Source organism: Pithys albifrons, chromosome 14 (assembly GCF_047495875.1).
Source record: "Pithys albifrons albifrons isolate INPA30051 chromosome 14, PitAlb_v1, whole genome shotgun sequence".
Taxonomy (NCBI): domain Eukaryota; kingdom Metazoa; phylum Chordata; class Aves; order Passeriformes; family Thamnophilidae; genus Pithys; species Pithys albifrons.
In genome coordinates this window covers 19,755,453-19,865,705 of record NC_092471.1, presented here as the reverse complement: position 1 = coordinate 19,865,705, position 110,253 = coordinate 19,755,453, and the positions used below count along the sequence as shown (strand labels likewise).

The 110,253-nt window shown below is 49.3% G+C and overlaps 1 protein-coding gene across 2 annotated transcripts; it reads right to left on the bottom strand.

Annotated features, from left to right (window-relative positions):
* Positions 1-39,281: 39,281 nt before the first annotated feature.
* On the bottom strand, positions 39,282-109,147 carry AMOT (angiomotin). Of its 2 annotated transcripts, none has more exons than XM_071569616.1 (13): positions 108,949-109,147; positions 76,476-76,635; positions 74,121-75,030; positions 66,095-66,548; positions 64,223-64,367; positions 62,139-62,231; positions 59,409-59,554; positions 48,723-48,872; positions 45,124-45,314; positions 43,105-43,227; positions 42,242-42,474; positions 40,431-40,655; positions 39,282-39,489 (listed from the first exon to the last, which is right to left on the bottom strand). In XM_071569616.1, exons 3-13 carry the CDS (start codon positions 74,981-74,983, stop codon positions 39,389-39,391), a joined length of 2,724 nt encoding a protein of 907 aa, XP_071425717.1. In that variant the 5' UTR covers positions 74,984-75,030; positions 76,476-76,635; positions 108,949-109,147; the 3' UTR covers positions 39,282-39,388. The 2 variants fall into 2 exon arrangements, with proteins under 2 accessions (XP_071425717.1, XP_071425716.1); XM_071569615.1 differs by lacking the exon at positions 108,949-109,147 and adding an exon at positions 93,052-94,093.
* Positions 109,148-110,253: the final 1,106 nt, after the last annotated feature.

Sequence of the window (110,253 nt, the reverse complement as noted above, 5' to 3'; positions counted from 1 at the left end):
CAGGGCAGTGACCCTTCCCCTGGACTCAGCACTGGGGAGGCCACACCTGGAGTGTTGTGTTCAGTTCTGGGCCCCTCAGGTCAGGAAAGAGATTGAGGGGCTGGAGCGGGGCCAGAGAAGAGCAACGAGGCTGGAGAAGGGACTGGAGCACAAGTGCTGTGGGGAGAGGCTGAGGGAGCTGGGGGTGTTCAGGCTGGAGAAGAGGAGGCTCAGAGGTGACCTCAGCACTGTCTGGAACTCCCTGAAGGGAAGTTCTGGCCAGGTGGGGGTTGGTCTCTTCTCCCAGGCACTCAGCAATAGGACAAGGGGGCACGATGGGCTCAAGCTCTGCCAGGGGAAATTGAAGTTGGAGAGCAGAAAGAAATTCTTTGCAGAGAGAGTGCTCAGGGATTGGAATGGGCTGCCCAGAGAGGGGGTGGATTCCCCATCCCTGGAGGTTTTTCAGCTGAGCTTGGCCGTGGCACTGAGTGCCATGATCTGGTAAAGGGACTGGAGTTGGACCAAGGGTTGGACTGGATGGTCTCAGTGGTCTCTTCCAACCCAATCGATCCTATGATTCTATGATCCTGTGTGCACTGACCCATCAGGAGGCAGTGCCATGTCTCCAGGCACTGTCACAGGTGTGCCCCACAGCTGGCACAAGGGCAGGTGCCAGCCTGATCCAGAAGCTCCTACTCCATCTCCACCACCAGTTCTCCCTCATGTGGCCAAAGATTTGATTCTTTTCACTGACTAGAACACACTGGGTCTGTAAAAAATAAATCCTAAGGATTCAGTAAATGCTGAGTGTCTTAAACTCCCAGATTACTGAGGCAGGAAATCTTGGTCTGCCATGCATGAATCCTGTTTCCATCAGCATGACATAGTCCTGGTGCCCAATGAATGGATTGTCTTTGCTTCAGGTGATACTGGACCCCAGAGCCACCTTGGCTGCAGCCCCACTGGTGGGGATGGAGATGCCCTGGCATCCGTGGCATGTCATTGTCCTCCAGGTGTCTCTTGTGGTCCATCTGATGTTACCCCAAGAGCACTGTCCCCATGGTCCTCTCTGTAATCTGATGCATTTTTCTCCCTGTAAACAAGGACAAGGGGGTACAGCTTCAAACTGACAGGGAGCAGGTTTCAATTAGATATTGGGAAGGAATTCTTCCCTGGCACAGGTTGGGCAGAGAAGCTGTGGCTGCCCCATCTCTGGAAGTGGCCAATGGCAGGTTGGACAGGGCTTGGAGCAACCTGGGCTGGTGGGAGGTGTCCCTGCCCATGGCAGGGGGTTTGGAATGAGGTAACATTTAAGATCCCTTCCAACCCAAACCATACTGTGATTCCATAGTTCTGTGAGCAGCATTTGGAGATGTGCAGGTGCCACATTGTGCTGGACACCCCTGAACAGTCTCTTGCACCATGTCTTCTGAACCAGCTGCTGGGCAGTGCCATTGTGCCCCTCAGTTTGACAAAGGTTTCTGAGCCATTCCCTTCAGTAGACCAGGAAATTCACTGTCCTTGGAATGCAGTAAATCTGCATACAGGCTGTCTTTATAGACCCAGCCAAGAAGTTTGGGTCGATAATTTATAAAGGACAGTAATAAAACAGACCACACAGTTTAGATCTTAATAAAACTGCAATGCCTTTTGTTTGATTTTATAGACAATTTTTATTAACTTAGTACCTCTGTAACAGAAAGGTCTGACAGGTTTCTTATGGCTAAGATCTCTCCTGAGCAGGTGTGCATGTTTTGAAGATCAGAACCATGACAGCAGGATGTCACAAACCCTTTGCCAACCCACCCTCCTCTGATGGGTCAGAGCTGTGATGGAGCTGCAGGGAGGGAGCCATGCTGGGGAATCACACAATCATGGAAGGATTTGGACCTTAAAGACCATCCAGTCCCACCCCCTGCCATGGTGGGACACCTTCCACTAGGGCAGGTTGCTCAAAGCCTTGTCCAGCCTGGCCTTGAACACTTCAGGGATGGGCCAACCACAGCTTCTCTGGGGAAGCTGATGGCCATTCAGTGCCCCTGGCCACTGGCCAGCTGCTGCCCAAGCCTGGCACCACCAAAGGGACAGCTGGTGCCTGAAAGTGCTGGTAATTAGGAACGGTTTGCTAACAAATTTCATTCCAAGCCATAAGCAGCAGGATGCAAATACCCATCCACAGCATCCCTATATCCCACCCCTCCAGCTCACAGCAAAGAGGATTACCCAAAATTATGGAGAGAAGTCCTGGCCATGCAGCTATGACAGAGAAGGAGATCCCTGCTGGAGTACTCGTGGGGGGACAGAGGTGTGGGATGAGAGCACGGCAGTGCCCAACCATGGTGTGGGTGGGAACCCCCGGAGGACACCCCGGAACCGGCCGTGCCTGTGCTGCCCAACCCAGCTCCTCCCTCCGAGGTACAAAGTGAGGTGAGAGCAACAGGCCACCATAGAATCATAGAATGAACTGGGTTAGAAGAGACCTCTGAGATCATCAAGTCCAACCCTTGGTCCAACTCCAGTCCCTTTACCAGATCATGGCACTCAGTGCCACGGCCAAGCTCAGCTGTAAAACCTCCAGGGATGGGGAATCCACCCCCTCTCTGGGCAGCCCATTCCAATCCCTGAGCACTCTCTCTGCAAAGAATTTTTTTCTGCTCTCCAACTTCAATTTCCCCTGGCAGAGCTTGAGCCCATCGTGCCCCCTTGTCCTATTGCTGAGTGCCTGGGAGAAGAGACCAACCCCCACCTGGCCAGAACTTCCCTTCAGGCAGTTCCAGACAGTGCTGAGGTCACCTCTGAGCCTCCTCTTCTCCAGCCTGAACACCCCCAGCTCCCTCAGCCTCTCCCCACAGGGCTTGTGCTCCAGTCCCTTCTCCAGCCTCGTTGCTCTTCTCTGGCCCCGCTCCAGCCCCTCAATCTCTTTCCTGACCTGAGGGGCCCAGAACTGAACACAACACTCCAGGTGTGGCCTCCCCAGTGCTGAGTCCAGGGGAAGGGTCACTGCCCTGGGCCTGCTGCCACCCCATTGCTGAGCCAGGCCAGGATGCCATTGGCCTTCTTGCCCACCTGGCCACACTCTGCTGGCTCATCTTCAGCCTCCTGTCAATCCATGCAGTGCCCTTCCTCCTCCCACTTGCTGCAGAGATGTGTTTACCTGCTACTCATCACCCAAATGATTCGCATCTCCTCTGGGGCTCAGCCCAGCTTCCCTTAGTGAGTGATCTGTCACCCATTGTGTTTGTTAGCCCCTGTGCTGAGCCCTACATGGTTCCTCTGAGTCCAAAATTAAAGGAAGGAAAAAGTCCTGTTGGTGCAGATGATGTCACAGTCTGGTCAAGAGTGGTGGGCTCCTCCTGTCCAGGTGCTGCTCCTCTGAATCTGCTGAGTGGTCCCAGAGATCTTCAAACCCCAAGATCCTGTCCCCTCAGGTCCAGGTGGGAGCCCCCAGTCCCTCCACACCCACCTGAGGGCTCAGCTCTGCTCAGGGGCCAGCAACCATTCCAAAATCCCCCCTGACTGCCAGAGTCAGATCCCCCAGTGTGGAACTCCCTGCCCTAGGGGAGGCACTGGGGGCTCCCACCCAAACCTGGGGGGAGAGAATCTTGGGGTTTGGGGACCTGGGGAACCACTGGTGGGATCCAGAGGAGGAGCAGAACCTGGCCAGGAGGAGCCCACCACTCTCCACCAGACTGTGCCATCATCTGCACCAACAGGTTTGTCTCTTCCTTTTCCTTTGGACTCGAGGGAACCACGTGGGGCTCAGCACAGGGGCCACCAAACCCCCCTGTGTTTGTGCCCCAGGGGGCTGGGTTATACTTGTGGGTTTTGTGGGTCAAAAACAATTTCTCTTTTGTGCCATTGCATTGATTGTAATATTATTATGAAATTGTAACTCTGACTTACAGTCTCTTTCATGTTGGGTTCATTTCTCCTGCCAGTTCACCTTTAAACCAGGACAACACTGCTGGAAGACACAGCCAACATCCTTCTCCCTTGTACTCCAGGGTTAAAAAAAGGGAAGAAAAAGAGGAAGAGAGAGAAACTGCATTCTCATTTTGTTGCCATAGCAGCCTTCTGGATTATTTAGACTGATAGCATTTGTAAAAATTCAACAAAGGGTAAAGGATCACTTGGAAATGGGAGCAGATGTAACAGTGTGTGCCATATGCCACTGGGAGAAAATCTATTGGCAGAGGCAACATCAGCAGAATGAAAGCCTAACCCATATTGTGGCATGGAAAATGCCACTTTCCCTGGATTACAGGGTAGAGCTGCACAGCAGAGAAATGATGTTCACATCTGTAATAGCTGAAAACAGTCCCCAGGAAGGAGCCAAGCTGGGGGTGGGCTCTCCTCCCCCCCACAACTTGATGAACTGCCATGTGACACTAAGAAAAGGTTGTTAACATTAAAAATTAATTAGCCCTCACACACAGCTTAATGGAAGTCACTCCTGAGAAATGCTGCCTGCACAATAGATGAATTATAAGGGGCTCTGTGGGCGGGGTGAGTAATAGAACCCTCGGAAACCACTGGCTTTACACCCCGAGCTGCTGCAGCAGCAACTGCTGGAACAACAACAAACCCTTCTGGAGCACAAGAACCAACCCAAGGGCTGCTGAAGGGGTTCAGAGTCCTGGTGGTGCTTCAGGGAGTTATACTGAGCAGGGAGAGGGGCAAAAACCTCCTGGTGCAGGGCAAGGAGGGGATCAGGGACCAAAGAATGGCAAGGACTGCCAACAAGGGCAGGCTGCTTTATCTGCACCATCCCCTCATCACTCACCCAAAGCACGGCCCAGAGGTCCTCTTGTCTCCAGCTGACACCAGAGTCAGGCCACAAAGGTGTGCAAGGGCTGAACTGAGGCTGGCATGTCCCAGAGAGGATGCAGGAGGCTGGATGAGGCTTGGAGCAACCTGGTCTAGTTGAAGGTATCCCTGCCCAGGAAAGCGGGGTGGAATGAGATGGTATTTAAGGTCTCTCCAAACACGAACCATTCTAGGATCCTATCATAATCCTTAGGATGATGGAAGCCCAAAGCTGCGGCCTCACCTCCAGAGTCCTTCTCTGAACCTCCCTATGATGTAGAGTCAGATAACTGCTCACCCAAGGCTGCAATAATCAGTTATTAAATCCAAATCAGTTATTAAATGCAAATATTTCACATCTCACCAGGAAAATAAGTAAATGGGTGAAGCAGCAGAGCCTTTACAGCCAGCACAGAGTGCCCACTCCCTCCTCATTGCACACCATGTACTCAGGGTTATTTATTCCCATATACCAAGTCTTCTGATTCCCTGAGATCACAGCAAAGCCTCCTGCTTCCAGGCATGATGAGGTTTGACCCAGTACACGAGGAAATATAAGTTGGTGGGGTTTTCAGAAGCCAAGTGGAGTGGTGAGAGAGCCAGGGTGACCCCCACTGCCAGCTCCATCCCACCCCGGGGTGTCCCCATCAGACCCCAGGGTGTCACCATCTGCAATGGTTTGACCCATGGCTTCCTCAGTAACCACTGTATCCAGGGAAGTTACAAGTATTCCACACGTGTCTTCCACGTAGCAGGGAGGGGGTGTGGTTGGGGTTCTGGGTTTCCCTGTCCTTGGCTGAGGAGCTGGAGGGAGGTGGTTGAAGTCTGGTCCCTCCAGTCCCTGGTGTTTCTCCTGTCCTGGGTGAGATTGTTTCATTCTTGTTCCCCTTCCTTGAGGTTTTTCATTGTGTTTGTTTTGATTCATTCGGTTTCTTTGGGTTGGGTTGGTGTCTTCCCTATTTTCCAGCTAATCAATCCCCTTTTCTCCCTTCCCCTCTCCCCTGGGGGATGGGATCCCATGTATTGTGTATACAGTGTGGCTTGTAAATGTTAGTAAATATAATTTATTCTTTTTATTCAGTTCAGTTTCTTAAGAGTGCGTTTCTTTTCAGTTTTTTTTTCCTTTCCTTTGCTGGGAAGGTTCTGGGAGGGGGAAGGGGGGCCAGTCCAGGGTTGGCAACAGCCAGGCCAAACCTGCAACACCATCCCACCCCAGGGTGTCACCATCCCACCCCAGGGTGTCATCATCCCGTGCACAATGCTGAGGATGAAGTCATGCCTGCCAGGGAGTCAATAGCTGTGCTGGAATTGCCAGTCTCCTCATGAACAGCAGCCCTGTGGCAGCTCAGTGTGGTTGTGATCAGTTGCTTTGTCCTACATGTGTATTTATAGGAATCAATAGCCATAATCTAACCAGAGCACACCTTAGCAAAGCCTAATAAATCGTTTTTCCTTGGAACAGATGCTTTCTTGCTGCCAGGACCATCCTGAGCAACTCCAGGCAGGGGAAGCTCTGGACCACCAGGTGCCACCAGCATCCAACAGATCCTCTCCTGATCCTTCACCAGGGAGCAACCTGGGACCTGCTGGGGGAGCACCCAGAGCTGAGGACAACCAAGAGAAGAGATGGCCAGGACCACATGCCACATGCAAGCTGAAGGGACAGACCCTTCTCAGCCTTCCCTGGGTCCATTCTCGAGACATCTCTTTCCCAGCAATGATTTTTGGAACCTGGATTTCACCTGGATGACGTTCCCTACTGCAGCATCAGCTCAGGCAATGCTCCTGCTGAGTCTTTCAAATAGACAGACCCTGGACAAAGCCAAAGCTGAGAAGAACACAGGAATGGCCTTGGTAGCCTGGCAGGTGAGTGATGTGTGGGAAGGAAAAAAGATAAATCCCCATTGAAGGGATGGAGCTGCCTGAGGATGTGGGAAATGTGGGCATGAGCAGAGAGATGGGCCCAGGGAAACTAAGTCATGAAACAGAAACCACTTTTCCTGCAAGAAAATGTGCCTTTTCTCCTGCACAGATGAGCTGCTCCATATGTCTGTTCCCTGAGAAACAGGTGACAGCAGCATCACAGGGGCTGACAAGTCCTGCCAGAGCAGACCCCATGACCTGGGACCTAAAAGTGCCACTGTCACCCCACTGTGGGACTGCTGGAGGGTTCTGCATCCAGCAGGTCTGAGGGATGTGAGGCAGTCAGAGGTGGGTGGCCAGGAAAACATCAAAACCACTCCCCTGGCCTTTGCAAAGCTGTAAACAATTAATGACCCCCTGGAAATATTTTTTGGTGGGTTTTATCCTTTTTCTCCAGCTCTGCACATATCACTCCCTCAAATGCTTCTGGAGCTATTTCTGTGTGCTCATTCAGAGAGAGAGATAGATTGTAAAATACTCCCCTTTAGGATGTGACCTCACTGAGGGCACTCTGCTGTCCCCTGTGCTGCTTCCCAGGTCTGTGAAGAGTGGCTGAGGGAATCAGCCATGTCTCAGGCCAGGAAACTCCTGGGGAAGTGTGGAGCTGGGCACCCCCAAACTGAAGATGCCCAGAGCCCATTGCTGGAGTGTAGAGGTTTCCTCTGCCTCAAGTGCTTTGCTGGTGTTAAAGGGATGCTCTGCAAGCTGGAAAGCCTCTTTTTAATTAAATAATGAATTCACTGCCAGTAATAACTACTGTTAAATGGTTTTACCATGGAGCAGGTAGGCCCTGGGATGGCCCCATGTGCTGTCAGGAGAAGGGCTCAGATCCAGAGGAGGGATTGGCTCATGCACCCCCATCAAGTGGCCCTTGGGGTAACCTGACCCAGCAGCTACACAACATGGGGTTTAGAGGTCACTTATTGTCACTTATTTATCAGATCCTCATTCCCAAAGGGCTGTTTAATGCCCAGACCCCCCTGCTGCAGCTTGGGCAGCCACCTTTGCCAGGCTCCCTTGGTGTCTGCTGTGACAATTAAAACAAAAATTCATCAGAATGGCCACATAATTACAGTAAATGAAGACACGTGTTTAGCTGGAGCAGTGGGGGAATAATTATTTGCTGTCCTTCAACATCTCACAGCAAACAGGAGAGGAGGGGAAGCTGCTGTGGGTAGAAACAAGTGATGCCAGCCCAACTCCCTGCCTGTCCCATGGTGGGGCTGGTCCTGAGGTCACAGAATGTGCTCTGTATCTGTGGCACCAGTGCAGGACCAGGCATGGGCAGCCAGGAAGGGGAAGCAGCTGATCAGGTGGTTAATAGAAATACGAGGGCCAGAGCCCTGTGCAGAAGGGAGGTGTGCTGGTTTAAAGGTAAACTGGCAGGAGAAAGGAACCCAGCTCAGCACAGACTGCAAGTCAGAGTTACAATTTAATAACAAAATTACAATAAATGCAATGGCACAAAGAGAAATTGGGTTTAACCCACAAACCCAGCAGTGTAACCCACCCCCTGGGGCACAAACACAGGGGGGTTTGGTGGCCCCTGTGCTGAGCCCCACGTGGTTCCCCCGAGGCCAAAGGAAAAGGAAGGGACAAACCTGTTGGTGCAGATGATGGCACAGTCTGGTGGAGAGTGGTGGGCTCCTCCTGGCCAGGGTCTGCTCCTCCTCTGGATCCAGCAAATGGTCCCAGAAGTCCCCAAAGCCCAAGATTGTCTCCCCTCAGGTTTGGGTGGGAGCCCCCAGTGCCTCCCCCAGGGCAGGGAGTTCCACACTGGGGGATCTGACTCTGGCAGTCAGGGGGGATTTTGGAATGGTTGCTGGCCCATGAGCAGAGCTGAGCCCTCAGGTGGGTGTGGAGGTGCCAAGGAGTCCCTGCAGGGCAGTTCTCCCAGCTCCTCTGCCAGGCTTCTTTCCCAGCCAGCTCCCAGCCTGAGGGCTCAGCTGTGCCCTGGGCAGCTGCTGCCAATGGGCCCTTGGGAACAGTTGCTGGGCAATGGCCCAGAGGGTTTAGAATGCACAGCTTTGGTCACCCCCACACAGGGATAAACTGGTCCCACCTGCTGAACTGGGACAGGAGGGAAGGAGGCACAGCGTGGGCAGAGATGGGGAAAGGAGCTGAAATATTCCAGAATATTCCAAAGTGGTGCACACAAAGCCCCTGAGCCATCCCAGGCAAGGAGCTCTCCCCAGCACCAATCTCTGCACATGGACAGCCCCAGGGCAGCAAGACACAGGCAGCAGCTCCCACTCCTGTTTGGGGTGTCCATCAGGGCAAGACACAAACAGCCTGAAGGCCACAAAAATACTTTATCTGCACTTTTGAAGGAAAAAATTTCCTTGTTAAATTACCAGTCTGTGGAAAATGTATATCATGTTCTTCTTGAGAAGAGGGAGACACAGAACTTGGTCTCATTTTGACAAGATACCCTGAGTTAGTGTAAATCACTCGTAGGTTGGTTTACCTCTCTTCTCCAGCAATTCTACCAGTTAAATGACAAAATTTCCCCTCATTGTAAAGGCTTTTACTGAACTTGTAATGAAGTCAAGCATACTAATATCATTTTTTAAATTTTATTATTATATAGCAAAAGCAGCACAGTGCCATTACTGCCTGGGGGCTCTTTGCCATCAGTAAAGGATGTCTCTTGTTATTTACCTTGTTTTCTCCTCAAATATATAATAAATATTTAAAAATGGAAAGAGAATTTTATCAGCCATTTTTTGTACATATTCAAAGCAGAAAATTAGGCATTTTCTGATGTTCTTCCATTTATGACACAAAGGGAACAGGATGCTGGGTCTGGCCTCTGGCAGCAGAGGGATGAGGGGTGGACAGAGCCAAAACATGGCAAGAGCATCAAAAATCCCCAGAACACCGAGAAAGTCCCCAGAGTGGCCCCAGCCAGTTTATATCTAAAAGCAATGGCACCAAAGCTCACAGAGCTGGGAGATGTGCAGGCTTCCTACCCATGGGGTATCTGCCTCCCAGCCCTGTCTCAGCTCTGACCTGCGTGGCTTCTCCCTGCTGAGACACCAAAGCAGGAAAGATGAAATGCTTTGCAGGCTGCTCAGGAGCTATTTTAGTTCAAGGCATAATTATTTGGAACAGCAATGCTGTGCTGGGTGAGACTCAGACAGAGACATCTCCAAAGTCCTGAGCTGAAGGGGACGCTGAGCATTGCAGGTTCTCCCCCGTGGCATCTGTGACCACCCCAATGGCCATGGGAGTTTTGTTCCCTCTGTCACCAAAGGATGAGGATAAACCTCCCTGTTCCTGCCTCTGCACATCTTCATCCCAAGGGACACAGCCAGTGATTACCCCTGGGACACTGTTCCCAGGATGGAGGAACCCTCTTCATCTGCTCAGCTCCACCTGCAGCACTTTGTCACTGCAGCACCATAAAAAACTCTTTGTGACCTCAGGTGTGTTTTACTCATGTCTCATACTCTGCAATGTAAAATATAATCAGTTTTAAGCCCATTTATAGCAACATTTCTCGCATGCAGGGCAGAGAGCTGGGGCTGGGACTTCTCCCCTGCTTCTCCCCCCTACAGAAATTCAGATAAAAGGGGGGGGGGAAATTCCTGCAGCTTCCTACAATGAGGCTCAGCCAAATCAGGGCTGTGCTGTTACCACAGGGGGCTGATCCCACCAGCTGCTGACAGGTTTTCTGGGATTGGTTAATGATAAAAGTTAATTTTTCTGAGCTCTAATGTGAGCAAGGACTGCAGCAAGGAGGGATGGGTGAGCACCCACCCTGACAGAGGCAGTTGCTCAGGGAGGCACATGGCAAGTCCAAGTATTTCTGTGATATGTCAGATAAATGATGGAATACTTCCTTAAAAATAAATGCTGTCAAGGAAAGCTGATACCAATAAAGGAGTTATGAGAGGAGAGAAAATTTGCCCTTCAGAGAAAGATAACCTTGCAAATATTCTGTATTCCTGCCCCCCATTCTCCTGCCTATTCATCCCTATTCAAAGAATCCAACATTTTCCACAGGATGCAAAAGGGTCAGGTTTTATCTGGTCCTTCCCAGGTCGAGTCAAGGCTTCAGCAGGAGCTTCCTGAACCATCCATGCCTGCAATTAGCACTCAAATATTTTCATAGCAGGATCTGGGCTGAGTGTGGAGAGTCCCCAGACAGGGGTTCAGATGAGCACTGCGGAGAGCACAGCTTGGAGGAGTTGTCCCGGTTCAGCAACTGGAACCACTCTATGGATGTGCCCAAAGCTGTGCATTCTAAACCCTCTGGGCCATTGCCCAGCAACTGTTCCCAGTGGCCCATTGGCAGCAGCTGCCCAGGGCACAGCTGAGCCCTCAGGCTGGGAGCTGGCTGGGAAAGAAGCCTGGCAGAGGAGCTGGGAGAACTGCCCTGCAGGGACTCCTTGGCACCTCCACACCCACCTGAGGGCTCAGCTCTGCCCATGGGCCAGCAACCATTCCAAAATCCCCCCTGACTGCCAGAGTCAGGTCCTCCAGTGTGGAACTCCCTGCCCTGGGGGAGGCACTGGGGGCTGCCACCCAAACCTGAGGGGAGACAATCTGAGGGTTTGGGGACTTCTGGGACCATTTGCTGGATGCAGAGGAGGAGCAGACCCTGGACAGGAGGAGCCCACCACTCTCCACCAGACTGTGCCATCATCTGCACCAACAGGTTTGTCCCTTCCTTTTCCTTTGGACTCTGAGGAACCACGTGGGGCTCAGCACAGGGGCCACCAAACCCCCCTGTGTTTGTGCCCCAGGGGGTGGGTTACACTGCTGGGTTTGGGGGTTAAACCCAATTTCTCTTTGTGCCATTGCATTGATTGTAATCTCTTTCATTGGTTTCATTTCTCCTGCTGGTTTCCCTTTAAACCAGCACAGAGTGCATCACCCTGACCTGCAGGCTCCTCCCTCCCTCCCATCCCCATGACACTCATGGAACCCCAGAGGAACCCTGGAAATCTTTGATCTCAGCCTAACTCTGAGGGACCCTCACCCTGGGCACCCTAACACAGGGGCTCAGTGTTGCTGCTCTCTGAACGTCAGCACCAGAACAGAGCAGTCTGGAACTTCCAGTGCCTTGAAGTTGGACATTTGTCAAAAAGGTGTTATTTGGGCTGCAAGAGAGCCAGAATAGAAGGGGCTGGAGCCAAAGGGCTCTGTCATGAGCTGGGAGGCAGGGGAAGGCTTTGGGCTGTGCAGTTATGAGCCCTCCTAGCAGCAAGTGAATGTTTTTGGGGAGCAGTAAGAGGCTGTGTGCAGGGAAGCTGAGGGTGACTATGAGAAACTGTCCTAAGAATGAGATCCTGGCCTATTTTGTAGCAGAGCAAAGCCAGTCTGGCTTCATGGCGCTCTACAGCATTACTCTGAGTCCTTCAGCCCAGAACATGCTGCCCACTGTAGGTGCAAATGTGTCCTCTTGTGACATGTCCATCTCTGCATGGCCTGACATATCGGGTACTTTCTCTATGCAGAAACAACAGGCTGGACTTGAAAGCTCTGGAACATTAAAATCTGGAATTAAATACACCTTTGTCATCCCAAGGGCATCTCTGAGGGCACCCCAAGTCCCTGGTGTCACCAGGGCAATGGTGACCACAAAACCTGCAGTGATGTCCAGTGCTACTGGCCAGGCTGAGGATGTGTAGCACAGCATTTGATTATTTAATTGTTAGAGTGACTCAAGTGTAGATGGCAGATCATCCCATGGGTCACTCAGAGCCACCACAATGACATTTTTTTCCTCTTTCTTTACTGCAGCCAATGACCACCCACCCTGCCCCAAAGGGCACTTGCTGGAAAGCCACAGAGCTAAGAGAAGGAAGTAAAAAAAGCTTTTAATACAGTGGGGTTTGGTATAAACTCACTGTTTGCCACTGGAAGGAGACAGGATGATATGGGAGGAAGGTCTGAGGGCTGCCTCAGGCTTTACTGTCCCCCAGGAAAGCTGCAGGCATCAGCCTCCAGTGAATTTAATTTGGGGAGAAGAGGGCCCAGTTTTGTGTTTGAAGCTGTTATTTCACTCCCATTTGATGGCAAGAAGGTGCACACTCTCCTCCCTCAGCAGCCTCATTCCCTGGCAGTGTGATCCAAAGCTTCTGCTCTAGAGTCTGCCTGGGGAATGGGGATAATTAGTAACGAGGCACACGTGCTAAGAACATGCAATTATAACCATTGGGTTATAATTTATATCTCATCCTTCTGCGCAAAGTAATTAATTTAGTAAAAGATTATTTATACCTAAATGAGTAGAAGGCAAAGTTGGCTCTGCCAGAACGGGGAGACCCAACTGAGAGACTGCACCCAAAGGCTGGAACATCAGCATGGACAGGGAGAGGCAGAGGAATTCCTGAGGGAACAGGAACTGATGCTTTGGAAAGCCTTCTCTGCTGGGCACCTTACAGTGGAGGGAAAGAGAGACTTGACTGGTCCTGCTCTGCTCCCACTGCAGCTCCTCTTCAGGGCAGGGGCTGCCAGGTGGGATGGGCCCCTTGACACTGCTGAGATTTTGGGCTTTATTTTGAGTTTGAGATTTATTAAAGAATTGTTCAGAGACTTTGTTGCCCATCCAGAAGCCACTTTTCCTTGTCTTCTGGCCACAAGCTTGGGGTAAGAAAGGCAAAGGCTGATCTATCCACAGGGTTAAAGCATCCAACACAAGGTGGGGTAGAGCAGAGTGTGGGGCTGTGGGGACTTCAGCCAGTGCCACTGGGAAAGGAAACTGAGACCACATCTCAAGTTAAAATCCAGCCATGCCTATGCCTGTGTGTCCCAGTTCAGCAGGTGGGACCAGTTTATCCCTGTGTGGGTGTGACCAAAGCTGTGCATTCTAAACCCTCTGGGCCATTGCCCAGCAACTGTTCCCAATGGCCCATTGGCAGCAGCTGCCCAGGGCACAGCTGAGCCCTCAGGCTGGGAGCTGGCTGGGAAAGAAGCCTGGCAGAGGAGCTGGGAGAACTGCCCTGCAGGGACTCCTTGGCACCTCCACACCCACCTGAGGGCTCAGCTCTACTCATGGGCCAGCAACCATTCCAAAATCCCCCCTGAGTGCCAGAGTCAGATCCCCCAGTGTGGAACTCCCTGCCCTGGGGGAGGCACTGGGGGCTGCCACCCAAACCTGAGGGGAGACAATCTTGGAGGTTTGAAGACCTCTGAGACCACTCATTGGATCCAGAGGAGGAGCAGAACCTGGCCAGGAGGAGCCCACCACTCCCCACCAGACTGTGCCATCATCTGCACCAACAGGTTTGTCCCTTCCTTTTCCTTTGGACTCGAGGGAACCACGTGGGGCTCAGCACAGGGGCCACCAAACCCCCCTGTGTTTGTGCCCCAGGGGGTGGGTTACACTGATGGGGTTGGGGGTTAAACCCAATTTCTCTTTGTGCCATTGCATTTATTGTAATATTTTTATTAAATTGTAACTCTGACTTACAATCTCTTTTGTGTTGGGCTCATTTCTCCTGCCATTTTACCTTTAAACCAGCACACTGTGCAACAGTCTGAGCAATTTAGCAGGGACTAATTTTCCCCTGAGGATGCACAAGCAGCGAGGATCCTGCAGTTTGTGGAGTTTTCACTCCTCAGCTCTGCTCTGAGGCTTCTCCCCTCCACCATCAGTCCCACAGCCACAGTTTTACCAACATCACTGCAAACTCCTGCCAGGTTACAGAAATAGGGAATCATTAACCTTTAGTGCTCCAGGAAAGGTTGCAGCCTGCCCAGGGAGCTCAGGGATGAGGTTTTCTTGCCCTGTCCCTGTAGTTTCTGGAGCTGAGAGCCTCAGGGACTGAGAATGGAAGCAGCAGGGATGAGTGAAGCCCCTGCCCTGGCAGGACTCCCTTGTTCACTGCTCAAAGACAGATCTGAGGTGCCTTGGCTCTGTTTCCATGACAATTTCCTTGGGAGCATCCACAGGGGATGCCCCTGAGAGCAGGATCGGCCGCAGTGCTGGGCACAGGGTGACGTGATGCCACTGAGTGTGACTCAACAGGCTGCTGGTGCTCTTGTGCATGGAAACTGTGGGAAATAGGTGGACTTGGACTTCTATTCTGGCTTTTTACTTCAGTTCAACTTTGACTTCAATTCAACTTCCAAAGTGCTGCTCTTCTCCTGTGTTGGTGGGATTTCCAGCTCTGTGTTCACCCCCAGCCTGACTAGTCCTTCCCATCCAGGCACTGGGCAGCTGCTTTAGCCAATATCATCATCATCATGGCCAGGCTTCGTGAACAAAGATTTGAGAAGGGCACTACCCAGGCTTGCTGCAAGCTGCTGGTGGCTAAAAAGGCCGATACGGGATAGGCAGGTCCGGTCACAAAAGGCACAGTGGAACATCTCCCTGGGTGACATTGGCAAGGAACGGTTCTGTCTGCGTTGTCTTTTCTCCTCCAGACTGACTCTCCGTGCATTCTCAAAGGAAGCAGCAGCGTCGTGAATGGTGTGTCTCCATGAATCCCAATTGGAGGCCAGAGTGGACCATTGGTGGCAGTCAATATGGCCAAGGCTGAGGTGTTGTTTCAGGCAGTCCTTGTATCTCCTCTTCAGGGCTCCTCTCTTGCGGCAGCCGGTGGTGAGTTCACCACAGAGCACAATCTGTGGGAGGCAGTGGGTGATCCTCCATCCTGGAGATGTGCCCTGGGCAGTGGGTGATCCTCCATCCTGGAGACGTGCCCTGCCCAGCACAGCTGCGTTCTCAGCAGCATGGCCTCAGTTGGTGACCCTGCCTGTTCAGAACAGACACACTGGTCACGTAATCAGACCAGTGGATGTTTAGGATTGAACGGAGGCAGCGCTGATGGAAGCGTTCGAGAAGCCGCAGGTGGTGGCGGTGGATGACCCAGGATTCAGACCCATATAAAAGAGTAGACACTACAATGGGTCTGTAGACACAGATCTTTGTACTTTTCTTCAGGTGTTTATTGGACCAGACTCTTTCATGGAGTTTTCCAAAGGCTCTGTGTGCCTTTGCCAGCCTGTTGTCTGTCTCTTTGTCGATCTTACCGTCTGAGGAAATGATACTTCCCAGACAGGTAAACTGCTGGACTGACTTAAGCTCTGAATTGCCTATGGTGATGTGAGGATGATGGAAGACTTCTTGAGGTGCAGGTTGGTAGAGAACTTCCGTCTTCTTCAGGCTGACTTGCAGCCCAAAAAGCTCAGCAGCCTCTGCAAAGCAGGATGTGAAGCGCTGCAGAGCTGCTTCTGTGTGAGCAACGAGGGCGGCATCGTCACCAAAAAGCAGCTCTGGACAAGGTGATTCAGGGGCTTGGTGTGGGCCTTCAGTCGCCTTAGGCTGAATGGGCTTCCATCGGTATGATATCGGACGTAGATGCCGTTTTCTTCATCGAGGTCTGCCGTGGCTCTTTGGAGCATCATGCTGAAGAAGATTGTGAATAAGTCTAAAAGTAAAGGACCAAATGCTGCTGCCAGCCTTTGGCATGGACAGAGCAGCCAGGCAGTGGCTTGGGCACCAAAATTGCTGAGGGGGTTCTCCACTGTCATAATCCATGTCTATCCAAGGCCAAACCTGAATGCTCAGAGGTCTGTCTGGCACAGCTGTGACACAGCTGAGGGGAAGCACAAATTCTGCCTCACACAGAACCTCCCAGAGAGCTGTGATCAGGATGTCTGCAGGTCCTGCAAACAGGTTTGAATCTCTCTGAGCTGAGAAAAGAAGCCTCTGCAGGTGGTTTGGTGGCCAGAGCTGGCACAAGGGACCTTCTGCTGAGCCATGGTGGGGCAAGTGTAAAAGGCCAAGGTGTCCCAACAGTTCAATGGAAAATAAGAAGCTGGAGGGGTGTTCTGGGGTTTGCCCTGAAAAATAAAGTTGTACCAGGTAACAAACCTTATCAGCAGAAGGTACATTTTAAAGCTACCAGAGTACCCAGCCTTGAGGACAGAGCTTGAGCCTTCACCCAAAAACACACTCACACCACAGCTGGTCCAAGGGGTGATGGAGTTTAGCCCATCTGGGGAAGCAGTGGAAGTCTGGGAGTTGCTCAGCTCTGCCTGTGCCTGCCCTCCTGCGGCTCTGTGTGGTTCTGACCCACTCAAGCCTCTCTGGCACAAAGGCTGTGCCAGCCCCAGGCAGGATTCTGCAGGGGAGAGAAAAGAGGGGGGGCAAGGGGTGTGTTCTGAGCCAGCTGGCACTGTGCCAGCTGACAGGTGACCCGAGGGAGTTCATGGCCCTGTGCAGGGGGCAGGTGCCTTCGTGTTCTGGATGTTCAGGAGCCTCTCCAGCTTGTCTGGCCATGGGCTGTTGCTGCTGGAGTCACCCCAGGGCAGGAATGGACACAGTCAAAGGCTGATCACAGGTTTCTGCTGCTGGATCAGAGCTGAGCATTTCACCCCTGGGGCAGAAACAGGTATAAGAAAGGAAAAAATAAGATGAAGCAGGTGGCTGAGTAACTGCTGGACTTTGCCTTCTTTATTTGTGGCCCAGAGTGTATCCAGAGTAATTGTCAAGAATCCTTTGACAGTCATTCACTCTCCAAGGAAAATTGGATGGTTTATGAGTTATTAAAGGATTATTGTCCTTTGACAGTGTTGTAAACATGCAGGTGTTGCTGGTGATGGTGCAGATAAAGAGTTGTGTTATCTGGCTATGAGTCTCCTTGGCTTAACCAGTCCTGGGATGCAGCGCTGGACTGATGGGTATGAGCATCCTCACCTGTTGGACCTGCACTTGCCACTCAGCTTTGCCCACTGTGGCTCTTGGAGCTCCCCAGCATTGTGACAGCTCTCACTTTTTGCCTCATCCCATGGCAGCAACACCTCGTGCATACAGATCTCACCTGGGGCACTTGTGCTCCTCCTGAAGGTCACTGCCATGAGCCAGGGAGGTCACTGCTCCCTTCAGGCAGCAGAAAAACTCGGGCACGCCTCGAGAAATGCAGAAAAATCATTCTACAGGGGAAGAGGGCAAGAAGGACTTAAAATAGAGTGAGTCACAAGTCCTATGAGGAGTGGCTGGGGGGGCTCAGCCTGGAGAAGAGGAGGCTCAGGGGGGACCTTCTTGCTCTCTACAACTCCCTGACAGAATCATAGAATGAACTGAGTTGGAAGAGGCCTCTGAGATCAAGTCCAACCCTTGATCCAACCCCACTGTGATTACCAGATCATGGCACTCAGTGCCATGTCCAGTCTCATCTTAAACACCTCCAGGGATGGAGAATCCACCCCCTCTCTGGGCAGCCCATTCCAATGCCTGAGCACTCTCTCTGCAAAGAATTTCTTCCTGATATCCAACCTCAACCTCCCCTGGCAGAGCTCAAGCTGTGCCTTCTTGTTCTCCTGCTGGTTGCTTGAGAGAAGAGACCAACCCCCACCTGGGTACAACCTCCTGTCAGGGAGTTGTGGAGAGTGCTGAGGTCCCCCCTGAGCCTCCTCTTCTCCAGCCTGAACACCCCCAGCTCCCTCAGCCTCTCCCCACAGCACTTGTGCTCCAGTCCCTTCTCCAGCCTCCTTGCTCTTCTCTGGACCCACTCCAGCCCCTCAATATCTTTGCTGAACTCCCAAGTAACAAGCAACTGGACAAGAGGAAATGGCCTCAAGCTGCACATAGGGAGGTTTAGATTGAATATTAGGAAAAAATTCTTCACCAAAACAGTTTTCACACATTGGCACAGGCTCCCCAGGCAATGGTAGAGTCCCAGTCCCTGGAAGGGTTTGAGAGTCGTGTAGATGTGGCACCTGGGGACATGGGTTAGTGGTGGGCTTGGGGAAACAGTTGGATTCAGTGATCTTAAATGGCTTTTCCTATCTTTCCATGATTCTGAGATTCAGTGTGGAAGATAATCACAGTGGGTACCAAGGACTTCAGGTTCAAACACCCTTGTCCTGCAGACACTGGCAGCCTGTGGCAGGCTCTGGGCAGACAGCAGGGACAGGCACATCCTGGGACCTGCACCCAGATCTGGGAGAGCCACTGCAGTCGTCAGCTCCCTTGGACAGGGTGTCAGCAGGTGTGTGTTGGCCCTGGTTTAGGGCCACAGATCCCAGTACCTTGTGTTGGCTGTGGGTTCAGGCTGGGCTCAGTTCACTCCCACAAGGTACCAGTGCAGGGAGCTGTGGGCCCTCTTGCTCTGACTCTCACTGTGCACACCCTGGGTAGAACAGAGGTGCAGCAAGGTGTATACAAGGATAAACCCTCACTTTTCCAGCCCATCCAAGGTGTTGAGTGGGTGGCAACTCTTGCTCAGGGTCTGTTGTCAGTCTTGGGTATTTAATGCTGCAGATTTCTCCAAATGCTTCCTACCCTCTGAGACAAGGGATGTCCCTGCAGCTCTTGTGGCATTGTCCCTTCCTGAGGGCCACAGAGGTCATTGTTGTCATGGCCCCTCAAAGGACCATTCAGCCTGTCAAGAACAAACCTGCTGTGGGTTCTGCTGCCTTACAGCTGGGCCCAGCACAGGGCAAGCTGCAACCTGTGGCATAAAATCCCCTTTCCATTCCCAGCCCTGCCAGGAAGCTCTCTAGTCTGCTTTGTCCTGGAACAGGTCCCTGGCACAGCCTGTGGGCAGGGGGTGTGTGCTCCAAGGGTGAGTAAGGACTAAATGACTCGGTGATGCTCCTGCTGAGCATCAGCTTCCCTGTCCCTCATCACCATCTGAGCTTCTCCCATGTGGAAGCTGGGCCAGAGCAATCAGTGAGTGTGGGATGATGGAAAGGGAAGCAGAAACAGCTGATGAGCCCCGGACAGCCTCACTCCTGATGGTCCGTAAGTACTCAGTGAATGGGTCCATAGGGAGTGGAAACTGTGAGGTCCAGGCTTTAATGGTTGAATTTTCTCAGCTATGCTGCGACTACCCTGACCCCAGAGAAGCTGCTCCCCCTGCTGTCCCTGCCAGGGCTGTCCAGAACCTCCCTGCAGGACTCACTCCTCACCCAGGTGCAGAATCTGGAACCAGCAGGCATGCACTGGTGGCTGGGACCACAGTTGGGCACATGTCCTGGCACACCTGGGGCACATCACTCTGTATCGTGGGGGGCTGATGAGGTTTGGTCCCCAGCCACCACCTCCTCTCCTGCATCCCTGCTCAACACATCCCTGATCAACACATCCCTGCACCTCCAGCATCCAAATCTTCAGAAAACCACCGAGAAGGGAAATACTTTGGAATAACCTTTTGGAGGTGGCTGTAGGAGAGGCTTGGGGGTGCTGCTGGTGTGTGCAGTGGGGACATGGGCACGGCTCGGAGTGCTGGTGGCTCGGTGCCCGCAGCAGTGCCGGTGTCTGCCCGCCAGCAGCACAGAGAGCTGTGTCTCCAAGAGGATTCTCCAAAGCCAGCAGCTGCAGATGCCATGCAGCACTCAGAGCTGATGGCTTTGCATCTGCCTTCTGCTGTGAAGGAAGTAATTAAAAGGAATAATCACCCAAGAGCAGCAGCACCCCACGGAGGGGAGCACAGTTTATCAGTGCTGGCTGATGCTGGACAAGGGGACATCTGCCTTCTCTGGGGGCAGAAATAGCAAAAAGCAGATGGATGAAAAGAGCTCTGGAAAAGGAGAGAAAAGGAGGCTTCAGGCAGAGCTTGGGGAGTTTTCTTCCACACCAGGCACAGGGCAGACTTTTGAAAAGCAATTAAATAATTCAGTGGTGGCCTGGCAGTGAAGCAGCTCTGTTGGGTTCTGAGTTTTCCCCCTTGGAGAGCAGGGATCAGTGCCCCAGTTCCTGCTGCAGTGACCAGAACAGTAAGACACAAGGGAGAGGAAAAGTTCCCCTGTGGGATCGCTGACTGTCCCCATTGCTATGACCCCTGAAACAGAGCAGGGCCAGCCCTGGCACCCCCTGCTTCTTGTCCCATTTGCTCTGAAGCACATTGGCATCTCTCCTTGCACTGGCCTTGCTGCGTGGTCACAAAACTCCTCCCCACCTGGGTGACATTTGCATCATCTATGGAGTTGAAAAGTCCTTATAAAGTGAAATGTCAGCACTTAAACCATTCCTGGGGTTTGCAGGAGAGGCTCAGACACCACTGTCCCTTGCTGCCAGCTACTGGCAGGTGGGCACACCCTGAATATGCCACCCCACAGGGGGACACTGGGCATTGCCAGCAGGACCCAGCATGGGGACGTGGAGCCTTGAGAGGCCCAGCAGGGAGCAACAGCCACTCTGACTCCTTGGCCTTGCCAGAAGACTTGCAGATGGACATTAAAGGCATGTAAGTTTTAATCTTTTATGGTGTCTGACAGTTTATTTTAGTTAAAGCTGTGCTGGCACGGGAACACTGGGACTGTTGTTCCTGCACTGCCCTGGCAGATGCTCATGGTCATGTTTCACCCACAGGTTTGGGAAGAGGAGCAGGATGGCCCTGTGAATGCACAGACCTTTCCTATTTATTTTAATAAAAACACTCAGAGTGCCATCTGTACTAAGTCAATTTTCTAAGAAAAAAGAAGTAAAGAGACTTCTCCAGGCTGCATCTCCCCCAAGATACCAGATAGAAGCCATTAAAACACATCTTTTACACATACAAATGACATTACTCTTGATGCATCCCTGGAACAGCCTTTCTACTGATTCTGGGGGGAGACAGGATGAAAAATCAGCCCAGGGCACAGAAGCTGCAGCTGCAGGTGAACACTTGTGAGCAAGGGCAGGCAGTGAGTGGTTTGGCTGCCCTCAGCCCTGCTCTAAGCTGGGCAGAGCAGGTACTGCAGGTGAGGATGCTCCTCATCCCGTGCTCCTGGGTGTGGCTTCTCCAGCCCAAACCAGCAACAACTGGGGAAGCTGAACTCCTGCTGCAGAGACTGCCAGTCAGATGTAGACAAAGCCAAGCTGACCCATTTCTGGCAAGGAGAAGCAGTAAAGCTCCTGTTTTGAATGGATCAACACATCACAGTGGTGACTGCTGGAATGGTCCCTGCTTGCTTTGCCTTTCACACCAGCCCTGCTCTCGGCTCTTCACTAAAACCAGGCATGAAAGAGACTTAATTACGTTAGCAAACGGCTCCCAGGAAATAATTGCCTCTTTATGGAAGTGACCTCATTAGGCACTGTTAAATTGGGCAGTAACGAAGCCATCTGGTGCCTCTGACATCACTGCAGCAGCCAGGGGTGGGATGAGCCACGTCCACACTGGTATTCCCATGGTTCACTCCTGGGTTATTCCTCCATCCCTACAGCCTGATCCAAACACACGTGTCCATGTCTGTGCCCAAAGGCACCTGAGAATCCAGTGCAGGAGTGGGATGGTCTGTGCCAAGGAAGCACAAGACTAGTTCCTGGTCCAGGAGATGTGAGGCTGTCCCAGTTCAGCAGGTGGGACCAGTTTATCCCTGTGTGGGTGTGACCAAAGCTGGGCATTCTAAACCCTCTGGGCCATTGCCCAGCAACTGTTCCCAAGGGCCCATTGGCAGCAGCTGCCCAGGGCACAGCTGAACCCTCAGGCTGGGAGCTGGCTGGGAAAGAAGCCTGGCAGAGGAGCTGGGAGAACTGCCCTGCAGGGACTCCTTGGCACCTCCACACCCACCTGAGGGCTCAGCTCTGCTCAGGGGCCAGCAACCATTCCAAAATCCCCCCTGACTGCCAGAGTCAGATCCCCCAGTGTGGAACTCCCTGCCCTGGGGGCTCCCACCCAAACCTGAGGGGACAGAATCTTGGGGGTTTGGGGACTTGGGGGACCACTTGTCAGATCCAGGGAAGGAACAGAACCTGGACAGGAGGAGCCCACCACTCTCCACCAGACTGTGCCATCATCTGTACCAACAGGTTTGTCCCTTCCTTTTCCTTTGGACTCGGAGGAACCACGTGGGGCTCAGCACAGGGGCCACCAAACCCCCCTGTGTTTGTGGCCCAGGGGGTGGGTTACACTGCTGGGGTTGTGGGTTAAACCCAATTTCTCTTTGTGCCATTGCATTTATTGTAATATTGTTAATAAATTGTAACTCTGAGTTATAATCTCTCTTGTGTTGGGTTTGTTTCTCCTGCTGGTTCACCTTTAAACCAGCCCAGAGGCCCACACAGACCTGCAGCTTTAAGAGAGGAAAGATGGAACAACACAGATGAAATCCTGAAGGAGTCAGGGCTGCCTAGGCTGGAAACACATCTAAGTCAATAACTAGGCAGCACAGCACAAATAGAGATAATTAATTACCTCCTACTGCATTATTTATTATTGCAGGGATTTATAATTTTTATAATGGTTCATCATTTTCTACTTGCTTCCTTCTGCAGCTCATTGTCCCTGGTGCTGAGTCAACTTTCAGCCCTGGGCAAATGTCTCACCAGGGGAAACCAGCCCTGCAAAGCTGCCAGGAAGCTCTTTGGTGCTCAGCATGGCAGCAGGTCATCCTGTTTCCATGCTGGGGACAATGAGCAGCTCCCATTTTTGGGGAGGAAAACTGGGCACTGTGCTCAAGCCTGGGCACTCTGAGCTTTGAAGACACTTTGAAGTTCTGATACAGCAGGAAAAGCCTTTTCCAGCCAGCTGGGAATAAACCAGGTGATTCAATGACTACTTTTCTTCAGGTGTGCCTGTGCTGATGGTTCATCTGCCTCTCGCTCCTGAGGCACCGTGTAGGAGAAGGGCGATCACAGAATCATAGAATCAGTTGGGTTGGAAGAGACCTCTGAGATCATCAAGTCCAACCCTTGATCCAACCCCACTGTGATCACCAGATCATGGCACTCAGTGCCACATCCAGTCCCATCTTAAAAACCTCCAGGGATGGGGAATCCACCCCCTCTCTGGGCAGCCCATTCCAATGCCTGACCACTCTCTCTGCAAAGAATTTCTTCCTGATGTCCAACCTAAACCTCCCCTGGCAGAGCTCAAGCTGTGCCCTCTTGTTCTCCTGCTGGTTGCCTGAGAGAAGAGACCAACCCCCACCTGGGTACAACCTCCTGTCAGGGAGTTGTGGAGAGTGATGAGGTTCCCTCTGAGCCTCCTCTTCTCCAGGCTGAACACCCCCAGCTCCCTCAGCCTCTCCCCACAGCACTTGTGCTCCAGTCCCTTCTCCAGCCTCGTTGCTCTTCTCTGGCCCCGCTCCAGCCCCTCAATCTCTTTCCTGACCTGAGGGGCCCAGAACTGAACACAACACTCCAGGTGTGGCCTCCCCAGTGCTGAGTCCAGGGGAAGGGTCACTGCCCTGGGCCTGCTGCCACCCCATTGCTGAGCCAGGCCAGGATGCCGTTGGCCTTCTTGCCCACCTGGGCACACTCTGCTGGCTCATCTTCAGCCTCCTGAAGGGATGCGGGGCCGGGGACCTGCTGCATCCCCACGCACGGCCACAACAAGACATAAAGGATGCTGAAAAACATCCCGGAGCTCAGAGCCTTATCCTTCAGGATGCGCTAGGAAGGCTCTCCGACAAGAAATCGGGGACTCCACGAGCCAGTTTTCCCGACGAGCTCCGGCAGGACGCGGCTCGGCAGCGCTGCCAGCGATTGCCATCTAGAGGCAAAGGCAGCCCGAGCCGTGCCGGGGGGGTACGGGCGCCCTCCGAGGCTGCAGGGGCTGGGATGTCCCACGACATGTCCCCAGGATGTCCCACGACATGTCCCCGGGATGTCCCACGACATGTCCCCAGGATATCCCACGACATGTCCCCGGGATGTCCCACGACATGTCCCCGGGATGTCCCCAGCCCACCCGCGGCGCTGTGGGGGGGCCTGAGGAGGCTCCAGTTCGGCTCAGACAAGGAGAGAAGGGACGACTGTGGGTGCATTTGGCAGCTCCTGGATTGGAATTATAGAAAATCAAGGGTTGAAAGGGACCTTAAAGCTTATCCTGTCACCTCCGTGCCATGTGTCAAGTCTCTCAAACAACATAATGAACCCAGGTGCCCTTTCTAGTGAGTTGCTGCTCTCAGACATCTGCAACAGGTGTTTTTTCCCAGTTTCCACATTGTTACCAAGGGGTCACTGAGGGCAAAAAAGCCAAATATACCCAACAGGAAAACAAAAATGGAACAGACCTGTAACATCCTGAGTGTCAAGTCCAGAGCAGGATTCTGAGGCTCACTGACAGCAGTTACAGAATCAGAGAACTCTGGAATGGTTTGGGTTGGGAGGGACCTTAAAGACCATCCCATTCCACCCCTGCCACAGGCAGGGACACCTCCCACCAGCCCAGGGTGCTCCAAGCCCTGTCCAACCTGGTCTTGGACACTCCCAGGGCTGGGGCAGCCACAGCTTCTCTGGGCACCTGTGCCAGGGCCTGCCCACCCTCACAGGAAAGAATTTCTTTCTAATATCTGACCTAAATGTCTCCTCTTTCAATTCCTCTTTTCCCCTTGCTCCTTGAGCTCTCACCACAGTTCTGACAATGAGGCTCAAAGGGCTGTGTGGAGAACAGACAGGCTGGGGGGAGCCCAGGTGATGTGGGCACAGACTGGAGGGAGCCCAGGTGATGTGGGCACAGGCTGGGGGAAGCACAGGTGATGTGGGCACAGACTGGGGGAAGCACAGGTGATGTGGGCACAGGTTGGGGGGAGCCCAGGTGATGTGGGCACAGGCTGGGGGGAGCCCAGGTGATGTGGGCACAGGCTGGAGGGAGCCCAGGTGATGTGGGCACAGGCTGGGGGGAGCCCAGGTGATGTGGGCACAGCCTGGGGGAAGCCCAGGTGATGTGGGCACAGGCTGGGAGGAGCACAGGTGATGTGGGCACAGGTTGGGGGGAGCACAGGTGATGTGGGCACAGGTTGGGGGGAGCACAGGTGATGTGGGCACAGGCTGCAGGGAGCCCAGGTGATGTGGGCACAGGCTGGGGGGAGCCCAGGTGATGTGGGCACAGGTTGGGGGGAGCACAGGTGATGTGGGCACAGACTGGGGGGAGCACAGGTGATGTGGGCACAGGCTGGGAGGAGCACAGGTGATGTGGGCACAGACTGGGGGGAGCACAGGTGATGTGGGCACAGACTGGGGGAAGCACAGGTGATGTGGGCACAGGCTGGGAGGAGCACAGGTGATGTGGGCACAGACTGGAGGGAGCCCAGGTGATGTGGGTACAGGCTGGGGGAAGCACAGGTGATGTGGGCACAGGCTGCAGGGAGCACAGGTGATGTGGGCACAGGCTGGGGGGAGCACAGGTGACGTGGGCACAGGTGATGTGTGCCCTTCCCAAGGATGCTCTCTGCTTGTTCCCAAGCCATGGGCAGCTGCTGCAGCTGGATATCTCTGCCCAGGGATGGTTTGTGGGCTCTGCTTTGTGAGATGATGAAGCACAAAGATGCTCAAAACAGGATCAGCTTGCAAATATCCAACCCCCAAAACCCACATCCCTTTCAGCATTGCATCATTTGACAAGTATTTTTGGTGACGTGGTGGCAAACCTGCATCTGTCCTCTGCAGTCTGTCTTGCCTCTGTTCTCAGCTTTTGATGTGCTCAGTCACAGGCATGAGGTGGGTTGATTTTTTTTATTGATTTTTTTTTAATTACATTCTGGACTTCCTTGCTCTTGGTGCTCCCACAGAGCCCCTGCTGCTCTCCCAGGGCAGGGCTGCATTTCCTGCTTTCTCAAGACCAGTGTAAGGGAACAGGGTACCAATTGTTTTCAGAAGTACAAATGAATTTAATAAGGGTGTTGGGGAGCCTTTGAGGCCGTGGCTGCCTTGTCACACCTCCAGCCCTGGGGCTGCATTTCCTTATCGATCTGTTTATTGCCTGTGCAGAGAGCACTGGCAAACAGCAGCACCCAGACCCAGCCTGTGGACACTGATAGTGCAGTTCAGGGGAGAAATGAGACATTCCTCTCTTTAACCTTTTTATGAACTCACTTTTAAAAGCAGGATAGGCAGCACTCAGTTCACTTATGCTCCTTGCTGTAGGTACAAAGGGGCTGTGTTGGGCTGGACGTGGAGTTGCCCTCCCAAACCCAAAGGATGCTGTTAAACTTCTGCATTTTGCTCGAACCATTTTGGAAAAAATGCTGCTTTCCAAAATGCCAAGTGCTGGCTCCAGCAGGGGCTCTGCCTTGGAGCAGCAATGCCTGCTGCTCCTGCACAGCTTGTGGACCTCAGGGAGAAGCGGCTGATGGATCAAATCAGGATTTGATCCCACTTCACTACAAATCCCTTCTCTTTAACACCAGCCCTACAATGTGGGTGACAAATGTGGTCCATCATAACAGGCTTAGTGTCTTGAGCTAAGATTGGGATCAGGGTGGTGGGAAACAAAAGTGATTCAGGTGCAGTGGATGGAGCACATCTGCTGTGGAGACAGGCTGGGAGAGTTGGGGAATGCTCAGCCTGGAGAAGACAATGCCCCTGGGAGACTTTACTGCAGCCTTGAAGTACTTGAAGAAGGTTTATAAAAAAGAGGGAGAACATTTGACATGGGGAAATAGTGACAGGATGAGGGGAATGGCTTTAAGATGAAAGAGATTTAGATTAAATGACAGGAAGAAATTCTTGACTATGAGGGTGGTGAGGCCTTGAGAAGTTGTGGCTGCCCCAGTCCTGGGAGTGTCCAAGGCCAGGTTGGACAGGCCTTGGAGCAACCTGGGCTGGTGGGAGGTGTCCCTGCCCATGGCAGGGGTTGGAACAAGGTGATCTTTAAGGTCTCTTCCAACCCAAACCAGTGTGTGTAGAGCCACAAGTGAAGAAGTTCATGTCTGGAGTGATGTGAGGACCTGTCCCAGGCTGGGCAAAGTCAGGGTGCTGGGGAAAAGTGGAAAGGAGTTGTGGTTTGCAGAGGGAACCCAAAATGGAGACCTGAAAAACTAGAAATTTTGGTGGTTTGGGCCATAAACCGAAACACAAGAAGTTCCACCTCAGTATGAGGAAGAACTTTCCATGGAGGGTGGCAGAGCCCTGGAACAGCTGCCCAGGGAGGTTGTGGAGTCTCCTCTCTGGAGACATTCAAAGCCCACCTTGACCCGTCCCTTTTGTCACCTGCCCCAGGTGACCCTGCCTTGGTAGGAGGGTTGGACTGGATGATCTTCAGAGGTCCCTTCCAAGCCCAACCATTTTGTGATTCTGTCATTTTTAGAAGTGCAACAAAGCTGGAGGAGAGCAGGAGGTGGAGATTCAGAGGAGCAGGAATGACGTGAGGCCAGAGGAACGTCCTGGTTATTATTTATCAGTAATTATTTATCAGTTATTATTATCAGTAATAACGAGCTCAGACAGCCCCAGGGATGGTGCTCTGAATTAGTCAGGAGTTTGTGAAGTGCAGCCACTTTTTAGATCAGCTTTTACCAGGCCAGAGAATTCATTTGATTTTGCTTTTCTGTGAAAATCCAGAGAAGAACCAAGAAGGGACTGTTTTTTCCCTACTGTCCAGAACTGCAGCCCAGCCAACACCCACAGCACCTTTCCAGAGAAATCTCTGCTCCTGCAGGAGTCCTGCCTTGAAGATTTCAGGGAATTTTACAAGAGGAACTTCAGATCTCCAGCAAAGTTTAGGATTGGCCTTAAAACCCACCATAATAAGACAAAAAAAGGTGATTTCAGTGTAGTTTTGTGCCTCAAAGCTAAACATTACAGTCCCTCCCCAAAAGGCTTCTCTGTAAAGGGGTTCAGAAAGATGGGGGGATAAATTTAGGCATGAAAGCTGATGAAAGGTTTTGTTGGAGGTGAATTTACTCTCAGCACTGTGGGATAACTCCAATGCCCATCTTAAAATGAAGACAAACAAGGTGCAAAACCAGATGGACACCAAGTGCCAGTGAAATGTTTAATGTTAACCCAGAACAAAACTCTCCTGCCCTCCCCAACCATGTGGTTCTTCTCTTATAATAAAAAAGGAAAGAGGAAAAGGTGCAGCAGGTGCAGCCAGGCAGGTCCAGCAGTGCTGCTGGCAAAGCCACTGCAGCTCAGGGTGACCTGTCCCACCTCACTGGGGTCTCAGGGGGACCTGTCCCAGCTCTCTGGGGTCTCAGGGGGACCTGTCCCAGCTCTCTGGGGTCTCAAGGTGACCTGTCCCAGCTCTCTGGGGTCTCAGGGGGACCTGTCCCAGCTCTCTGGGGTCTCAAGGTGACCTGTCCCAGCTCTCTGGGGTCTCAGGGTGACCTGTCCCACCTCTCTGGGGCCTCAGAGTAACCTGTCCCAGCTCTCTGGGGTCTCAATGTGACCAGTCCCAGCTCTCTGGGGTCTCAATGTGACCTGTCCCACCTCACTGGGGTCTCAAAGTGACTGGTCCCACCTCACTGGGGTCTCAAAGTGACCGGTCCCACCTCTCTGGGGTCTCAGGGTGACCTGTCCCAGCTCCCTGGGGTCTCAGGGGGACCTGTCCCAGCTCTCTGGGGTCTCAGGGGGACCTGTCCCAGCTCTCTGGGGTCTCAGAGGGACCTGTCCCAGCTCTCTGGGGTCTCAGGGGGATCTGTCCCAGCTCACTGGGGTCCCCCTGAAGGGCTGGACACTGGGAAATGTGGGATTTTTTTTGCTGGTCCAGTTCCTGCAAGGTGGGTGATGCCCATAGACCTGAACTTTCCCCAACATTTAACCCTCTGCAGCCACATTGTCCAGAATGTGGACTCAGAAGAAGTCAGATTTGTCAGGGGAGAAGGGCTGGAAGACACAGTGAGCTGCCTGTTGTCACTCAGCAATGCCCCAATTAGTGTACTATTAACTTTAGTTCTCTGGAAATTCAGAGATTAATATTACCTATAATTCTCCTGACCTCAAAGTAATTGCAGAATATTAAAGAAGAAAACTTTCTAATTATTTCCCAATCCTTCTGTTTTCCCTCTTCCTAAGCCTCTGGTGCCCTCTCTGCTGTCCTGGCTCAGAGATGGAATGTGTGGCAGGGCAGGAACTTCTCCTAAGAAACAACATTTCTGGACCTCTTCAGCACTTCCAACCCCAAAGTGTGGACAAACCATAACCCTGCACTCCCTGGATCACTTCTGAGGGGAAATCTTCACTTCATTGCCCAATTAACTCCTCAGAAGGAGACCCAGAAGCCACACCAGTGCCTGAATAATGGAAGCACAGAATGGTTTGGGTTAGAAGGGATCTCATTCACACCCCACCATGGGCAGGGACACCTTCCACTGTCCCAGGGTGCTCCAAGCCCTGTCCAACCTGGCCTTGGACACTTGCAGGGATGGGGCAGCCACAGCTGCTCTGCCCAACCTGTGCTGTCATCTCAGGGAAGAATTTCTTCCCAATATCCAACTTAAACCTCCTCTCTTTGTTTAAAGCCATTCCCCCTTGTTTTATCACTCCATATCCTTGCCCAAAGTCCCTCTCCAGCTCTCTTGGAGCCCTTTAAAGTACTGGAGGGCCACAATAAGAGCCTTTTCTTCTCCAGGCTGAACAATCCTTATTCTTGTAGCCTTTCAAATGTGTTGCTACAGGTTAGAAAGAGCAGAACTGCTGGAACAGCAGCACTGGGGTCTTTCCATCAGCTTGGGATTTAATCTCAGAGGTGAATCAAAAGGGTAAATAATTCCACCTAGGAAAGCTCATGAGAATGATGGAAGAGTCCAGACTCCTCCCAGCTTTGTGTGGGGAAGGCAGAGAGATGGGAAGGAGTTGAAAGAAGATGAAGCTTATCTGGAAGAAAAAAAAATAACTGACCTACCATAATTCCATGGGCTTTCCCAGAGCAGGAGGGGCTGCAGGGATGCCTTCCTGGAGCACATGGAATGCCAGGCACAGCCCCACAGGTTGCCCCTTTGGTGCTGGTTGGCTCCAGCAGGGAAATACTGGTGGTTTCTCCTTCCTTCTGGAGCAGCTGGGCAGGGAGAAGAAATGCAGCTCAGGAGCTGCTGGGAGCTCTCCCAAGGAGGGAAAGAGGCAGGAATGTTCCTTTTCCCAAACCAGCAAGAGCCTCTCCCTTTTGGGGGGGTCACAGAAAACTCAAACCCTTGCAAACAAAAGGAACAAAAATGTGGAGAAAGGGCTGGGTCCCTTTGGGGTTTCTGGTGGGCACCATCAGTGACAGCCCCAGGGAAGCCTCAGCGTGTGGCACCTTCCTGCCAACCACCCAAACCCACAATTTCATGAAAAATACATTTCTTTTCAAAAGCAACCAAAATATTCAAATAAAGAACTGAAATGCTGCAGGCAGGGAGGGTTCTTTCTCAATTCAGCAACAGAAAACAGGAGGGCAGAGAAACAATGAAGCTCAAAAACTGCCCATGTGTGTTTAAAGAATGACTAGGGAGGAAAAGAAGATTTCATCTTGCACAATGAGGTTCTCAAAATTACCAGTTTATATAAATTGTATGTATTTATGTGTGTGTGTGTATTTATAAAACCCTTATATTTAAAAGTTTAGTGCTGCTTTTGGCAAGAGATCAATGCAAACTTTTCCTCTCAACTTCACCTCCAAATTAGATTATCTCATTCCAACATGTCACTATATATAAATAGCACTTTAAAAGCACCTTTACATGGCCAGTCTTTTGCTGCCATTTTATATTCTTCTTTCTTGCAAAATTCAGATAAATGTTCCAGAATACATAAAATGCTCAGATTTTGTCTTGGGGAGCAGGAAGGGGAGGCCCAGACCAGTCACCAGGAAAGGTCCTGTGGTGTTACTGAGTTTTGCTGTTTGCCAGAGGTGCTTAACAGCAAGAACAGGCAACACTTTACAACAACCAGAACAATGCAACCCTTGGGACTGTTGTCCCAGTTCAGCAGGTGGGACCAGTTTATCCCTGTGTGGGTGTGACCAAAGCTGGGCATTCTAAACCCTCTGGGCCATTGCCCAGCAACTGTTCCCAATGGCCCATTGGCAGCAGCTGCCCAGGGCACAGCTGAGCCCTCAGGCTGGGAGCTGGCTGGGAAAGAAGCCTGGCAGAGGAGCTGGGAGAACTGCCCTGCAGGGACTCCTTGGCACCTCCACACCCACCTGAGGGCTCAGCTCTGCTCAGGGGCCAGCAACCATTCCAAAATCCCCCCTGACTGCCAGAGTCAGATCCCCCAGTGTGGAACTCCCTGCCCTGGGGGAGGCACTGGGGCCTCCCACCCAAACCTGAGGGGAGACAATCTTGGGCTTTGGGACCTCTGGGACCACTCCTGGGATCCAGAGGAGGAGCAGACCCTGGCCAGGAGGAGCCCCCCACTCTCCACCAGACTGTGCCATCATCTGCACCAACAGGTTTGTCCCTTCCTTTTCCTTTGGACTCGAAGGAACCACGTGGGGCTCAGCACAGGGGCCACCAAACCCCCCTGTGTTTGTGCCCCAGGGGGTGGGTTACACTGCTGGGGTTTGGGGGTTAAACCCAATTTCTCTTTGTGCCATTGCATTTATTGTAATATTGTTATTAAATTGTAACTCTGCCTTCTAATCTCTTTTGTGGTGGGTTTGTTTCTTCTGCCAGTTTACCTTTAAACCAGCACATCTGTGTTGTGCTCACCATGCCCTGGTTTAGCTCCTCACTCCCTTCTCCCACCTGTGGGGCTGTTGTGAAAACAACCTTTACCTACATTGCACTCAGTGAGGATTTGGGGAAAGGCACTTTTCCACCTGAAGGCTGAGTCAATTCAGAGGAAAAAACCCAAGCAACCAACCCTAAACAACCAACCTTTTAATTTAATTTTTCTTTCAAGACCCAACCTCTGGCACAGCAATAACAGGGTTGAAGGAGATGGTGGTGTCCCACAGATGCATCAGCCACTCAAACAGGACAGCCCCTGGGAGATGGTTATGTACAAGTCATAGAATCATAGAATCAGTTGTGTTCGAAGAGACGTCTGAGAGCATCAAATCCAACCCTTGATCCAACCCCACTCTGATCACCAGATCATGGCACTCAGTGCCACGTCCAGTCCCATCTTAAACACCTCCAGGGATGGAGAACCCACCCACTCTCTGGGCAGCCCATTCCAATCCCTGAGCACTCTCTCTGCAAAGAAGTTTTTTCTGCTCTCCAACTTCAATTTCCCCTGGCAGAGCTTGAGCCCATCGTGCCCCCTTGTCCTATTGCTGAGTGCCTGGGAGAAGAGACCAATCCCCACCTGGCCAGAACTTCCCTTCAGGCAGTTCCAGACAGTGCTGAGGTCACCTCTGAGCCTCCTCTTCTCCAGCCTGAACACCCCCAGCTCCCTCAGCCTCTCCCCACAGCACTTGTGCTCCAGTCCCTTCTCCAGCCTCGTTGCTCTTCTCTGGCCCCGCTCCAGCCCCTCAATCTCTTGCCTGACCTGAGGGCCCCAGAACTGAACACAACACTCCAGGTGTGGCCTCCCCAGTGCTGAGTCCAGGGGAAGGGTCACTGCCCTGGGCCTGCTGCCACCCCATTGCTGAGCCAGGCCAGGATGCCATTGGCCTTCTTGCCCACCTGGGCACACTCTGCTGGCTCATCTTCAGCCTCCTGTCAATCCAACCCCCAGGTCCCTTTGCCCCTGGCTGCTCTCCAGCCACTCTGTGCCCACCCTGTGCTGCTGCAGGGGGTTGGTGTGGCCAAAGGGCAGGACCTGCACTTGGCCTTGGTGAACCTCATCCCATTGGAATCAGCCCATCCCTCCAGCCTGTCCAGGCCCCTCTGCAGAGCCCTCCTGCCCTCCAGCCTGTGCAGGTCCCTCTGCAGAGCCCTCCTGCCCTCCAGCAGGTCGACACTCCCTCCCTACTTGGTGTCATCTGTAATTTTTCTAAGGATGGACTCAATCCCCAGCTATTCCCCAGTCTCTGTAGCTGTGGGGGTTTGTCTGGCTGGGTTGGCAGTTTTCTGGTCTTGTTTCTACTCTGGCATGCCAGAGAGATTTATAGAAACAACATCAAAAGGCCTGAGAGAGGAGGGGATGGATGTGCTAAGCTGAGCACTGGCCTCGGATTTGTCAGGCTGCTATTTATTTCAGCAGGGGAGGTGACAGCTCTTGAGATCAAACTCTAAAGCCAACAGAGAAAAGGCATCAACGCTGACCACTTTCAAGCAGCTCCCCAGTGATCCCTGCTCTTTCCTCACACCAGCATGATGGAAGGGGGAAGAGAAATTAGAGGCAACAAAATGCACCAAAAATACACTAAAATACACTAAAAATACAAAAAGCACAAGGGTCTGTTGAAAGTTGTGATGTAGAAAATACCCTCAGGACTCAGAGCTACTCACCTTCCGGGTGCTGATACACTCAGGTGTGTAAAAAAGGGCCCAGGCACCAAAGGAGAGGTGACTGCACTGTCACCCAGCTCCAACTGCTGTTACTCTGACCATTACCAGCTGTGGGGAGCTGTGGGCAGCTGCAGGGAAAGGATAAAACTGGAGGTGTCCCAGTTCAGCAGGTGGGACCAGTTTCTCCCTGTGTGGGTGTGACCAAAGCTGTGCATTCCAAACCCTCTGGGCCATTGCCCAGCAACTGTTCCCAATGGCCCATTGGCAGCAGCTGCCCAGGGCACAGCTGAGCCCTCAGGCTGGGAGCTGGCTGGGAAAGAAGCCTGGCAGAGGAGCTGGGAGAACTGCCCTGCAGGGACTCCTTGGCACCTCCACACCCACCTGAGGGCTCAGCTCTGCCCATGGGCCAGCAACCATTCCAAAATCCCCCCTGACTGCCAGAGTCAGATCCCCCAGTGTGGAACTCCCTGCCCTGGGGGAGGCACTGGGGGCTCCCACCCAAACCTGAGGGGAGACAGTCTGGGGCTTTAGGGACCTCTGGGACCATTCATTGGATCCAGAGGAGGAGCAGAACCTGGACAGGAGGAGCCCACCACTCTCCACCAGACTGTGCCATCATCTGCACCAACAGGTTTGTCCCTTCCTTTTCCTTTGGACTCGGGGGAACCACGTGGGGCTCAGCACAGGGGCCACCAAACCCCCCTGTGTTTGTGCCCCAGGGGGTGGGTTACACTGCTGGGGTTGGGGGTTAAACCCAATTTCTCTTTGTGCCATTGCATTTATTGTAATTTTGTTACTAAATTGTAACTCTGACTTACAATCTCTTTCATGTTGGGTTTGTTTCTCCTGCAGGTTTACCTTTAAACCAGCACAGGATGCTTGAGGGAAGTGACTGGAATGACAATTATTTTATCCTGTAAAATCTCCAATTAGGAGTGGAAAACTTAAGGACAGAGCCCAGCAGCAGGGAGGAGTGGGGAAGGTGAAGTTTGGTTTTGGTTTATATTCAACAAGCAAAACGAGCAAGGCAGTGGAAAAAAGCTGAAAACAGGATCCATTCTTTAAGAATACACAGATAGATGTGTACAAGATCTCTTAGTGTGTATTTACACTATTTTGTTTTCTTTCCTACAATTAAAGCTGCCATAAGCCTTCAAAGACTTGAGGGCTGTTTCAACAGCTGAATTACAAAACAGCTCAGTCACAAATTACAGACTAAACTTGATGGTTTAAGTAAAGAGAAAAAAATAACCCACGTGACTCACTTCAATATAGATTTACACAGGAAAGATCATTCTATTGGCACTTTCTATTGGCAAACTTTTAGTATTTAATTTATGGTTTGATATTTTGGATCCTGAAGAGAAGCAATAACTGCTCCCCTGTTAGACCACAGCCCTGCTGGAAGGCTGAAATTCTGCCCCCCCAAATTCCTCCTCTACAAATGGAAGAGACCAAAATAACCAGAGGTCCTGGGTGACAATCCATGGCCAAAGCAATGGGGCAGCATCTTCTCAGCTCCTTCTGGAGGCTCCAGGCTGCTCCCAGTTATTTCAGCATCTCCAGTGCTGAGCTGTGAATGAGCCCAAGTGTTCCAACATTTACAACTCGAGGCAACAGGGGCTCTGCTCCACTCAGGAGGGCATGGGGACACCTTCTCTCATCTCTAGAGTCAGGACACCCCTCATGGCACAGCTGGACAGCACAAAGCAAACCAGAGGGGGTTCAGTGCTTCTGGGAGCCTGTGAGATGGTGTTGGTGGAAGCCAGACTCTAGAGTAAGATCTTTTTGAAAAGAAATGTATTTTCTTCATAAATACAGTACAATTACATTTTACAATTTTTTTACTTCCTAGACATAAACCCACTAGCTTTTACAAAAGAGTTCCTATACAAATACATGAAAAGAGATGTCCCCCTCCCCTCCACGGCCCCCTGTCCCCTGCCCTGGCACAGAGCAAAGCCACCAGCCTTGGATGGTGAATCCCAGGGTACCCTGTGCCAGCCCAGGGAGGGGGAGAAAGCCCAGACACTGCCAGTTTTGCCCTGCCCTGACTGCACTGAGGTTGTGTGGCCATGGCAGGGCATTGCTCTGGTCCCACCGTGCAGGTGGCACAGCCCTGGGGATGTCACAGTGCTGGTCACTGCTGTGGGCACAGAAATGGGTCTGGCCTGAGTCTCTGCAAGTCCCCTCCCTTGGGCAGCTCAGGAACTTCTTTATAAAGCTTCTTACAAAGCTTCTTTGCAAACTTCTCTACAAAGCTCCTGTACAGCAAAGCTGCTGCAAACAGCAGGGACCATGCACAGGATTTGGCCCTTTAAGACCTGCTGAGTTCAGCCTCTCCTGCAGACCCTGAGCAGCAACTCCCACCACCCCTCCAGTCTTCAGACACAAAATCACTGCCCCAGACCCACCAGGAGCTGCCAGGGAGGGGCTGTTCAAGTTCATACCAGGTGGCAACAAAAGCCTCTGAATCTCAGGCAGTTCCCTGAGCTGCCAAACCCCAAAGGAACTGCCCAAGGGAAGGACTTGTGAGTTTGGCCATTCTGTAAGCAGTGAAAAGAAAGGGGAGAAACAACTAAACTTCATTTTTTTTCTTGTTTTGCTCTACAGAGAAGAATATGTGGCTTTCTTTATAAAAGCTACAATTCTGCTTCTAATACCCGAGTTTAAGAAAAACTCTTAGTCTAAAATTTTGGTTTGCAAAGGTCATTGCAATCATTGTTAAAAACCATTTTCTACTAGAAATAAGCTCTACAGAAGGCAAAGGAACTGGGTGTGCAGTTTGTCTCCTTAAAGCAGTTTCTGTTTAAAACTGAAACACAAATCTGTACAGAGATGAAGACTATGGTACACATCTTCCTCCTTTACATTCACACCAGGATGGCTCTGAGGAAGCTGAGGGAACAGCATTCCTGATGGCTCCTGGTTTGTCAGCACAGGAAAATGACCTCCAGCTTCCACAGCAGAAAGTTGGGGGGGTTTTGCTTGTGGAAGAAACCAAAATTACAAAATAGGGGAAAGAACCTGACCTAAACAATGCAAAACTGCACCATCTTCTGCCCAAATTACCTCCACAGGCTCCTGCAATCTGATGGTTTAGACTGTCAGCAACCCCCTGGCTTCCATTTCTGGAGGGGACAGTTCCTGTCCATCATCTGTATTTTATTCACAGAAAGCTCTTATGTCCTTTTTTCATTTCACAGGGGGACTCTTTGAAAGCTGCAAGGAGGATAAACCAAATACATTTACGTGAACAGCCAATATTGATTAGGAAAATCAGTCTTCTAAAAGAGATTTTATCCATAAAGGATCCAATTTTTCCCAGATGTTTTAAAATTAATGTGAATCAAGCGAGTTGGAATCTTTTATCCAGAGTCCTACAGCTGCAAAATTTCTTTCATACTTCTGAGAAGTATTTGTAAAGATGGAATATAATTTCTCCTGACTTTAAAAGAAAAGCACTCAAACCCTCTCTTGCACAGACACTGGATGGCATTTCCCTCCCTTGCTTTTCATTCTAAGCCAAACCCACAAAATATAATATAGATATTTCTGCTGAAGTGGCAAAAAGATAGGACACCTTGAGCCAATGATCCAACCTCCTGCATTTCCAACTACTGTGGAGGAGGAAGAGAAATCCCTTCAGATCATCCAGGGTGGACATTGCTTCATATCATGGGATGGTATTAAGCCAAGAGAAATAAAAGTAAGACATTCTCAGGGATGAGAACAAAGAGGCTGTGGACAGTTTGCCTACAAAAGGGTGGGAAGGAAGGGAAGGAAGGTCCTGACCTGCCTGGGGAGATGTTGTCCAATGTGGTGCAGACATGAAAGGCTCAAAGGGCAGCTCTGGGGGGTCTCAGGAGGTGCTGGAGGGTGTTTGTGCTGCCTGGTACAGCCACACAGAGTTGGGCATCTCTGACCTTGCACACTTTGCCATCTCTGACCTGTGTGGGGCCAGGGGTGTGGCCTGAGGAACACAAACAAGCAGCACATCTGCCAGAAGTGTTTTCTGTGGGTTTTAAGGGACTATCAAGGGAAACAAAACTCACAGCTGACCTTGAGGCACCACCAGGTCAGGTCCCCTGAGCAGCAGAGAGAAGGTACCTGCAATCCCCTCCCAGCCCTCACTGTGACACTCAGGTGGCATCCTTTGATCTGGTAAGGCCATTTCAACTGCCCATCACAGCAGGAGTGTCAACTAAGTAGGAATTAAAGACATTAACTGTTTGATTATTAATTGCTGGATTTCATTATTTCTAGGGTGAAATATGATTCTATGGAATGATCAGAAATGAACATTTGGCTACTCTGATGTTTCACAGAAAGCTGAAACTAGCCAAGTTCCCCATGTGTGACCACTGGCTAATTAAATATGTTAACATTCAGGTACAAAAAGAGTAGTTTTTAACAGAAATTAATATTGAAGTGTTTTAATAAAATGCAAAGACAGTAACAAAAAAATACTCATGTACTTCTATTGGTCCTAATATCTCCTTATAGTATCTGTAACCAAAGAACTGCTGTGCTAGTTCCCAAAAATCTGAGAGTGAACCTCAAGACTTAAATGTGTAACTTTCTTCTGTGATGCCTCTGGGACTTTAAGCCACTCTCTCCAGTTAGATGAACTAAAAAAAAAATATATTTTAGAAGGAGAGAATCTTCCATCTGAACCTTTAGATGGAGTTTCTCTTTCAAGCTCTGCCTCTGAGGCTTTGCCACATGGCAAAGAATCCAGTCTCTCCAACCAGGAAGGACACTCAGAGTAGATGGGCATTTGACAAACAGAAAACAGAGAAACATCTCCTCAGATGCAGTAGATGAAGTTGCTAATACTGAAAAGCAACAGAGCTCCCCTCTTGCACTATGGTAAATTTGGAGTAGTTCCACTAAACCCAACGGGATTACAACGTCAGAAATCTGATCTAACAGATCAGGGCAGGGCCTGAAAACTCTCCTTTTTTAATTTATGGAAAACATGAATGCAATATATTATTTACTATCCACTGTACAAATTATTGAAAAAGTATCTAAGTATAAAAGTGTGGCAAATCTTGCAAGGAAAGTAAAAATGGGAAATGCGACATTAATCACCGGAGTCATGTTTTAATAAAGAAATAATAAAGGTATTTGGGAAGTAAAAAAAAAATTACCACACTGAAAATGAAAATCTTTTCAGTCTGTGAATATGAAATATCTATTTCTGAGTTCTTACACTGAGAGGAAACAGGAAGTGAAAGGGAAATCTGCCTTGGTCACAGCTCAGATTTATAAAAGCTTCTCAAAATATCTGTATTTTAAAACCATTAAGTGATGCTCACAACAAATGGTGCTAATCACGAGAAGGCCATTAAGCTCATTAAGCTCATTAAGCTCACCATACTGCATTCAAGCTGGACATGGATCCCACACCTGTGAGAGCAGGTGCTTTTGTTTAAGAGACTTTAAAAATACTGAAATATCAGATGTAGAGCACCTAAAGTTCTAGGGGATTTTTTTTCCTCCAGATGTTACCAGATCTAGTATTTAAAAAATAAAGGGGGAAAACTTGCAAAGAAAAAGTGTTATGTGTTTTTTATAATTTAGAACAAATTATAAATTAACCTGTCCATACTTTTGAAACATAATATACAAGAGCAAACAGATGAGTGTTCTTTTATTACTCAGGTACTACATTTTTTCCCAGTAAAAATGTCTTATAAAATTTCCTGCTACTGTTATCCAGCTGAGATCCTGGGGCAGCCTGTCAGATGAGGTATTCTACCATCTCTCCATCAGGGAGGTCCTGCCCCATGGTCTGAACAGGAGCTTTCCTTTCCAGAGTGCTGGAGTGGAAGAGAGGCCCATCTACATGAGGAAAAAACCAAGAGACAGACAAGCAGAGCTGTAATTTCAACAAGGTTAGAAATAAGATATTAATATTTTAAAAGTCATCTTGTATTATTGGCTGAAAACAGCTAAGAACTTATTTAATTTCCAAAAATTCATTTCTCTATGTATACAGCCAAATGAAGGTATTTTATCAAATTTTCTCTGGGTACTGATACATAAATCCACATAAAACTGGAGTGACTGCATTGAAACCAGTGTAGTTAGGGTAAATTCCACCACCAAACGTGTGCCCATTTCCCTCGACCCCCATCCAACTGCACATTCCACAAAGAACAACAGCATTGCATGTGTCTGTAAGAAGAGGCAAAGTTGTGTAATCTGCATTGGTTTGGTAGAGTGGGCTGAAAAATGAGCAGCTCTTGCCAGCTCAGGGCTCTTTGGGAAGCAAATTCAGCTTCTGTGACAGTCACTGTCAGCTGGATCTGCCTGTGCCAAGGCTGGAGCTGGTCCTGCGACCAGGACAGGGAACTAGACAGTTTTATCAGGATAGTTCCCTTTCCTTCCTCCTCCCCTTTTCTAAATCCCACTTTGTTTTGAATACCCCTCAATGCAATGGGCACTTTCAACAGCCCATTTTCAGATGCTGGGAAACCCCACATGCTGCTCACATTTACTGCAGAGTCCACACTCACTCAGAGCCTGTCCTGGGACTTCCATCCACCTGTCCCACTTCTCAAATCCTGCTGTAACTCTCTGACCAGCTTATGGCCATGCTTATGCTACCACTCCTGAGGCTTTCTGTCCTTCAGAGCATTTCAGACCTCTCAGAACACCGAAACCCAGCTGTCCTCACAAAAACCAACCCCAGGCTGGCTGAATGGAAAAAGGGATGTGCTGAGGAACTGCTGGGCAGTGGCTGGCAGGGCCCCTCTGGGGCAGCAGCTGAGCTCTGTTACCTGTTTTCTCTGCACTGTAGGTCAGGCTGGCGCTGGGCAGTCGTGCTGGGGTGGGAGCTGCAGGGGCAGGGGCAGCTTTGCTCTGCTCACTGCCCCTGTCTGTCTGGGTGCTGCAGTCTCTGCTGCCTGTTTTGGAGTGGGCTGACAGCAGGGGTGTGGAAGGGAGCACAGGAGAGGGAGTGGAGGGGATGGATTCGGAGCGATACTCTGTTCCCAGCAGAACACCTTGGTGGAAAAAGGGAAGGAGATGTCACAATCACACAAAACTAACTGGCATCAGTTCCTCTGCCCCTCTGCAGTACTTAGAATCACTGAATCATAGAATGAGCTGGGTTGGAAGAGACCTCTGAGATCATCAAGTCCAACCCTTGATCCAACCCCACTGTGATCACCAGATCATGGCACTCAGTGCCACATCCAGTCTCATCTTAAAAACCTCCAGGGATGGAGAATCCACCCCCTCTCTGGGCAGCCCATTCCAATGCCTGAGCACTCCCTCTGCAAAGAATTTCTTTCTGATATCCAACCTAAACCTCCCTTGGCACAGCTCAAGCTGTGCCCTCTTGTTCTCCTGCTGATTGCCTGAGAGAAGAGACCAACCCCCACCTGGGTACAACCTCCTGTCAGGCAGTTCCAGACAGTGATGAGGTTCCCCCTGAGCCTCCTCTTCTCCAGCCTGAACACCCCCAGCTCCCTCAGCCTCTCCCCACAGGGCTTGTGCTCCAGTCCCTTCTCCAGCCTCGTTGCTCTTCTCTGGCCCCGCTCCAGCCCCTCAATCTCTTTCCTGACCTGAGGGGCCCAGAACTGAACACAACACTCCAGGTGTGGCCTCCCCAGTGCTGAGTCCAGGGGAAGGGTCACTGCCCTGGGCCTGCTGCCACCCCATTGCTGAGCCAGGCCACGATGCCATTGGCCTTCTTGCCCACCTGGGCACACTCTGCTGGCTCATCTTCAGCCTCCTGTCAATCCAACCCCCAGGTCCCTTTGCCCCTGGCTGCTCTCCAGCCACTCTGTGCCCACCCTGTGCTGCTGCAGGGGGTTGGTGTGGCCAAAGGGCAGGACCTGCACTTGGTCTTGTTAATCCTCATACTTGCTTTAGGATCTGGCAAGTGCACAGATTTCCCTTTCCATAGCTCCTTTCACCACCAGGTGCTGAAACACCTGAGGAATAGCAGTGTCCTTATGTTGCTGCCTGTAGGTTGGCACCAAGAGTTCCCTGGCTCTAGGCAGTGGTCAATCTATGGCAGGCTAAATCTGCACACTGAAATCACCTGCAACAGCCTCTCATTTACACTGCAGGGCCTTTTACTCTCAGAGGGAGGGTATTTGGGCCTAACTCCCTCCCTGAAAATAAACCATGTAGGACTTGCTTTGTTACAACTGCATTTCTCAGAGCAATGTTATTGAGCCATTCCAGACAGGAGTCATATCAGTGCAGGCACAACTACAGGACAGAAATCCTGATTAGTATCTCTGCTCCCATTCAAGAAAACTTTACACCTCCAGTAACACCCAAGTGAATGGAAGTGCTTGGGAACTCTGAAAACTACATCCCAAACATCCTTAATATCAAGTACCAGACTGGGAATAAAGGTTACATATTTTAAGGAGAGAGCCTGGACATCAGCAGTCACTATTTCCCAAAGTGATTCAAACAAGCAGCTATTCCAAATGTATCTCATCTTGCTTGCAGTGAGTTTTACTGCACACCAGGCCAGCTGGTCTGCCTAATCCACCTCCCTCTGCTGCTCCTGCCTCCCCTCTGAGCAGTGACTTGTGCATCTGAACTGCCACTGGTATTTAAAATTTACCCAGGCTGCCTTTCCAGCTCTTGTCCTCCCTCTTCTCCTCCAGGATGGGTGTGCTGCTGAGTGTTGAGGAGTGGGACAGCAGGCCTGAGCCAGCGTTGGAGATGGACATGAGGGACTTGGCAGGTCTCATGGAGCTGAGCTGCTCTGTCTTGCCGGGCTCCTTCCGGGAGCGCTGCTGCAGCACCTTGATCATGGCATCCTTCTCAATGATCTGAGCATGCAGAGTCTTAATCCTTTGGGGGAAGAAAAGGAACAGTTTTGGAGTCTCCTGTCTCCTTGGACTGAGGCCTCAGTGTCCCCAGGGCTGTGACTAGATTCTCTTAAACATTTTGGGAGGTGGGGAGAGGATGCCAGTGAGGTTATTGTCCTGCTCACTGACCATGCAGGGGAGAATCCACTGAGACACCCACCCACCTCTGGCTCCTGGAAGCTGCTCTAAACAGCCATGAGAGGGGCTTTGAGACAGAGCTGAGAGTTATGGCCAGGACATGAGACCAACAGAAAGAAGAGGACTGACACACTTTGGGGAGGCTGCACTGGACCTAAACCCAGGGGAACCAGTTTTATGAGGCTGTTAGAGGTGATGGAGCCTGAGGTGGGGTCTGGTGAAGATGCTCTGAAGAGAGAAGAGGAACGAGCTAGATGCAGAAGACCTAAGACAAGACTCTTTTGCATTAGCCCTCAGTATCAAGACAGGTTTTGGATTGCTGTGTAGACACTTCCTTGGCCAGATGAACACCTGTCACTCTCCATCACTGCTGTTTGGTGAAGATACGAGAATTTCTGTTCTGAGGTGTCTACCCAGAGAAATAATTTAAAATCCCTGTCCCAAGGAAGCCAGATAGGCCCAAACTGCACTTTACCTTCCCTCCATGTCAAGACATCTCCTGTTGGCCAGCAGAATCTCCTCCTCCTCCTTCTGGATGCGAGCTTCCAGCGAGGTGTCATAGCTGGGGTTGGGCGAGTGGCTGATCACCGTCGTGTCCCTGAGGAGGACAAGCAGCACAGCACATGAAGGGCCTGCCAAGTTGGCTGCTTTCCTCTGAGCAGCCCAAAATTATTGCTCAAAAGTAACAAACAAGAACAACCACTTTTTTTGAGTTTAAGCTGGCTCAGTGTCTTCCAAAAATCCGACTGCCAACTTCATTAGTGTCCTAATGAAGAAGGATTACAAAAACATGCAAGTCTTTACACCACCAATGTCCATCTCAGGGCAGTCAATAATCTAATGTAGATCAACTGCACTCCTGCAAAGTCATCAATGAGGCAAATCCAAGGGCATGGGGAAAGAGAAGGATGATACAGAACACCAGGGATTTGTCTTCAACTGAAATAGCACAGATATAAAGTCTTCTCCCTTCCCCTTCCAACAGTATCATACAGAGAATTGAGTATCAAAGGGAACAAGGCATGGGAGTTTCTTAAGCAATCCTAAGCAGCTTGGTCCAAAAACCTTGGAATGGGCTAAAAACACTTCTAGATTCATTCTGTACAGTGCCTGATGTTAACACTGTGATAGTTGTTCAGTCCACTAACCAAAACACAAGGAGTATTTAACTCTAATTGTGAATGTGAAGGGCATGAAAAGGTCATTTACCAAATAAACCCAATGTGACCCAGATTCTCACCTGTGCTCTAAATCATCCTTCCTGCACCCTCAGCTTCCTGAGGGATCCTAGTTTTCCCCATGGAAGAAAAGAGAAAGAAATCTCTACACAGGGTAGATGAGGTTGCCACTGAGATTAGTGGAAACCCTCCCAGCAGCTAAATGGAAACAGAAAAGCAGAGGCTGGCTCTGTCCTGACTGGACTGCATTTTTGTTCATTTAACAAAAGCTGACCAGGCAACACATCCCCTCTCATTCCCTGATAAACAATAGCCCAGGCCCCTACTTATCAGCCCATGCTGAAAATATAACATGGCCCCTAAGCCCAAGCAGCAGCAAGAGCCTTTAGGGAAGAATCTCTAGGGAGGCAGAGAACAGTGCACAAGAAGCATCAATATCCTAAAATAACAGCTTGCTTCTGGAGCAAGATAAGGTAAGTCTTTAAACACTAATACAGCAGATCTGCAGCTTTGCCCCTGTAATTCCAGCAGGATCATAAGTGCTGGAAAGCCAGTGGTGATAACAGCCCTATGTGGGCCTGGCTCATGAAACAATCTACAACAGAAAGTGCCATCAAGAAGCATAAACTAATGAGCAATGGAATTATATGGAAGCAAAGCCTAATGCTAAGGAGTTCAGCTCCTGTTTGCCAACTAGCTGAAGCACTGGGGCCTATTTACAGCCACAGTAAGTGTTTCTGAACAGCTGTCTTGGACTGTGAGCTTGTTACCAAATTTGAGACACCCTTCCCAAGGCAATGCTCTCCACACACAGCAGAATGTTTGGGGCAGAATCTCCTAGCAGATGTTTCTGGTTGGTAACCACGTTGAGGACAATACCACAAAGCAATTTGCAAAAACATTCTGGAGAACAAGGAAGCCATTCAGGGTGAATGTGAATCACCAAGCTCACCCCATCTCACATGACTTCAGAAAGGATTGACTCTTGCTTTAAAAAAAAAAAAACAACAAACCCCTTCTCATACACCTATTTTTGAATCAACAGCTTCTATGAATGGCTCAGAACAATTCTAGTCTGGAAAATGGCTGCTGCATGTGGAGGAATCTTCCCCTGGAAAAGTGTTTCCAATTGCTGGCAATTGCACAGCTCCCAGAAAAAGCAGCCAAGCTTCACTGGTATGAAGAAGTCTGAGGAGCCACTCAGACCACAAGGCAAGCCATCCTGGGAGGGTGGCATGACAACATTCCCTGGTGAGAAAGATGACATTCAACTGGAAAAAGAAAACAATCTCAGTGCTATGAAAAGTCTCCTTTACCTCTGAGCAGCCACAGTTGCAGCTGCATCCAAAGCAAACTGCCTCATCACACTTTCCTCCAGGTATTTCTGCTCCCACTTGGTCATGTCAGCCTCCAGGGCAAGGATCCTCTCCTCCTTCTCCCGCAGCAGCTCCATGAGCGCCGTGGCGTTGTACTCGGACACGTTGGCAGACTGGGACGTGCCCTGGCGCTGATGGGCAAGAGAGAAACAAACCAAAATCAACCCCACAAGTGGCAGGGTGCATGTGCAGGAATCAGGGTTGGGTGGTCTGCTCTTTGAAGGCCAGAGGCTGCTCCAGAGCAGCACTGCTTTGACACAAGAACCCCCCAGGTGGGTCTGTGCCATGTTGGGCAGACCAACAAGCAAATACCTGAGAGGGAAAATACTCCTCCTAAGGCCTTTTCCCATGTCCAAAGCCCAAAATATGCCTCCCCAGAGCTCAATCATGCTGGTAGGTGTGATGTGTACAGTCCATCCATGACACCCATTCACCTACAGCAAAACCCTAACTCGTATACAAGAGATATCAGCCCTTCAACACAATACATCAAATATATTGTAAAAGGGTTTGGTTATTAAATTAATATGATCAGTGTATACCAGAGATATCAGCCCTTCAACACAATACATCAAACATATTGTTAAAGGATTTGGTTATTAAATTAACATGATCAATGTATATCAGAGATATCAGCCCTTCAAAACAATATATCAAATACATTTTTAATTATTTGGTTATTAAATTAACATGATCAGTGTATATCAGAGATATCAGCCCTTCAAAACAATATATCAAATACATTTTAAATTATTTGGTTATTAAATTAACATGATCAGTGTATATCAGAGATACCACCCCTTCAAAACAATACATCAAATATATTGTAAAAGGGTTTGGTTATTAAATTAATATGATCAGTGTATACCAGAGATATCAGCCCTTCAACACAATACATCAAATATATTGTTAAAGGATTTGGTTATTAAATTAACATGATCAATGTATATCAGAGATATCAGCCCTTCAAAACAATATATCAAATACATTTTTAATTATTTGGTTATTAAATTAACATGATCAGTGTATATCAGAGATATCAGCCCTTCAAAACAATATATCAAATATATTTTTAATTATTTGGTTATTAAATTAATATGATCAGTGTATATCGGAGATATCACCCCTTCAAGACAATACATCAAACATATTGTTAAAGGATTTGGTTATTAAATTAATATGATCAATTAATATGATCAATGTATATCAGAGATATCAGCCCTTCAAAACAATACATCAAATGTATTGTTAAAGGGTTTGGTTATTAAATTAATATGATCAATTAATATGATCAATGTATATCAGAGATACCACCCCTTCAAAACAATACATCAAATGCACTGTTAAAGGGTTTGGTTATTCAATTAACATGATCAGTGTATACCTGGGGATTAAGTAACTGGGGATTAAAATAATTCAGTTCTAAAGCAATATTTGGAAGACAGGCAGTGTTCCCTTTCAGAACAAGAGTGGAGATTTGCTGAGCTAATAGTTCAGTGGATAATCTGGGATTAGCAGGATATTTGACTTAAAAAAATTTCAAAAATAGTTTAAAAGAAAAGAAATGGGTCAGACAAGCTATTTTATGCTCATCTTAGAATTATTAACCATGACAAGAAAGCAACTTTTTGTGTTCACTCAGACTCAATGTAAAAAGTCAGGGGCTTTAAAGTACCTACAAAGGTAACACTGAAAAGTTCATAAATTACTGTAACTCCTACTAAAACCAATATAAAAAAGCCTAAATAAGATTTAAATATCCATTCCTATGCAGGGGTGAAAGTTTGGGATAAAAATAAGCTGAAACTAAATGTGATTTAGAACACATGCATCCTGTGTCCAGTAAAATGTACACACCTGATAGTTGACCTGTGTTTGCCACAGGCTGAAGTAAAACTGAAACTTTACACCCCAGCACAATCTACTTCTCATTCATTCTTTTCACTAAAAAAGACTCACACTACACTCACAAGAATATAGTCTACATTTCATCAACTGCATTTATAGAATTAGTTTTGCTGGTTTAACCCTGTGTGGTTTCTCTTCAGACCTCCCTTCAGACCGGTTGTGAATGAATTTTATATAAGATAATAAAATAATAAGATAATAATTTCAAAGCAAAGATAACCAGGATATCTGAAGATAAAGCATCTAAGCTATATGGCTGTGTCTGCACCCTGGCAGGGGATGGATCCTCTATTGCTGCTTACCTAAATTTTCTGACTGCAATAGTTGTTATGGGTTTAGCTCAGGGTAGGCCTGAATTTAGGCTTTAGATTTCAGAGTAGGGCTGAGACTCTCAGCTGACCTGAGCTGGGCTGGGCTGGCCCAGCTGACACCACTGGCCAAGGAGATTCCAGACCATATTCCAACATCATCTCAAAATATAAAGCTGGTGTGGGAGTGGCTCAGTCAGCCCCTCTGTGGCTTCTCAGCTGGGTAGGACTCACTGTGCTGTCCCAGGAGGGACAGGAGGCCCAGGCTCAGCACCCCTCACCACCATGTTATCTTAACAAAGTAAAATGTTTGTTCTTAGCCTTTCTCATCTGTCCCTCTGGGGATTGAGTTCCCCACAGTGATTTGTAGCTAAAATAGTGGGATTTGTGTTCGATGAGGTGACAGTGAGTCCATCCCTTAAGGAAAGCAGTTCAGAGTTCTCCCTTCAAGAGAACAGAGCTACCTGGAGTGTGTGGGTGGCCTTGTATCCAACGAGATGCTTTGGTGAACGTGAGGTGGATGGGCTAGCCAATAATGCCATGACATGTTGGATGTGAGAGGATATAAATGTATGGATGTTACTGAGAATAGAGCTACTACTACAACTACTACCACGAGAACAACAACTACTACTACTACTACTACTACTATGATCTGTGAGGAAACTGTCTGTGAAACTATCTTGAATAAACTCTTGTAAACCTTCTGATCAAAGCCTTGTGATGCCTGCTGTGCCTGAGCTCTTTGGACCATCATTCACGCTGCCCCCTTACTCAGGATAAGGGGACTCCAATAAATGGTGACCCCTGACGTGCCCCAACAGATGGGGAGTGGGGAGTTATTTTTTGTTATATCTAACTTGTGTAAGTGTGTGTTATATTGTAGTTTTCTTTTAATTTTCTCTTTTCTGTATAAATATATATAGTTAGTTAAAGTTTAAACGTGTTTTGAGTTGTTTTCCTTTCTCCCTTTTCTCAGCAGGGGGAGGGAGGCTCTAACTCTGGGTTAGCTCAGTTGGTTAGAACTTGGTTGTAATAATGCCAAGGTCATGGGTTCAATCCCCTCTGTGGGCCATTGACTTAAGAGTTGGACTTCGATGATCCTTGTGGGTCCCTTCCAGCTCAGAATAAGCTGCGATTCTGTGTTGGGCAGTTGGCATTTTGCCACCTAACCCAAGACAATAGTATGAAATCAGGTAAGAACAATACAACAGTCAGCAAATCCATGGAACATCTGTTAATAACACAAGATGAAACCCCCTCACTGCCCTTCTTTTCTGTGTGGTGCAGGTGCAGAGTGCCATCCTCCAGGACAGGCAGTACCTGCTGCATGCGGAGCGACTCCAGCTCCCGCTCCAGCCGCGTCCTCAGCCGGTGCTCCAGCTGCTCCCTCTTCTCACACGCTGCCTGCAGCTGCACCAGCGCCTGCTGCATCTTCTCCACCTTCTCCACATACACCTGCTTCTTCTTGAGCTGAAAGCAAGCAAGGAAATGCAACAGGAATTAAATAATGAGAACGAGGGAGTGAACTTCGGGCTTTGCACAGCAGCCACAGGAGGATGTCCAGGTGAATTCCAGCACTTGAGGGGAGCCAAGAAGAAAGATGGGAGAGCCACAGAATCATAGAATGAACTGGGTTGGAAGAGACCTCTGAGATCATCAAGTCCAACCCTTGATCCAACCCCACTGTGATCACCAGATCATGGCACTCAGTGCCACATCCAGTCTCACCTTAAAAACCTCCAGGGATGGGGAATCCACCCCCTCTCTGGGCAGCCCATTCCAATGCCTGAGCACTCTCTCTGCAAAGAATTTCTTTCTGATATCCAACCTAAACCTCCCCTGGCAGAGCTCAAGCCTCTGCCCTCTTGTCCTGCTGCTGGTTGCCTGAGAGGAGAGACTATTTATGTGGGCCTGGAGTGACAGGACAAGAGGAATGGCTTCACACTGACAGAGGGAAGGGTTAGTTGGGATATCAGGAGGAAATTCTTCCCTGGGAGGGTGGGCAGGCCCTGGCACAGGTGCCCAGAGAAGCTGTGGCTGCCCCAGCCCTGGGAGTGTCCAAGGCCAGGTTGGACAGGGCTTGGAGCACCCTGGGCTGGTGGGAGGTGTCCCTGCCTGTGGCAGGGGGTGGAATGGGATGGTCTTTAAGGTCCCTCCCAACCCAAACCATTCCATGCTTCTCTGATTCTGTAACTGCTGTCAGTGAGCCTCAGAATCCTGCTCTGGACGTGACACTCAGGATGTTACAGGTCTGTCCCATTTTTGTTTTCCTGTTGGGTATATTTGGCTTTTTTGCCCTCAGTGACCCCTTGGTAACAATATGGAAACTGGGAAAAAACACCTGTTGCAGATGTCTGAGAGCAGCAACTCACTAGAAAGGGCACCTGGGTTCATTATGTTGTTTGAGAGACTTGACACATTTCCAAGGTAACTGCAGCAAAGACAGTGCTTAGAGCTGGTCCACAAATTGGGAACACTTTCAGTGCAATACTGAAAATTGCTGGCAACGTTTTTACAAGATTAGGAAGAAATTGAATCAAAACTTGTAGGATCCATATTGCAGTCCCATAATATTTAAATAACAGGATCAAAGTCCACACCAGACACACCCTGTGCTTTCCCCATACTGCAGCCAGAGTTATTCCAGCAGCCTGGAATAATCTTGGCCCAGAGGGACCTGAGAAATCCTGCTCTGTTCTTGCCCCTGCCCTTCCATCCTCCTCCATGGTTCATCCTGCAGAACAAGCTGCTGCCCTGCCTCACAACAAGCAACAGAAACTACCACGCTGAGATCCCCAATAACTGTCTTAGCCAGGTTAATACACACTTCAGGAAGAATAAAACCAAACTAAAATATAAATTAAACAAAAAAAAAGAATAAAAAACACCCAGGGCTCAACTCTATTCTAATATAGGGAATCCTGCACATGTAGAGATTACTTTCTGTTAAGGAGAAGACTAATTGCAATTAACAGCACTTCTGCAGCAAGTCTGGGGCACTGCTTTTGTAGCTCTGCCCGTCATAAAGCCTGAAACACAAAAATAGCAGGAAGAAGGCAACTTTTCTCAACAGTTGGAGCCAAAGCCCAGAGAAGCACCACAATGCAGAACACAGACTCCCTTATGTGAGTTCAAAGAGCTGCTCTACAGCTCCATGGAAGAAAAGTCCACTGAGGGATATTAAAGACAAAAGACACCACTTTTGGCTCAGGAAGTGCTTCTTGGGAGTGGAAAGTATTCTGGGAAAGTACAACTGCTTGTTGGCTCCATCCTGATAATGTTCCCCAGGAATCTGCTCTGAGTTTCAGCAGACACAGGATCCTTTGATCTGAACAACATGAGCTGTTCTTACATTGCACCTTTGTTGCAAGAAGGTCTTATCATGGGTTTCTTCAAAAATTTTCCCTTTTCTCACTCCTGTTGCTTGAGGCAATGCACAGATTGCAATGGGAAAAGCAGAGAGAGAAACATCTCCCAACACTATTAATCCCAGACATGGTATCCTTTTCTTCTCTTCATGAAGTCAGCAGGCATCTCATCTCACAGCATGAGTGTTGCTGCCTTAGAGCATTTTCCCCAAACAAGTATTTTACAATAGAAGTTACAATAAACAGTGAGCAATCCAGCCAAAGGACTTCCCACCAGTGCATTACACTAGAAAGGTATTTTTATTCTTTGATTGCTCAACATTTCAAGCTTCTTTGGAATGGGAGGGACAAGAAACATTTTAATACAATTTAATATTTCACTGTTGCTCAGTGGAAAACCAACAAAAATATTGTACTTATTTGATCTTTTTATTTCAGATCACAGTGATTAATAACAGCAATTTCAGCTTTCTCAGACTCCACTGAAGGGCAGAACATGCACTGATTTTGCACTCAGATAAACAGCAGCTCAAGGTGGCCAAAAGGGATAAACTGTGGGGTCAGCAGCAGAACCTGGAAACGGAGAGCACTCAGTGTCTTGGATTTTGACCCAGACAAGAGTAAGGAATAACCTGATAAACTCACTAGCAGTGAAGTATCATGATGTATCAAGCTGAACAATAATATCCTGCACATCCCACTCTCTTCTGGATAAAAAAAAAGTTGAGGATGAGGTGATGCACATTTGGTCTCTTATTACCTACTACAAAGCATTTGAATTGTGAAAAGTTTTTTAACACACAGATAAAACCTCCCTGCAAAAGCAGCCTCTGATAATAACATTGTACTGGTTTCATAAATAACAGACCTGAGGGTGGGTATGTGTGGACAATGTTTAGGCCTGATTCAAATACCAAGAGCCCAAGGAGAAAACAGCACCAGGACACAGAAATTCCACTTTGAATATGCTCCCAACTAACCAAACCTGCAGGTGGAAGTTGCAACACCAGCTGTTGCCCAACTTGCCAGCACTGCCTGCACATGCCCAGCTCAGGCACTCAATGTACAGGCACAGCCTGTTCAGGGGCTTTGCAGAAACACAACATTTTCTCCCACTTCATAAGATACATCTCATCTTCCAGCTTAAGGAAGAATTAGGAATGTTAGAATATTTGGGGCTTGTGTATTTTCTTACCAACTTAAAACCAGAATTAACTCAGGAACTCCTCAAGTAATTTTCAGTTTTTTGGAGCTCAGGTGTTCCATAAGTTCCATAAGCACATCCATATGCATGGATGAACTCCAGACAACTCAGCTTTCCTAAAGTCTTCTGTCAGAATTATCCTTTATCTATAAGATTGTTTCATTTCATGCACTCCCTGCACTCAGTCAACTCACTGCATTTCTGGCACTTTCCTTCATTTCCAGCTCTGCCACTCTTCAAGTGTTTGAGAGAACAACTAACCCTTCTCTGGGCCAGGAGTGGTAGAACTGACATCTAATTTTTATCCTTTTTATTTTTCAAACTTTATGACTTGTTCTGTCCTCTCAAAGCAAAGATCAGGAATGACTCTTCCAAGTACAGAGGGATTTCATGACCATAAATTGAGAGTATGATCTTGTTTTCCTAAGACAGGAACTGGAAACAATTTCCTGAGCATTGCCAGGGTGCTGAAGACATAAATAATTTGGGAGGAAGGAAAAAAGGCAGCGTGCTGAGGCTTGCTCTTAGTCATTCACCACGGATTCCCCACCCTGTCTCCTCCATCCCAGAACCCAAACTGGCTGCTCAGTGCCAAAGAACATCTACCATGGCAGAGATGGCATCAAAGGGCACTGGAATTCTGCACCAGGCCTTGCAGTGAACACGTGCTCTGGCTCACAGTTCATCCCTGAAGCTTTACAAGGATCAGTCATGCCCTTCAGTATGCAGTTTTAAATAAATTTGACAGGATAGTAATTTCTCTTTTGATGGTACAACATTTAACTAAGAAGCAAGCTCATGTTCACATAATGCACCATAACTGCTCTGCCTCCAAGGGTGCTCTGAAAATAAAGAGCATTTTGCTCATAAGGAGATCTTTGTTGTAACAGCTATTTAAGATGTGAGATCTCCCATAACCTCAGTACATGTCTGGAAGCACACAGAGCTCTTCAGCCTGACTGTATCCCTGCCCAGCAGTTTGTAGAGCACAGAGCACAACTTCATTAACATCCTTCTCTTCTCCAGGTCAATCCCTGACTGCACTGGAAGATGTCCTAACCAAGCATCACAGGTCAGGCTACAATTTAATCAACATGATTTTCTAACCAAACCAATGTAAACAAGAGCAGTCACTCTCCCATTCTCATTTACTACAAAGTTTATGTAAATTCCACAACAGGACTGAGGACAAGAAAAATAAAGAGGCCCAGGAGTGGCTTGGGCTCTGCATAAATACAGCACACTAAGTGCAAAATGATGCAGTGAATCCCCCAGGATTCCCTGGCTGCCCCATCAAGTATTTCCAGATTCATTTTCTTTCCCTATCTCTTGTCATGCACTTGCATGGTCTAAAACCACAGTCAAGGATAAAGTTTTCCTCTCAGAAATAGGGGGACTTGATTATTACCACAACTGCCCAGCAGAAGGAGGATTAACATTCCCAAAGCCAAACAAATCCTGTTTCTCCATTCACTGAAGCTTTGACAAAGCATGCAATCTCTTCCAGGGATCCCAGGGCCTTGCAGAAGGGAGGCTCTGAAGAGGGCACAGGGGTTTCATAGAATCAATTGGGTTGGAAAAGATCTCTGAGATCATCAAGTCCAACCCTTGGTCCAACTCCAGTCCCTTTACCAGATCATGGCACTCAGTGCCACGGCCAGTCCCATCTTAAAAACCTCCAGGGATGGGGAATCCACCCCCTCTCTGGGCAGCCCATTCCAATCCCTGAGCACTCTCTCTGCAAAGAATTTTTTTCTGATCTCCAACTTCAATTTCCCCTGGCAGAGCTTGAGCCCATCGTGCCCCCTTGTCCTATTGCTGAGTGCCTGGGAGAAGAGACCAGCCCCCACCTGGCCAGAACTTCCCTTCAGGCAGTTCCAGACAGTGATGAGGTCACCTCTGAGCCTCCTCTTCTCCAGCCTGAACACCCCCAGCTCCCTCAGCCTCTCCCCACAGGGCTTGTGCTCCAGTCCCTTCTCCAGCCTCGTTGCTCTTCTCTGGCCCCGCTCCAGCCCCTCAATCTCTTTCCTGACCTGAGGGGCCCAGAACTGAACACAACACTCCAGGTGTGGCCTCCCCAGTGCTGAGTCCAGGGGAAGGGTCACTGCCCTGGGCCTGCTGCCACCCCATTGCTGAGCCAGGCCAGGATGCCATTGGCCTTCTTGCCCACCTGGGCACACTCTGCTGGCTCATCTTCAGCCTCCTGTCAATCCAACCCCCAGGTCCCTTTGCCCCTGGCTGCTCTCCAGCCACTCTGTGCCCACCCTGTGCTGCTGCAGGGGGTTGGTGTGGCCAAAGGGCAGGACCTGCACTTGGCCTTGGTGAACCTCATCCCATTGGAATCAGCCCATCCCTGCAGCCTGTGCAGGTCCCTCTGCAGAGCCCTCCTGCCCTCCAGCCTGTCCAGGTCCCTCTGCAGAGTCCTCCTGCCCTCCAGCCTCTCCAGGTCCCTCTGCAGAGCCCTCCTGCCCTCCAGCCTGTCCAGGTCCCTCTGCAGAGCCCTCCTGCCCTCCAGCCTGTCCAGGTCCCTCTGCAGAGTCCTCCTGCCCTCCAGCCTCTCCAGGTCCCTCTGCAGAGCCCTCCTGCCCTCCAGCCTGTCCAGGTCCCTCTGCAGAGCCCTCCTGCCCTCCAGCCTGTGCAGGTCCCTCTGCAGAGCCCTCCTGCCCTCCAGCCTGTCCAGGTCCCTCTGCAGAGTCCTCCTGCCCTCCAGCCTGTCCAGATCCCTCTGCAGGTCCCTCCTGCCCTCCAGCCTGTCCAGGTCCCTCTGCAGAGCCCTCCTGCCCTCCAGCCTGTCCAGGTCCCTCTGCAGAGCCCTCCTGCCCTCCAGCAGATCGACACTCCCTCCCAACTTGGGGTCATCAGCAAATTTGCTGATGATGGACTCAATCCCCTCATCTAAATCATCAATAAAGATGTTAAACAGGACTGGACCCAACACTGACCTCTGGGGAACACCACTGGAGACCAGCTGGACACAGACCTGTTCACCAGCACTTTCTGGGTTCCACCCTCCAGCCAGCTCTGGGCCCAGCAGAGGGTACACCTGTCCAAGCCATGGACTACCAGTTTCATGCACAGGGGGACACAGGAACAAGGAATTTTCACTGTCAGGTCTCAAGGGAGGCTGTAACATCCTCTGCAGGACAAACACAGTCCTGGACACAGCAGGTGAAGGGGAAGGACCTTCTTTTTGTAGAGATTCACTGCTTCCAGATGCCTTACTCAGCACAGATTTTTTTTCTGGGGAAGAAGAGAAGGCTTTCTGCACAGCCATCAATGACTCAGAACTCTGCCAGGCATTTTGTCAAACCCAGCCATTACCTTGTTCATCTTGGACAGCTCCTGTTTCAGCAAATGGGTAACACTCATCAGCATCTGCTTGTCTCCCACCCACTGCTTCTGATGTCTTCAAAGTCTTTTGTTTAATGTATTCAGGGTGTTTTCATTACATTCTGGGTTTATCCTAAAGCTGAGCCCATTCACACACAGCTGAAAACGTATTTCCCCACAAGAATTTGCCTGCTATGGCAGAAATGTAGTTAAAAAAACCTCAGCAAGCACATTTAAACCACCTGTCCCTCGTGCAGTTGGAATATATTCCTCTAGGATGCCTTTGAATCCTCAGTTTGTTTGAATCCAGGCCCAACAAGGCACCACTGGCCTCAGCAAGAATTGCTGAAACAACCTGGTAACACCACCCTCTTGTAGGAACAGTGTTTGGTTTTGCTAAAATAAGTTCTAACTCCCAAAGCCACCTCTGGAAAATCACTACCTGGCAGAATCTGTGAGATGGTGACACAGCAGTAAAAAGCCAGTTCTGTTCTGTTACAGAATGTAGGTCATTACACACAGATTAGTTACAGGGAAGGGAGAGAGTTTTCTCTCCCCTGCACACTCCCCATCCAGGAACAATAACCCACCCAAAGAGTGTCCCCTTTAGAAAGAAGTATTAGGTAGCTCTCAGAGTCTAAGCATTTATGTGAGACAAAGCTGTGGAGACCAGGAATATCTTTTTATAGACCCAGAGAAATGACTGGAAAAACCCCAGACAAGCCTTCAAGCACAGAGCTCTCCTTTGGGTCTCCTCCCCACCACCCAGGGCTCTGAAGGCATCTCAGACACAGCATAGAAAGTACAACAGATGTCATTGGGAAATGCATCTTCACAGTTCCCCAGAGACGGATCCCTCAGTCTTATCAGGAGTAGTAGGTTATTTCTCTCCACAACAGCACAGTGGGAAGTTAATACAGTATCTTAGCCCTGCTATCTGCTTTATGTTGAATTCTGATGGCTGAAGGATCTCACAAACACAAGCACTTTTAGAAAAGATATTTCACTCAAATTTGTACCCTCCATCAGTCCCCCCAACTTCTACCCATGTGAGAGGACATCTGGCTCCTCTTTCCACTGCAAGTTGTGTGCAAGAGCGTGGCAAAGAGAAGGTATTTTTATCTTCCTGGTGCAGTCATGATTTTTCAGAGCTGTCTCAGGGCACTCAGTGAAACAGTGGTTTGTAAAGTGGTGGAACAAAGGAGTGAAAGCTCCACCACTGTGCAAACCCCACAAACCTTCAGTTTATCTGAAATGCATGACAAATAAAGAAAATAATTTGAAAAACCACAAATACTTCACTAGAAACAATTTATGTGGAACACCTTCTAAAGGGAAGAATGAAAATGCAGAAGTGAAAATAGAGGGTTAAGAACTGGGTATTTTTATGGAGAGTGGGGAAGTAGTAAAGTTTAAATATTATATATAAAACATATACATATGGAGCAGTTCTGTTCTTAGACATACTTAAGTTTGCTTTAAATATTTATGATCACTTACCCTTTTTTGCACTTTACAGAAATAAACTCCACACTATCAAAAACTTTAATGGCACTTTGTTCTAAATTTGAAGAGTCATTTCACCCCTACTAACTGGGGAAGTGTTCTGTGTGAATGTCTGCTTTTGCTTCCAACTGCTTCACACTGTCCTTCAGGATCTCCAAGATCCTTCCTTTCTCCACCACCTTTAGCAGCCCTTTATCTCTCCTTTTGCTCTAACTTGGATGTTAAAATCCAATATATAAAGCCACTCAAAGCTCACCAGGAGTAGACAAGTGTCTACATTTTACAAGTGAGTGGTTCTGTCCAAACTGGCCTTCAAGCAAAGGACTTTAAATCTAAAGTTCCAATTCCAATGCAACAGTGAAGTTGTTGTGGTGATGTTTGGCTTAAGAGGTCTCCTTAGAACAGAAATATTCTTTTTATAAAGCATCTGGTGCATACAAGGCAGGGTTACTCTGCTTAATAGGAAGTCACAACAGAAAGGGGAAAACAAAAAGCTGAAAACTGACATTACAGGATGAAACAACTGAACTGTGCACCCCCCTCTCAGGCCCTGGGCCAGAGCAGCTGCCAAACCTGAGCTGAGAAACTCCACCCTCTTCTGCAGGACTAGTTTGGAATTCCTCACAATTGCAGGGACTGGTCATTCACATTCACTCAGCAGGAATAAAAGAAATAATTGTCAAATTGTTCATACATCCTGGTCAGTGACTGTCACTCACTAGAATGTTTCTGGTCCCCTCTAAAGGGTGCCCTGAGCTCTGAGAACCTTTCCAGGGGTTACCAACCAGCCTGGGGATTTGAGAACTTTCCACAATCCAATACTAATGAGGCAACAAATGCTTTATAATCCTAAGTATTTCATTAAAAAGTGATTTGAGAAACCTGCAAAAGTGCCTCTTTAACCTTTGTTTCCCCTTTTTTCCCTCTCACCTCTAGGAAAAAGGAGAGTTAATTCCTGTTCCCTCACTGAGACACTTTCATATTTATCTACAGCAGGAAGGGTGGCACTTCCTGCACACCCTGGGACTGGAGCAGAGGTTGGGTGCACATGACCACAGGCTCTCCTGCAGGGCATTGCACTCTGTTAGTGCACAGGGAGGGGTTTAAGCCCTGAGTTACTTACCTATTTTACTATTTTACTCAGGCAGCAACACTTTGGTTCAATTTTACTGTGAGGGAGTCAGGATTAGTGCCCCCACTGAGGTTCAACCCAGGCAAGTGCTGTGTGTGTGCTGATCACAACACCTTCCACACACACTGACTCCAACTCCAAGCATGAGAAGAGTTTCAGGGAAGCCACAAGGATGGTCCATGGACTTGGAGTTAGTGACACATCAGACTCTTAGCCTAACAAAGTGCTGAAATCTGAATGGGAAGCCAAGGAGCTCCAATACACTGCACAATTAAGGAGAGAATAGTTTTAGAGCCAAAAAGAATTATAAACTACCCATAACCTAATGCTCCCTGTCCCCTGAGCAGCCAAGGTGCAGGTCAGCAAGACAGGTAACCCCACAACATGCTGGATGAGCAGAGCAGATCCAGGAGGACAGAGACTGAGGGAAAGCTTCCAGGAAGCTAAAGATAATGAAGGAAAGGGCAAAAATTAAGGACATCAGGGAAAGAAACACAAGAAGGTGGAGGGGAAGGGCTACTGAGGCAAATAAAATACAGACTTCAGAGAAGAACAGGCTAAAATTAAGAAGGCAGCTACATCTGTACCTGAGAGAGGAGGATATTCCCTTTGTCTTTGATCATTCCTCCTCTCTTGGCACAATGGGATCCTGAGCAGAGAGAAAAGCAGAAGCAGACAAGGGGAAGGTGTGAGGAATGTCTCTGAAGGCAGCAAAGTTCAGGTGCACAAAGAACAGTGCTCAGTGTGGGGGACAGGGAGGTGGAAAAATGGAGAACAAATCTGCAGTGAGGAAGTGTGCCTGGCCAAGAGATTTCCTCCTGAGACTCTCCACAGAGGAAGAGTAGGAGTAAAGGAAGCAGAGGCTGGGAGTGGGAAATGGAGCCTTTGAGAGGAGAGAACGAGGCAGGAGGGAAGAGGAGGGACACTGTGAGGCAGAGGGCCAGTGAGGTGAGGGCCATGAGTGGCAGAGACAAAGCTACAACAGAAACTGCTGTGAGAGCTGCCCAGCTAAGCAGCTAAAACACATTATCCCCTCCTGGGAGGAAAGGTAGAAAAAACAACTAAGGTCATGCCCAGCTTATTACAAATGCTGGGCACACACAGAGATCTCCACTGTCCCCACACCTGGCAAGGGGACAAGCTGCATTCATCTGGTATTATTTGAAAGTCCATCCAAACTGAATTTCTGCCAAGTTCAGGAGGTTGCCAGGGCTGAGATCTCACTTCCAGCCTACTTTTACAAGTTGAAACAAAAACATGGCTGCTTAGACAAAAGCACTTCCAACGAAACACAGATTTGTGGCTTATCTGTGCACAGCTCAGTGGTTTAGCTGGTCACCACAAAGCCAAGCAGATACAAACAGCTTTGAAAAAAGCAGATTTCCTTCAAACTTCCCCAAGACACACTCATTCCCACAGTCAGTGGAAGCCAGGCTCTTCTAGTTTCTCTCTCCCAGCACCCTTACCTCCTCCTCCAGCTTCACCACCTTGGCCTGGGCGTTGTTCAGGGCCTGGTCTCGGATCTCGATGTGCCTCCGTTGGTCCTCGTTGGTGGAACGTGCTGCAGCCAGTTCTATTTCCAGTTTCTCCTTTTCCCTCTGTGTTTCCTTGTCTAGGAAAACAAAGACAGAGTTACTAATGGGCACCACTTATCCCTGCCCAGCTTTCAGGAGGATTTCACTGCAGAGGTGAAGGAAGGGTTGTGCTGGAACTTCTCACAGGAGGGAATGCAAATCTGGAGCTAAGGGTGGACAAAAAGGACATGGCTTTCAAGGAAAAGAAATACTTGTAACCCTGAAAAACAAGCATGGGACCTTCAAGCAACAATAAGCCACAATGACAGTGAGGAGGAATAGAAGGTGCATCACTCAGTACAGTTACTCAGTGAGGTAATTTGCTGTGATTATGCAGATGGTTAGTGAAACTTGGCACCTATTCCTCTCTGAGCTTTCAGTGGTGGAAAACAGAGTAATTTTAATATCTCAGGCTGGGAAGAGAGATGGCAGACTTCTGTGCCTGAAAAACTTGTGCTCCTTTTTGCCACACTGGCCCCACAAACAGGAAGGTTGTTCTGCCCAGGGCAACTGTCCTTTCTCAGAGGAAACCTCAGCTGTCCCACTTTGCTGTCAGTGCCATCAGAGGAGTCAGAAAACAAGTGAGCAATGAGAACTCCTCAGTCTTCCCCTTAAAAATGACACCCTGGGCCAGAACTGAGGCACATATATCTGTCTGGTCACTGCTCAAAGCAGACCTGGAGTTTAAGAAAGCCTTTTGCCCAGTCTGATGCTTTGAAGTCACCCCAAGCAGAGCAGCTCATGCTTTCCTGCTGCTCTGCAAAAAGAGCTGGGCTGAGCTGAAGGAGCCACGCCGAGTGTTTAAGGAACAGGGCAACCACCTTCACAAAAAAATAAATAGGATAAAGATAATTGTGGACTGGAGGACTTATCACACAGGGGTGTAAGGCAAAGCCACAACACAGAGCTGATGTGCTCTGCCTGTGTTGTCATTCCCAGCTCAAGCCAACCAGCATTAACCCCCTTGCTGGATACAGAACCACAGAACACTCCCTGGAGTGATCTACACCCAGCACTGATGACACCAGAGAAACTGCATTCCAGAAACCAATATCCCACGACAAAGGAATGAGGACAAGGAGTGGAAGGCTTGAAAAACAGGAACGAGGTGCTGGGTGTTGGGACAGGCTGCATATGGAGCACAGGGGCCCATTTGTGCAAGCATGTGCATAACTATATTTACAGGACCACAATTACCCCCTTTCTCCTGCCAGCAAAAAGCCAGGAGCAAAGCTCCAGCAACATGGAGAAGCTAAAGATTCCCTTGTGCAGGGAAGCAGCACAGCCCACACACACATTGCAAAACGAACCTGTCCACCAGCAGCACCCAGAACTCTGCAGAGCAAACCCTGGCTCAGCTCAGAGCCAGCCCATAACACAAGAAACCAGGACAAAAGTGACCATCACCTGCCAATTTTTTTCCCCATCTCTTCCCAGCATTTTTCCTCCACCCAGGAATGAGTTGCTGACAGTGTGAACACATTAAAATGTACTGCAGAGAGTGATCTGCAATGAGACAGGCTGACATTGTGCCAGCAGGTATCAGTCAGTGCCAGCAGGCTGTTTGTTAATCCCTCAGTGCTTGCAGAGAGGCTTTTGGGAGTTTTGGTGCAGACTTTTCCCAAAATGAGAACTGCTTCACTCCACAAGTGCCTACAGCACTCCCAGAAATGCTGGGACTGACCCAGCCCTGTGGCTTCCATGTCCACCCAAAAGGAGAAATGGAATGTGAGCCCTCACAGCTTTGATCTTCCTGCCTCTTTGGGTGCACCTCAGTGTCCACCAACCAGTCTGAAGGAGAGACTGAACTCACAGACTTCCCACCACCACCAAGAGTTTGGAATTCATGTCCTGACTGTCACTTGTTTGCGACATAAGCCACAAGGCATCAGCTAAAAATGACATAAAGCAGGAATACCAGCATTTGTCAGAGTAGCAGCAGTGTGTGTTACACCACAGAAAAACTGTTTTGCAATTGTATTGTACTACCTTTTTATATAACAATTGGAGAAAAGTGAGCATTGTCAGAAGGGTGGAGCACACCATGGGATGAGAGAAAAGTTGGCTCGTCGTCACCAGCCTCGAGACATTTCAGTACAAAGGAAAAGCTGCATTTCACATCCATCATTTTGGTTTGCCTTGTGATAAATCCACTGCTGTGGACAGAATTCCTGACCCTCATCCAGCCCAGCAGACTGCAGGAGTCTTCATCCCCTTTATTTTTGCTGAACAGGACAGGGCAGGGGCAAATAAAAGAGGAGAAGAGGCAGGAGACCGAGCAGGCTCCAGTCCCATTGGTTTAACTCATGCCAGGACATCCTGGGAAGGTTTAATTCCAAAGCTTTCAATAAATAGTAAAATAGGTGGATAAAATATCCTGTAATTTACAGGGTAAAGATTAATTTTACAGTTTAACTGCAAACCTTTGCTCTGAAATCCCCTAATAAATCCCACCAGATGGACTTTATATATTGATAGAAGAGGAATTCTTGAATCCCTCCTCCTTTTCTCCATTTGGGCTGACACTGCCCTGATTTCTGTCCTGACAATGAACCTGCTGCACTGTCCTCCTTCCCAGGATGTCTGGAGCTTTCCCTGCCCCCCAAGGACTGTGTCACTCACTCTGTGCAAAGAGCTGAGAGATGGTTTTCCGATTGTCCTCAGAGCCCTCGAACTCCTTCTCCGCCAGCTGCTTGTTGGCCGTCTCCATACGCTCTGCAAAAATGTCCACCAAAAGCAAACTAAACCACTAAGAACTTTCAGGTTTTAAGTTACATCTCCTCAGGGGATTTCTTATGTGTTATGGGTTCACCCAGGTGGGCCTAGATTTGGGCTCTGAAGTCTGGACTAGGCTGAAGCTGTCAGCTGACTTGAGCTGGGCTGAGCCAACAGCTGACCTCTTCTAGCCAGTAACTTTGTATTCCATACCACATTATGACATCATCTCCAGGGCAGCAGGAACCAGTGTGGGAGTGGTTAAGGCAGTCGCTTCTCAGCCCTCCTCTTGGGAGGACACACGATGCTGTCCCAGGGGGGATGGAGAGGACCAGGCCCACCACTGGCTCACAGGGTACCTCAGGAAAGTAAATTGTGTTGTTCTGGGTCTCTCCTTTCTGCTTGGGTTTGTCTCCCTGGGGAATAAGCTTCTTCTTAAGTAATGTGTAGTTAGGACAGTAGAATTTGTGTGTTCGTTAAGAAGTTGAAGTGGGGAATTTGTTATTGCAGACTTGTGTGAGTGAATATTTGTACTCTCTTCTAATTGTCTCTTCCTTTCTGTGAAAAATATATGTAGTTTTAGTATAAATGCAGTTTGAAGTGTTTTTTTTCCTTTCCCCTCTCTTTTCCTCCCTTTCCCTGGTGTTAGGAGGGAGGCTTTTCTCTCTGTGCTTGGGGGGGTTGGCAGTTGCTTATCTCAAACCAAGACATTATGCCAGCTGGAGGAATGATCTCCTAATTCTACACAGGCTAAAGTGAGAAGTCCATCAGAAGCTGGCACTGACTTTAGAAATGTTCCTAATTATGTCCTTGAGGAAATATGCTCAATGAGAAAAAACAGGTTAAATAAAGTTCCAAAGAAATTACTTCAAACAATTGTAACACAGAAGAAGTTTGGGTTTTCAATTTATACCTTTTTCACACATTTTTTCACACAAATAAATCTCACCATGCAATTAAAAGATTCTCTTTTAACCCTCCACTAAATCTTAGCAGAAGATTAAATCACTGCTCTCCAATTACCTGACTTGAGGGAATAGTGTAAAATACTAAGAACAGCTTAACAGCTCTGCTGCTTCAAGATGCTAAAAATGTGTATCAGCCTATGAAAATTAGAACAAAATATTTATGCTGTTTTACTGTGAATCAGATTATTCAATGCAGGCCTTTGTGTGCTTTTATTTCTTGAGTGCACTGGGCACTGTATGGATTTACTTTCTGGATGCAAACACTTTCTGGGAGCAGCTTCTTAGCAAAAGACATGGAGCAGATGAGATGTAGGACACTCAGAAGGCTTTCATAAAAAATTAAACTTAAGTTTAAAAGATTGTGCCCTTTTCAACATCTCGAATTGTGGATGTTTTTTACCTTTGGAACTAATTCTTAAACTTTTACCCCCATTCAGGTCAACCACCCCCCAACATCACTCTCCCCTGCCAGCTGTTGTGCTGCCTCAGCCTCTTAGCAAGAACCAGATCTCACTCTGGAAAAGGAAGGGGGATCCAAAAATCCAGATGCCTACACTGATAAGGAATGACAAGACCTTCAGGAAGAAAAGCCAGTCTGCAGTTTGTATGTCAGTGCAAAAGGGTCACTGGACAGGAAATCAAGTGAACATGCCTGGTGTGGGATTAGGCAGTCAGCAAAACCTCTCTCCATTTGTGTGAGCTGAACAAATTGTACAAATTGTCTCCAGGATATAAGACACGAGAGAATTCCAGACTCGCATCTGGTTTATGGTATTTGGCTTATCAGATGCTTCTTGTCAATGAGAAACAGGCTGGAAATGAAAGACTGCAGCCCTCTCCTAAACCTGTCTTTTCCCTTCTCCCAGCAAGTGCTTCAATCCTTCAACTGCTGAACAGCCCTGAGTATTCCACTGTATTCCAGTTGTGTCAGACACAGTGAACTCTGCAGCAAAATGCTGGCCTGCCAAGTGAGTGTAACAATAAAAAACCAACACTGAAAACCTGAAGTTTTACTTCATTTACCTCTTAGGTCCCTGTTGAAATCATGAAGCCTTCGAATCTCCCCTTCCAGTTTGTTTCTCATGGCCTTTTCCAGGGCATCCCTCTTCGAGGATGATTTCTCCAGGTTTTTGTATGCCTCTGAAACTTGCTGGATTTCTGTTTCCAGCTGCAGTGGAAGTGAAAACAAGCACTTACTATTTTATCACTCACAATTTTCATTTGGTCTCAGACAAGAGATTACATTCTCTCAAGTGTTCTTTCCTGAGAGAAACCTACACTTGTACACTGAGTAAACTGAAAGTCTGAGGTCTGGATCCATCTGTATGAAGAATACCAATGCCTGAAACCAAGTTCTGGACTCTCCTTCCAGACTCTCACTCTTTTTCCCCAATATGATGAGAACAAGGATGTAATAAACTGACAAAGGGCAAATGTAATCTATTTTTTCCCAAGACTTAGGCAGTTTGGCAGTCATTTTAGGCAAAAAGAATTTATATACACAGCTAATGCAATATCAAGTAAGCAAAATTAAAAAAAAAAAAACACAGATCAAACTGTGCCAAAAAAACTTAGTGACAGATCCTGCATTTCTGATGAACTCTGCAGATAGTTGTTATGGTCCAAAATTCACAATAAACCTCCTGATGTTCTATGTTTACATTCCTACAATTTCGTTGTGCTTTTAAATGTGCAAATTATAAATGGGGCGAGGGAAACTTTGCAGCAGATAATGTTTTATCTTTCTTTCTACCCTTCAGTGTCAAGCTTCTCAGACCATCCAGAGCAGGAGGAGATTTACTTCTAACTCTCCTCACTAGGCTTGGTTTGCCATGCAAGTGTGAACTGACATCTCAGCAAACCCCATTAGCACTGCAACAGCAAGTGATCCACAGGGAGGTGCAGGGAAGTGCATTTTTATCCTTCTGTCATTATCAGGAAGCTGTCAAACATTTCTCTAAAGCATTTCCTGGCTAGGAACCCTCCAAAAAATACAATAACATGCACTGATGTCCCTGGAAAGAGGTACCATAGCAAATAACAAGTGTGGAAAGGCACACTGGGCACCTGGATTCAAACACATGTTTTAAGCAGTCACATATTTTATGGCCCCAGACACTGCCCAATGCAAAGAGAACAGCAAAGCCCACAAAGTCCTGAACAGCTGAACAGCTTTAAACTACTGGTAGTGAAGAAGTTATTCCTACAAGGCAGCATGAAAACACCTCCACACATGCATGTTAAGGATGGGTCTCACTGGGATATTTTCCTTTAAATGTTTTAGCATCATATACTCTGCTTGATGCATGAAGCCAAAGGTGGCAAATAGCTGGGCCCAAATCAAGACATTAAGTTTTCAGGGAAGTTGTTGTGCCATTTAGAGAGGGACAAAAGAAGTGTTAGTCCCAGTCCTGCAGTCCAAATGTCTTCAATGTAGCCATAGCAGCGCCCCTTGCATTGCACTCTGTCCTGACAACCAGTTTTGTACCAATGTCCCCTGTGCCTCCTCGAGGGACTGTGGTCTCATGCCAGTCCAAACAAGCCCTTCCTACAGCCCCTAAAATCTTTCAGGGAAAATGAAACCTGGACAGAAGCTTTAATTTAACTAAGCAAGCCAAGCAGGCAACCTCTTCAGCAGCTGACAAGGCTGTGTTTCTGAGCATGGTCAATAAACTGTTAGCAGAAACCTGAAGGCTTTGATTCTATCTTCTGACAAAATTAAGCTGATGCCCAAAGGGACAGGATACAGACTAAGCAATCTACATACGAAAGACTCTAAAGTAGTTAATCAATTTGTTAAGCAAGGAATGTAACAGTCACAGATTAGATGATTCAATTATGGACTCCATAATTCAGGCACTGGACAGTGCTTGAGTTCTCACCAAGAACACCCACCTTTTGCAGCCGGGCAACTTTCTCATAACACACATCCAGCTCCTGTCGTAGCGACCTGTTCTCTTCTGACAGGATTTCCACCATTTGCTGGGCCCTGGAAACGATGGCAAAAGGATCTACTTGCACCTGCTGGTATGGGGAAGGGATCTGCTGGGCCCGGGGCATCACTGAGTAGGAGTCCCCCTGCTGCTGCTGGGGGCCAAGGAAGGGCTGGCACAGGCGGTACAGATCGCCCTGGTGGACTGGGTTGGGCAGGAAGGGCTGCTGGGTCCGTGGCAGAACGCTGGGATCAGCCTGGCTTGGAGTCAGGGGTTGCTGGTGTTGGGAAGGGGACAGCCTAGATGGTGGTGGAGACTGAAGCAAAGTCAGAGATCCCAGGGACGTCAAGGACGACGTGGGGCTGTGGTGGTGGGGCGGTCTCTGTTGCAGCTGCAGCGGCACATCTGGGTTCTGCCTGCAAAACAGAGAGCAGAGGCTCCATCACAGCCATGCAGAGGCTGCTCAAACCCAGTGACCAGGTGGGGCATGACCCAGGTGGCTCCTGAGCACAGGTCTTCCCACACAACAGACTCCTGTGAGGTTTTCTTCATTTTTATATGTTTGTTTTTAAAAACATTTCAAAATCAAATATTTATCAGAAAATATATTCTAAGTGCACAAAGGTCTTTCTTCTTGAGATGACTTTTTAGAGAAACAAGAAGAGAAAGTCCAGCACCAACTACTGACCCAAATTATTTTCCTAACTTTTCACCACATTTTGCAGCTAAAACTGCTCAACCAAAGACTGTTAGGAGTGGAATCTTTAGTTCTGGCCTTAAAAGTGCCACCTCTCATGGAGAAAACAATGAATTTTCCTCTGCAATTCAGGATACAGAGTTAAAAGGATTGGCTAAGCTAGAGGCGAGTATGCCAGCACCACTCACTTCAGCTTTCTGATCAACCAAGAAGCTGCAGCCTGGTTAGATGAGACAGTTAAAGGATCTGAGAACCATCCTAAGAATCAGAAGCAGCCTTTTGATTCCAAACCCCCCTGTGCAGTAGGTGTGTCTGCTGCTCCTACCAATAAACCCTGCAGGATATCAAAGTCAGATCTAGCAATCTATAACATGCTTTAGCCCATGACAGAACAAACTCCAAGCTACCTCAGCTCACATTTCCCAGGCTCTGGAGATCCCCAGCTCAACACCAGCTGCATTAGAATCATAGAATCATAGAATCAGCTGGGTTGGAAGAGACCTCTGAGATCATCAAGTCCATTAGCCAAGTCAGAAATCTTAGAAGACTCTGTGGATTTATCATGCTTGGATGACCTCCGGAGGCAGGTTTTGCTTTCTCCTCCAAAGACATTCTACCTTTGACTTCTCTGGATGTTCTTTATTCTAACAGTTGAAGTCACTTCCTCTCCATGCAGCAACCAGTCTCTTTGCAGAGAGAGTGCTCAGGCATTGGAATGGGCTGCCCAGAGAGGAGGTGGATTCTCCATCCCTGAAGGTGTTTAAGATGAGACTGGATGTGGCACTGAGTGCCATGATCTGGTGATCACAGTGGGGTTGGATCAAGGGTTGGACTTGATGACCTCAGAGGTCTCTTCCAACCCAGCTCATTCTATGATTCTGTGATTCTTAAGCAGGGAGCTCAGCCCAGTGCAGACCCAGACTGGCAGTTCAACATATTCTGAAACACTCCTGCTGCTCTGATAAAATTCCCCACCCTTTGGGATGCAGCTGGAAAAGCACACACTGTTGTTCCACCTGGCCATGACTGCTACAGAACATCCCCACAGCTCTCTGTGCTCCCAGGAGGGACCCAACACCCTGCAGGGCCCTGGATAGACAAGGCAGCTCCCCCCAGCACACCAGGAGTGTTAGAGGAACTGGCAACAGTGAGCATGGAGCTGGACTGGGAACTAAAGGGTTACACAAAGGGCTTCTCAAGTGCAGAGACTCCACATCATCCTTCCTGTTCTTCACAGAGAGGAGGAATCCACTGCTCAGCCAAGAGGAAGCTCCGGCATTACCGGCATCGCTCCCATCTGGTGGCAGTGCACAAGTTGGGATGTCCCAGCACAGCCTTCACTCTCTCAGCACCCTCCAACTCATGCCTCATTTCCCTGCTTCACAGCACAGGAGGTGTATGGCAACCCCCAAGCTCATGCTCAAATTCCCCAACAGGGAAACAAGTCCAGCCTTTGTCAGATATGAGAAAACAAAGAATCACTGCCCGAGCTGCTGTTTTGCTCTTTCCCACACTCAGGTGGCTGTGGGCCCTGCCAGCAACATCATTTCAGGAGCTGTATTTCCCCCAGAAATGATCAGAGACAGCATGAGGATTTCAGGGGTCATACAGGAGAGTGATGTGCAATTAATTTCCTCAGGAATGTTCAGTTTAGTAGCAGCAATTTGGTTCTTCCCCTCCCGAGAGGGCAGCTCTACTTATTGCTGCATGGATTTCATCAACCTTATCTGCCAGTTCTCAGAATTAAGAATGAGGCAAACCCCTCAGAGGCCATGCTCAAGGTCACCTGGTTTGTCTCAGGTGGTTTCCAGCACCTTTCTTGGCTCACCCAGTTGTGAGCAGAGTTAAAACTTTGCATCCTTACAAACCACTCATCTTCTCAAGCTTATTCTTTACCTATCACCAGGCAGCTCTGCTTTGATGTTATAATCAGTTAGGGAATAGCCTTGCTGTGACATTTAATCTGTGATGACCTACAGAGATTAGATCAAAAGAAATATGTTGCCAGTCTGCCTCGTGGATGCAAACAACCGATTTTCAACCTAAAAAACACTCTCTTCCAGTCTGAGAACAACATGAAGCAGCTACTCAGAGATTGATTCCACAGCTCTCAGTGAGTTAATCTTACAAAGGACTATTTAGATGCCAATGTCAACGATTTGAGCTATTTGACTAAAACATCTTGTTACTCTGTACTCAGAAACCCCACGGCAGAATCTCTTGCCATCCTGAGCACTAATGAAAGGCACAAAACGATGGCCAAAGAAAAACAACAGCAACATTTAAATTCCAAAGGGACAGTCGTGCTGACATGATTTTTTTTTTAAACCCCTTGTAAAGAGCAACTCTAGGAAATCATGGGTACCTCGAAACAAGACATATTTCCAAGATATCCAGCATCTTGGCACTCACATCAAAAGGCTCTTATAATCTTGAAATTATACCAACGTTGTGGGCTCAAGCTAAAACATGAGAGCTGAGAGCCTCCAGTTCTGTGGCATCACCAACAGCATTAGGGCTCCTGAATGTCCCAAATGCATTTATATTCCCAGCAGAACAAGGTAACAGCTGGGGGAGTTTGCCCTACTTTAAAAAAAATGTATTTAAAAATCCCAGTAACCTCACAGTGACCTTTTAAGATCTTGCAGGTAAACTTGCACACGCACATTTGAAGAAGTTTTCAGCATCCCCACTACTTACAACTTTGTCTTATAAAATACTTACATGTATTTTGTGGGTACCAAATACCAGGCTCTGAGATTCTTTCATATTAGCATGAGGACTGAAGAAGTTATTTCTCTAGTAAAGCAATTTTGAGCTGAGAGATTCAGATTTACCCAGGCAGGGTGGGGCAGGGGGTGGGTCACTATGGGGCAGGATGTGGGGCAGAATATGGGGCAGGTGTGGGGCAGGTTTGGGGGCTGTGGGTCGGATCTGTGGGGCAGAATCAGGGGGGATGTGGGGCAGGTTGTAGGGTAGGTGTAGGTCACTGTGGGTCAGATATATGGGGCAGGGTGTGGGTCACTGTGGGGCAGGATGTGGGGCAGGATGTGGGGCGAGTTTGGGGCGGTTTGGGGGCTGTGGGGTGGATCTATGGGGCAGGTGTGGGGCAGGATTGGGGTGCTATGGGTCAGATCTATGGGGCAGGATGTGGGGCAGAAGCTGCAGGCACAGGTGGGTGTGGGGCAGGAGCTGTGGGGCGGATCTGTGGGTCGTTGTGGGGCAGGATGTGGGGCAGGATGTGGGGTGAGTTTCGAGTGGTTTGGGGGCTGTGGGTCGGATCTGTGGGGCAGGTGTGGGGGGGTTGTGGGGGGGGGGGTTTGGGGCAGATCTATGGGGCAGAATTGGAGGGGATATGGGGCAGGATGTGGGGCAGGTTTGGGGCGGTTTGGGGGCTGTGGGGCAGATCTATGGGGCAGGACATGGGGCAGAATATGGGGCAGGTATGGGGCAGGTTTGGGGGCTGTGGGGCAGAATTGGAGGGGATGTGGGGCAGGATGTGGGTCAGGGCTATGGGGCAGGTGTGGGGAAGGATTGGGGTGCTGTGGGTCAGATCTGTGGGTCAGGATGTGGGGCAGGTTTGGGGCAGTTTGGCCACTCCGGGGCAGATCTATGGGGTAGAACTGGGGGGATGTGGGGCAGGTTGTAAATCAACACAAGCAGAATTTCCAAGATTTTTAAGGCAGACTGCAAAATTTTAAGGTACAAGTGACTATTGGTGTCTAACAGCATTGCTGATGTAATGGCAACAGAAAATTCCCTCCATGAGAGAACGAGTCCTTGAGTAACCCTGCACTAGTAATCACAATTTTATCTGAACTAACCACTTCAGAAAAAATCTAGTCCCTCAAAATACATGGAAAACAAAATTACACAATCTCCTTCCATTTGCTTCAGTATCACAGAGACCCGAAAAAGTCAAATGCAGGGAAAAAAGCCTCAGAGCAATAATTCCCATAAGTGTTTAAGTCTGAAAACTTAACTTTAAGCACCACTTCACTTTGCAGACTGTATCACACAGGAATCTCTGCTTCCCTGACAGTCCCTGGAGCGAATCAGGGAAACATTCCACGTGGGCCAAGTGCAAAGCTGGATTTATGGTTCTGCAGCTCCAAGGGTCACCTCGGCTTTGAGGTGATGGAGACAGAGCCAGGGCAGGGAGTGAGGCAGCTCTACAGGCTGTGCTGAGCCAGCCAGGACTGCCAAGGCACACAGAAAATCAATCCCTGCCTAGAGAAACACAGTGGGGAAGGCAGAAAAATGAAGGGATCAGGAAAGGTCTGTGGCTCGTTAGATTTTTCCTGCCTGTTTCATGTTGCAGAAGCTCCAGTTCCCCTCTCTTCTTTCTCTCCCAGCCCAGGCAGTGCTGCCTGCGGGAGGGAGCAGCTCCACTCCACTGCACAGCCAAAATCAACCCCAGGCATTCCCCGCTGCCTCCCAGTCAGACCTGATTAGCCCCCACTTTGATGCTGCTCAGGGCAACGCAGTGCACAGAAGTGATTTACTAATTATGGGACAAATTCTGCAGACCTCCCTCTCAAAAACTTTCTGTGAAGTCAACGGGATTAATCACCACAGCAGGAGTTCAGGCACTTGGGCTCCGAACAGAGGATGGCGCTGGAATCGGAGAGACAGGAACCAAACCTGCACCCAGAACTGCCCCAGCTCCTGCTGTGCTGCCACGGGAGACCCTGCAAGCCCCTGGTCCCCCCAGAGACCCAGAGGGTGCTTTGCATCCCAAAAGAGCAGTGGAGGGATTGGGGAGAGAACAGGACTTTGCTTTGCATCCACATTGCAGTGGGGGTATTGGGAAGAGAACAGGACTTTGCTTTGCATCCCCAGAGAGCAGTGGGGGTATTGGGAAGAGAACAGGACTTTGCTTTGCATCCCCAGAGAGCAGTGGGGGTATTGGGAAGAGAACAGGACTTTGCTTTGCATCCCCAAAGAGCAGTGGAAGGATTGGGGAGAGAACAGTTCTTTGCTTTTCATCCACAGAGTGCAGTGGGGGTATTGGGGAGAGAACAGGACTTTGCTTTGCATCCACAGAGTGCAGTGGAGGCACTGGGGAGAGAACAGGACTTTTCATCCCCAGAGTGCAGTGGAGGGATTGGGAAGAGAACAGGAGCTTCACATGTAGTCAGTGCTCTTCTAAACCTTCCTGAAAATTTCCAAATACCAGCACAGATGCCTCCGGCATGCCTGGTATTTACAATAAACCAACATCATTACCAACATCCACTGTTCCCAAACTTACACCGCCCAGGAGCAGGTGAGGCAAACTGTTTGCAGACTGGTTTAAACTTACCACACAGCCCATTCCTTTCCCAGACTGGGGAGGGTGAAGCCTGAGAATGCTGTGAATTCCCCAATGTTTATCTTGCTCAACGAGTTTTATTTAACCGCATCATTAGGTCACCCTCAAATTCCCCCGAACAATGAGGGGGAAAACCCGCAGCAAAGGGTGTGGCTTCGGGAGCACAGAGAGAAGGGGCTTTGTTTCCTTGACGCACAGTTCAAAAAATGCACACATGGACCAATCCCAATGAATCCCGACAAACACCAAGGCACGGAAGGAAAACTGGAGACTGCAAAGGCACCCTGGATGCGAGGAAAACACTCGTGGAAAGCTGGATGCCTTTAAAATCCCCACCTGTAGCAACACAGAAGGTTTCTTGTCTAAGTTTCTCTTAGAGGAATAGAGGACTCGCTCCCTTCCTTTGCTACGCTGCTCTGTAATTTATGGATTAGTCTTGCAAAATTGTTCTACTGCTTCAGCATTTGCTTGCAAAGGAAACCTCTCCTCTGTGCAGCTATTTAGGTTAAAAAGTAACCTCATTAGATTCCCAGTGCTTTGAAGACAAATTTCAGTTGCTTCCCCTGCTGGAAACGTTGCCAGCTGAACCTTCCTCCTCCCCCCGTGTTCTCTCCAAGCAGCCAGGACCCATCCAATGCAGACAAAAATCACCCTGTCTAGAGGAGCTGACTACTGGCGTGTTTTCAAATACCTCTCTCTCCCTTGAACAGCAAGAGGCTCACACTCACAGCACGGAATATTCGGAATATTTCTGATGCAGCACAACCATCACGGAGCTATTTCCCTGTCCTGCATGACAGAGGTCTGAGGCCTTTGGATTTTCAAAAACATTTGCAATAAGCTTCTACAACCATTACCTCCCCCCCAAACCCTTTACTTCCCCTTTTCCTGGCCTCTTTATTATTTATTTAGCCAGATCAAAGGGCCTTTTCATCAGGCTTGTATGCTGCTGAAGTCATTTCAGATCACAAACAATGGTGGACAAACTCTGAAAATAGCTCCTCATAGGACTCGGAAGGTTCTGGGCAGATTCAAATTCTGCAAAGCTCACACTCTCCTCCCAAATACTGACTGGTTTCTACTTCATGCTCTCCTCAAAACACAACGTAATAAGTGCAAACACAAACCCACTGAGACCTCACCATTTACTATTGCAGCAATGCCATCCTGTTGCTCCTTTATATTACCTTTGTAGCTTCAAAACGAGGCCAAAATCGTTACACCAAATCCCACCTGGTCTTAGACAGAGATGGGATGGGATGGAAACAGGTGAAGTAAAAGCTGGGGGTTTAGCCCACTTAATAAAACTTTGTCTTCCCCCACACGGGCATCAGAGTTTGGCTCAAGCCAAATCCAGCTCCTTATCCAGAGCAAACCACAACAGACTGAGAGTTCAAACGATGCAAGGAAAATGAGCAAAAGCTAAACAAGTCTGGGATGAGGCACAAAGCACACTGCATTTTCCACTCCTACACTTCAGACCACTGAAAGTAAAATTTGAAAAACCCCACAGGAAGCTCAGGTGATTTTTGTTACCTGCACCTTTATTGCTTTCATTCACTTCCTCCTTTCCTATGCAATGCAGTTTTTAAAAGTCTTTTGTCTGGACAGATGTAATTAAAGAACAGCTTAAGTCTCACAATAAATTGCTGCAGGTTTCTAGAGTGAATCCCACCATAACTTAGGCTTTCATAGCAAAGCCTCTGCAAGGCTCTGGTGCCTCGGCATTAAACTTCCCCATGCCATAAAATCAAGTTGGCTTGTTCTGAGGGGTTTTTGGTTTGTTTGTTTGTTTATAATAAAAAAGAGTCAGTCCTCTCTAGTCAACTACTGAACCAGGTAACAGCCCTTCCTGACAGTCTGCAACTGTAATCTCAAACAACACAGATGGGATCTTTGCTGAAAGAAAACCTGCCTCGGAAATCAGAGCCATGGACTGAGGTCTGTGGCAGTCACAGAGTGTAAGGTCTCTCTTACCTGACTGACCCATACTCAGGGGGGTGCTGGTACCTCATCATGGGCCCATCAGATCTTCCCTGCTGGCTCATGCGATGGTCACCATAGAAATGCCCCGAGTCCTGAGGTTTGCAGTTCATAGACGGGGTGGACACATTTTTGTAGGGATACTCAGGAGGAGGGCCCCGCTGCTCCATTCCCTTCATGCTGGGCTGGGAAGGGGGCTGCACCGAGTTCTTGTAGAACTCATTGGACCCAGAACTTTTGTAAGGGTCGCTGGATTGCTGCGGGGAGAGCGGGGAGAGCGGCGCGCTGGTGACCGGCGCGTGCGCCTTGACCCCGCTGGTGGCCAAGGACAGCTGCATCAGCCTCTCGCTCAGCGAGCGCACGTGCCCCTGCTTGAGGTCCTTCAGTCCTTCGTCCTGGTGCACCTTCCCCGGGCTCACCCGCTGCACCGTGGGCCGCCCCTCAGTCCTCATCTTCTGGTTGGTGACCCCCGTGACGTAGAAGGCTGCCCCGACGCTGGCGTGCGGCTGGCCCCGGAAATACTGGGACTGCACTTTGGCTTCCTCGTAGGTCGGCAGGTCCTCGCTGTTCTGCAGCCGCGGGGACAGCTGCTTCTCCATGATGCTGTTGTCCACCTGTATCTCCTGGCCCTGGGGCTCCTGGCGGGCAGCATGAGTCACCAGCTGGTGGTCCTGGGAGCTCAGCCCCTCGTTCTGAGCGGCGGCACTGGCGGTGCTGCTGAAAGGGGGGGCATTGCCCGTGGCCTGCTGGTGTAAGGCAAGGAGGTTGCGGTTGTCATTGGGGTTCCCGTAGCGGAGCTGCTCCTGCAGCAGGCGCTGTAAAACTGTCGTAGCTGCTTGCTCTTCTGAATTCCTCATCTCAAACTGCGGTGCCTTTTGGGTGGAATGTAAAAGCTGCCCTTGACCTAAGGAAAGGAGACACGGTCATTAGCGCCTGAGAGGATCAAGCAGGAGATATCTAAGAGCGATGGCTCGAAATACAGAAAAAGAGCAGGTTAGATTACCAAAGGTTCCCATAACAATGGGGGTCATCAAGGCCCCTGACCTAAGAAGGACTTGGATGCCAGGGGGCACAGCCTTGGAAAGGTGATGAAGGGTGGCTTGCAAGTCTACAGGCAAATCCATCAACTACAAGCTGTAGGGATGCATGCAAATACCTCAGACAGCATCTCAGGCAAAAAGGGGACCTGGAGTTCACAGGATGACAGCAAAAATGAGACCTGTTTCCTTGACTCTTAAGAGTTGGAATCAGTGATCCTTGTGGGTCCCTTCCAACTCAGAACAGTCTGTTATCTGTGATACTTAGGGCTACCAAGGTTGAAACACACTTCCCATAAATGCAGGTCGACAAGGATTAAAGGGTGAAATCAGCCATTTGTCAGTTTTAAGGAAAAGAAAAAGAAAGGAGAGGCCCATTGAGATACCGTAAGGTTCAAAGGAAGTAAAGAAATCTCTTAGCTTAGCTCATTTAAAGCAATTAATGAATACCTCGTTAGCCAGCAGGTTTTCAGAGTTATGAAATGCCCAGAGTGAGATCAGCACCTATTCTCCCTTCTGCAGAAACACCACACACGGTGCAAGTGAGGACTCGGCAACTTCCTGCTACTCAAAGGCAAACCAAAGCCTCACACATCCAAATATCTCAGCAGAATGGATGCAAATGCAAGGGCAGGGAAGAGCTGCCTGATGCAGGGAACAGAAAAGGGCAGGAAAAAACACTGTGTCCCAATGAGAGAAACACAGAGCCAATGTCAAGCACATCCTAAATACAGATCAAGGCAGTGACCAACAGGGATTACGTTTCAGTCTCCCAGTGGAGTCAGGAATTGGTCATGGAAACTCAAACTCACTGGCCTTGCCTGAGATGAAATACCAAAAATTAATGATACCTTTGAGATGTGTAACTGAAAGAAGAGCTACTTTTGAGCTAGAACAGCTCAGAATAGAGTATGTCTCACTTGTGGGCTAAGCTGTGGCTCTGCCCTGACAGCAGAACACGTGCTGGTATTCCAGCACTTTATTCTGACACCTTTTTCCTGCATAACATTGTCTCTTGGGGAAAGATAACTTGCCCCCAACAGTCTGTTCCATGGCAGAACCAGGAAGAGACTGCAGAAGCCAACCCCTGAAGGTTCTGCTTTGTTCTACATATCCACCCCCACCCCATTTCCTCCCTTGGGCCAGCCAAGCCCTGCAACACAAGGACTCCACACAAAGCCCTTCTGCACATATTGAGGAAGAGAAAGCTGAAATCCACCTTGGTCCAGGCTGCCTCACCAAGGAAGGAGTTCAGGCCCTGTGACCTCACCTGGAACAGGACTCTCCCAAAATCCTGTTTGGAGGCACATACCTGTGTCCTTCACCTGGAGTTCCCTGGTGAGGAGGAGCAGTTCTGGCACATGGAGGGGACACACTCAGCCTTCCTCCTGCAAAGTCCCACCCCGAGATGGCTTCAGGCTCCTCTTCAGTAGGCCCAATCACTTGATACTCTCCTCACTTCCCAAGTAACTCTGTAGAAAGTAATACAAACATAATTTTAATCAGCAGATGAGACCAGAAATCATAGAATCATAGAATAGGTTGGAAAAGACCTTTGAGATCATCAAGTCCAACCCTTGGTCCAACTCCAGTCCCTTTACCAGATCATGGCACTCAGTGCCACGGCCAAGCTCACTTGAAAAACCTTCAGGGATGGGGAATCCACCCCCTCTCTGGGCAGCCCATTCCAATGCCTGACCACTCTCTCTGCAAAGAAGTTTTTTCTGCTCTCCAACTTCAATTTCCCCTGGCAGAGCTTGAGCCCATCTTGCCCCCTTGTCCTATTGCTGAGTGCCTGGGAGAAGAGACCAACCCCCACCTGGCTATAATAAACCTTGGACCATATTTAAGATTTTGCTTTTGTAGCTTCTTGTTTTCTCCCAGAGCCCAACAATTTTGATCCCTTTAGGATGAATGAACCCCCCTGTCCTCAGCAATCTACTCCAGCTGCTGCTTTAATCATGACCATTTCTGCTCCAAGATTAGATGCTGCCAAGTAATGCTCTGTCCCATCTGGGCCTCCAAATGAAACAGTGATTAAAACCCACTAATTCTTTAACTCCATTGTTTTATTTTTTGCTCAGAATGAAAGCTGCAACACAGATGAGGATGCCCTTTGCCAGTGGTGCTGTGCATTTTGAACTGTACCAGCAGAAATCCTTTGAGGAACCACAGTGATATGGTGAAAAGCTTTATAAACTTCAACACCCTGTGCTTCAGAAATGCCTGAGAAAGATCAGTATATGAATGATAGCTTTATATTACAGACTGGGAAAGTGAGCAGAGGAAAAGGACACTGACAGAGTTTATGCCAAAAATGTATTGCAGAGCACAGCTCTAATTCCCAAAACATTCTTTAATTACGTTACTTTTCTCTTTCAGAATGACACAGTAAAAGAACTCATTTAACCATTGAGTGGAAAATCAGGAGAACATAAAAAATGTGTGTTTAGGTGTGTTATTCAAGCAGATAAATCTACTACTGAGGGTGTCCTAAAGAAAAAGGCAAGGAATGCAAACCATACTTGTGTATTCATCCTTTAAGGGAAGGCAATGCAACCAGAACCTGTGATAATAAAACTATTCATTGATAGGTATAATTTAACCTAATTTCCTGGAATGTTGCAAAAAATAAAATGAGCAGATGTAGTGCAGGAATGCAGACGTGGATCCTTCTGTCTCTGCCTCATTGTGGCACACATCCACACCCAAGGAATATTATCTCAGATCTGCAAGTTAAATACTTGAGGTGTCAACAGCAATCTCAGGGCACAGGAACAATATCCAAGGGGAGAACAAGGCAGCGTTGTGTGGTGTGGCACTTCAAGATGGTGGGGGAAAAAAACTGCTCATGTCAAATTCTTAACTGGTGACTTAGCTCAAGAGGGAGATATTGAAAACAGCTGCCAGCAAATATGCAGTAAAGAACCTCTAAGCCAGGCATTAAGATAGCAGATAACTAGAGCAATTTCCAGTCTCTTTTCCCAGCGTTGCACAACCAAAGTTAGGGATTCCTCATCCCCCTCACACCAGGATCACCACTGACTCTTCTAGTTTTATTCCTTTTAAACCAAGCTGCCCTGAGCAACCCTTTTTATTAGTGCATAAAAAGGCTTTTATTATGCAACATGATGCTGCCTTTCCACCCAAAGATTTCTTTTGTCTCAACTGGAAAAATCCAAGCGGGTGGGGGGAATGTTGTTTATTTTTTTAAATACAAAGATACAGCCCAGCTTGAGATTCTACCTCTGTGCCTTACTGATTTTCTCAACAGACAAATCCAATCTGTGCATGTTTAACTCCTTCAAACACTCCAGGAACCATTTCACACACAGAGCCTCCCTCCTCAGCACCACCAGCTTGTTCTGATGAAGGGAGGGCACAGTTCACACTGAAAATTTGCTGGAATTTAATACTACCAATTTTAGTGTGGATGTACCTGGAATCAGCCTAGAAATCCAAGACAAAAGGTGGGTGGAGGTACAATATAAATATATTCTGGCCAACAAATTCACTTTGTTTAAATACCAACTAGCAGCACTAAGCCTATTTTTTCCAGTTTTATCCCATTATTTTTAATTAACGAAGAAAATCTTGTGCAATAACTTGGGTGGCAGCATTCCTGGAATCTGCTTTCTGAACGAGCTGGAAACTCCTGGCAGAACCAGTGAGTTCAGTTTTCTATTAACAAAGCACAAAAATGAACAGTACACTGGGTGCTGAAGCCCATGTGTTATTTACTTGGACCCAAACTGTGTCATGCTCTTCCAGCAACTTCAGTTTGCAGTGTGCCAAAGATGGAAATTAGTGAGATGCACTGGAAAGGTTGTTATGATAGAGCTGGAAGGAAACTGGAAGGGTTTTGTAGACATTATAAAGAGACATATTTGGGAGGTGGCCCTAAATCTATTATGAAGGATAGAGCTGAAATCAGATTTTCAACAACTCTGCCAAACTGTCCTGGCTCATGGGTGGGATGGTGCACACCCCACAGCCACAAAGCCCACAAACACCTTGCTTTTGCTGTGGAAAATTCAATTCCCAGCTGAGGAACCACTGGGAGATTTCCCAGGTTGAACCAATGACACCATTTGCTCCCGAGCATCGCAGCTCTAACATCTTACACCTCATTCCAGCCTCTGCTCTGAAATTATCACAGAATCACAGAATGGATTGGGTTAGAAAAGACCTCCAAGATCATCAAGTCCAACCCTTGATCCAACCCCACTGTGATCACCAGCCCAGGGCACAGAGTGCCCTGGGCTGGTGATCACAGTGGGGTTGGATCAAGACATGGTTGGATCAAGACATGGTGATCACAGTAGGGTTGGATCAAGACATGGTTGGATCAAGACATGGTGACCACAGTAGGGTTGGATCAAGACATGGTTGAATCAAGACATGGTGATCACAGTAGGGTTGGATCAAGACATGGTTGGATCAAGATATGGTGATCACAGTAGGGTTGGCTCAAGATGTGGTGGATTCTCACTCAGTGCCACATCCATAGAATGACAGAATCACAGAATGGATTGGGTTGGAAAAGACCTCCGAGATCATCAAGTCCAACCCTTGGTCCAACTCCAGTCCCTTTACCAGATCATGGCACTCAGTGCCATGGCCAAGCTCACTTTAAAAACCTCCAGGGATGGGGAATCCACCCCCTCTCTGGGCAGCCCATTCCAATGCCTGAGCACTCTCTCTGTAAAGAATATTTTTCTGCTCTCCAATTTCCCCTGGCAGAGCTTGAGCCCATCGTGCCCCCTGTCCTATTGCTGAGTGCCTGGAAACTTGAGGAAAAAGCTCCTGAGGAAACATCAGAATCCAAAACTGGTAGAATTAACACAGGAACTGCAAATAGTGCTTCACCATGAGATCAAGAATGGGCACAACACGGGAGGTAGGTGGGTACTATTTAAGGAAGAAAAGCCCCAGGTTTGCAGGGCACTGTGTAAAAACCCAGTGGCTGAGGGTCCTGCCTCAAACATCATGTAATTATGCAGAGGAACTTTGCCAGTCCCTCATGAGGAAGAAAGATTAATGAAGAATTTAAAATGATAATACTGCCAGGCTGTAGGGAATCAAAGCAGCACATTTCTGTGCAGCATGCAAATATTTTTCAGCATTATAAAAATAAACAAGCTTAGACAAGTGAGCAACTCACCACTGTTTGATGAGTGTCTCTAATGCTATAGCTCAATTAACCTGCATGGAGCAATAACAACCTCACAAGCAGAGAGAGGCATTTTTCTTTAGCTTGTGAAACTAAGAGGAATGCAAGAGTCCCTGTGAGGACAGCCTGTGCATACTTGCCCAGAATTACTGCTTAGCCAAGGAGCTAATTATCTTACACATCAGGTGGGATGAGAACAGGTTCACCACCTCAACAGGCCTGCAGGACAGTTAAGCACTTTCAGTTTTACTCCTAAGTTCTGTGTCACTCATACACAAAACAATCCAGTCACAGACTCCAAACTCCAGCAGTAAATTTGGCAAAGTGATTTTTTAAAAAGATGTGTGTGTGATACTGTTTAACCTGGTTGGCAACAGGTGATGGGATGTTATTAGCCTGATGAAGTCTGAGGTTGAATTTTAGGTGCAGAGTTATCTTGAGCCACACCTGCACTCTGTAATAGAGGAGGGGAACAACAAAGCAGAGATAGCAAAGAGCTGGCTGCGAGTCCCCAGGCAATCATACAATCATAGAATGGATTGGGTTGGAAAAGACCTTGGAGATCATCAAGTCCAACCCTTGGTCCAACTCCAGTCCCTTTACCAGATCATGGCACTCAGTGCCACGGCCAAGCTCAGCTGAAAAACCTCCAGGGATGGGGAATCCACCCCCTCTCTGGGCAGCCCATTCCAATCCCTGAGCACTCTCTCTGCAAAGAATTTCTTTCTGATCTCCAACTTCAATTTCCCCTGGCAGAGCTTGAGCCCATCGTGCCCCCTTGTCCTATTGCTGAGTGCCTGGGAGAAGAGACCAACCCCCACCTGGCCAGAACTTCCCTTCAGGCAGTTCCAGACAGTGCTGAGGTCACCTCTGAGCCTCCTCTTCTCCAGCCTGAACACCCCCAGCTCCCTCAGCCTCTCCCCATAGGGCTTGTGCTCCAGTCCCTTCTCCAGCCTCGTTGCTCTTCTCAGTTGGGTTGGAAGAGACCTCTGAGATCATCAAATCCAACCCTTGATCCAACCCCACTGTGATCACCAGCCCAGGGCACTCTGTGCCCTGGGCTGGTGATCACAGTGGGGTTGGATCAAGACATGTTGGATTCTCTGTCCCTGGAGGTGTTTCAGAGGACACTCAGTGCCACCTCCAGTCCCTTCTCCAGCCTCGTTGCTCTTCTCTGGCCCCGCTCCAGCCCCTCAATCTCTTGCCTGACCTGAGGGGCCCAGAACTGAACACAACACTCCAGGTGTGGCCTCCCCAGTGCTGAGTCCAGGGGAAGGGTCACTGCCCTGGGCCTGCTGCCACCCCATTGCTGAGCCAGGCCAGGATGCCACTGGCCTTCTTGCCCACCTGGGCACACTCTGCTGGCTCATCTTCAGCCTCCTGTCAATCCAACCCCCAGGTCCCTTTCCCCCTGGCTGCTCTCCAGCCACTGTGGCAGGGACTGTCCCATGCTGAGTCACCCCTGGGTGATGGAAACGCTGCTGCTCCATGGCCCACGTAAACCCCAGCACCTGATCACCTGATCCTGCAAAATCCACCTCAGTGTCTCCAGTACCACTGGAGATATGGTTATCCTGCACACAGGCTGACTTTGAAGTGGCTGGAAGCACCAGACTCCCAAGGGCGAGGTCCCAAATTGTTTAATGAACAGTTCAGGTTATCACTGACTGCTCTTTGCTTCGTTTCAGTCCTACCCAAGGAGGAAGGGGGAGAACACACACCAGGACAGCCTTTGGGAATGGAATAAAGGTTCCCAGGGTCTGGCAGCAGCCCCCAAAGCTGCCAGGTGGCACACAGCAAATCCCAGCACTGCAGGAGCATTTCAGCACCTGCTCCTGAGCAGGAGGAGGTTTCAGACCCCAGCCATGAACACTCCCAGCTCCCAGCCCAGCCCTGCCTGCCCCATGTGCTGCCTGTGGCTCAGGTGAGGTGGGAGGGTGGCACTGAGCAGGTGCAGGGAGCAGTGCCAGCATTACTCACCTTCATACCAGAGGGGCAGAGTCACTGGGCAAACAAGAAAAACTTCCTCCTTTTAACGAAAAACAAGAACAGTGGCAGCCCGAGGGGGGGCAAATAATATGCATACCCATTACATGAGATCACTGGGCAACTGTAGAGAGGCCACCACAACACCAAAGACTGATCATGGCTCTGACAACTTTCTGGGCCAAATTGAGTCCACCTGAATGACAGTCACTTACCCTTTCTCCCCAAACACTCAGAGCACTGGGCACAGAACAGCACAAGAGACAGGCCTGAAGAAAAGGCAGCTCAGCCTGAGTTGGGATAAATAAGTCAAAAAATCAACATAGAAAGACCCTCCCTAAGTAACACCTCTAAGGAAAAAACTAAAAAACCTTACTTGACCTTTGAATTACTGCTCTGTCACTAAAAAGTATCAATTTCTTCACAGGGAAGTTCCTATAATCTTGACCAACATAATGTAGGTTTTATATTACAAAGGAAAAAAAAAGGAAGAAGAATAAACACTTCCAAAGCCTGGTATAAATAGGAATGTGTCATGGCTCTTAAGCATTATGAGAAGAATGCTATGGAATTTCAAGTTCCTCCATAAAATTTTAAAAGTCACAGGGGCAGGAGGATTTATTCAGAATATACCAGTCCTGAAAGCAAAACCTGTCTAGGTGTTCTTACTGGGAATATTTCCACAGGAACACAGCACACCACTCAGTTACCTGCACTCCTGTGCAGCACCACCTAACCCTGCTCACACATCTGCAGAGGCACAACCCTTAGGGGCAGGAACTGCAATTTCTGCATAATTAATGACACACAAACTCCAGCACAGGCAATGGGAGCTCTGCTATGAACTCAGAGGGGCCAAGATCTCACCTTTTCGATGTCTTCTTGCTCAAACCAGCTCAGGCTCACACAGGTTCAGTCACACCACATCTCATTGCAGAGGGCTGCCTTCCAGCACAGATGGAGGAGGATTCCTCTGCCTCAAACTTCACAGATTTCCACTAATTATCCTTGTGGAATTGGGGAATTGCTGCAAAGCCAAGCTGCAGTTTTGATTCAGCACCAGGTTTGTTTTGTCTGCCCTGAGCACTGCCCTCCCTGCTCTGCTGGTGTCGTCAGCAGCCCCTGTCCCACAACTATCCCAGCTATGCCTCAGCACCATTTTCATTGCATTGTGTGGTTTCTCCATTCCTTTCCTGATTTAGTCCAGGCCTCTCCTCAGGGCTCTCAGATAATGAAAACCACGTGAGAGGAAAATGGAACCTTCAAACAGGCAAACCAGTTTCATGTGCATTGTCAGAAGGGAGCAGAATGTTGACAGTGCATCGTCTGTCCCCACTGATAGGATCAGGCTCTTTTAATTGCTGCTGAGATTAAAAAAAAAACAGATTGGAATCACCACCTATGTTAAAATAAAGGCAAAATTTGAACCTAAGAGCTTATGCAGTCCTGAGAACAATGGTGATATGATCCCCAAAGTTATATCCATTTTATACTACCTTAAAGCAGCTTTTCCTCATAAGCCAGTTGTGACATCCTGAAAATTTATATAGTAGGTTGACACAAATACAAACCACAGGTGGAGAAGGATGCAGAGATGAAACTACCACTGTGGCCCAACTTTAGAATGGAATTTTCTGGCTTTTTCTAGCAATACCAGAATTCAAACTATTTTCAGCCCCCATATGGAGGAGCTCTTCTTATTTCACAAAGCAGTTTCAGAGAATTTAACAGAACCCTCACAGAATCCAGAAACAGGCAGGCATGGCCCCTCTTTTCTTAAAGGGCTGGGTTTTCTTTATAAAAAGACTCAGTTAAAATGCAGGTGCCTTATCAGTTGTCAGTGAGCCCAGCAGAGCTGGCAATGCCCCTTCTGAGATGCTGTGGCTCAAGGAAGGGCACAAACCCACTGCAGGGCTGGTACAGTCCAATGCCAGGGAGTGATCTCAGTGGGTCAGAAAGAGGAATTAAAGTCAAACCCAACAGAAGATCCAGATCACCAAATTTTTAGAAAGCACCAGTGTAATAAAAGTGGGTTTGGTGTTGCTCTTTTATCATAACTGCCTGGGTTATTCACGTGCACCTTGGAAAACCTTTAATTACTTGGAAGATGATTAATTGAGCCTCCCCACCACAGCAGGAGGAAGGTATTACTGCATTCATTGGAGCACAGCAGTGCCTGGCTGAGTCCTGGCCTACACTGCTGCTTTTTGTTGCCACAACTACGTTGTTGTTCAGGGAGTTGATTCCTCTCACTGTGACTACTCCAGCATCCACTGCAAAGCAGATGCAGCTACAGGAGGAAATAATTGGGTTTAGGTACATTGCTTAGGAAACCTTGTGTAAACCACACCAGCACAACTTCTTGCTCACTGATATAAACCTCATCACCACTGGAAAGGTTTTCTGTAATAACTGGAGCAGCAAGGACAGATCCATCCCAGAACCTGTGCAAGCAGAAGGCAGGGGAACCTTCTGGATGTTTTTACAGCTGGAGAAGACCCTTCTGCCAGGGATCCCTCACAGCTGCAGAGAAAAAGTTAAGATTTAGAGCCACAACACAATAAACTTGCCTGAATGCACAGAAACCACAGGTAACACACCAATGAGCACAAATCCAGTGATTAACCTGGTCTGCATTCCACCATTTGGACACTGCTCCACAGAAACATCCCTTCCAAACCCACCTGAGCAGCAAGGGATGGGGCCAGTGATGTCTCACACACAGTTCCCATTGCCATCCCTGCTTCCCCAAATCAGGAATGTGCTGCTCTTTCACCAGTGTAAACCCACTCTTCCCCCTGGGGCACTAAGATTTTTTTATTATTTGTTCTTGCTTTAAAGGAGATCCAAATGCTCCACACCCAATCCCAACTCGACCACAGCAAAAGTTGCTTTTTTTCTGTGTAACTCTGAAATGCTCTTTTCCTCCTGCTCTCCACAGTTCCCTCACCTCACCCAAAGGAAGGGTGGGATAGGCCACGTCATTGCTCTTGGGCTCTCCAACCTTCATCATTCCACAGTAAAAAGTGTTGCAAATCTGGTTTTACCCACTGTGAATATCAGCACTCAGTAGTGATGATTCCAGAAAACTGCCCATTACAAATTCCTTGTGCTCCTCCACAGGCTGTGCCAGGATCCCAGACTGGTTTGGGTTGGAAAGGACCTCAAAGCCCACCCTGTTGCCACCTCACACTGATGTTAAGTGTTGTCTCTCCAGAAACATGGAGGAGGTTTCAGCTTTGTTTCCTTTCAAAAAGACAATGGGCAAACTGGGATGAAATGTTTTCCCAGCCTGTTTTTCCCAAGCCCCACAAGACAGGCCAGCCCCAGGATGAAGCAATCCACAGAAACACCCAAATTGGAGCAGCAGGAAAAGTCCACCCAACCCTGATGGGAACAAAGCCTCTGAAATGTGGAATTGCTTTCCCTGAGGGTTACAGTAAATAATTCTAAGAGAATAAGTAATTCCTTAAAAAACAAGTTGTGTAAAGACACAAAATATTTTAAAGCAAACAAATATTGCTGTGATACAACTCTTAGACAAGGTCTTACAAATGCTAATTAATTCATTAAACAAAGTTCTAAATTAGCTTAATTCACAAACATTCTTATAAGAGAACTGCTCAACAACATCTTGGTCTACAATGAGACACTGTAAGTGCTTTGCTAACACAAACAGACCTTTAAAAACTAATTTTATTAGACCAGGGAAATTTTTTGTCACTTAAAATCTGGTTCTATATTGTAACCAGTACTGATGAACCTTACACAGCCCAACAATTACCACAGAAAATGACCAAAGACTTCTGCAAACTCCCAAACAATTTCAGATATTTAGTATTTTTTAAAAATCCACATTTATTTGAAGCTTAGACACAACCAAACCAGACAAGAGCCATTCTCAGGGAGGATGAGAGAGAGAAAATACAAGTAGGAATGGCAGCATTTCTGCTGGAGCCCTTCTGAAGTTCTTCCTTCCCTCAAGCTGAGCACCCTCACATTTAACCTCACTGCTCTACTCAGTTCAAATCTTAAGGCTTGGAGAATTTTCATTCCAGAAGCCTTTTTATTTTGTTCTCAGGGGGTTTTTTTTGTTCATGACTTTTCCTTTTCCACTCCTATCCATTCCTCAGTCAGATCTCCTGCTGACATCAAATGTCTGGTTTGCCTGGAACAGCCACTAATACACAGCTAAGTTTCAAATGTATTCTTACATAAAAAAGGACATCCAAGTGTCTACATAAACACAAATTCATCAATCCTGGAAAAGTCCTTTCACTTACAGGCATGGTAGGCAAGTCAAATAAAGATGATACTGTAGATTTAAAAATTAATTGTTCCTAGGAGCAACTTTAAACTATTATTCCCTGAAGTTGTTCATTTTTTTCTGTCTTGGAAATTACATTTCAAAGCTACCCTGGAGAGCCAAATAATATGCAAGGCCTGGATATCTGCTGACTTTAGAGCTCTCCATGCAGTCCATTACTTTCACATGGATAATATCTCAGCATCAGCTCTGTCCAAGGCACAAATCAAGTACTTTTGCACAAGCTGAAGGAATGGCTGCAGTGGAGGCTGCACTGTGCAATCCCTCCTGTGGCCACACAGCATTCCAGAGCATTCCAGAGCTGTTTGGGAATATTCTCTTCTCCTCTCCAAAAGGGTTTAACAACTGAGGAGCTCCTGCAGCCAAACTGGACTCACCCTGTGCCTGCTCCTTCCTAAAATACAGTGATTTCAGTCCACGACATGGTGCTGCTGACACATCTGGGGCATGTGCAGAGAGATCAGGCACAAGGGCAGAGGAAAGTCTAACCAGGAAAGCAACTCCTCATCAGAAAGCAAGAGAAGCAAAGAATTCCTGAAAGCAATGAGGGTTGTGGCCCAGATTCAACACAACAGACTAAATCACTCTGACAAATCCTCCAGTGCTTCCTGAAACTGTCTAACCCCAGCAACAGGCAATTTGGAACACTTCTGTGAAGAACTGAGAGATCCAAGTCCTCTCTTGTGTTTTGAGGGACAGAAGAGGAGAAAAGAGAGCCTTGAACCTCACTGCCAATCACCAAGAATGGCTGTTCTCACACTGTTACAAACATTTGGTCTCCATGGAAGGAGATACCTGGCAGCAAACACTGGCAGCCAAGGACATTCCACTCCCACTATACTGTCCACAACAGCAAGGAGAAAAAAAGAAATCCATGATTAGGAACCCTTTGAGAGGACTTATTCAAACCTGAGTGTCTGAAAATACCCTGAAATATGGGAATGTGCAACAACAGTGAGATGGGGGGAAACAGGCATCTTACTTTATTCTGAAAGCATTTACACTCCAGCCCAAAGTGGGAACACTTATTAATCCAAGAACCTTTTGCCAAGAACAAGGTCATCATTTTCTTTTTAATTCAGAACAGAACCCAACACACAGCAGACTCTGCATCTCATCATTTACAGGTGTTTGGAGCCAGGTTTTGGTTTAATACTTACTCTGACCATGTAAGAACTTTCTTATATTGGGCTTTGTCTTCCCAGCAGGGAACAACTCTTTAAAAGCCACCAGTAAGAATGAAACAAAAACTGCACAAAGGAGTTCTGCCCCACAAGGGGTATGAACAGACTAATTAATTCCCACCTATAAGTATTTATACTTTAACATGATCTTAGACTGTTGCTAATACCATAATTAAAGACCTATCCCTGTGTATACATTAAAGCAGCAACAACCTAAACCTACATCATATTTTCATAGAATCATAGAATGGATTGGGTTGGAAAAGACCTCTGAGATCAAGTCCAACCCTTGGTCCAACTCCAGTCCCTTTACCAGATCATGGCACTCAGTGCCACAGCCAAGCTCAGCTGAAAAACCTCCAGGGATGGGGAATCCACCCCCTCTCTGGGCAGCCCATTCCAATCCCTGAGCACTCTCTCTGCAAAGAAGTTTTTTCTGCTCTCCAATTTCAATTTCCCCTGGCAGAGCTTGAGCCCATCGTGCCCCCTTGTCCTATTGCTGAGTGCCTGGGAGAAGAGACCAACCCCCACCTGGCCAGAACTTCCCTTCAGGCAGTTCCAGACAGTGCTGAGGTCACCTCTGAGCCTCCTCTTCTCCAGCCTGAACACCCCCAGCTCCCTCAGCCTCTCCCCACAGCACTTGTGCTCCAGTCCCTTCTCCAGCCTCGTTGCTCTTCTCTGGCCCCGCTCCAGCCCCTCAATCTCTTTCCTGACCTGAGGGGCCCAGAACTGAACACAACACTCCAGGTGTGGCCTCCCCAGTGCTGAGTCCAGGGGAAGGGTCACTGCCCTGGGCCTGCTGCCACCCCATTGCTGAGCCAGGCCAGGATGGCATTGGCCTTCTTGCCCACCTGGGCACACTCTGCTGGCTCATCTTCACTCTCCTGTCAATCCAGCCCCCAGGTCCCTTTCCCCCTGGCTGCTCTCCAGCCGCTCTGTGCCCACCCTGTGCTGCTGCAGGGGGTTGGTGTGGCCAAAGGGCAGGACCTGCATTTGGCCTTGGTGAACCTCATCCCATTGGAATCAGCCCATCTCTCCAGACTCTCCAGATCCCTCTGCAGAGCCCTCCTGCCCTCCAGCCTGTGCAGGTCCCTCTGCAGAGCCCTCCTGCCCTCCAGCAGGTCGACACTCCCTCCCAACTTGGTGTCATCAGCAAATTTGCTGATGATGGACTCAATCCCCCCATCTAAATCATCAATAAAGATGTTAAACAGGACTGGCCCCAACACAGCCCCCTGGGGAACACCACTGGTGACCAGCTGGACACAGCTCCATTCACCAGCACTCTCTGGGCCCGACCCTCCAGCCAGCTCTGGGCCCAGCAGAGGGTACACTTGTCCAGGCCATGGGCTACCAGTTTCTCCAGGAGTATGTTATGGGAGACAGTGCCAAAGGCCTTGCTGAAGTCCAGATAGACACATCCACAGCCTTCCCCTCATCCACCAGGTGGGTCACCTGATCATAAAAGGAGATCAGGTTGGTCAGACAGGACCTGCCCCTCCTAAACCCCTGCGGGCTGGGTCTGATCCCTTGTCCATCCTTTTGCTCCATGTTAAGACAACTAAGCTTCAAGGAGCTCAAATTTTACTTGAGCTGTTCATTCATTGCAGTGAGTGAGCCCCAAAATAGAGCAATCCTTGTGCTGGGCCCTATAAAGAGTTAAAGAATGCAAGTTGTTCCATCAAAAAAAACCACACACAAAAAACCAACAAACACAAAAAACAAACAAATGAAAAAAAACCCAAACAAAAATAAAAAACAGAAAAAAACCCACCACCACATTACACTCAACTGGAGACAAAAGGAAAAGGAAGAGGAGAGGGAGAAACATTTATGCTTTGAGGACTTGGTGGTTGCAAATTCTCAGTTTCACTGTCATGGTTAGGAAAATGAGGCAGTAAAGCAATACAACCTCACTTCTAAATAAACAAAAGGACTGGTCAGTCTGCTGATGCAAGACAGACTAAAGAGAACAAGAGAACTATTAAATTATCTCCACTTCTGGGACTCTGGCTATTCTTTTGCAAAGTGAATGGCTTATGCTAATCAGGATGCATCTGAAATGCATCATTCAGGCCTTCTTGTACAAATATAGTTCTTATTTATCCCCAAAGATCCCCACCAGCTGGCAATGTTTGCATACAATGTTAAACTCAACCTCAAGAGCTCGTGCATTATGAGTCATTTTACACTTAAAAACATTAGCTCCCTTCATTGTCCTCCAAGACAAGCGTATCCCACGAGAAGAATTTTAGTGGAATTCAACAATAATACACTATATTACCATGAAACTTCCTCCAGCACAAAGAAGTTCCAGGTTTTATGTGGTTTGGTGGTTTTTTTCCTCCTAAAAGTGCTTTTCCTACAGAACATCTTTGGGGAAGGGACAAAAGGATTTGCACCAATCTCTTCTCTATGAATCAAATATTTATGCTATGCCCTTTTGAAGCACTTTCATGTAGTAACCTGTGGAATGTGATCTCCTGACCTTAACACTCAAGCACGTTGAAATCAGCTGCCCTTTGAACTGTATTACAGACTGCAGAGGAGTTTTATCCATTTGTATTCCAGGCCTAGGAGAAGGTTGTGGCCCAGCTGTGGCATTCTCTGCTCCAAAGCTTTGGCCCAAAGTGGCTCCAGGCTGCTTGAGGAGAGGAGCACTGTGGTCCTCACAGGTTTATGGCACAGCCTCATGGTGTGTGTCACCAAGAACAGGCCAAGCTATCAGTCCATTCACCATCCAGAACAATTTAAAGCAGTGCCACAAGGACAAGCTGCCAGGACCACTCCAATGCCATGTCCCATTTTGCCCACTCCCCATTCCCAGCTTCCTTTCTGCCTCCAGCCTCCTCCCCAGGACTGGCAGCACTGCCTGAAAAACACCTCCAGAATCACAAAGAGCTTGTGAGAAGATCAGGCATCCCCTTCCCACCATCAAATCCCACCCTTTCCTCAAGAAAAAGAAATTCCATGCTGTGTTTGTGGCTCCCAGGAATGTTTTAAGGAGAGGGGTTATGTTCCATTTAAGTGTCCTGGAAGTAAAAGAGAGGGAGACCACGTGTCCCAGATGAACCTGCAACTTCAATCATGGGCCAGATTTTTCCAGGCTCTGCTCATGACCCTGTTTCCCTTGAGGAGCAGTCACTGAGGGAACCCTGGGGAAGGTCTGACCCAAAGATTTAACAGGGTCATGGTCCTGATAGCAGAGTTCATGATTTCCTATCAGCCCTGCAGACTGACCTGATGCTGCCCATCACTCACACAGGAGCAGCACAAAGGTGCAGGGAAAGCTCAAGAATGTGGTTCTTGGGTTCCCACCCTGATCTGGTAGAAAAGTTCAGGCCACAGAAAAAATCAAGGGTGGCAGAAAAAAGCGAGACAGCAGCCAAACCCTGTGCCATGTCCTCCACCCCAGGGTGCCCACGAGATGCCCCACTGGCTGCTGCACCTCAGCAGGGACTGAGGCACCCCCAGCTCTCTGGGGGTCTGCCAGCTCAAAACACTGACCTGCTGCCCCTCCTTAAGGCAGGAACAGGACACTTTTTCCACTTTCTTTTGTCACAGAAATCCCTCCAGAGAAAGAGAGAGAGAGAAAAAAAGAGAGAGAAAGAGAGAGAGAGAAAGAGAAAGAGAGAGAGAAAGAGAGAGAGAAAGAGAGAGAGAAAGAGAGAGAGAAAGAGAGAGAGAAAGAGAGAGAGAAAGAGAGAGAGAAAGAAAGAGAAAGAGAGAAAGAGAGAAGAGAGAGAGAAAGAGAGAGAGAAAGAGAGAGAGAGAAAGAGAGAGAGAAGAGAGAGAAGAGAAAGAGAGAAAGAGAGAGAGAAAGAGAAAGAGAGAAAGAGAAAGAGAGAGAGAGAAAGACAGAGAGAAAGACAGAGAGAAAGACAGAAAGACAGAGAGAGAAAGAAAGAGAGAGAGAGAAAAGGAAAGAAAGAGAAAGAAAGAAAGAAAGAAAGAAAGAAAGAAAGAAAGAAAGAAAGAAAGAAAGAAAGAAAGAAAGAAAGAAAGAAAGAAAGAAAGAAAGAAAGAAAGAAAGAAAGAAAGAAAGAAAGAAAGAAAGAAAAGATAAAAAAGGAAAAAGAAAAAGAAAAAGAAAAAGAAAAAGAAAAAGAAAAAGAAAAAGAAAAAGAAAAAGAAAAAGAAAAAGAAAAAGAAAAAGAAAAAAAAGAGTGAGGACCAGGACAGACCAAAATGTAGCATTTCCTGTATCACCCACAGGAAAAACCCACGCAGTGGGAAGAGCCTGATGTTAGGGCTGGTTTCACCACGTGAATAGGCAGTTCCTCCTGCTGGGGGATGCTGTGTGTTTCCACAGGGAATAACAGAATCCTCCCTGACACAAGAAGTCCTACTACCAGCCACACAAAATTCCACAGGTCCTTTCCTTGCAGAAAGGGCTGGGGGCAATGAAACTATGGCTGTGGGGAAGGGGGTATGTGGTTACAGAGCTGGGGGAGAAGGAAAAAGAGGCAATCACAGCAGTACTATCACTTGTAAACCAGGAACTTCCAGCACTCAGCCCCTGCAGAAAGGAGTATTCTGCAAAATATGTTTCCCTGCACAGAACCTGGGCCTCCATCCAGTTATTATGTGCACGTCCCTGCTGTATTTTCAGCCTTCCTTTGAAAAAAAATCTCAAAACAAAGGAAACATCTCCTCATAATGGCCCTGCATAGTCCCAAGCATGTGCCTAGCCATGTTCAATAATCTGTTCAAACAGGTTAATTATAGATGTAACACTTTTACACCCTGTGACACAGAAGTAAAGCACTTAATGTAAAACACATTCCAGTGTGAAACAAGAAATCCACTGAATTGTGGCAGCCCTGTTTGCACACATGACATGGAAAGGCACATACGTGCTCCTTGGTGGAGCATGACCAGCAAGGACAATCTCAACATGTGGATTACAGGCACAATGCCTGTGATTATATTTATATCTCAAACGAAAAGAGCTGCTTTCAACCACAGCCTGACACAAAACCACTTCAGCAGCTTCCACCGAGTTACTCGTTCCAATTACACACAAGGACATCGCTGTTGAGTTGGCAATTTACTGTCGTGGTAGTGGCCGACTGAAATTTTTTTTCTTACAAGATGAAAAGTAAAATTTACAGGAGATAGAAGTGATGGGCAAAAGCTGACAGAGAGCCAGTTTAACTGCCAGGTTTAGGCTGAAGAATGAATGCCGAGTCCCTTGTGCAATGAGCACGTCTCTTACCTACTGATCTGCTGAAGACAAAAGGGTTTTCTTCTTTTCAGACACTGGACACTTGTAGCTCGTTGGGTCAGTCACACAAAGCTTCCCTGCTGCCAAAGGTATTCTTTTTCTCCTCGGGTTTTTGTTGTTGTTGTTTGGTTTTTTAGCCCAGAGACTAAAGGGCAGAACAGTGGATTCCACAGGGGCAAAGGGTGGAATTCGAGACTCAACAGGCTGCAGAACTGCAGAGCTCTCTCCAAAAGATGCTGTATTTCAAGGCGCTTTCATTTGCAAATCCTTGTTCATCCTCAGTGTCAATAAAACCGGAGGAGGCGAAGTAAACTTTTTTAACTGCAGAAGTAAACCAGACTCCAGAGAAAGGCGAATGCGATACGAACTAGATTTGTGGGTTGACTTTTATTAAAAAATAAATATTCTTTCAGACAGGCGATCGAGATGGGGCGGGTGGGGGGGCTAAAAATCCGATACGGTCAGCCCGGACGTGCCCGCGGTTCAAGGGAGGAAGACAGTGGTACCTGGAGATCGGCGGAACACACCAAGCGAAGGGGAGGTCCCGTCCCGGCGGCAGCGGCTCCGCGCTCAGTGGCAGCGGCCCCGCAGCGGCTCCGCGCTCGGTGGCAGTGGTGGCTCCGCGCTCAGTGGCAGCGGCCCCGCAGCGGCTCCGCGCTCGGTGGCAGCGGTGGTTCCGCGCTCGGTGGCAGCGGTGGCTCCGCGCTCGGTGGCAGCGGTGGCTCCGCGCTCGGTGGCAGCGGTGGCTCCGCGCTCGGTGGCAGCGGTGGCTCCGCGGTCAGTGTCCGTGTCAGCGCCGCGCGGGGCAGCGGCGGCCCTGGCGGGGAAGGGCAGCCCGTGGCATCATCGCTCGCTCCGGCTCCGCGGCTGCCTGAGCGGGGCGGCCCAGCACGGGGCACACGCGGCGGCTCCGATCGGACGGGACGGGACGGGATGGGATGGGATGGCAGGATGGGCAGCTCCGCTCCTTCCGCTGCTGTCGGCGCGGCCGGACCGCGGGACGCGCTCGGCCGGGGGCGGGGAGGAAGCGCCCGCCGGGCCCGGCACCGCCCCGGCACAGCCCCTGGTACTGCCCCCGGCACCGCCCCGGCACAGCCCCTGGTACTGCCCCCGGCACCGCCCCGGCACCGCCCCTGGTACTGCCCCCGGCACCGCCCCGGCACAGCCCCTGGTACTACCCCCGGCACCGCCCCTGGTATTGCCCCCGGCACCGCCCCGGCACAGCCCCTGGTACTGCCCCCGGCACCGCCTCGGCACCGCCCCTGGTATTGCCCCGGTACTGCTCCCGGCACCGCCCTGGCACCGCCCCTGGTACCGGGGACTGTGCTGGTACGTCCTCGGCACAGCCCCTGGCACCGCCCCCGGTACCGGTACCGCCCCGGTACTGCCCCCCGGTACCGCCCTGGCACCAGCACAGCCCCTGGTACCGGTACCGGTACCGGCACCGCCCGTGGTACAGCCCCCGGTACTGCCACCCGGCACAGACCTGCCACCGCCCCTGGTACGGCCCCGGTATCGCTCCCGGTGCCGCCCCGGTACAGCCGCTGGTACCGGCACCGCCCCCGCTCCCGGCCCGGCCGCTATTGTGTGCGGGGCGGGCACACCGCCACGGAGGATCCACAGCTGCAAGGGACACCCAGGGTTCATCCAGTCCAGCTCCTGGCCTTGCCCAGGACACCCCAACAATCCCACCCTGGCCCTGTCCCGTTGTCCAAACCCTCCCGGAGCTCTGGCAGCCTTGGGGCCGTGCCCACTGCCCTGGGGAGCCTGGTCAGTGCCCACCACCCTCTGGGGGAAGAGCCTTTGCCGGAGATCCAACCTGACCCTGCCCTGGCACAGCCCCAGCCATTCCCTGGGTGCTGTCCCTGCCCTGGCACAGCTCCAGCCATTCCCTGGGTGCTGTCCCTGCCCTGACACAGCTCCAGCCATTCCCTGGGTGCTGTCCCTGCCCTGGCACAGCTCCAGCCATTCCCTGGGTGCTGTCCCTGCCCTGGCACAGCTCCAGCCATTCTCTGGGTGCTGTCCCTGCCCTGACACAGCTCCAGCCATTCCCTGGGTGCTGTTCCTGGTCCCACAGAGCAGGGATCGGTGCCTGCCCCTCCTCTGCCCCTCGGGAGGATGCTGTAGACTACAATGAGGTCTCCCCTCAGTCTCCTGCAGGCTGAACAAACCAAAGTGCGCTCAGCCGCTCCTCACACTCCTGCCCCTCATGGCCTTTCACCATCTTCGCTGCCCTCCTTTGGACACTCTCTAATGGCTTAGTACCTTTCTTTCATCGTGGTGCCCAAAGCTGCCACAATATTGAAGGGGAGGTTGCACCAGTGCAGAGCAGAGCAGGATAATCCTGGTGGCGATGCTGGATCTGATGCCTCCCAGGACCACCCCGGTCCCTCTGCAGAGCCGCCCCGACGGTGCTCCCAGTGCTCCCGGTGTTCCCATTGCTCCCAGTGTTCCCACCGCTCCCAGTGGTCCCAGTGCTCCTGCTGTTCCCAGTGCTCCCAGTGCTCCCCGTGTTCCCAGTACTTCCCATGTTTCCAGTGCTCCCGCTGTTCCCGCTCCGCCCCGCAGTGCCTGCTCAGTCCCGCAGGACCCGCTCAGACCGGCTCAGCCCCGCAGTGCCCGCTCAGCTCCGCAGTGCCCGCTCAGCCCCGCAGCTCAGCCCCGCAGGACCCGCTCAGCCCTGCAGGTTCAGCCCCGCAGGACCCGCTCAGCCCTGCAGGTTCAGCCCCGCAGTGCCCGCTCAGCCCTGCAGGTTCAGCCCCGCAGTGCCCGCTCAGCCCTGCAGTGCCCGCTCAGCCCCGCAGTGCCCGCTCAGCCCCGCAGGCTCAGTCCCGCAGGACCCGCTCAGCCCTGCAGGTTCAGCCCCGCAGTGCCCGCTCAGCCCTGCAGGACCCGCTCAGCTCCGCAGTGCCCGCTCAGCTCCGCTAAGCCCCGCAGGACCGGCTCAGCCCCGCAGTGCCCGCTCAGCTCCGCAGTGCCCGTTCAGCCCCGCAGGCTCAGTCCCGCAGGACCCGCTCAGCCCTGCAGGTTCAGCCCCGCAGTGCCCGCTCAGCTCTGCAGGACCCGCTCAGCTCCGCAGTGCCCGCTCAGCCCCGCTAAGCCCCGCAGGACCGGCTCAGCCCCGCAGTGCCCGCTCAGCTCTGCTAAGCCCCGCAGGACCGGCTCAGCCCCGCAGTGCCCGCTCAGCCACGCTCAGCCCCGCAAGACCCGCTAAGCCCCGCAAGACCCGCTCAGCCCCTCAGGCTCAGCCCCGCAGGCTCAGCCCCCTAGCGCCCGCTCAGCCCCACAGGACCCGCTCAGCCCCGCAGGACCCGCTCAGCTCCACAGGACCCACTCAGCCCCGCTAAGCCCCGCAGGACCGGCTCAGCCCCGCAGTGCCCGCTCAGCTCCGCAGTACCCGCTCAGCTCCGCAGTGCCCGCTCAGCCCCCTAGCGCCCGCTCAGCCCCACAGGACCCGCTCAGCTCCACAGGACCCGCTCAGCCCGCTAAGCCCCGCAGGACCCGCTCAGCCCCGCTAAGCCCCGCAGTGCTCACTCAGCCCCACAGCAGAGGCAGAGAGGGGCTGCAAGGGCTGCACCCCACAAACCACCAGGCTCCTGCGGGAACATCCACCGCAGTCAGTCCCAAGGTCTCACACCCGACCCACGAAATCGCTGCAGGGAAACGGGTTTACACCAATGCACACCAGCCAAGGAGCTTTGCTGACCCGCTTTCTGCTGGCCGAATGCTGACAATTTCAAGTGCAGCAAGAACTAATCATGACTAACTGCACATAGGCCGTCTATTAAAGCAGTTCTCTGTATGTGATGTTCTGCTAAAAACCAAATGTACATCACAAAACCTTCCAAGGCTCAGCCTGTCCCAACGGCAATTATCCACAGACCTGCTGCTCTACCACAGCTGGATCAAATGGGCGCTGTGGGAAGAGAGGTGGAAAAGACTTCAGTTCTTTTCCCCAAATACAACTCTGATTTTGCTGTGCTTCAGCATTTTACCACACAATAAAAGATGATGGCCATGCTCAGAGATGGCTTCTGTCTAAGGCTTTAAAGCCTGGAATCATGTTGTAGAATTTCAACTTCTAAAACGGTTTATCTTTAAACATGTCACAACCTTTAAAGCAAAGCATGAACATACCACCTTTCGTGCATGTCTCCCCACTCAAAAGGCAGTAAAAGAATCCCAAAATGGTAATAAAAAGAAAGATTGAAACCACTCTCACTCCTTTAGAAGATCTAACAGCGGTTGGCAATGGCAGCAATATTGTCAGCTCTGCAGTGGAACCAGACTGTGCATGAGACAGGCAAAGCTCTTGCTCTGAAATGGGGTAAGCAACATCAACTTCTCCTCACCCCATCCCTGCAATCAGGGCAAACTCCTGGCCTAGGCAAGGCCGAGATAACAAACTGGCCCTTCAATTGGAACTTATTTGTGTACAGACAATGGTACCCTGCCTTTTTTACAATCCACCCCCAGCTTTTCCATACAAAGCACTTGAATCCTCCCCCAGTGAGGTCACTCCTGTCCTGAACTCTGGAGGAGGATGATCTCCCAGTGACAGCTTCCACTTGGCTCCTGGTCACTAACTTGGAATTTCAAGAAAGATTGAAAAAAAATGAATGAAGCTGTCATTGTGTTCATCTCGTACATAAAGGCCTGACTGTGCGAATATAAAGCTCTTTAAGTAGTCCCAGTATGATAAAATGTGGCTGTAAGAGGCCACCAGTTTCCAAAAGTACTAAAAGTGAATAAACTGGACACACATCAAATCCTTGCACTGGGAAATTCTGCCTTCATGTGAGGGGAGATGACATGATTCAGCCATTAACCTTTTCATTGCTCTGTGCAAACAAATCCTTTCTGACATTCCCAAGTCTTAATATTGAAAAAAGGTCTGGACAAAAGTTCAGGAAGTCAAACTGCAGAAAACCCAAATGCAGCATATATAAACATCTTTTTTTCCCCCTCACAACTGCCATGCATTCATTGGAACATTTCACTGCAACACATGTAGAAACACTGAATCCCACAGAATCCCAGACTGTTCTGAGCTGGAAGGGACCCACAAGGATCATTGAGTCCAACTCTTAAGTCAGTGGCCCACAGAGGGGATTGAACCCATGACCTTGGCATTGTTACAGCCAAGTTTGAACCAACTCAGCTGATCTCAGGGCCATGTAAGCAGCTCGTTAACATCCCAGAACCTTCCAGGCTGCAAACGCTAGGGAAGAAAGGCAAGGCAGAAGGAGCTCCTGAAGCACAGACTTGCTGGATGCTGAGGGGTAGAGCTGGGAGGGTAACACAGCTAGGAGGGAAACACAGAGTGGAGGAAGAGTTAACTGTGCCTCAGTCACACATCCTGTCTCCCTCCCACATGCTCAAAGAAAATACAGGAGAAAAGAGAGAATCACAGAAATCACAGGCTATTCTGAGTTGGAAGGGACCCACAAGGATCATCGAGTCCAACTCTTAAGTCAATGGCCCACACAGGGGATTGAACCCCTGACCTTGGCATTATTACAGCCAAGTCTGAACCGAGCTAATAAGGCAGAGTGCTCAGGAAAGCAGAGCTATTGCTTCATGCAAGCACTGGGAAGCAGCAAGCCCTGCCCCAGGCATGTTAACCCGGCTCCTCTGCTGCTGTTTATTCCAGCTCCAGTGCTCATGTTTAATCCAGTTTAATCCACAGGTACCGGTGCTATCAAACTGCAAAAGAACAGAGCCACATGAAGTGCAGATTCTCCTCCTTTCAACCCTGCCCCGCTGTCTCCTCCCTTCTCCCAGCTCCAGCCCAGCCCTCAGCGCACATCTGGGCGGCTGCCAGCACAGGAAGCGAGCGGTTTCCACACACACATCACGCCACAATGTGGGAATTCAGGAAACAACACAAGAAAGGGGTTCCTCATAACTGCTCCAGCGTGCTCAGGCCAATTTCTGCAATCTCACAAAGGTCGAGGTAGTTGTGTTAAAAAGCACAAAAGATAAACGCCACAACGGCAACTAGTTCAAAGCAGGACTATAAATCTTGGGCTTAGGAAGTGTTTGGATGACCTGGAATTGCTCCACCTACAATTTTTTAAGAGGTTTGTCCTTCACATTCTTTAAAATTCCTCCATCTTAAACTTCCTCCCTCCAGGAATGTCTGTAACTCCGCCGCCCTTTGTCCCCAGCAGCTGGAGCTCAGGAAGCTGCTGCTGTTATCCCTCCTGTCCAGGCACTGCTCACTCCAGGCTCAGTCAGCAGAGAGGGAGGAAAATTAATTTCTGTGCATCTCTGATCTCGGGCCAGTTTAACAGAACTTTTCTTCTTGCACATACAAACAAATCTTAGCAGGGCTCAGAAGTGCCATTGAGCTCTTGGGACCAGCCAGTACGTCCTCCCCACCACCAGGGCAGGGGTTTCTTTTCCCAGTATATAAATATGCTGTTGGGTGAAATAATGACCCTACAGTAAATAGGCAGTAATGTAAGAAATAGTAAAAAACACTAAGAAGAGGAGCTGAGTATGTTTACCAGGTAAGCAGGAGCAAGGAATAGGTATTTCTGAAAAGGGAGATTAAATTTCTTGTCATAGAAATCAAAGTCATGGAATCATAGAATGGTTTGAGTTGAAAGAGATCTTGTTCCACCTCCCTGCCATGGGCAGGGACACCTTCCACTATCCCAGGTTGCTCCAAGCCCTGCCCAACCTGGCCATGAACACTTCCAGGTCAGTCTGACAGATTCGTTGAAGAAAAATAAGGAAGTGGAGCAATACATTAGGGGATACAGACCAAAACAAGACTGAAATAAAACCTGGTAAGAAGCATAAGAAATGTGTGAAGAAAGCACCAAGGCACGTGGTTTGTCCAGGCCCAGGAAAGTCTCTGAGCCACAGGGCACCTTGTGCCCACACATGTGGTGAGCCTGGACTGCAGCACTGCACCTTTTGCTGCAGTTAAACCTCCTGGTTTCAGCACTCAGGGTGCTCATGGCCATTTCAAAGTCATACACAGAGGATTTGGTGTTGCTCTTCCATCCAGCCCTGAGCTGTAACAAAGCCCAAAGAGCTCCTTCTGGTCCTGCCACTGGAGACCAGCTACAACTTCTGCAGAGACACAGAACCAACCTGACAGACACAAGACTGAGGCACAAAGTCTATGTAACCCCAGTTTTCATTCACCAAGATGGCAATGACAGGTATTCACAGACTTAACAGCACCAGAAACCAGGAAACTTGACAGACACAGAATCAATAGAGAAGTTCTACTTCTCCAAACACACAAGCAGGAATAGTTACACACTAGGGATTCCTCTGGCCTTCACTAAAGTCATTGCTATGTCTTTCTACACAAGTGTATTATTCTATCAATTCTATATAATCAGACTTTGATGACCACATAACTTCTGGGTGGGAAGTAATTGATACAAAAACTTTTTCACAACCAACTTCATACCCTGTCTGTATTGTGATTTACACTCTAACACAGCCCTGCTCACCTAAGGATTTACATGCCACTGCCTGAGATTTCTTGCAGTGTGTCAGTCTGGGAGGCCCCTCTAATGGAGTGTAACTCCAGTGCTGTGGTTCCCCAGGAGCAGAAAGGGCCCATGCAGGAAGGGGGAGCAAAGGAACAGCTTACACAGTGAAATGGAATACAGAGGTCAGCAGAGACCTGTCACCCGTGAGCTGATTGATCAGGTACCACCTGTAAGGAGAATTATTCTCACTGCTGAACCTTGGCCTCTCTCTGTGCAGAATGTCAGCAGAAAGATGTGTAACCAGGAGAGTGATAAACAACTGCCAACTGCATAGAAATGAATGTTCCAGCTTTGCTCTAAACACATTCCCACCCCAGTGCCCTACAGTGAAATGTACCTGGGGCAAAAGAGGGACAGCAGGGTTAGACTGAACACAGGGATTTCTGTACAAGACTATTCTTCTCCCAGAGAGGGTCCTGCAAGCCATAACTGATGTCTATTATAACAACCTTGGTGTAGGAAAATGGACCACCTCCCTTGCTACTCTCCACTCTTGCCTCTCATGTCTCTTTAAAAAGGAGATGTCTCAAAATCTGCTGAAATGAATAAAAAGATTCCTTCAGCTTCCAGTGGATTTGGATCAGAGTGAACTGCAGGAGTAAGACATGGACAACATGGACTTCAGCACAGCATTTTCTTGCTCTCATTGACCAAAGAATGATGAAGTTACACTGGAACAAGATGCACAGCAGGTTCTGCAGCAAAAAACAAATAATCCTGATATTGCAATGACCATAAAGGCTGTGAGGAGACAACCATGGCTGATTTAAACCAAAAAGCCCAACCTCTTCCAAGCCTCCTGGCCTTATAATGGTGCAACTGTATTGATAAATACCATGGGGATGGGGGAGAGGGGGTGCTCTTTGATTTAAACCTCTTGCAACTTGTTTTTTATGCTGATGTCAGAGTAAATGGCTTATTTTGAACATGATATTAAAGAGGAGAAATGAAAGGAGAAATAATTTTATGTACGAAAATATCAATGCATGGGACAAAATAGGTTAATTTCTGTTAAATAACTGCTTAAAAAAGTGGCAGTTAGAATTTTTCTGAACACATAGTTGTGCTCCTACAAACAGTCCTGCAGTAAGCTACAAAAATATTGATAATTAAATACAGCAAGATATCAAGTTACAGGTAATTGATTAACATTGTATTTTCACATTAATGAAAAACTGAAAATAGAATTATGGAACAAAGTCTGATTCGATTTTACAATTGATTTCAGAAGCTGCTGCAACACTCTGGAAGAGCAGCAGCCCTCTCTGCTGGTGATCTTTGTTCAATAGGTATTGAGAAAAAAATGAGAAATGAAAATGCATTATGTCCTTGGTATGAAATGCCACTTTTGCTTTAAATGAATGATTAATTAGATCCCTATCAACTTGACAAACAGCAACTCTAGGAGATAGTTATGATTTTGGAAACAACACAGTCATGAAGAACTGCACTTACTATGGGCAATCATCATTTACCCTCTGGGCCATTGCCCAGCAACTGTTCCCAATGGCCCATTGGCAGCAGCTGCCCAGGGCACAGCTGAGCCCTCAGGCTGGGAGCTGGCTGGGAAAGAAGCCTGGCAGAGGAGCTGGGAGAACTGCCCTGCAGGGACTCCTTGGCACCTCCACACCCACCTGAGGGCTCAGCTCTGCTCAGGGGCCAGCAACCATTCCAAAATCCCCCCTGACTGCCAGAGTCAGATCCCCCAGTGTGGAACTCCCTGCCCTGGGGGAGGCACTGGGGGCTCCCACCCAAACCTGAGGGGAGAGAATCTGGGGGTTTGGGGACTTGGGGAACCACTTGTGGGATCCAGAGGAGGAGCAGACCCTGGACAGGAGGAGCCCACCACTCTCCACCAGACTGTGCCATCATCTGCACCAACAGATTTGTCCCTTCCTTTTCCTTTGGACTCAGAGGAACCACGTGGGGCTCAGCACAGGGGCCACCAAACCCCCCTGTGTTTGTGCCCCAGGGGGTGGGTTACACTGCTGGGGTTGGGGGTTAAACCCAATTTCTCTTTGTGCCATTGTATTCATTGTAATATTGTTATTAAATTGTAACTCTGATTTATAATCTCTTGTGTTGGGTTTGTTTCTCCTGCTGGTTTCCCTTTAAACCAGAACACCTTCCATCAATTTCAGAGCTAAGCCAAGAAAAATAGCTCTACTTAAAGAGTCCTCATACAGCTCCAACACCTTCCCTGACAGGAGGCACAGTGGAAATGCTGCTGCTTCAGTCAAAGCACAGCTGCTCCCAGCCCTGACTCTGCACCACCCTTTGGCAGGAAGCTGGAAAAACCTGGATTGCCTCTCCCCAGGATGCCCCCAAGCCTTATCCACAACTCTCCTGGATTACCCTCCCACACCTGAGCCAGAGCCTGCACAAAGGGCAGCAGCAACAGAATAACCCCAAAGCCAAGCACCAGGTGACAGCTGTCCCAGCTCCCAAACTGTGCCCAGACTAGGCAGCAGTTACAAGGGTTAAAAACTGGCCAATTGCATCTACATGCAGCTCACAGAAACGTGGGAAACAAAAGAGAAAATGATAAGGACAGAGTGTTCATTAGCAAAGGGCTCAAGTTGCTTGGCTTTTGCCACCTGCTTCCCAAAGGCCATTTTTCAAGGTAGCTTTTTGTTCTTTAGTTTGAAATGCAGTATGAAAAGGCATCATACTCCTTCTTAGCTAATGAACTAAAGCTCAGTACACACTGAATGGCTTAAAATAATTGTCTTTTAAATTACCTGGGGGCAAGAGGGAAAAGCAGTGTCAGAGATGGGGTTTTTCTGCTGGGCTACAGTGGGATTTGCATCAGAGTTTTACCTAATGAAGCTGATCTAAAGACCTCAGACACCTCCACAAATATTCATGTACACTGTGGTATTAAAGACATAAAGAAACCCAAAGTTTACCAAGAAAAATACAGGGAGGGGCCTGAGGTCTCTGGTTTTTCCACCTAAAGAGGCAGAGTTGGCCTCTGAGCAGGTGGAGGGCTCAGCCATGGTTGGATTAAATGGTGTGGGAGCAGGAGCTCCCCAAGCCCTGTGCTGGGTCTGTATCCTCCTTCACACAGCAAACACCTGGAGCAAGACTGAGAACCCCCTGCTGCCCAGGGCCAGGACTGGGACAGCAGCTCCATAAAAACACCACCTTAGGATCTGCTTCATTACATCCCCACATGGAAGCCAAATCTTGGAAATCTGTGACCTGAAAAAAATCTTGAAAATGTTTTAAATCTGACTTTTGCTTCTTCAGAAAAATCTGAATTTTGGTAATCCTGGGGCTTAGAGGGGACTGGTGTAGTGCTCAATCTAGAAACTGGAGCAAGTAAGGTGAAGTTCTGGAAAAAGCAGTTAAAATAGCAGGTCAGAAACTGAAACCCAGGCTGTATTTCACTGTTTCAGTCAGTAGATATCTGTATGTTAAATGCAGCAAGATACACAGCACTTTTGACTATTTATGAAGTAAAAATTGGGAAGAACAGCTCCTGAATTAGAGAAACTGCAGAAATAGCTTAGAGCTTGAACAGCTTTACAGAGTGGTAAAAATAAGTGAGTTTTAACACAGTCATAAGTCAAAGTCAGGATTAATTGTTGTAATGCCTTCTGCTCCTGACAAATCTCACATTCAAAAGAGCTTCACATCTGCTGAGAGTCCCAAGAAACTTTTTAGGAATTCAGGGCTCTGACACTTGGCAGAACGGGGCAGGGTGACAGCCAAACACCAACCCCAGCTCTAAAACACTGCATGAGGAACAGACATTCCTGCCTAAGGGATCACAGCAAGTTCCCAGGTGTAGAAAGGAGCAAAAGGTTTTAAAACCCAAAGTCTTCTGCTTTTCAAGGGAGTTAATACTGTGGACATGACAGCACCAGCAACAGAGCACTGATCTACAGGGATGGGAAGATGCTCAAAGCCTTGAGAACCTGAGTAACTACAGAAGATTAAAATGATTATTTTTTTTAATATTATTAACTATACAAGCCAGACTGCTCCTAAATATTCCCTTCCCACATTCCTACCCACACCTTTACCTTCCTGCCATAGGAATTCCGTGTTCAGCTCTGCCCCTTGATCATTAATGCAGACTCCTGAGCTTCAGACTTCAAAGCAATGCACGGCTGAGAGTCACAGGCACAGGACTGGGACAGTGTCAACCCTCCCCGTGCAGGAACCTCCACCTTCTGTTCCACTTCACTCTGCAAACACCTCCTCCAACCAAGGCGAGGAAATCCAGTGATTTATGCAGGGCTTTGCACAGATTAAGTTAATAAGGGAACCCAACAGTGCCTCATCTCCTTCCGCCTTCCAAACACCGGAAAATCAAAGGAAGTGGGAATGTCTCCTGGGGTAAGGGCAAAACGTGAGCGCTCCACAAATATGCAAGGGAAGGAACCAAAGGCTCCATTGTGTGGACATGCCCTTCTCCAGGAGCCCCCTCTGCCCTTCTCCTCCCTCCCATGAGCCACATGTGGCAATGCTCTCAGGAAAGGCTGGTCCAACTGCAAAGCCCCACCACACCAATCATTTCCTACAACAGGGCTGGTTTAGGTTTATTCATGATTTTTCTTTTATATTTTTCCTTTCTTTGTCCTTCACTACTTTCTTCTGTTCTCAACCTCCCTCCCTCTTTCTGCTTCTCACAAAGTCTGCTCTCCCTGCTTATTTCCACAGGTTCTCCTGCCCTCTGCAGCACATTTCCAGCACACCATCATTCCTCAGAGCCCCAGTTGTGCCTCACTGCTCAAACCTTCCAGAGACTGAATCACAGTGAACATAATATAAATGAGGAAATTACAGCACAGCTGTCTCAAGATATAGGTCTCTCCAAGACCCTAAGGGACTTAGGGACTCATTTTAATGTAACTTGGAATCATCATTCCTTTGAGTTACATTTGAATTGCACCAACATTCCTGGCCAAGATTAAGCCCCATCAGGGTCAGGCAGAAAGACAGCCTGGGCTTTTCCAGCTTTATCTGAGCTGCTCCTTTAACACCAACTCTCAAGGAAATTACACACCACCAGACTAACACAGGTGCAGTTTCTTTAGTGGTAAGAAAGCTGCTACAGCTCATCAGATTCAGGAATGTTCATGGACAAGGTGGTCTGTGCCTGCTCTGAGCCAAGTCAGACACTCCAATGGCACAGTGGGAGAAGCTGCTGTAGTTACACACGCTCCAAAGTGCCTTCCCCAGCCTCAGGATCCCTCACAAAAGCAAAGCACTGACAGCAGATGGTGATACACAGGAATGATTTACTCTGAGAAGGTGAAATGTAAAGCCAAACTCAGACACTTCTCTGCCTAACAAGAACGTTGCAAGTAGGTCATTGCTGAACACTGTGTGACCACAAACCCCTCCCCACAGAGTAAGCAGTGTCTGACAGCAGGTATTTGGAAGGAGAACAAGGATTCCTCCACCAGCCCTGCTGCTGAATGATGCAGATGAACAGCAGCTCTGATAGCAGCTCCACACACACAGAGCCAGTGGAGCAACCCAGAGCCGCAATTCCCAAAGGGGAAAGTTCATGTCCAATTTGGATGAAATTTGACAAGGTGTCCAGAGCAAGTTTTGGGGTCACAAATTTATTTAGGTCATGGATGAACTGGATCCAGGCCACAACCTTCTTTATATATTCTGCACTCTGGTTTGAGCAATGCTTTTAATTTCCAAACCCTATTTCTGCTAAAAATCAGTCAGTTCTATGGCCAACCTTGCCAGCTCAGGCTGGACCTTTTGGCAAACATGAGACCTTTACTACAATGACAAGATAAGGGACTTCAATAGAACAGTCTCCACACTGCTTTGCTCCCTGGAACATTCCTGGGATCCTGCAGTGGAAGTGCCTGTTGGTGGGGCAGGCCAGACAGGAGAGGGAAGATTGTGGGATAATTGGACACTGTTCTGATCAGGGAGATGAGGTTACAAGGCCATGCCTTTGACCATTGCCTTCTTCAGGGTGGCACTTCAGTTCACAACTGCAGATTTCTCTTAATTAGATTGTACTCTTAATTATTTATGGCCTATAATATCTGCAGAGGCTGCCCAAAGCCTAAGCCTTAATAAGGATAATTAGAATAACCATATTTTTACCTCTTTTGTAAAGCACCTTGAGCCTTGCTGACACAAAATACTAGGGCAGGATTAGATGCTTAATGAAAAATTATCATTACAAAGTGGAATAAAAATGACAAATGAACTAAAATAGAATTTGCAATTCTATATTGCACTAGGGCTGATCTGAGGATCATTTATCAGAGACAACATAGAGAGAAGGAAAGGAAGACTGAGTGGGGATCTTCTCAGTGCATCTCATCATGGGAAAGTGCAAGTGAGAATGCCAAGGAGCAGAGTCTGGGCCTGGAGGTTGTGAGATGTCCAAACATAGAATCACAGAGCAGAATCATCATGGAAGCAGTTGGGTTGGAAGAGACTTCTGAGATCATGAAGTCCAACCCTTGATCCAACCCCACTGTGATCACCAGATCATGGCACTCAGTGCCACGTCCAGTCCCATCTTAAAAACCTCCAGGGATGGAGAATCCACCCCCTCTCTGGGCAGCCCATTCCAATGCCTGAGCACTCTCTCTGCAAAGAAGCTTTTTCTGATCTCCAACTTCAATTTCCCCTGGCAGAGCTTGAGCCCATCGTGCCCCCTTGTCCTATTGCTGAGTGCCTGGGAGAAGAGACCAACCCCCACCTGGCCACAACTTCCCTTCAGGCAGTTCCAGACAGTGCTGAGGTCACCTCTGAGCCTCCTCTTCTCCAGGCTAAACACCCCCAGCTCCCTCAGCCTCTCCCCACAGCACTTGTGCTCCAGTCCCTTCTCCAGCCTCGTTGCTCTTCTCTGGCCCCACTCCAGCCCCTCAATCTCTTTCCTGACCTGAGGGGCCCAGAACTGAACACAACACTCCAGGTGTGGCCTCCCCAGTGCTGAGTCCAGGGGAAGGGTCACTGCCCTGGGCCTGCTGCCACCCCATTGCTGAGCCAGGCCACGATGCCATTGGCCTTCTTGCCCACCTGGGCACACTCTGCTGGCTCATCTTCAGCCTCCTGTCAATCCAACCCCCAGGTCCCTTTGCCCCTGGCTGCTCTCCAGCCACTCTGTGCCCACCCTGTGCTGCTGCAGGGGGTTGGTGTGGCCAAAGGGCAGGACCTGCTCTTGGCCTTGGTGAACCTCATCCCATTGGAATCAGCCCATCCCTCCAGCCTGCGCAGGTCCCTCTGCAGAGCCCTCCTGCCCTCCAGCCTGTCCAGGTCCCTCTGCAGAGCCCTCCTGCCCTCCAGCAGCTCGACACTCCCTCCCAACTTGGTGTCATCTGCCAACTTGCCAATGATGGACTCAACAGTCCCCCAGGAGGCTGAAATATGGACGAGTTGGGCTGTCCCAGCACATGCTGCACACTGGTGGGACTCTGGCTGGTCACAGGACCAAGTAAAAGGAAGGAGTGTTTAAGATCACCCGAGTTCCCCCACAGCTCCTCCTCCCCAAAGATTTGGCCTTGCAGCCCTGCCCTCCTCAAGAAGTCCCCTGGAACTGAGGCAGATGGGGTTGGAGCTGCTCAGACCTTGTGATAAATGCCATGGTGAATGTTTGTGGCCCCAGCTGACCCAGAGTGACAAAAGGCAGGATGCTGTACCCTGAGGGCACAGCACAGGGATGGCAGGCATGGCCAGGGGATGCCCCTGCCAGACAGCAAAGCCTTTAACTCTTGGGGATTATCGCCCTGCAAGTGGCATTTTGTGCTCTCACAGATCAAAGCACAGGATTTGTAGACTTTCCTGCTTCATCTGGAGTTGGGGCAGGGGCGGATGAGCTCCAGGGGGTGACTGAGACCAGTGAGAGCAGAGCAGGGCAGAGGAAGGCAGAGGAGGGCAGGGGAAGGCAGAGGAGGGCAGGGGAAGGCAGAGGAGGGCAGGGGAGGGCAGGGGAGGGCAGGGGAGGGCAGGGGAGGGCAGATGATGGTACAGCAGAGCAGAGCAGAGCCCGGCCCGGCCCTCTCGGCCGGGGCAGAGGCCCGGGCTGTGGGTACCAAACACCCCCGGCACTGCCTGGACCGGCACACGGACCCGGGCAGGGGCAGGACGGCTCCGCCGCCCCTTCGCCCCCGCCCCGTACGGCCTCTCATCGCCGCTCCCCGCACACACTGCCCGGCCCACCGCGGGCCCTGCCGGGGGATGCGGCCCGGGGGATGCGGGATGGGCCGCACATCCGCCCCACGGCCGCGCTGAGAGGAGCAGGACAGTCCCTGAGGGCAGCTGAGCGGCTCAGCTGCCCTTCCCCGCTACGGGGGTGTGAGGGGATGGACCCGGCCCAGCCCCGGCACCCCGAGCGTCCCATCCCCATCCCCATCCCCGGCCCCGCTCTTACCCCGCGGGCGCCCGCCCAGCCGCGCCCGCTCCGCCATCCCGCGCCGCGGCCAAGGCCGGTGTTCCCGGGACAGCGGTGTGCCCGGGACAGCGCTGTTGTGCCCGGGACAGCGTTGGGCCCGTGCCCGGGACAGCGGCGGCCCCGGGAAGTGCCCCCCAACCCGGGAGTAACTTTCCCCGGGCGGCTGCAACTACGGCTCCCAACGTGCCCCGCGGGCCGGGCGCGGGGGCCGCCGGGAAATGTAGTTCTGGGCCGGGGGCTGTGGGTCTGGGCCGGGGGCTGTGGGTCTGGGGCTGTAGTTCCTGGGCCGGGGCCGCCTCTGGCACCCATGGCCTGGCCCGGGAGGAACACCCACACCGACTGGGTTGGAAAAGCCCTCTGAGATCAGAGCCCACCCCGTGCCCGGTGCCCACCTTGGCAAAGCCCTCCCAGCCCATGGAGCCCACCCTGTGCCCGATGCCCACCTTGGAAAAGCCCTCCCAGCCCATGGAGCCCACCCTGTGCCCGATGCCCACCTTGGCAAAGCCCTCCCAGCCCATGGAGCCCACCCTGTGCCTGATGCCCACCTTGTCCCCCAGCCCAGAGCACTGAGTGCCACGGCCAGTCCTGCCTTGGGCACCTCCAGGGCTGGGCACTCCAAACCTCCCTGGGCAGCCCCTGTCAGTGCCTGCCCACCATTTCTAGGCAGAAATTCCTCCTGCTGTGCCCCCTGCCCCTGCCCTGGCCCAGCCTGAGGCTGTTCCCTCTCCTCCTGTCCCTGTTGCTAGAGCAGAGCCCAATCCCCTGTCCCAGCTCCCCCCTCCTGGCAGGGATTGCAGAGCCAGAAGGTGCCCCCTGAGCCTCCTTTTCTCCAGGCTGAGCTCTCCCAGCTCCCTCAGCCTCTCCTGCTGCTCCAGCCCCTTCCCTGCTCCGTTCCTTTCCCTGGACACTCTCCAGCCCCTCAATGTCCTTCCTGAACTAAGGACCCAGACCTGGACACAGGATTGAAGATCAGTCCCTCCCTTGCCCAGTCCCTTCCCTGCTCCTGCTCACCACACTATTCCTGGGGGAGCCCAGGGTGCCACTGGCCCTCCTGCCCACCTCCTCTTAATGTCTCTTCCCCAAAGTCTCTAACCAGCCCCAAAGACTCTCAACAGAAGCCATAAAAATGCAAAACCAGACTGTCAAAAGATGGATGCCTAGAAAAGTTGCCATGTCAAAACAACTCAGTCACCAGTGTGACTCCAGAGGATATAAAATTTAAGATGCCTTAAGAATATTCATCACTGCAACAGCCAGGCACTAAAGGCAATGCTTAAAAAAATC

Excerpts from the sequence above, each read along its gene's own strand:
- AMOT (XM_071569616.1), bottom strand. The coding sequence starts at position 74,983 with ATGAGGAATTCAGAAGAGCAAGCAGCTACGACAGTTTTACAGCGCCTG. Across the intron at positions 43,228-45,123 it reads GCAACTGTGGCTGCTCAGAG|GGACACGACGGTGATCAGCC; the intron begins GTAAAGGAGACT and ends TGTCCTCCTCAG. Across the intron at positions 39,490-40,430 it reads CTACAGTGCAGAGAAAACAG|ATGGGCCTCTCTTCCACTCC; the intron begins GTAACAGAGCTC and ends TTCCTCATGTAG.